The 144,179-nt window shown below is 38.1% G+C and overlaps 1 protein-coding gene across 1 annotated transcript; it reads left to right on the top strand.

Annotated features, from left to right (window-relative positions):
- Positions 1 to 25,098: 25,098 nt before the first annotated feature.
- MDFIC2 (MyoD family inhibitor domain containing 2) lies at positions 25,099 to 142,993 on the top strand. The gene is made up of 7 exons (XM_042977135.1): positions 25,099 to 25,186; positions 26,357 to 26,463; positions 27,054 to 27,141; positions 105,384 to 105,499; positions 133,060 to 133,087; positions 134,113 to 134,334; positions 142,734 to 142,993. The coding sequence occupies exons 1-7, from the start codon at positions 25,099 to 25,101 to the stop codon at positions 142,991 to 142,993; spliced, it is 909 nt and encodes a 302-aa protein (XP_042833069.1).
- Positions 142,994 to 144,179: the final 1,186 nt, after the last annotated feature.

Raw genomic sequence — 144,179 nt, 5'->3', positions numbered from 1 at the left:
TGTCTCACAACCGCTAGTATAGAGTACGGGGGAAACTTTGAGTTTCCAAAGAAACAATAATGAAAGTGTCGAAAGTCATCAAATTGGTCCTTGCTTTCAAAAAATTCAGGCTCTATTTACTTTTTTCCTTTCATATAACTTACCAGGCAGTTCTTAGATATGCAAAGAAGTTGATCACAATTTTTAAGTTAAAGCCACAATATATATTCTTGAATTGAACTGCAAGATTGGGAAATGTCCAAGCTCACATATTTTCTGGGTGCTGAGTGCTGTTTTGTACAGTGATTCTTTTAAATATAAAAGATCTTGATTGGAGTTCTGCTCATTTAAACTTGAGACTCCCTTCTGAGGAAGAACTTCCAGTCTTGCTGGTGATACCAATTCCTAACTTCAGCCTGAAACTGTTACTATTCTGGAAGAATGCCTAGACCATGATACTGCCTAACCATTGAATTCTTTTTTTTGCTCTCCAAGATGGAACTCCCTGTTTTGGTATAACTATGATAACACAGTGGGAAAGATCAACTTGAGATTTATAGCTTATTTTAAATCTATTACCTGAGGAGTTTGAAGACTGAGATTCCTATTTTTATGGAATCCAAATAAGCCTCTTCACCCTTTGCCGATGACATCATAAAACTGTTTTCTCGTCGACAAGGTGAATTTAGCTTCTATATTTCACAAGCATGGTACTGACTGAAAATTACCCAGATAGGAATGGGCACAAGTTCAAGATACCTATAGTATTTCAAAGTCACTCATGATTATAGCAGTGGACAGCCCCACAGCAGCTAAGTAAATAGGCTGTCTTTAATTCAAGGCAGCTGCTTCGCTTATTCAACCGCAGAATGGTCCATTCTAATGGAGCCCTTTCAAAGAAATACTGTATGTGGTATCAACATCAACAAAAATATCTAGATAACATTTGATGAAAACCTTAACAGGCACCTGTGTGGCTCAGGTGGTTAAGTGTCTGACTCGTGATTTCAACTTAGGTCATGATCTCGTGTTTTGTGAGTTCAAGCCCCACTTCAGGCTCTGTACTGACAGAGTGGAACCCGCTTGAGTTTCTCTGTTTCGCTCTCTCTCAGCCCCCTCTCCCACTGGCTCTCTCTCAAAAATAAATAAACGTTTAAATTAAAAAAAAAAACTTAACAAAAATGATCATGCGCTGGTCGAAGGGACAAATGCGGAGCCTATGTATCGTTCTGTTTCACAACCAACCCCAAACAAAATGAAACAATGTTTGGAAATTTGAGGAATCCAGGAGCAAGTGACAGTGTTGTGTCAACATGCACCTAGCATACTATGCTCATAATACTGTGAAAGACACAAAACAGCAAAGCACCCACATGTCAACCTGAAGGAATTTGCAGTCTAAATGGAGATGAGATATACCCACCAGGTGAGAAAGTAACATTCGCATGAGTACATACCCATTGACTGGGTTAGGTGTTTTTCATGTCAAGAATGTCTTTTTTGTCCATTCTACATGTGAAGGAACTGTAGTTTCTTACCCAAATGGACTCATTTGTGGGTGAGGCACTGAGATTAGATTTCAAGTCAGCCTGGAACCAAATCTACTTTCCCCCATGACATCACACTGGCTTTGATGGGTAAAACCAGGGACTACAACTGTCACAAGGAAAGGATACAATCAAATGCCAAAGGGAAAAAAATGGTAGGCATTGTTTCTGCATAAATTTCAAAAGGAGGTAAGATTATAGGGGGATGGAAGATATGGTGGCCTCTTCATTAGAAGAAAATGGGGGATAATGACAGCTAGCTAATAGGGTTACTGACAATGTTTATTGTAAAATGTTTTAAATACCTATCATGCTTTCTAATACATAGTATATGCTTAGTTTCATTTCCTTACTTTTTTTTCCATTTATTTGTTGCCACTCTAGGGTACCATAAGAGCTGAGATAAAATAGAATAATTTAAAGCAGTAAGTAGGGCTTACCTGTAGATTGGATCCCAGTTCTCTAACTTATTAGCAGGGTACCTCTGGGAAAATTCTTAACATCTCAATTTCTTCATCTGTAAAACCGAGGGACAATATTCAGTTTACATTGTTGTTTTTAAGGAATATTGAACAAAATAAAAGCCGTCATGCATAGGGCTTAGCACAGTGCCCTGCACACACTTAATACACTTAATGCATACACTTAAGCATTAATAAATGAGAGCACTTATTTATAATTATTTTATAATAATTAAGAAAAAGCAGAATTTAGCTCATTAGCAAAAGGAAGATACTGTCCTGTAGGTACAGGTGTCCAATTTATTCCCATTGAAATATGAACTAGAGAAACACAGTCTCAAGCCTGTGCCCCAATGTGTGTGTGTGTGTGTGTGTGTGTGTGTGTGTGTGTGTGTGTGTGTATACTGCATACGTATCATACATATGCTTCTATCATGGGCTAATTTCTCAAGACATTCTCTTCTCAAGAGGTGGTATCATCATTAATAATAGTGGATAGAAATCCATATATTAAATTGTCTTCTTGATAATTCTTGATGTTTTGGCTGATTCATGTTGAGTATGATTACATTAATGTTCATGTCTTATAGTGAATCTGACAAAGAGCTCACCTGCTGAATAGCAGAAATATGCCTACATAACTATACTACCTTCAAGTACTATAGCTTAACAGAAATCTCTCAAAGCCATTTTTTAAGTTTATTTATTTATTTTGAGAAAGAGAGAGAGAGAGAGAGAGAGAGAGAGAGGCAGAGAGAATCCCAAGCAGGCTCTGTACTATCAGCACAGAGCCCAACATGGGACTAGAACTCACAAACCATAAGATCATCACATGAGCCAGAATCAACAGTCGGACGCTTAACTGACTAAGCCACCCAGGAACCCCTCTCTAAGCCATTTTTTAGAGTTAGTTATAAAAAACTAAATTATATAGTCCACAAAACCGCTTAACGAAGCTCAGGTTATATTCAATACCTCTGAATATTGGTATTGAAACTTCAGAATTTCAATATTCTGAATATTGGTATTGAAACTTCAGAATTTCAATATTCTGAAAGCAAGTGAACAGGTGAGGGTGCCTTGTCAATAGATCCCCAGTGTAGAGTTCCCACCTTGTGAGTATATGTGACCATCAGATAAATGGACTATTGAGAAAGTCATTGATAACCAATATAGAAAATGTTAGCAAAGTTTAATTTCTCTCATTTACGTATTATATGTAATGGTTTCTTCACATGCTCCACTGGGTTAGCCTGCCTACCCCACTCCATTTGAAGATCACTATTACAGAAGCTAAAAACCGTTAATGGTGTTTAAATAGGATTAAGACATAAAACTTGGAAGGTTTGAAGATGACTATTTAACAGCAATGTGTAGGGCAGTTTGGAAGGATCAAAGAAGAAACTAGTAAACCAGTTAATAGACCAATTTAGATCTAGGCTCCGTAGAACTTTGAGAGGGATAAAATCAAATCAAATCCGGATGGCTTCCAGCTATCCCCCCTGGTCATCCTCTATAAAAGTGGTGTTTTCTAGCCTAGTATTAGGATGTCTATAGCAATTCCAGGATGACGTGTAAGTGTGACAACTTCTGGTGAAGAAAACAATGGAAGTTTCCAGGTAAGTCTTTTTTATAGTTTGTCACCATTTCACTATTTGAAAATATTTTGTTTCCAGTTATCAATTATTTAATTGTTAAAGAGGAGAATACCCTTCCTAAAAGTCACCCTCACGTCTTATAGTCAGGAGCGGGTCACATGACTCTGCTTCAGGGGCAGAGGAGGATGGGAATGTGAGCCTATGGCATTTCAGCTTCCAAAGTGGGAAAGAGGCCCTGTCAACAAGGAGTGGGGATTGACTGTTGCTTAGGCAATATCTGAAGCAGAGGCTAAAGGATGACAGTGACAAGAGAAAAAGAAATTCCTAAAAGACAGTGTGTCCAGGAATGTGTGACCAAGTTGGACAGCCTGAGTGAGGGTGGCAAAGGAAGTGAAATGACGTGAAGTTTTTGAGGCCAAGTGGTCAAGGAAAGATAACGTGGATAACACAGAGACCACACAGGACCCATTATATCCAAGAATATATATTATCACTTGTAATAGCATCAACTAATAGTTACTAGGATGTTCCAGAATGCCAGACACTAAGACTTCCTTCTCTCACTTGTAATTCACATATTAACCCTTCTGATAAGTAACTTCTTCACAGAGATGGTAATGAGCTAGTTGGGGAGCACCAGGGCTTAGATGACACCTGGACACCCACGAAGAAAGTGAACACAGGAACTGAGTCAGGATGAGGACTGGAAGAAGGGGCAGGGGAGTCATTCAGAAGGGGCTTACTTAGCCTACACATGGCCTAATAGCCTGGAGCGCCCAGGAGGGAAATAGAATCATTTCAGCATCAAAAAGGAATTCTACAAGAGTCAGCCAGCCTATTTATGGGAGAGTTTTTGTGAAGGAAAAAATCCAAATCTGAAGTGAATTTCTGGTAATAGCACTGGTATTCCCAAACACATCTTTCAGAACACGGTGGTTTGAATTCAAGAAAGCTATCCTAAAATATCTGCTTAGTTGACTTACATTGATGCGTCCTTCACTTCGAATATTTGTACAGAGAAAGAGAAAGCAACACTCCAAAAAGATTCACAGTTATCTAAACAAAGGAGGGTTTCATTTCTGGACCATTCATAAGATCTATCAATATGGAATTCACAAATGCCCCACTTCCCTTTGTCTGCACATACAGTAGTGACATGGTAATTTAATTGTGAAGTTACCGTACCAAATCTCATGAGATTTTCCCAAAATCTCACACTAATACCATTTTGTTCCATTAACTTTTATAATCTCCTGGCACTTGATAAATTCTGAATTGTGCCATTATCTGAATATGACAGTCTTCTGTGAATAGAAGCAAATGGAAATTTATTCCTCCAATACTTTAATGACAGTAGAGATAAAGGGCAGAGATGCAAATTATCTGACAATTTTTAGAAACAAAAACAAATGCACTCTACCATTTATATAAACAAACTGCTCTGAGAAGTTTAAGTAAGTGATTTCTACCTTTTAAAACGGTTACATGCACTTCCCTCTCAAGATCTGTGTGTGCAGACTTTGTTGTTTTATTTTCATCAACAGTGCCTTGAATTTTCCACCTTATCTATCATAAAGTACAGTGAGGTGTCGAGGGCTATGTGGAATGCTAAGTCTAAAATAGATTGAATAAATTGGATTTGTGGGGGAGGTAAAATCTAGGGTCTGATATCAGGTGGCCCCAAGTCTTGTTCTGATAAGGAGGAAACAGAAAACACACATTTTCTCCCCTGGACTCCCATGATGTGATAAGCTCCCCCATAAGCTCCAGCAGTCACGATATTAGATCGTCCACAAGTACCAATTACTTCATGGGACTGAGTTTTGATTGGGCCATGTAGGAGGGTTGAGAGTAGCAGGAAATCATGCACTGCAGAGAAAAAAATATATAGAAGGGCGCTGGAAATAAACAAAATGCTATAGGAGCTATTCCTGACGAGTGGGTTGAGAGTCGGTGGGCACATTTAAACAATGCTCAGAGGTTTCAAGTATTTGTGCTTTGCCTAAGAGGAAGAAATCTTCACCTTTTAAATCTCACTCCTCCCAAGTTCCCTGTCACCATAGACTAGTGAGGCATATTGTCGTCAACAGAAATAAAACAAAATTAATTAAGGTACATAAAATTTTAACTCATCCCAATTGAAAAGTAATTACCTTTTGGTTTCATTTACAAGTGTATAAAATCATGTCTAACGAATTGCCTGTAATTCATCTTCAATCACACCAATCATAGAGGTTCGGTAGACTGTCATTTTATAGTATTTTCTATACAAATTGAAATGATGTATTTAGATGCTATTTGGAATGTTTTATTGAGATGTGAGGAAATCACAGCATTAAATTAACCACTCACTCCCATTTACTCTTATTTTTATATTTAGTTAAAAACCCAGAACATCCTCCCACTCACAACTGACCAACTTTTCAACAAGTAGCATAACATTAAGAGGTACGGCATGTAAACAACTATTTTTAAGTGGCACGAAAACCTTGTAAGTGAAAGTATGAGAGAATAAATAAGCAAGCGCTGTAACATTGTTTTCCCCCCTACTTTGATTATTTCCTGGTATTCTCTTACTTATAAAAGACCTCAGGAAATCAAAATGGTGTATTCAATGGTATTATATAAAGATAAATATAGATATACCACAAAGATAAAGATAGCTTGTCTGAATATGCCATTTAATTTTAATTATTCCTTTCACTTTTCATGTACATCAGATTACTGATATGTTCTCAAAGTTCTACAACTAATTATAGAAAAAGGCATGTGGGTTTTGAAAGATTTAGATCAACTATCAGTTCATCATTAAGATTTTTAAATGATTTGACTTTTTAAAAATGGAAAAACACATTTACACATATTATTAGTTACTCCTTTTATTACTTTTGAAGTTTCTCTGAAAGTTCATAGATTCTTTTTGAATTAGGCTTACCAGCAGTTAACATTAAGTAGAGAATGTATGTACTTATTTACAGAATATTCATTCTCCTTTTCAAGACAGGGTTAGTAGTCTTTTTTTCACATTGGAAGCAAGTATTCCAGCTATCTTTTTATACAGACTTAGATGATGTATTTTCCTGACTTAAAAAAAAAAATAAGTATCTAGTAACTTTCCTCCTTCCTTCTTTCCTTCCTTCCTTCCTTCCTTCCTTCCTTCCTTCCTTCCTTCCTTCTTTCCTTCCTTCCTTAAAACAAAGGCAGACTGCTACATGCAGTACCTCCTTTGGATGTGTCTGGAGTCTTGGAAATTTGAATACCTGATGTTCTTTTACAAACGGACCATGAGAGCTTGCTTGGAGGCTCCAGCAGGGTGGCTCAGTTACTCATATACCCTTGACCTTGACCAAAGACCAGTCTTCCTCTGTCAGGGTCATAGTCCTCTTTCACCTAATGGATCCAGAGCTGCAGCTGCAGGAGGGGCGCACATGGAGCGATGGGGGAAGAAGGCAGCACTCACCCAACCAACCAGATCAGCCAAATGCACCCGGGCCATCAATGAAGTGACAGATGTCACGGCCAGATCCCTCTCACATCCTACCTAGTGACCTTCTATTTCTATGACATATAAAATTATTTCAGGATCTACCAATATTGATAGATGTATGAGAATTTGCAAGAATTTGAGAATTTGAGAATTTGCAAAATGTGAATTTCTGAGAATTTGCACAATGTGAAGTGGGAGGCTCTACTCGAAATATTTATTATTCACCTAAACCTTTTATTTCAATGAAGTTTTGAGAAACTTCAAGCAAGCAAACCATTAGACCAAATGATGGTATTTGTGCCTTCCAAACTTAAAGTAAAATCTTTAAAATCCATTCAACCATCTGATTTTCTTTTCATCCCAGGTAACATATCTATAGATGAATTTCATGACACATGCTCAAATTCATATTGTCATTTTTCTTTCATAAGCAATGTTTTCTAATTTCCCTAGCATATCAGAATCAGGTGAAAATTGTTAATTAAGACAGTAAACTTTGGTGTGAGAGTTATATTTTCAATGATAGAAGCCTGTGGACTTTTTTTCTATGATGCAATACTTTAACAATAATGCACAAATTCTTACTGAAATTCACTATGTAGGATGAAGTTACTAGTGATTGATTAATATGACCGGACATAAATTAAATTTCAAACCTCCCTTACCATACTTCCAATTTAATAGTGTTTAGAAAAATTGAGTAAAATAACAGTAAAAAATCTTAACCATTAACTTGCTCATGGATAGCATTTTTTGAATTTTTTTAATTAAAACAATAAAGGAAAATGTTAATAGGGCTTTTAAAATGTAGCAACTTATAAAAGATGTAAGGTTAATCTTTCACTGTTATTCTGAAAGTTTCTACTGAAAAACTTAAGGCATGCTATGAGTCTTTTTCTTTTTTAATTTTAAATATTTCAGAAAGTTACTGCTATTATTATTTTAACAAGATAAATGACCTTGATTGTATATATGCAATAATTGATTATTTAAAATCTTGGACTGTGTTGCCTAAAATCTGTACTGTATCTTTACTGTTTAAAATATAAAGAAGGGCTTTCTTTAAGTATCTTTTCTTATAACAAAGTTCATTAGTAAATAGGAGCACTCTTTAAAATGATAATAACATTGGGGTGCCTGGGTGGCTCAGTCGGTTGAGTGTCCAATTCCTGGTTTCAGCTCAGGTCATAATCTCATGGTTTGTGGGTTCAAGTCCACAACAGGCTCTGCGCTGAAAGTGAGGAAACTGGTTAGTATTCTCTCTCTTTTCCTTTCTCTCTCTCTCTGTCCCTCCCATGCACACATTCTCTCTCTCTCTCTCAAAATAAATAAACTTATAAAAAAGAAATGACATTAACAGCTGACTTGCCATCAAACATTTATTAGACACCTGTTTCAATTGAAGTGGTCCCACCTCCTGCCAAATGACAAACCACACTATTCCCTGGAAATAAATTAGGTAGGATTTAGACTAAGGAAACAAATATAAAGATGATACATCTTTTTTTTTTAATTAAGGCTTCCATTTTTTTATAGCAGTTTTAGATTCACAGCAAAATCGAAGGGAAGGTACAGAAATCTCTTATGTAACTTCTGCCCCCCTCCCCCCCCACCCACATGCAGAGCTTCTCTCATTATCAATGTCTTCCACCTGATTGGCACATTTGTTGGGAGTGATGAACCTACTTTGACACAAAGTACACAGTATACATTAAGGCTCACTCTTGGTGTTCTGTAGTTTATGGGTTTGGTCTAATGTATAAGAACAGGTATTTATCATTATAATATCATACAGAGTATATTCACTGCCCTAAAAATATTTCGTGCCCAACTTATTGATCTCCCCAAGCCCCCAACATCCGCTAACTGTTTCGGTGTCTCCACAGTTCTGCCTTTTCCAGATGTCATCCAATTGGAATCATACAGTGTGTGGCTTTAAATCTCTAAGTGCAAATTCTGTAGTCTGGCAATACCATGTCTGTGTTTCTTTAGGATCTCACAACCTTAATTTTTTATTCCATAAAGTAGGGATTCCAATAGCATATATCTATAAGGTTTGAAAAAAGACTACATGAAGAAGAGCACATTAAATGCTTAGCACATTGTTGTCCTTCTTTTCCCATTTTTTTCTCTTTGTCTTTTATTTTGAGTAATTTCTATTGCTATGTCTTCAGGATCACTAATCTTTTCTTTTTCAGTATTTAATATGCTTTTAATCCCATTCATTGCAATGATATTCACCTCTAGAAGTTCAAACTGTTGATGTTGTTGTTGCTGTTTTTGTTTTGTTTTGTTTTGTCTTGCTTTTGAGATCTTTCATGTCTCTCCTTATGTGCATGCTTTCTTCTGCCTTTTAGAATGTAAGGAGTATAGTCTTAGCCACTGTATTGAAGTTCTTCTCTACTAATTCTATTACCTAAGACATTTCTGGGTCTATTTATAATGTTGATTCTTTTCCTGTGTATTACAGATTGTGGGGTTTTTTGTTTGTTTCTTTGTTTTTTGTTGTTGTTTTGTTTGTTTGTTTGCTTCTTGGTGTACCCGGTAATTTCTTACTGGATCCCAGACATTGTCTTTTACATCTTTGAGTCCTGCAGGATTCTTTATTATTTTAAGTATTTTTCATCTTTGTTCTAGGACACAGTTAAGTTATTTAGAAGTAACTTGATCCTTTTGTGCCTTGCTTCTACAAGTGGGTTGGCTGAAGATTTACTTGATGCCCAGTATGTTAGGTCTTTTCACTCTGGGTGATGATAATACAAACTCTTCCTAGTCTTGTGTAAGCTCCAGGTATTGTTCTGCCTGTTTCTTTCTGACAGCCTTGCCTAGACTCCCGTAGTTTGCTCATGTAGGCACTGAGCCATATTTTGCTGAACAATTGAGAAGAATCATTGGCTCTGTGTGTAGCTCTCTCTAACCCAACTCTGCTTTGTGAATTCTTTCTGTCTTGGCTTCGCTGATCTCTGAATTCTGTCTCTTCAACTCTGTGCCGTGTCAGCCTCTATTTCAGTTCCTCTACTCTGCATTAAACCTGTAAAATCCTCCTGGGAAGCACACCGAGGCAATCACGGGGCTCATCTTGTTTGTTTTCCTTCTGTCAAAGATTACTGTCCTGAACGGCTTGTTGTCCAGAGTCTGATTACTGTGGTTGTCCAGATGGTTTTTTTTATTGTTTCAACTGGGGTGGTGGTGGTGGTAAATATGGTTCTTCTTGTTCTATTATGGCTGAAAGCAGAAATCCTTTATCATATACTTGATGAATGTTAACCCTACCACTAGTAGTAATCATCTTCCTCCTCCTCATCATCAAATATGTGCAGTGAGACCTTAAAAGATTATCAAATGCCTTTTGTCCATGACTGTCTTTCCATCAAGGAATAAACTACATGCCTATGAAATAGACATTTCTGGGATAATTGAATAATGGGAATAAGGGAGAGGTAATTTAATTATATTAAACAGGGGAAAATGTCCAAAGTTTGATAAGACAAGAAGGAAGAAGACATGGAAGGATAAAGACTCTGGGATAACTCTTCATCTCTCCCACGTGACTCCTCAGAACATAAGAGAAGACCACTGCACTGAACTTCATGCATAAGTGCCATGGACTTCTGCACTCTCAAGCCAAAAAGAAAATTTGCTGTCCCACAGAAGGGAAGAGAAGATTGCATGGCACCAAGAATATCCACAAACATTTATATTGCATTTACTATGACCTAGCAATTGTTCTAAGCACTTAACATAATTAGTAATCATTTAATCCTACCATGACATTATGACATGGATACTATCATTAATCTCCATTTAATAGATGAGGAAAGCACAGGATAATTGAATAACTTACCCAAAAAGTCAGACAACTAATAAGTGACACAGCTGAGACATCACAATCATCATGTGAGAGATATATTAAGAACAAACTGAGGATGGACAGAGGGGTGGGGGAGAAGGAAAATGGGTGATGGGCACTGAGGAGGACTTGTTGGGATGAGCACTGGGTGTTGTATATAAGCCAATGTGACAATAAATTATTTTTTAAAGAGAATCCCCAGTAATTTGTAAACATTACACTCTGTGGGTATATAAGGACAGAAAGAATGACAGAAAAAACAACAAAAAGAGAGGAAGGAAGGGAGGGAGGGAGGGAGGAAAAGAGACAGAAGGAGGAAGAAGACAGAGAGCACATTAGAAATGAGATTAGAAATTCACAGAATTCAGAAATGCTCTACAGTCCAAGAAGACCAGGGTGTGGCTGAAATCAAATCAATTTTTCTAGGCTTGGAGAATGTTATTAGCAAAGGCAATGTACTAAAAAAAGTTGCACAATCAACTAGATTGTAAATATATAAGGGAAAACAGTTTGACAGAAGGTGTCTAAATCAGTCTAGAAGAAGGTAATCCAAAAGGATTTATCCATATTTTATTTTATTAAATTTTTTTTATGTTTATTTATTTTTTGAGAGAGAGAGACAGAGCATGAGCAGGGGAGGGACAGAGAGAGAGGGAGATGCAGAATCCGAAGCAGGCTCCAGACTCTGAGCTGTCAGCACAGAGCCTGACATGGAGCTCGGACCCATGAACGGTGAGATCATGACCTGAGCCGAAGTTGTTCACTTAACTGACTGAGCCATCCAGGTGCCCTGGGATTTATCCAGTATTTTAGACTGACCCAGGCTATCTCATGATGGCAGTGGTTGCCTGGTCTGTTTGTGAAGATAGGAACTGAAGGCTAGTAAAGATGGCTACATGCCTTTCAATTTTGTGTGTGTGTGTGTGTGTGTGTGTGTGTGTGCTAAAGTTATGTGCTCACCATTTGTTTCCTCATTCACTCATCCACCCCTTCCTCCAGAGTATTTCTACTCAAAATATGGTCTATGGAGCAGCAGCCTGGCCATTACCTGCAAGCTTGTTTGAAATGCAGAATCCGGGTCCCCAACACCAGACCTCCTGAATGAGAGATTGCATTTTGACAAGATGCCCAGGTGATTCTATAGGCACGTGAAAGGCAGGGGCTTGGGTAGGAAGCAGTCACAGGACAGACAAGGTCTCTGTTCAACCTCTTTGCCATTGTATTCTCAGGGCCTAGTTCAGATCATAATAAATGTCTGCCACGCTTTTTAAAAATAAATTATGGCTACTATTAGTCACATATCAAGTCTGAAAACCAGCCCTGAATTTTTCCTTAATTATGTCAACTCTGACCTCTTCCCTACTAAAATCCTACAAAGTTATTGAACGCCGCATCTCCACCGGCACTGATTAATATCATACCACATTTTGTTGGCTACCTTTCCATGTGCATATGCCATTGTATGCGTGGCATCTCTCCAACTAGAGCAACGCCTCTCTGATGGTATGGATTACTTATACTTCCCTTAGAGTAGCCCATTCAATAACGGGCTATATTCAGACCTATCTAGAACATGCACACATCTAGAACCTGCAGGGCAGCTTATACAAACTAAAAAGACTTGTATACTGCAGAGCGTGGTAATAAAGTATGAGCTTAGATGTTAACCCGACCTGAGGTCAATTCTGACTTCTGCTGTTTCTGCATTGAGGGTATTAGATTTTTAAGCCTTCCAAGCCTCAGGCTCCTGTCTTTAGGATGGAACTGATGGCACATTGCAGAGTGTATATCTTCCATATACACATGTAAAGCAGCTAGTGCTATAACTCATCAACTACTCCATCTCCTCTACCTTTGGGGTTTCAGCCCAAGGTAGGAAAAAGTAATGCAGAAAAGGATTATTATGCCATATACCAGGAAAGGAAATCAAGCATTTTTTTTGGGTCCTGTATAGGCAAGAAGGAAAGATAGGAGGCTGCCATCTTGTTGGAACATTTATTTCTCACAGAGAGTTCAAGTTAATAGTTCAGATAAAACTTCTTTACGTTGACAGAGACATGATTTACACTATAATGTACCTACCGGTTCTCTCTAAGGGCCGGTCTTTTGCTTCCATAAATGTGTATGTGCAAAGGTTAAAGGTGGATGCTGTACAGATGCAACATTAGTCACACGTATTTAATTCCTTGGAAAGGATGTATTGTGAGTGGAAGGACAGAAAAGCACAGAGTTTGAAATGAGCAAATTACAAAGGAAAGGAAAAGGCTGCCAAGTTTCTCTGCATACAAGAGGACTACATTACTATTCTAATAAAATATTTTAATATATTTTTCCTCTCAGAGCATCAATTAGTTAGAGACTCTCTGGAGTTGATTATTTCCTCTTTTGAAATGTAAATGAACACTTGAAAGTTGAGTTTTTTCCATCTTTCTGCAATAGCTTTTATCAGCTAATCAGATCCACACCTAGTTGAGATACACAGCCCTCATGGGTAAGATGACTGAAACAGAAAAGGAAATATATGGAGCCAGATGAAGTGCTTTCAGTGTTTCTCAACGGTGAGGCAACTCATTTTGGGTAGGTCATTTCTTTATTGTGAGGATCCTTCTTGTGTAATGCGATGTTTAGTAACCTATGTACCTCTCCTTTATACGCCAGTGATGTTTCTCAGTCATCATGGCAACCCAAAGGAAGTCTCTTGAAAATCACTGTTTGCTTCATCAAGAGAAAATAAGTACATCAAAAGTTAGCCTTGTCTACTGTATTTTGCAATTATGTCTGGGCTGGACCTAAAGCATCTAGTGTGCCCCTGAAATAGCTCATCTACATGTAAACGCCTGAGTTAAGATACAAAAGAGATGTGTGGGGACGGCTCTGAGCCTGATCTTCCTCCATTTCACTAAAGCTAACCTGGTTCCAGCTTTCAATAGCTAAGGCCTTTTCTTCCTGATCTCATTGTCTTTTCCATCGTTCCCATATTCACCCTCTAACTCAACATTAAGAGGGAAAAGAATGGAGAGAGGGGACGAAACATTTTTTCTGTTACCTCTCTTCATTGCCATGGTGAAATACATGGTGTCTTTCCCGTTCAGGATATGTTCTCTACCACAAGTCTTTCTCCTGTGGTTCAATGTCTCCTAGAAAGTACTGGAATGAATTACACTGCACATAAGCACGTGTTGTTCTTCATTATATTCTTATTATCACATCCCCTGTTTGCATTTAATTTTGACTGCCTAAAAAGGATTTTAAGTCACATTAACTCTGTACTTAGATAGCACTTAGAAATGATGACCGTCAAATGTTAAATGACTGGGCTTATCCGAATGTATTCCATTGTTTCTCAAAGTGTGGTTTGTAGACCACTAGTTCCAGGGCTATACTAGCAGACGGTACCTAGAAAATGATTCTGTTATCAAATAAGTTTGAAGAAGGCTAGACTGAACAAATTAGTGCATGCCTAGCTTTACAGTGTCTTTGCTGTGTGAGTGTGGAAGGATCTCAAGGCAGAGATGCAGAGTTATTTCGGTGTTTCCCAAATGTATTTGGCCATGGAGTCAAATTTCCCACCTATTACTGTAGCATTAAACAGGAAACATCCCAAATGATTCTTCTCTTTGTAGCATTTCCGCTATGGGACTACAGACTTCCAGTGCTCCTGATGTGGCCCCCGGGCCGTGCACTACGTGACTATAAGAGGTGGTGTCATTTATATGATGCAACGTACATGGTACACGCTTTCAGTCAGAGGTCAGTCAGAGGGCAGAACTACTAGGAGGTTCTTATACGAAGGAACCTGATACCAGGATTTGACCTTCCACAAATTGGGGAGCTGGTTAATCTCTGTAAAGCTTCTGTTTTTGCTTCAGACGTAGTTTCTGGCTGGCAGAGAAAGTATACATGAAGAGAAGAATGCATGTGAAATAGAGGATGACAAAGATAAGCTGGAAACCACATGGATTGGAACCTATGTCCATTCTCCCTTCCTCCTGATGATGTGGCTGTCCTACAGAAGAAGCTAGGTCCCCTCATAATGGAGATAAACACAATCACCCAGCGATGGTGAAGCTGCAGGAAGATGTAGGGGAAGAAGGAAAGTTGCACAATGGGTGCTGTCTACACCAAGGAGGTGAGCCAGTAGGTAAGGAGCAATGTTCAGGAAATACACAAGGGGCCACCCTAATCTTCCCGTGTGGAAAACAAGATAGCCCCTGCTTTACTTGCGTCTTTCAAATCTCCCACAAAAATATCTTCGGTGGCCCATTCTAACTGGAACTACACAAGGCAAGGAATTCTGGAAAACACAGTTCAGCCTAGCTGAGTAGACATATTACAAAGTCCCCTCATGCACCCTGGAGCTCTGCAGGGTACATCATGCAGAACTGCATGTGCCAGCCTGAAGGCATTGACCATACAACGGTAATGTTCCTACCGCGAGAAGGACTACAACGAGGAAGAACATAGTCATGTAAGAGACTATCCTAGTGACACCATGCAGTCACATCTGAGTCATTGACAATCAGGAGAAATAAGCTGGTGGTGTTGAAAATTTTCCTGTCAGTGGTACTACCTTAAGGTCCATAATCTGGGGGCACCTGGGTGGCTCAGGCAGTTAAACATAGACTTCAGTTCATGTCATGATCTCGCAGTTCATGAGTTTCAGCCCTGTATTGGGCTTTGCACTGGGGGTGCAGAGCCTGCTTGAGATTCTGTCTCTCCCCCCCACCTGCCTCTGCACACTCTCTTCCCCACTTGCACACTCTCTCACAATAAATATATAAACTTTAAAACTCCATAGTCTAGGGTGCCTGGGTGGCTCAGTCGATTAACTGTCCAACTTTGGCTCAGGTCATAATCTCACAGGTCACGAGTTCTAGTCCCGTGTCAGGTTTTGTGTTGACAGCTCAGAGCCTGGAGCCTGCTCCTGATTCTGTCTCCCTCTCTCTCTGCCCCTCCCCAATTTGTGCCCTCTCTCTCTTTCTCTCTCTCTCAAATACAGGTTAAAAAATTTTAAAAAATCCATAATCTTACTGTAAATCTCCATCCCGTCACTTGTTAGAGTGAAATGAACACATTCATAGTGATTTTGCTTCCTTCAAACTTTCACAGTAACCCAAAATCTTGGAGCCAACTTAAACATTTTTCTTGACTTCAAACAAAATTTACAAGACAAAGACAGCCTTTCTTTTCCTCTTCTCAGGTCCTTTGTGACTTAGAGGAGACTTAAAATCCAAGAAAAAGAAACTGGTACTTTTTATTTCTCAAAAAAGGAAAGAAAATGACATTTTCAATCTACTTTGTGGAAGGAGAACTCTTCCCTTTTATCACCTTCACCCATTCCTTTCCCACATTCAACCACTGTTGTTGTTTTTTTAAATCTCTTCCCACTAAAATGTTCTTATCTCTTCTGCGGAAAATGCATTTTTTTCCCTTCAGAATTTGCACGTTAACAATTACGTATTCTTAGATCACTGTGGCATTACCTATGTAGGTCCTGGGTGGTTTTAGGTTTATTAATTTCCTAATTTATGGATATACTGATATCCTTTTCCAATTAGTCTCTATGGCTCTTCAAAGAATTATTTTATCTCAGATAACATCAAATAAAACAGCTTACAATTTTTTATTTGCTTTATAGTTCTTTAAAGGATACAAAGACATCATTTGTGAATAGCTGATCAAATGTTAGAATTTCTCTTTGGATCCAAAAGTCCTGTTAAACTGAAATTGTATTTGAAGTTCAATTTATTTAAATGTCCTGCTTTAAGACTGACCCATGAGAGGTGGTCTAGAGGAAAGACTGATCCAGATAAGATTTTTTTTTTCTTTCTTCCTCTTGGGTTAAAAAAAAGAAAAGAAAAAGTATTCCTCACTGATGTAGGTAGAAGACCAAGTATGTATGGAGGAAATTATAGTTGTCTGCCCCCCCCTTGGCAGAGAGGATCTTGGAACTACAGAAGGAGAGGCAAATCCAAAATGATGACAAAGAACTTGATAATTAAGGGACAAAAACAGGAGGAAAACAACTGCTTGCAAAAGAAAGACATTTCCAGATGTTAATATTTAGGGTAAATTTTACTGACATGTTGCATTGATTACAGGACTCGGTTTTAAGCATCATCATACCTCCATCAATAATATCTATTAGTTTACATAATCATTTTAAATAATTATTAAGAATTTAGCAAAGGGTACTGTCCTCTAAGAATCAATAAATCAATACCTTCTTATTAATAAGTAATGTTAAAGTAATTTCTAATACAAGCTCGGTAAACAACGTTCTATAGTGCTGCAATCACTATCATCCAAGTATTTCAGAATATCTAGGTTTTGACTGAAAAAGCAAGGCTGCCATTTCTGTAATTGATCTTTAAAACGAAATAAACTGAGTTTGCAAAGGTACTAAGAGTTCAGTATCTTTTTAAAAAGTAATAGTCCCCATTTACAGGAAGACAGTATACCTCTTTATCTCTACCATTTTGAGAGGTTAAGAGGGTAGCATCTGATTTACTGTCTTTTTCCCCTTTAGAAGTTTTCCAGCAGATTTTAGTTGATCAAATATTTCAGAGTAGTCAAATATAAAGATGAGACAGTTGTAAACTCCGTTTGGATGTCAACTAGTGCTTGAAAGGTAAAGTTGTATGTTGCAGGATAAAATTCACTTTGTAAGCAAGGGTGGTATTTTTGATTTTACTATTCTTATTTCCCTAATTTTTATTATGCCTTAGTTTGTCTTTTTTTTTTTTTAGTGGATATTTATTTTTGACAGAAAGGGATTGCACAAGCTGAGGAGGGGCAGAGAGGGTGGGAGACAGAGGATCTGCAGCAGACTCCATGCTCTCAGTGCAGAGCCTGATGTGAGACTAGAACTCACAAACCGCGAGATCACGATCTGAGCTGAAATCAGGAGTCAGATGTTCAACAGACTGAGCCATCCATCAACAGGTGAATGGATAAACACACTGTACTACGCCTATACAATAGAATGCAATAAAAATACGGGCTCTATTGATACAATAAAATGGATAAATCTCAAGATCATTGTGCTGAATAAAAGGATTTAGCAAACAGAATACACACTGTATGCTTCTGCTTCTGTTTATATTGAGTTCTAGAAAATGCAAACTCATCCATAGGAATGACAAAAAGATCAGTGTTTGTCTGGGGATAGGGGTGGAGGGAGGGTTGCATTACAAAGAATGAGGAAATTTTCGGGGTTATGTAGATGGTTATTTTGATTATCATGATAGTTTCGTGGGTAAATACATAGTCAAAACTGATCAACCCACATATTTTAAATATATGCCATGCGTTGTTCTTCAGTTGTATCTCAATAAAGTTGAGAACAAATCACTCATAATAAACATAATGGCTAAGTCTTTATTCCATGTTTACCCTAGGCTCAGGCCCCTTTCCAAGTGCTTTATATTCATTAACATTTAACCCCCCAACAACTCCATGGTAGATACCGTTATTATTATCTCTATGTTATGGGTGAGGGAAATGGAACGCTTTCCTCCACTTTCCTAAAACACAAAGAGGCCTCCTTAGAGGACTTAGACAACCCTCGTTGACATAAACTGCTAAATCCTAATTGTTGGCTTCAAATTCAAGTTCGGTAGTGAGGATATTGGATTAACCAGATTGAATCACCTATTTCTGATATAATCCAATATGGCCAAGGGACAAGGTCACCTGGTGGCGCTGGACTCACCTCTCTGAATGAGGGCAGCCATTATCTAAGAAGAAAATGATTCTAAATAGGGCTCCTAAAGTACGGACTACATCGATGAACTCATTTTATACCTGTCAGGAGAGTAGCTGGTATGGAAGCATGGCGCAAGGCAATGTGTTCATCTCAACAAAACATATGTTTTTACTTTCCCACAATAACTGATATGAACTTGGCATTTGAACCCCCATTTCTGATGATGATGAAAAACTAACTTACAAATTCAAGTTAGTTCAGTCTCTTCCAGCTTCAAAGAGAGGCCTTCAGGCTATGTACAATTCCCTCTTGCTTTCTCCCTGGGTAGCAAATCTAGTACATGATAATCCTCTGTCATTGCTGCTCTCCACTTAGCTAGCATTTTCTGTTTGCCTTTGGGGATCATCTCTTTCCTCACTGTTTCTTCTCCCAAACGTAGTAACCCGTCCATTGCCTGTAGCTTGTACTGTCTATGCAGCATCCACTAATGGCACTGCTGACTGTGACCAAAGGCCTTGTTCCTATTTGCTGACCCTCAGCACTTCTTTTGCACTTGGAGGGAATCTGGGATTCCCTCCAGGTTGTCCTCAGAATACATCGCATGATGGAAAATACTCAAGATTTTCCCACCTAGTTCTCCATCTGCTATCGATACTTAGATGTCATGTTGGATGCCAAGACTTTTTTCTAAGTCTTGAAAACCACTAAGGTGCTTCTAAGAAAGTGGGCAAAGACCTCTTCTTCTCCTGTCCACCAGATTACCTGGAGATCCTATTGTCCCAATCATTCTAGGATTATCTGAGAAAATAATGCACCAAATTCCTTTCTAATGAACATTCAGCATCTAAACCATAGTCAGACATCCCCTTTAAACTTCCTTCCTACTCACTTGTCAAAATTTAATTTGGTGGGGTGATTAGCTCAAGCACTCCTTTTAAGCAATTTTGTATTCTTACCTAATATGTGATTTATGGCTTAAATGTGATCTTAATTCTTTGGTACTTATCATAAAAAAGGACTTGCTGGCAAAACTACTAATTCTTCTATGAACTTAAAATAAAGTGAAATTTGAATCTCAAAGATAAGATAACCTTTGTTCTTGGTTCATCTGCCCTGCACGAGGAGACAGGAAAGAAAGCTATCTCTGTTATCTTCTTGATTGGAAGGACAGCGGTAAAGAAATTTTTCGAGTTCTTTCTACTTCATGGAATAAATGCTACAGGACTCGCATTTCTTCATATGTGGTTATAAAACCAGACACCACAAATAAGGAAGCCATTTTTCAACATTGGGCAACAAGCAGAACCGTACTGTAATTCTTGAGAGTAGGAATGCACAAAAGTCTACACTCTACATCTGCTCCGCCTCTTATCTTGGCAGCACTTGGCCTAACAATAGCTCAAGTAGGTGGAACCCATATCGACTGGCAGATGTGTGCAGCTGAAGAGGGAGAGACTGCCGTTCGGGCTATTGAAGTGGCTAGAATTTTCAGGGCAGGATTCTGGCGGGGAGAAACTGGCTCAAGGTAGGGAAGGGGCAGAGTTGACCACAAGTAGTCTGTGCTGTGCATGCATAGGATAAGACACTAAATATCATCCAAAAAGTAGCTTCTGGGGAGCTGAGCAATTAACGCAGCTACCATGGCTAATACAGCAGGAGACACTCTGCCTCAACTAGAGTGGACATATCTCAGGACCACTTGGGATATTCAGTTGAGACCTAGGAAAAGACATGCCTTGGCCAGAACAGCCAGATCTCTTAGCGTGAGCTACATCGTAAAACTAAGACAAAAAACTGAAATCGAGCCACCCTAACCAAGTCTGATAGGATACAAATTATGTGTCTGCAATTTACCTGTTTGATAGAACAACGTTCATTCAACACCTCTGTAAAAGAATGCAACATAGTCTAGGATTCTCTACAGCATATCATAATCTGAAATGTCAAGGATAGAATTAAAAAAATATTACACACGTAAAGAATAAAGAAACTGCAACCCATAACGAAGAAAGCAAACAGCCAATAGAAGATAAAGATGTTAGAGTTGGCAGATAATGACTTTAAACTGGTAATAATAGATACAATCAGGAAACTGAAAGAAAAGATGGTGATAATGAGAGTTAGGTATTATCCGCAAAGAAATAGGAACAATTAGAAATAATAACCAAATGTAACGTAAATTCTAGTATTATCCAAAATGAAGGAATATCTAAAATATAGGGGACTGGGGCACCTGGGTCGCTCAGTCAGTTAAGCATCCAACTCTTGATTTCAGCTCAGGTCATGATCTCATAGTTTATGAGAGTTCGAACACAGGTTCGAACCCTGTGTCTGGCTCCACACTGTCAGCTTGGGATTCCCTCCTCTCTTTCTATACTCCCCTGCTCTCTCTCTTTCAAAATAAATAAATAAAGTTAAAAAGAAAGAGGAAATCGTAGTATAAAGGAGTGTGTAAGCAGAATTACATAGTTATAAAGTTACTACATTCAACATGGAGTAGAACAATATTTACACTAAGTAGACTGAATTAAGGATGCATACTATAATTCCAAGGAACCAAAAATCTTCAAAATAAACCCACTAGTAAGTGTCATTGACATGTTTAAGTCTTTTCTCAATGCCAGCCAACATCTAAGTCAGTAAAAGGAACTCTATAAGGCATAAAAATAATTTGGTAAAGGTAAATAGCTCTTTTTAATGATCTGGCATGAAACAAGGATAAAACTTAATGCATGTTATATCCCTGAGTGTTATTTCTTGAATCTAAACTTTTGATGAGATCTAACATCTAATAAATCCTTGAATTGGTATGCCTGTGGTGTTAGCTGTAACCTTTCCTTGGAAAAGCCTATGTTACAAATATGGAATTTTCTTCTTGTTTTATTTACCTTTGTCTCTGATACTTTGGACCAATGTTTATTTACGCCATGTGTATTTTTGTATTGGGGCCCAAAAAACCCAAAAAGAATGTTAAAAATGCAAACTATTTAATGGCATATATCAGTCATTAGAATGGCTATTGAAAACATTTTAGGGGCGCCTGGGTGGCGCAGTCGGTTAAGCGTCCGACTTCAGCCAGGTCATGATCTCGCGGTCCGTGAGTTCGAGCCCCGCGTCAGGCTCTGGGCTGATGGCTCAGAGCCTGGAGCCTGTTTCCGATTCTGTGTCTCCCTCTCTCTCTGCCCCTCCCCCGTTCATGCTCTGTCTCTCTCTGTCCCAAAAATAAATTAATTAATTAAAAAAAACAAAAACAAAAAAACGTTGAAAACATTTTAAGTAGCAGCTAAATAATATAGAGATTTAATTCTTTAGCAAAAAAAAAAATATTTTCAAAGAGTAGCACAATTTCTTATTCCATTTCCATTTGGATCCAACCCACTAATCCTTTGGGAAAACCTCTGCTCTACAGATCATACACCTCAAAGCCAATAATCTGAGTTGGTGACTTGTCTCCACATTGATTAATATCATAGTGTCCCATTACACATATAATTTTATTGTTTAGGAAAAACCAGCAAATGACAATGTAATAGTTTTTGAAGAGTGTAGAAAAGACTAATATGATAGCACATAATTTTTCTTTGTTAAAGAAGGTTCTAGCTTCATGCCTTCAATTTTATTTTATTTTTAACAGAAACAAGAGCATGAAACATAAGATGATCTTACGGGTTTTTCTCTTGGCAAAGATTGCCTTCTGCTGGATCGTTTGTCCTTAAAGTTTCTACCTCTAATCAGATTTTGACTAGGAACTAGAAATACTGATGCATGAGTCAAAATAAAAGGAATAGAATTATAAAAAGAGTACATTCAAACTATCTCTATTTAGAAAAGAAAACTAAAACAGAATTTAACAAGAAAACTTGAGACTTGAGATCACATCCACGGGTTTGAATTGTTTAGCTCATTATTTTAAGTGGGCACAATGAACATAATTTGGGCGGAGGTTTCTTTTTTTAAATATGTTTATTCTCTTTGAATTCTAGTCAAACCAGCCTGATTTCTGAGGTTGGCTTGTCACTTTTTATCTTCATTTTGGATTATCTATTGTTTCCTTGTTATGGCTGAGATTCATCAGACTTGATTTCTCTTTACTTCCTACTATCAACTGTAATTTATCTCATTAATCCCAAGGCTCATTTCAACTCAAGAGACTATTTTGTGGCCCATGTACATCTCTAGGTGAATGTATGAATGGTTTAAAGATTGGTAAGAGTATGCACTACCCTTAATCCAATGTCTCACAAGGACACTAGTGATAGACATTTGATGCAGGAAAAAGTACTTGATACCTATTCTTATCATATTTACTGATGAAATAGATGAAGGACGTTGAAGGTGATACTAATTAACATCTACAGATCTCATAATGATTGCTAATACAAAGAGAAGAATAAAATTCAAAATGAGCTGCCTAATTTCCAAAAAAAAAAAAAAAAAAACAACGGTGCTCTTCAAAATAAATCAAAATTCCATACAGAAAATTCAAGTAATGTCACACACTTTCAAAAACAAAAAAAACTAATTCAAAGGGCAAAGGGAAAATCAGAGGGCAGTGAGAGAGTAAGTAGAGAAAATGGATAAAACCAAATAACAAATATTCCAAGTGTTAGAACAGGTTGAAATAATATCTGACAAAATTGGATACTTTCAAATTAGAAATGAATTTTGGGATACCTGCGTGGCTCAGTCACTTGAGTGTACGACTCTTGATTTTGGCTCAGGTCATGATGCACAGTTCGTATTTTTGAGCCCCGTGTGGGTCTCCATGCTGACAGCATAGAGTCTGCTTGAGATTCTCTCTCTCCCCCTCTCCCTCTCCCTCTCTCTCCGCTTCTCTCCTGCTTGTGCACTCTCTCTCTCTCAAAATAAATAAATAAACTTTAAAAAAAAAGATTAAAAAGAAACGAAATGGATTTTGTCTTAAAAATTCCCTCCTCACAAACAATGCTTGCAAAGGGATTTTAAAGTTTGCAATTTACTTAACACTGGTTCTCATATGATTGTATCACAGTGAGTGCAAGATTGAAACAAGTGGAGAATATGTAGATATCAAGAATAATGAAAGAATACACCAGATGCAAAAGTAATCTATAATCACAAAAGTAAGAAATGTTGACAGGAGTTTGAGTTATGGATTGCTCTTGGGCCAGATAACTAAAAAAGAGTTTAGATGAAATTAAATATATAAAAACGATCACGGGATCTCAACCTGGAAACATCACAGGCCACAGGCTCACAAGTAAAAATGACTTCCTTGTCTTAAAAACTACATAGAAAAAGAGGATACATGACTTGTAACCCTATAAACATCCCAAATCCAATGTGAATCTTCAAAAAAAAATGTTTTTGTTGGGGCGCCTGGGTGGCTCAGTTGGTTAAGTGTCTGACTTCTGCTCAGGTCATGATCTCACGGTTCATGGGTTCGAGCCCTGCTTCGGGCTCTGTGCTGACAGCTCGGAGCCTGGATACTGCTTTGGATTCTGTGTCTCATTCTCTCTCTTCCCCTCCCCCACTTGTGCTCTGTCTCTCTCTGTGTCTCAAAAAGAAATAAATGTAAAAATTTTTTAATTGTTTTTGTTGAGGAATAACATTAATAACCATGTGGTCTAATATTACAGTACAATTGAAAATCCACTAGGAGTAATAATACATTCAGCTGTGTTCCTGGCTCATTTCATTTGCTCCTCGTTACTTAACTGCCTCTTTTCTGCTACATGTTTGTGCCTTATCTTTTCTTATCTCCCATGTTGTGTCTGTTCACTGTTTTAAGATTGCCACGACTGTTGTTTACCAAAATTCTTCCTGGCCCCACTGATACATAATATTTTAAATAACATGCTTTTCCAAAGGACAATGCCTAAACAATTAAGGAAATCAGATTAGGTCACCGAATGTATAAGGGACATAAAATGCTATAACAGAACATATCCATTTAAGAGCAAAACTCTTCTTTCTTGATCCCTTCCCTAATGTAACACTTTCCCAAACACTTTAATAAGTCCTCTTTAGCTTTCCTTCACTGAGAAGTCCACTTTTCCAATGGTTTGGCTTCCCCTTCATTGCCACAGGTCAATAAATACAACTTTGTTGGACTAAAAAAAAATGTCATAACTATAGAAAAGAGACAACTTAAAGGAACTTTGTAATCAGGTGTATCCTAGGACTTTGGGACAAAGGAAAACACCATCAGTTTTATATGCTGGTTTTATCTGTCTAGTCATTACTTTTTTAAGTTTATTTATTTTGTGAGAGAGAGCTCAAGTAAGCGTGTGAGCTAGGGAGGGGCAGAGAGAGAGAGAGAGAGAGGGAGAATTCCAAGTAGGCTCTGCACTGTCAGCACAGAGCCCGATGTGGGGGCTTGAATCCAAACTGTGAGATCATGACCTAAGCTGAAGTCAAGAGTCGGACACTTAACCGACTCAGCCACCCAGGTGACCCTGTCCAGTCATTATTAATCTATAGATGATCATGCCACACGATGAGCAAGATGCAGAAAATGCTGAGATCCAGGCTGAGTCCTCAGCGGGTTTACAGTCTTATGAGGAAGATAAGACAGGTTAACATGAGAAGAATATGGAGATGATTACACCCGGAGTTCCAAGGGGGATAGAGAAGGGAGCAATCATTTCCATATGAGAGGGATCAAAAAGGCTTCAAGGTGGCGGTGGAGATGGTATTTTGAGGAAACATTCTGGAATGTTAATAACAGTAGCAGGCAAGTTCAAGGAACAGCAGCATGAGAATTAGGTAGGAGTAAAAGGTTAGGCACCTGGAGAAATCTTAAGACGTTAAGCCACAGTTTGAACAGGATGTTGGAGAATCTGACCATTCAAGGTCTTCCTTAGCTGACTAAAGAATTTGAAATGTATCTTATTGATAAGGAGAGGAAGTGAAAGTTATCTGAGTATGAAAATTTGATTATCAAGGTAGTTTTTAAAGATGATGAAACCGGAAGCAAAGTACAAGAAACGAAGCTGGTAAAGGAGATGAAATGGGTTACAAGGTGATCAGATAACATAAAGTCGTCCGGGGACACTGAGGGAAAGAAACCACTTGGGGCCAAAAATAAAGACTATTTTCCATGATGAAGAAAAAAAAAACATTTAGGAATATTGGACTATTTATCATCGTGTGTACTAAGGCTTATGCTTTTTGTTGTTAACATTCACTTGAAAGCTGTATTATCTTTGACTAAGAATCTAATGACAAATCCTCTTTTAAATGTTATTCCAAGTCCTTTTTGGAATATGTGCAGACTCTCAAAAAAAAAAAAAAACTGGAAATGTTTTCTGGTTGCCTAAAAAATGTTAGAAAAACTTGCTTTTCAAAATGTCAGCTGCAGGATGAACTTTTAGAGAATAAAACTTTATAGAGATTTCCCTTCCTTTTCTTTTTAACCCAAATAGCCTCTATCTATTTTTTCAGTCTCTTTTTTCTGCATCCTTGAAAATTAACCCTAGGTGATGAATGCCGGGTGTGGAAGGAAAGGGACTGGAACAAGAGTCAGTTTGCAAAGAGTTCATTATTTTTACCCTGTTTTGCAGAGGGTCATTCTAAATAAGCGCTAGCCTGGAGAAGGTTTTTATTGTTGTGAACCACAGGCTTTATATTACCTTAAAAAAAAAGAAAAACTCTCTCAGCTGCAAGTTAGATGCTTCTGGCAGCAATACAAATCTAGCACCACCCAGGGAGAGAGCGTATTTGCCTCTTCGCTCACTTCTGGCAGGGTGGAGGAAGGCTGGACATGGACAGACAACAAGGAAGGTTGCCCAGAGCATCACCAAACTGCTCTCCTATCCCGCGCCTTGGGCCTCCTCCTCTGGTAACACACAGGTAAGTTACACTAAGGGGCTGATTCAAGTGGAGCAACCAGGCTCATGGCAAGCAAGCCAGGAAAGTCAAGTGGAATGCACTCAAGGTGCCTAATAGGTCTCAGCACCTGCAGGGAGCTCTACTTGGCCTGGTTTAGGTGGTAAGTTTCAATTTACTTGGATCCAATAAATTGCTGAAAAGGTCCGTTTGTGTGTTATTATTGGTTATATCTTTGTATATCACTTTGCAGCATGCATTTTTAGAGACTGTAGAAAAGACATTAAAACAGCAACCGAATGTTTGGTTTGTTTTGTTTATAAATCTGTGACTAGTTGTTAATCTGTTATTCTTTCGTATGCAGAAATTATTAGGTCTTATAGCCATCGTTACTGCTGGAAAATGAAACATCGTATAAAGTTTCATTCTCATGGTCAGTGTTTTAAGATGCTACAAATGGGTAAAATGTAAGACTTAACATTAGACAGCAAACTGAAAAATTACAGAGATAAAATTTTCCTATAATATGGCAGTAGTCTCTAAATATAAAGCACAATGTTATAAATTCGGGTCCTTAATGAATTTTTTATATCACAAATTCTGTTTCCACTTAGATGTCAGAAACTGAGCTGGAAAAGATAAAAGTAAGAACAGCTGAGCATTTTGAAAATGATAAAAATAACATTTCTTGGTTAAAGGAAGGTAAGTCCTCCTGATGTCGATTTTCTATCAATGTGAAAAATTGTGCTTTTGTTTATTAGCAAAATATAGTGTGGAAGAAGAAGGAAAAATGTCCCAGCAGCTCAAATAATGTTTGTACTTTTGGTTTTCTTTTTCTTTCTTTCTTTCTTTTTTTTTATTTATTTATTTATTTATTTATTTATTTATTTATTTATTTATTTTTTGTGGCCTAAGTGGTGTTTGAGCATCTTTAGTATTGAAATATTTTTTTGTATTCCCTATGTTGCAGTAAACACTGATTATTTTGTTGCTAAGAGAGTATACATTTTCAACCCAGATACATATTGTGTGTGAGGTTCTTATACTGTAGAATGTTCTCCTTTATAGCCAATAAGACTAAATAATTTGAAGTATTTTTAAAATAATAGTCACAGAAAGAAATGCATGCTGTAGGAAGTAATGTCTACAAATAGAATCACCATTCACTGCAATTAGAGAAGCCACCTTCCCAGGGGAGAATGCTGTCAGCCAGGGGCCTAGCGCGGGTAAGATGATTGCTTGAAATACACACACAAATCAATATGTTCTCCTAAGGTGAGTACAAATTTGTGCACTTCTGAAAAAATGTATAAACTCGTGATTATTTACTAGAAGGTTTGGTTTTATAATCTTTTTGTTTGATGAATACCTTTAATGCCTCTTGAAGGAAACTGACTTAACATTTAAAGGAAACTGACTTAACATAAATAGGTATGTGCCTTTCACACCAGTCTATTCAATTGCAAAGAGACTCTTAAGTAGTTGCCGTTCCACAAAATTATTTTATAAGGTCATGGGAGAATTCAATGTTTATGTCAAGAAGGCTCTGCAACACCAGAACAACAATAAGGACACCAACCACACTGACAACGTGTACAGATGAAATGCTGAATCATCCTAACAACCCCGTGACGCAGTAACTATTCCTAATTTTGAGATGAAAAAAATAGCCTTTCAATGAGTTCAAGGAAAGTGGCATCACATCACAAAATTAGGAAGTGAAAGAGCTGGGCTTTGATCCCAGAGAGTGTGACGATTTCACCACCACCTCGCACCGTGTTTCAAAGGGATGGTATTTAAGTTACTTGTCAAGGCATGTTAGTGCTCTGACGTTTTCCTACAGTGTTTAAATCAATACCTTTACCTTCACATCCCCCGCCCCCCAGCGTCCACTCTTAGGCTTAAACCCATCCTCATTGAAAAAGGGCTGGCTTTTTAAAAGAAGATCATTTCTTCTGCCCAATGACCCAATAACCATAATTAATAGGTGGAGCTCATCTCTACCAGAGACCCCATTTCAGGATAAAAGCTGGTAACAGAAATGAAATATTCTTGAAATTATTTCCTTTGAAAAGCCACAGGACAAGAAAATTCTCTAACTTCGCTTTATTAAAATGTTTTCATTATGTAAGGTATTACATTTTTGTTTTTTTAATCTAATTTATTGTCAAATTGGCTCACATACAGTGCGAACAGGGTGCTCTTGGTCTTGGGGGTAGATTCCCGTGGCTCATCGCTTCCATACAACACCCAGGGCTCATCCCAACAAGTGCCCTCCTCACTGCCCATCACCCATTTTCCCCTCCCTCCCACCCCCTCATCCACCCCCCGTTTGTTCTCTGCATTTAAGCGTCTCTTATGGTTTGCCTCCTTCCCTCTGTGTTTGTAACTCTTTTTCCCCTTTACCTTCCCCCATGGTTAAATATTTTTAAATAGAATGTTTTAAGCAATATGGAAGTAAAAAACCGAACCTGGGTCAAAGATCCCCCTTTGCTTTTCTTGTACACCCCAAATCCATGAAGACCCAGGTGTTTGTCACTACTACTTACAGTGAAGTTTACATTATTTATTTTTGCTTTAGTTCCTCCAGGCTATAGACGTCTCACAGAGAAGTAACGGTAAAATTGATAGAACAGTCTATTGTCTCCTGAAGAATTTTTTTTTAAAAAACGGTGTCCATTAAGTACGATTTAGGCATTGAATTCTTGTAATCTATAAAATCTAATTTCCCAGGTGACCTGTTCTATCTCATTTGGACACTTCATTTAAGCTATACTCAAATTATGTTTACTATATTTCATAAAACGAAATTGAGCCAGATGCTAGATGACAACATCTTAATTGGGAATTATCAGGATGAGTTAGTTTTCAAACATAAATGTCTCTATTTTTTTTTAATGTGAAGAAAAAGTATATGTGTTAGCTTTTTTTTTTTTCTTTTTTAAGACACATTGGTGCAGAAGGAAGATCAGAGTATTTGAAGTCAGGCAGGGGTGCTCTTTAAATCTCAGCTCAACTACTTACTAGCTGTGTGACTGTGGCATGTTACTTAACATCCCTGAGCCTCAGGTTCCTTACCTAGCAAGGGACCATGACACCTGCTTTGTGAGATTATGTGGATAAGATTTCATTATTACTGTGGGTTTTCCCCCTTCTTAAAGCATGATTCACAATAATGTAACTATATTTTTTGAGATCTTGATTCACACTTTGAACAATCTGTAATAGTAACAGCACTGTCTGCTTTTATAATATTTTATAAATTCCTTCATTTAGTGCCCATAACAGTTTGCTATGTGACAGCATTGTCCCCATTTTACAGATGGAAGGACTGAAGTTCAGAGCGACTCTGGATCTTGCTCAAACTTGCAGAGCAGTTAAGCGGCAAACTGAATCTTGAACCCAGTTCCAAATTCCGTTTTTTGCCTTAAACATCTTTGTCACAGTGACTTCTCTAATGGTTATTGATTCATTAAGTTAAGTTGATCAATCCCTCACTTTCAAAAATCATGAAATCAATGCTTTAAAGTTATTCAAACCTTTTTTTTTTTCCACGAATGACAAAAATGATTGCTTCTCACATCACAGTGTCTCTTGCCTTTCCCCGCAACTCCGGCTGAATGCTCCCTGTTGTTGCAACATAGGGAATCATAACAATGCCTTAGTAGGGTTAGAGCTAGCCTGCACTGGGATTATCCCAGGCTAACTCCTGCGCTGGGATAATCCACAGAAAGCACTGAATGAGTGTCTGACCTCAGAGTGAGCATGTGACCAACAGGCGTTATCGCCATCAATGCCAACCTGAGAACTGATACTCTTTCTGACTTCTCAACTTCAAAAATTAATTCAATTAATTCAATGCGATTCGATATTTATTTTTATATTTTAAAAATGTTTTATTTATTTTTGAGAAAGAGACAGACAGAGTGTGAGCAGGGGAGGAGCAGAGAGAGAGAGGGACACAGAGAATCTCAGGCGGGCTCCAGGCTCCGAGCTGTCAGCACAGAGCCCGAAGGCAGGGCTCAAACCCGTGAACAGGAGATCATGACCTGAGCTGATGTCGGACTCTTAACTAACTGAGCCACCCAGGTGCCCCTGATTCAACATTTAGCAATTGTAGAATTACTGGAAACAATTTAGGAAATGGAAACAATTTTTAAAAAAGCAAACAGCAAAACAAACACGGTCCTACACTTGCAGGAGTTTATCTAATTGTCTTGCTTTTCCCCTTTCCCTGGGATAGGGGTGGATCCCGTGACTGCAGGCCTCAGAAACGGTGTCAAAGACCCACTTAAAGCCACACCCAGAGCTGTTGTCACCAATTAGGGTAAAAGGTATTTGGGAAATATACTGACAGACCTGACAAGGCACTCATTGTAAAATTAATTGAATCTTACTTTATTTTCTATCAAACGATCAAGCACTCTTGTACCCCTCTTAGTCAACAGGCCTTTAAATTCCAGACTTTTCAGATTTTCGATTTATCAGATTCCTGGGCCCCAACGTAAAGAATTCAGGAGTATATAGGTTAAGCCTAGGAACACATGCTTAAAAGCAAAACTGGTGATTCTGAAATAAGATGTGCACACATCGTACATGGACAAACTATTTTAAGACCATCAGAGAGACAAAATATAATTCTGAAATATGCATGAAACAAAAGGAGCCGTAATGTACAAGTATGGACCAAGATAGGTGAGAAAGGAGGTCTTACAGAAGCTGGTGGTCTATTTGCACAAGTGGAGAGGAGGGGACAGCGCTGGGTGCAGAGGCATCAGGGCTGGAAGAAGCCTGCTTTGGTGCCAGGGAAAAGTTGTGGTGGCTAGTCATGTGTGTATGGATTAACACAAACTGGGGGAACAAAGAGCCTTGGGTTCTGCCTCTAGGTTAAGTAGTTGGACACAGATTCTGGGTTGTCACCGCAGGTCTGAGGGCAGGGACTAATATACCGAAACGTGATTTGGGGATGTAAATCTGTAACTGAAGCGCAGATCGGGAAGGGACAGGCAGAGGAAAGGTTAAAGCAGGAGGGTGGCTGATGGCTAAGACAGTGATGCATTCACTCAGGAGCCCAGAAGTGAGGAAAACAACCTGGATAAAAGTCATAACAAGGAGAGGAAGAAAATAGACCCAAATGTGAAAAACTTTATGAAGGAAAAATTGATATAAGACAGAAATTGGGGGGAAAATTACAGGTGGAATAAGATGGCGTGTAATACCCCATTAAGCCAGGGAGCATTCTGGGTAAGCATTTTACTGCTTGTACCTTACACCATTTGATACGGAAGAGAAACATCAAAATGAAGGGATGGAAGCCTTTAAATTGTTGCCATTTGCAGTTTAAAATCACAGCATCGCCAGTGTTTGAACTGCACACAATTTTTTCCAGTGTCTCCTGATTTTTCAGAAGATGGAAGTCTGGATTTCTGTGTAAAATCTGCAGATTTCTAAAAGTGAAGTAAAAACAACAATATTAAAGCACGAAGCAGGACAAAAGAAGGCAGGTCCTGTAGGACTATTTCAGCCCATAGGCTACCTGTTTGTAACTTCTGTCCTAAGCGCTTGCATCTCTAAATAAAATCTATTACAAGTTGCTAAAAAGCACTTTTCCGTAAATATTGCTGCCTTGGCATAGATATATATAAATAAACACACATATTGATATGTGTGAGCAAAGTCAAACCTAAAAATATATAAAATTAAGAACACTGAAATAAAACTTTGACCTTCAAAAGACTCACTATTTATAATTACTTTAGTGAAGTCTTCTCTTTATGGGTGTAAGAAGCGAAAGGAAGAACAAAATCATCCCAAGTCATAGAAGTGTGCCCTCAAGTGCGCCCCAAGACATTGTTTCATAATCTGACTGGGTCTTCACTCCATCCAATAGTTGTTAAAGTGGGTGAACCTCCAATGAGAAAATACATACTTCGAAGACAGGTCTAATTGAATAAAAGGAGGGAGGAAGACAATATACAAGCTTTGCTCTCACCTTCCATAAATGCCAGGAAGAAAAGGGCATGAAAAATGAGAACTCCATGGTTATTTTGAATTAAGTATAGGTCCTTTTCTAGAGGCAGTTACATGGTGACTACACTCTTGGGTGATTTCAAAATAATTATTTAGATACATTTCAGAATAAACTTCCCTGAACTTATTTAGCATTGAAGTAGAGGGGTTTGGTCCCCAGTGACTTGGAAACTGGAAAACACTGGTTATCATTCAATCAGAAATCATGAATATTAGAGGCTAATGATCCAAGATACTGAAAACAGCCTCAAGGTCCCAAAAGCCATGTTCCCACAACTCCCTTTTCAACATAATGCAAAACATCAACTCCGTACTACAAGAATTACATCTCACTCTTAATCAATGTATGCTTGCAAATGAGGCAGAAAAAGTAAGGGTCTTATGTTTACTGACATTCATAAGTTCACTGGCCTTCTCTCAATTCTAAGTGAAGACAGTTTACTTCATTTGCTCAAAAAAATAATTTCACAGGCGCCTGGGTGGCTAAGTCGGCTAAACGTCCAGCTCTTGATATCAGCTCAGGTCAAGATCTCATGGTTTGTGGGTTCAAGCCCCATGTCGGGTTCTGCACTGACCATGCAGAGCCTGCTTGGGAGTCTCGCTTTCCCTCTCTCTCAGCCCTCCCCGCCCCACTCTCTCTCTCAAAAGAAATACAAAATAAACTTAAAAAATAATAGTAGTTTCAGATCATGAGCATTAAAACAATTCCAAAATGCATATTTTATTTCTTGAATTCGCAGATAATGTGTTAAGCAAAGAAATAAAGATGCCAAAAAATGAACCTGCCACAGTTTGTGCCCTCAAGGATCTCATGTATTTAAGTGCTTTCTTATAATGACTAATATTAATTCATGCTAATTCTCTCCCTCAGATAATTCTCATTTTTAGAAGGGCTTTTTGTGTGTGTCTACCCTAAAAAGTAAAGCACACTAATATCCATTTTGAATTGTCAACTTCCACAAAGAGCATGTCTGGAAATTCCTTTTACTATGTATACACACAAAATGGAATTGTTAGCTCTTTTTTCTATTGTCTTCATTAACTTGTTAAAATGTGTTACCTAATAACTAAAATATAGGTGAGTAAAAAGTAACAGCCAAATAGAATGTTGTCTTGTTTTTAAACATAGTTGAAAGGAGAAATTAGATGTGAAAATATGCCCTTGCAAGTCATATAAATAAATTAAAGAAATACAAGAACATGATTAATTTTACAAGACTAATTTTTTGAAGCTCTGAAGGAAGATGATGTGATATAAATTGGGATGGGGATTATTCTTTAGAATCAGTGGTCAAAGAAGTTCTGAGGGAGAGATATTTGAGTTGAGACCTAAATGAACAGAAGGAGCCAGCTGTGCCAAATCTGGGAAGAATATTCCAACAGGGAGAAGAGACTGTGCAAATAGTATGGCTCAGAATGGCAGGAGTGGAGGAAAGGAGGGAGGGAGGGAAGCAAAGGAAGGTGCTTGAGTTGGACATAATGTAGGACCTTGCTGGCCACAGTCAGGAATTTGGATATTTGTTGCCTAATGGGAATTAGGTGCCACTGATGATTCCAAGCAGGGGAATATACACAGTCACTTATATGGTAGGAAGTAAAGAATGTATGCAGAAATAAATTAGAAGACATTGCAGTAGACCAAGCGAAAGGTGATAACTAAGATGGGATAAAACTGCGAAGGTGAAAGTGGGAGAATGGGGATTGGGATCTATTTTGGAGGTAGGGCCAACTGAACTAGCCGGTGCACTGGTGTGGGGCAATACAAAGAAATGAGTCTCTGGCTTGAGACACTGCATGACAGTAATGCTGAATGGAGAAGAATGAGAGAAAAAAGTGTCTGGAGATGAGAGCATTAGAATATCTGGGTGGGTCAGGTGAAGTGTGAAATGCCTATGAGGCACCCCCATGAAGACTATCATTTGGGCATTAGGATATAGGAGATTGATTGTCCACTTTTGCTAATGTTGATGGGGAAAGTCTGCTGGAGATTTTGCTTAGATCTAAGAATGAGAAGGCATCTGTTGGTGGGGAGCATGAAGGAAATGAAATAAAATTTGGGGTAAAGGACCTTAGGCAGGAAAGAACATGTCATGCTCCAAGAAGTGAGTGAGAACAAGACTGTATGGAGCATCTTGACCCAAAGGAAAATTGGCATTCAATGAGTGTGGAGAATTTTCTCAAGAGCAGAGCTTAGGACCTTTCATAGACCTTAGTCAGCATTTTGGATTTCAATGCAATCATTATTCTGGAAATGCCTGTACAAAATATATTTTATATTGTATTAAAAATATCCCACTACATTTCATTCTCAAAAGAATGTAAAGTAGGAGACTAACAAAGGATAACACATTATCTTCAAAACTGAATAGTTACAAAATAAAGCTTTCATAGTTTTTATCAGTCAGGGTACTCCAGAGAAACAAAACCAACAAGATGGATGGATGGATGGATGGATGGATGGATGGATGGATGGATAGATGGATGGATGGTTTGATGGATGGATGGATGCATGGAATGATAGATAGATAGATAGATAGATAGATAGATAGATAGATAGGCAGGCAGACAGATAGACAGGACAGATTTATTATGAGGAGGGACTGGCTCATACAATTATGGAGCCTGAGAGGACAGACGACCTGTTGTCTGCAAACTGGAGGCTTAGGAAAGCCAGGGGTATAGTGCCCAACCAAGTCCCAATTTCTGAGTCAATGATGTAAATCCTGGTCCAAGTAACAAGTTCTGAGAACGGGGAGTGCTAATGTTCAAAGGCAGAAGAAGATAGATGTCCTAGTTCAAATGAAGAGAGAAAATTTGCCTTTCTTTGCCTTTTTGCCTCCATTAGATGGATGGATTATCCCTACCCACATAGGTGAAAGCTGATTTTTTTCTAACTTCTTTAATGTTTATTTATTTTTGAGAGAGAGAGAGAGACAGAGTGTGCGTGGGAGAGGGGCACATAGCGAGAGGGAGACACAGAATCCAAAGCAGACTGTAGGCTCTGAACAGTCTGCACAGAGCCCAATGCAGGGTTCAACCTCACACAATATGAGACCATGACCTGAGCCAAAGTCAGGCATTTAACTGACTAAGCCCCCCAGGCACCCTGAAAGCTAATTTTTTTTACAATCTACTACAAATTCAAATACTAATCTATTCCTGAAACACCCTCATGGACACACTCAAATAATATTTTACCAGTTTCTTGAGTATCCTTTAAATATCCCAGCCAATTGACAAATAATTTTTTTTTTTTCTGAGAGAGAGCTAGAGCACTTGAGCGGGGAAGGGGCAGAGGGAGAGGGAGAGGGAATCTTAAGCAGGTTCTATGCCCAGTGCAGGGCTTACTCTCATGACTGTGAGATCATAACCTGAGCCTATATCAAGAGTTGGACACTTAACCAACTGAGCCACCCAGGAACCCTAACACATAAAATTAATTATCACGTAGTTCTTGAGAAAAAAGTAACAGACAGTGATTCTAGCTAAATTAATTTAAAAAAAAAAAAAAAGCTTACTGGAAGGCTTGGGGGTAGCTCACAGTCTAGAATGAAGATCCAGGTCCAGAATGGTCAGGTACTAACCTGGCTATGGTGATCCAGATAGAAAGACTTAACAACATAATCAGGTTACCACTCCTAGAACAAATCAGCTCTACATACTTTTCTGTCCCCTTATGTCCTTATACTCAAGACTAAAATCCCAAGGAAGAAAGTTCAATAGCTTTGGCCACGAGTCCCCTTTGTGGTTAGGCAGGGCAGGGAACGTTGACCTACAGTACACAAGGCTACTCCTAAAGGGAAAGAGATACCTTTTCTGAGGGAATTCAGGGAATTTATCACCAGAAAAGAGGGAGAACAGATGCTGTGTGGCCCCCCAATGAGGTCAACTCCAGGAGCTAGTACCATGGTCTGATTTCCCATGCTTTTTTCACAAGGGACAATATTTTCTTAAGAACCTGACACGTACTGTTGATGGAAGGCTGAACACTTCAGGAAGGAGAGTACTTATTTTAAATGTATTGGCCTTCTACTGAAGTTCAAATGTCGGAATCATTTTGATTCTCTGATAAACTTATTTTATGTTTAGAAAGTTCAGAAAAAGATGAGATATTCTGTGTTCTCATAGGTCAACAAATTAAATTCCAGTAGCACATCCTACAGCTGACGGTTGAAATTTCTTTCCAACTGAGCCTATAAAGTAGTAAGCTCATTTCTTATGATATGATGATGTTGATCCCAATGGAATGGAAGGCCTACAAGATGCCATGTCAGCCTTGGGACTATGACCAGATGAATTAATCAGTGCAAAGTCCCTATAAGTTGTTAAATAGCAGATTTAAAGACTCTCTTTCAATGATGATAGGGCAGTACATCAAATCCAGAATGATCTTAGCTCACCATTATTAATTGCAATTTTATGAACTAGGAGTGAAGCAATCCATAGAGACTGGAAACCATCTCTCCTGTCGTAACAGGAAGAAGAAAGCGGTAGATAACTAGAAACTTTGAGAGATTTATTCCTTTCAGTTGAGATTTCAATTGATGTGTTCATATTCTATATGTCACAACAGCTGTTGTTGTGGCACACCTAATCAACATTAGTATAAAGAGCAATCTTACAGTGAGAGAAAAAAGTCCCTTATGTTCTATGCCTCAGGAATAAGGACATTCCATTTCATGTGAATTCTACAAAGAGATACTTTATTTTTATATGATTATGGCCCATTTCTTTCAGCTTAGGAACAGCATTTAGAGGGAATATACTCTCTAATAAAATGCACCTACACTAGGTGTTCACCAGACCATTAGTAAAAAAAGAAATGTGAATAAAGCAAATGAAGACATCACTCTACAGGCATAAATCATTTCAACCATTTTAGCCATTATTTAAGCCTGTCTAAAAGTAAATGTGCAGCTAAGACGAAAAGCAAGGGCAATGACAGTAGTTTTGCCAGTGTATAACTTTAAGAAAAAAATAGGACAACTCATAGAGGCGTAGTATTAAATAAGACATCAGGAAATGCTTCCTCTTGAGCTGAATTTCCACACCAAGGTGGATTTGAAAAGAAATAATTACATTGCAGAAGGTAGGAAAGGTGCTTCGTAATGTTTAATCTCAACAGACAACAGGAAAGGAAAATCTGCATTTTAGCCCTTCTTTCATTCACCAATTTTATTTTCTTTCTAATATTGAGAATAGTCAGCATCACAGACAGGAAAACAAATTTCTTCTGAAGTTACCAAAAAATAGGTGCTGATACTAAAACATCTTGAATATAAATTACACAAAAATATAAAAAGAGTATATAAATAAACTCTTCTGAAGAACAAAAAAAACATACCAAAAGTTATATTCAGGCCACAATTAATAAAAAAGAAAAAACTCCACTCTATACATGTCTTAAAACTAATTTCTTAGAATAATATAAGAAAAATCAGATTGATAAGATAAACCAATCATACCATAAAACAAAGCATAAAATAATGTAAAATTAGGTAAGCTAAAACAACAAAAGTTTTGACTTCCTGCAAGGAACAGACTTAAACAAATGATATATCATGACTCCCATGGCCAAGGACCTTATAATTCAGTTGGGGTAAACAAAATATCAACAGAACATCCTGTTTGCCATATGATTCAGACAAGAGTGAGCTGGTAAGCTGAATTTGAATCATAGTAGAATGTGCACAATCCATTTGGATGGAATCTTTCAGTATCAAATCTCTCTCACACCAAACCATATGGGTACACCCAATTCCTTAGACGGGTGCAGATTCCTCTTAGGATTTTAGTGCTTTTTGGTTTGTTTGTCTTTAATGAATTTAGCAGATTTGAGTTAAAACAACTACACTAAGGAGTCGCTTGGAAACAGCAGAATTCATTTTAAAATATTAACTTAGATTCCTTATATAGGTAACTTAAAAGAAAAGGCCATTTTGGAAATATTCTTTACTACCAGGCTTCTACTTAAAAAAAAAAAAAAAAAAAAAAAGAGTGAGAAAACAACTGATATCCTCATCTTAAAATGAGGAAAAACTGTAACATAGAGAGATAGAGATATTTAATAGATAGTAAATGAGTTCATTTTCCCCAGGGAAATTCTTAAGAGCATAGTTTTCTTTTTTTCATGAAGAGGGATAATTGCACTAAGCACTTTTTAAAATTAAAGTAACAACACAACCTGGAGGCATAGTGTGTTTACAGGTCATAAATATATTGAGTATCCCAATTCAGTACTCTGTGAAGCCTCCTAAATTCTTGTAGGTCAACAGCTACTAATTAAGAAGGCATGCACTTTCCACCTCAGATTTCCGGGCCAAACTATTGAGTATGAGATCTGTAACATAACTTGTTCTCCAATAGAAGAACATACTGTGCCTCAGTTTTACTTACAGAAACTAGTCTCATCTTGGACTCCCCATGGAACAAGGAGAAATAATTTGTTCTCATCATTTAGAGATCAATAATGCTACTTAGGAACCATATTTAAATTTTAAAAACAATGAACAACAAAAAAGTAAATGGTTAAAAACTTATATATGTATATATATATGTATATATATATGTATATATATATATGTATGTATATATATATGTATATATATATACATATATATATACATACATATATATATATATATATATATAAAATACCTAAGTATATATTATATATAATTGTATGTAATGTATATAACTATACATATTACATCGACAAAACTCATATATTACATATATAACCATGTTGACCAAAATATTTTATTCCACCCTTCTTTCTGGCTTTCCAACAGCACATTTGTTGGCTATATTCTATTTGTCAGATAACACAGTGTTTCTCTGAGAGGCTCAAACATAAATAACACTCAAGGTGCCTGCTATCAGTGTATGTGTGACTGCAGGGTAAGGGGGTAGTTAAGCTCACCAGAAGCCAATAGACTTAAATAAAACAGAAATGTTAAGTATTAAATTGTTAATTGCCCCAGGGTGAGAATGTCTCTGGGTTGTGGACCGCTATTTTTGAGCATCCAGGTAGCCCCTGGAACATAGCAGATGCTCCAAAATGATATGAATAAATGAATGAATATACAAATAAGTTCCAAAAATTCTGTGAGATTCAGAGATAGGAAAATGTACACCTAGAATTCAGAAAAATAAAAGGGAGTTTAGCTGGGCTATATAAATCATTTGTAGGGTTTTAACAGGCAATAGCATTACAAGCAGTTGGAAATGATGACTTAAAGTGGAGACAGAAAAGTCTGGGGCATTTGGAGAAGAGTGTTATGTTTTGCTGGGTAAAGGGTATGCATGGGAGAACAGGAAATAAACCCTGGCTGTATTATAAAAGGCTTTTAATACCAGGCTGAAGAGCATACACCCAATGTGTAGGACCCAATGTCCTAGGACAAAGAGAGGGGATCAAATACATCTGGGGTTGAAATTGGGAAGGCAGGCAGTATCAAGGTAACAGAATCAACTCTAGAAAACCTTTGTGATTTGACGATCTTTATGAAGATGGATTGGAAGGGGAGAAATAGAGGCAAAGAGTGAAAACTGAGTGACTAGTTAGAAGTTTGTTGCATCCACAGATGAGGAAGTATGACTTCTGAAGTGGGACACTGGTTGCCATGGCAATGGAAACAAAGGTACTGGCAGCCAAGAGAGTGCTGGCCCAAATGCCATGGACTGGATATTAAGGGGTAGGAGAAAGGAGTTACCAGCTATTACAGGAAGCCTCTGGATCGAAACTGGAGTTTCTAACGTCTGTAGTGGCTTTTGTAAATATTCTATGTTTATTTCAGAAAAATGAGAAGATGCAAACGACCAAAACCACTCCAAATCCCAACACCAAGAGATAGCCACTTTACATCTTTTCTTATATATTTTATATTCATGAGTCAATTCATGTGTTTGTAAGCTTGTTTGTATGCCTGCATACAAAATTAGCAATTTGTGATCAAAAATTAGTAATTTTAATAGACTCTGATTACACAATACGTTTAATAATGTGCTTTTCTTTTTTAAATGTTTCTTTATTTTGAGAGAGGTAGAGAGAGAGCGTGCATGCACACGTGTGCATGCACATGGGGGAGGGATAGAGATAGAGAGGGAGAAAGAGAATGACAAGCAGGGTCTATTCTGTCAGTGCAGAGCCTAACAAGGGGCTCAATCCCACAGACTGTGAGATCATGATCCTAGCTGAAATCCAGAGTTGGACACTTAACAGACTGAGCCACCTGGGTGCCCCTAATAATGTGTTATTCAAGTAATTAATATTACTTGTAAATGAATATTAATTCCTATCCAGGTTAATATAGATTTGTAGCATCATTTCAATGGCTGTACACATGGTATTCCACTGGTGAAGTAATAAAATATAGACAACCAATCTCCCATTTTTGGATATTCAGTTTGTTTCAAATGTTTTCTTTTAAATTTTCATACTACAACGCCTATTAGACGTTCCATACAAGTGAACGAAGGAAAAGCATCTTGAAGAGTCCTCACCCATTACCTTTGGCTTACAAGGGACAGGTTACAATGTTTTATACACCAGCGCTTCAGTTTAGTTTCCTAAACACAGAAAGCCTCATGCTTTTTTTTCGACAGATGAAGAAGCTGAAGAGAAGTTTAGATAAACTTGGCCAAAACATGGACAATGGTCCTAAGTCTCATGGCTGAGAGGCAACAGGGCCAGGTCTCATTCCAGGTATTCTGATTCCAAATCCAGTGCTTTCCCATTATGGACTCTGCTTGGAAATACAGTTGAAGGTAGATAACTAGTAACCCCTCACCGACGCTTATTTTTGACAACTCAAATTAAAAGAGATGGGGAAAGTTTGTAGAAACAATGCAGATGATGCATTTCTATTTATTTATTTACTTATTGACTTACTTACTTACTTGAGAGAGAAAGCACGCACATGTGAGTGGGAAAGGGTCAGAGGGAGAGGGAGAGAATCTTTTCTTTTTTTCCCTCATGACACTTTATTTAATTTATTTTATTTATTTATTTATTTATTTATTTATTTATTTTTTAATATATGAAATTTATTGTCAAATTGGTTTCCATACAACACCCAGTGCTCATCCCAAAAGGTGCCCTCCTCAATACCCATCACCCACCCTGCCCTCCCTCCCACCCCCATCAACCCTCAGTTTGTTCTCAGTTTTTAACAGTCTCTTATGCTTTGGCTCTCTCCCTCTCTAACCTCTTTTTTTTTTTTTTTTTCCTTCCCCTCCCCCATGGGTTTCTGTTACATTTCTCAGGATCCACATAAGAGTGAAACCATATGGTATCTGTCTTTCTCTGTATGGCTTATTTCACTTAGCATCACACTCTCCAGTTCCATCCACGTTGCTACAAAAGGCCATATTTCATTCTTTCTCATTGCCACATAGTATTCTATTGTGTATATAAACCACAATTTCTTTATCCATTCATCAGTTGATGGACATTTAGGCTCTTTCCATAATTTGGCTATTGTTGAGAGTGCCGCTATAAACATTGGGGTACAGGTGCCCCTATGCATCAGTACTCCTGTATCCCTTGGATAAATTCCTAGCAGTGCTATTGCTGGGTCATAGGGTAGGTCTATTTTTAATTTTCTGAGGAACCTCCACACTGCTTTCCAGAGCGGCTGCACCAATTTGCATTCCCACCAACAGTGCAAGAGGGTTCCCGTTTCTCCACATCCTGAGGGACAGAATCTTAAGGTGGCTCCATGCTCAGCACAGAGCCCCAGGTGGGGCTTGACCTCATGAGTGTGAGATCATGACCTGGGCTTAAATCAAGAGTGGGACATTTAACCAATTTAGCCACTCAGGTGCCCCAGATGATGCATTTTTAAACCTATTATTCATTCAGCTGAATTCTCTAAACGCCTATCTTCAGCCTGGTCATGGTGTTTTGAATGGGAAGGAGGGCTGAGTTATGACATCAGGTGAAGATTCAGAAGCCAACTTACCTACGGATTGCAGTGATTAAACAGTTCAAAATGAATTACAACTCTGTAATATTATACTGCATTCATGTTTAAGAGATAACAATTGGAGTTCAGCCTCATGATTTCCAGTCACTTAAGACACAAGCGAGTTACAAGGATTAATCATTTTAATATCTTCCTGTTGAAGTTGGCTAACTAAACATAAAACATGGCCAATGGAGGAGGGAAGTGGATATCTTATTTTGTTTGGTGATGTTTGTGAAACAAGCACTTAGAAATAAAACGTATCACTTCAAAGTGTAGGGGAGAAATAACTCTCCTGGCAGAATTAACTATTATCAGATTATGAAACAGCAATATATTTTTGCATGGCCAATAAACAGATCAAAACCTGAAAACTTACGGGTATTTAGATGACAAATCTGACTTTAATTTTCAGATATCCCTATCTGGTCATACCATCTCTCCAGCAAGAAAATTATATTACACATATTACACACAGCCTTGCTTTCTCATATACACCAAGTAGCACCCCACTGTCAACCTTAGACATGACCTTAATTTTCCTTGTTATATTTAGAATTTTAAAAAATTTGTCCCCTTAAATCTTTAAAGAGTAGGATTTGGCAAAGAATAAAAGATACTGTTCTGTAAAAGCCTTAAGCCAGAAACAAATATAATTCAGATAGCCATTACGGGTACTGCATCCATGGTATTTTTCAATCATGAATTAATCTCAGTTATACTTTGGTGATCAGAAGCCTGTGAGGTTACAATAACATGATTTAGTTAAAACTGTAAAGCTTAGAGTTCAAAAAAGCTAGGTAACCAAATGATACTTTCTAATTACCTGCATTTGTAACATCTACCTCACAGAAGGAAAACAACAGTAGCAAAAAGCCTAATGGAGGATTTTAATGCCTCATTTTACATAAGGAGAAAGCCAAGTCGAATATATTTCCACCCTGCAAGAAGAAATGTAATGCAGCTCAAGGAAACGTGATGACACAACAATGCTTACTGTTCCACAAGGCAATGACACGACAGACATTACATGAACGTGGCATTAGCAGGAGGAGAAACTAAATGAATAACTTGGGGGTTAAGCAAAGGTATAGTCTACAGCCCGTTATTGGCTCAAATATCTAAACAGTTCATTTTCACCAAGACACTCCGTCTTTTTGCGGTTGGGAGCAATTACATTACAACCTCTGTCTCAACTTTCCCTCGCATATTTCAGGAAACAGGTAGACCCTTTGGTTCTTTCACTTTGTTTTTGTAAGAACTCATTTTACAATGACTATCCAGAACCAGGCAAAACAGTTTGTGTAATTGTTAAAATTGTCCATGCTAAATTCAACAAGAGAAGTGTGCCTAAGTATAAATCCAGTTTGTTCTCTCTCTCTTTCTCTTTTTTTAAAGTAAGCAAGGACTCAGAGAGAAATAGGTTTGCATAATTTCCAAAGAGACGTTTGATAAAACATGGTACATATCCTCATTGGTCAATCAACAAACATTGGTAAAGCCATGATACACTGGTGGACATTGGATTAGAGCCTGGAAACAGGCTAAACCAGAGAAGCAAATCACACAGTACTGACGAGTAGTGGGAAGAAGTTATGCTGAGGGCATTGATAAAATACTAAATAGCAGAAAGCACAGAGGGGTCATTATTAAACCTGCCTTTCAGAAAGACTGTTCTGGCAGTGGTATGGATTGGAAAGGAGGAAAAGCTGATTGGTGAAAAGCAGGTAGAAGGGCTTATGGCAACCAGAGTAAGAATTTAAAGAATGGCAATGTGAGTAAGAAGATGAACTGGAGAATTCATTGAAAATTAGAATTGTGAGGACTTCCTGGTAAATTAGTTCTCGAGATAAAGGAGACAGACACATCAAAGATACCACCCAGGTTGTTTGGTGAATGATCAAGCTCTTTGCTCAGCTGGAAACATAGGAATTACAGTGTTTACTCCACCTAGCATGAATTAAATGACAACTTATTTTAATCTTTTAAATTTATCTTAAACTTTTTAAAATTACCTTATCTGGAAAAGGATGTAAAGCAGCATCATGGTGTAAAAAGTGATAGGTCTAGAAACTGGGGCTAAGTGTTGGACTTTGATGAAATAAAATGAGGTCCAATAATGTTCTCTGGTAGGTTCTGGAAGCAGTAGTTACCACGGAAAAGGATCACATGTACTTTGTTTCCACCACTTAGGGAGACAATCAGCTGACGGTTTAGAGAGGGAAAAGAAACATGGGGTTCAAGTTACATCTCATGACATCTCATGTGTTAAGCTATAATTAGCTATAATTTATTTGGGTTTTATAGGAGAAGGAAATCTAAGGTTTGGCAAGGGATGCAAAGAACCCCTTCATTTTATTATTGTTATTATTATTATTATTATTATTATCATTATTACTATAAGAAAGTGAGGAAAATGTCTTGATAAACGAGGCTTTCACCCTTTCCCCATCAGTAAAAATACTGCTGCTCTGAATAAGCTGTCAGATGTAAAAGAGATTTAGAACTCTATGGGGCGCCTGGGTGGCTCAGTGGGTTAAGCGGCTGACTTTGGCTTAGGTCATGATCTCATGGCCCGTGAGTTTGAGTCCTGCGTCAGGCTCTGTGCTGACAACTCAGAGCCTGGAGCTTGCTTCTGTTTCTGTGTCTCCCTCTCTCTCTGCCCCTCCCCCATTCGCTCTCTGTCTCTCTCTGCCTTTCAAAAATGAATAAGTGTTAAAAAAGAAATTAAAAAAAGAACTCTGTTGGTGTCCTCAACAAGTTGACATCCAGGTTAGACACTCACTTAAATGTTGTACAAAGAGGCTGTGAGGAAAGTGAGACTTGGGGCCAGGGGATAGTCTGCTGGGTGTATCTGGTGAAGATTTTTGAATACCTGGTTGCTTTATTTTGTTTTTTTTTGTTTGTTTGTTTTTGTTTTTTGGCTACTAAGTTCCCTTCTCGATGCTGTCAAGTTTTCATGTGACACCTGAAAGTGGGGAAGCCAACTTGCCATCATAAAATTTATTATCAGACTGATAATAAAGCCACGCACCTAACCCAGAATGACACAGGACAAAAAATGGGGGAAAAAAGGCTGTTGTAACAGTTGTTGATAGGGGGAGGAGCCAAGATGGCAGAACAGCATGGAAGTTTTTTTGCGTCTCGTGGCCATGAAATACAGCCGGATTGATACTAAACCATCCTGCACACCTAGAAATCTGATTTGAGCATTAACACAACAATCCGCAAAACCTGAACCACAGAAATCAGCAGGTTTATGGCACAGAGAGGTGAACTGGAGGAGAAAGAAGACACATAGGGCAGGGAGCTGTTTTTGCTTGTGAAGAGAGAACTGAGATAGGGGGAGAGTATGGGAAAAGCACCCCCTCAAAAGCAGCTGGAGAGAAAGTGGAAAAGTGGAAACAGCCATAGAAATTGAACCTAAAAAGGGAGAAAGGAGAAAGGAGGGGGCTTAAATTCCATTAAGACTCTATAAACAGGGAGAACACAGAGTCTGAAACTCCACAGCTCCATACCTGGCAGGGCTCTGGTGGCAAGGGCGAATCTCCAGAAGCAGAGTGAGGTCTGGGGATTCTAGGGCCACACAGGGAAAGGTGGTTCCCCTGCTGGAAAGACATTTGGTAGAGGCTGTGTGGCCACCCAGTCCCAGCAGACCCCAGAGAACAACCAAATTTGCTGGTGCTGGAACAAGGTCGTTAAGGGTGAAGCCTGGTGCCAGATGTGTGTTGTAATTTTCCATAATCCCTGAAACACTGCTGCTACACAATCACGCAAACTTTTTCTGGGGTGGACTTACACCCAGCCATAGGCTCTGGGCATCCGCAACAGCACAGTCCCATGAACATTCCTGGGTGCAGCTGGCACCCAACCTTTGCTCAGTGAGACCCTCCCACAGAGGGTCAAACAGGTCAAAGCCACAGTTACTCAGAAGTGAGGGGTCAGGAAACACAGCCACATCTGAGGTAAAACTCAGGAAGGAGATGCCACCTGGCAACCTGATGGCTTGGTCATGGACGATGTAAAAGCAGGGAGTGGATGGAAGGCAGAGACAAAGGACAGGTGCATGATAGCTGATCGGGGAGAACAGAGTTCTGATACTAGAGACTGGGTAGTTGGGTGATACCATTGTCACCCCTCCTGGCCATGCACATACACACCTGCAAGCGCCATAACAATCCACCCCAGTAAGCTAAGTAGCAACATCTAGTGGAGAACAGAGCAATTACACTAAACCCTGCCCAACTGGGCCAACCTCGCTCTTCAGGAACACCACAAGTCTCTTCTTCTGCTTAGTTTACGGATTATAAATTGCTTCATAGTTTGGCTTCTAGGGGAAAATGATGTAATTTCAACCATATTTCAGTCTGTTCACTGGTCCATGTATTCAATTTTCTTTTTTTTTCTTTTTCTTTTTTGTTTCTTTTATTTTTCTTGAATACAGAAAGAGAAAAAAATTATTTCTATTTTCAATTTTTATTAAAAATACTTCTCTTTAATTTTTTCTACTGTATTTTTTACTTTTTTGTAAATTTTGCAAATTCTATTTTACTCCCATCGTTTACTTTTATTCTATTTCATTGTATTCATTTTTTCAAATTTGCAAACATTTTCCTTTTTTTCTTTTTCCCTTTTTTCTCTCATCTATCAAGCTCATTTCAACACCCAGACCAAAACACACCTAGGATCTAGCATCATTTATTTGACTTTTATGTGCGTGTATGTTGTTTTTAATTTTTTAATTTAATTTAATTTTTTACCTTATTAATTCCTTTTCTTCCTTCAAAATGATGAAACAAAAGAATTCACCCCAAAGAAAGAGCAGGAAGAAATGACAGCCAGGGACTTAATCAACACATATCCAAGCAAGATGTCAGAACCAGAATTTAGAATCACAATAATAAGAATACTCGCTGGGGTTGCAAATAGATTAGAATCCCTTTCTGAGGAGATAAAAGAAGTAAAAGCTAGTCAGGATGAAATAAAAAATACTATAACTGTGCTGCAATCTCAAATGCATGCCATGGCGACAAGAATGGATGAGGGAGAGCAGCAAATCAGTGGTATAGAAGACAAATTTATGGAGAATACTGAAGCAGAATAAGAGAGGAAGACTAAGGCAAAAGAGCACGATTTTAGAATTAGAGAAATCAGTGATTCGTTAAAAAGGAACAACATTAGGGGTGCCTGGGTGGCTTGGTTGGTTAAGCGTCCGACTTCGGCTCGGGTCATGATCTCACGGTCCGTGGGTCCGAGCCCCGCGTCAGACTCTGTGCCGATGGCTCGGAGCCTGGAGCCTGTTTCAGATTCTGTGTCTCCCTCTCTCTGTGACCCTCCCCCGTTCATGCTCTGTCTCTCTCTGTCTCAAAACTAAACGTTAAAAAAAAAATTTAAAAAGGAACAACATTAGAATCATAGGGGTCCCAGAAGATGAAGAGAGAGAAAAGGGGTAGAAGGGTTATGTGAGCAAATCATAGAGGAAGACTTTCCTAACCTGGGGAAAGACAAAGACATCAGAATCCTGGAAGCACAGAGGCCTCCATAAGATTCAACAAAAACCGACGACCAACAAGGCATATCATAATCAAATTAACAAAATACTCAACCAAGGAAAGAATCACGAAAGCAGCAAGGGAAAAAAAAGTCCTTAACTACAAGGGAAGACAGGTGAGGTTTGCAGCAGACCTATGAACAAAAACTTGGCAGGCCAAGAAGGAGTGGAAGAATATAGTCAATGTGCAGAAACAGAAAAATATAAAGCCAAGAATTCTTTATCCAGCAAGACTGTCATTCAAAATAGAAGGAGAGCTTAAAAGTTTCCCAAACAAACAAAAATTAAAGGAGTTTGTGACCACTAAACCACCCCTGCAAGAAATTTTAAGGGGGATTCTCTGAGGGGAGAAAAGATGAAAAAAAGGAAAAAAAGACAAAAAGCAACAAAGACTAGAAAGGATCAGAGAACACCACCAGAAACTCCAACTTTACAAGAAACATAATGGCAATAAATTCATATCTTTCAGTACTCACTCTAAACGTCAACAGACTAAATGCTCCAATCAAAAGACATAGGGTAACTGAATGGATAAGAAAACATGATCCATCTATATGCTGTTTACAAGAGACCCACTTTAGACCTGAAGACACCTTAAGATTGAAAGTAACGGGATAGAGAACCATCTATCATGCTAATGGTCAACAAAGACACCCAGAGTAGCCATACTTATATCAGACAATCTAGACTTTAAAATAAAGACTGTAACAAGAGATGCAGAAGGGCATTATATCATAATCAAGGGGTCTATCCACCAAGAAGACCTAACAACTGTAAACATTTATGCACCAAATGTGATAGCACCCAAATATATAAATCAATTAATCACAAACATAAAGAAACTCATTGATAATAATACCATGATAGTAGGGGACTTCAACTCCCCACTTACAGAAATGGACAGATCATCTAAACAGAAAATCAACAAGGAAACAATGGCTTTGAATGACACACTGGACCAGATGGACTTAACAGATATATTCAGAACATTTCATCCTAAAGCAGAAGAATATACATTCTTCTCCAGTGCACATGGAACGTTCTCCAGAATAGATCACATACTGGGACACAAATCAGCCCTCAACAAGTACAAAAAGATCGAGATCATACCGTGCATATTATCAGACCACAACACTATGAAACTTGAAATCAACCACAAGAAAAAAATTGGAAAGGTAACAAGTACTTGGAGACTAAAGAACATCCTACTAAAGAATGAATGGGCTAACCAAGAAGTTAAAGAGGAAATTAAAATGTACATGAAAGCCAATGAAAATGATAGCACCATGGCCCAAAACCTCTGGGACACAGCAAAGGCAGTCATAAGAGGGAAGTGTATAGCAATCCAGGCCTTCCTAAAGAAGGAAGAAAGGTCTCAGATACACAACCTAACCTTCCATCTTAAAGAGCTGGAAAAAGAACAGCAAAGAAAACCCAAAAGCAGCAGAAGACAGGAAATAATAAAGATGAGAACAGAAATCAATGCTATTGAAACCCAAAAAACAGTAAAAGAGATCAATGAAACCAGAAGCTCGTTCTTTGAAAGTTAACAAAATTGATAAGCCATTAGCCACTTGGATCAAAAAGAAAAAGGAAAGGACCCAAATAAATAAAATCACGAATGAAAGAGGAGAGATCACAACCAACACAGCAGAAATACAAACAATTGTAAGAGAATATTATGAGCAATTATACGCCAATAAAATGGGCCATCTGGAAGAAATGAACAAATTCCTAGAAACATATAAACTACCAAAACTGAAACAGGAAGAAATAGAAAATTTGAACAGACCCATAACCAGTTAAGAAATCAAATTCGTAATCAAAAATCTCCCAAAAAACAGAAGTCCATGGCCAGATGGCTTTCCAGGGGAATTACACCAAACATTTAAGGAAGAATTAACACCTATTCTCTTGAAGCTGCTCCAAAAAATAGAAATGGAAGGAAAACTTCCAAACTCTTTCTATGAATCCAGCATTTCCTGGATTCCAAAACAAAAGACCCCACTAAAAGGAGAACTATAGACCAATTTCCCTGATGAACATGTATGCAAAAATCCTCAATAAGGCATTAGCCAACCGGCTCCAACAATACATTAAAAAAATTACTCAACATGACCAAGTGGGATTTATACCTGGGAGGCAGGGCTGGTTCAATATCCACAAAACAATCAATGTGATTCATCACATCAATAAATGAAAGGACAAGAACCACATGATCCTCTCAATAGATGGCGAGAAAGCATTCGACAAAATACAGCATCCTTTCTTGATAAAAACCCTCAAGAAAATAGGGACAGAAGGATCATACCTCGAGACCATAAAAGCCAAATATGAAAGACCCAATGCTAATATCATCTTCAATGTGGAAAAACTGAGAGCTTTCCCCCTAAGGTCAGGAAAAAGACAGGAATGTCCACTGTCACCACTATTATTCAACATAGTATTGGAAGTCTTAGCCTCGGCAATCACACAGCACAAAGAAATAAAAGGCATCCAAATCAGCCAGAAAGAGGTCAAACTTTCGCTCTTCGCAGATGACATGATACTCTATATGGAAAACCCAAAAGATTCCACCAAAAACCTGCTAGAACTGATCCATGAATTCAGCAAAGTTGCAGGATATAAAATCAGTGCACAGAAATCAGGTGCATTCCTATACATCAACAATGAAGCAAGAGAAAGAGAAATCAGGGAATTGATCCCATTTACAAATGTACCAAAACCCATAAAATACCTAGGAATAAATCTAACCAAAGAGGTGAAAACTCTATACACTGAAAAGTATAGAAAGCTTATGAAAGAAATTGAAGAAGACACCAAAAATGGAAAAAGATTCCATGCTCCTGTATAGGAAGAACAAATACTGTTAAGATGTCAACAGTACCCAAAGCAATATACATATTCAATGCAGTACCTATCAAAATAAAACCAGCATTCTTCACAGAGCTAGAACAAACAATCCTACAATTTGTATGGAACTAGCAAACACCTCGAATAGCCAAAGCAATCTTGAAAAAGAAAACTAAAGCAGGAGGCATCACAATCCCAGACTTCAAGCTGTATTACAAAGCTGTAATCATCAAGACAGTATGGTATTGACACAAAAACAGACACTCAGATCAATGGAACAGAATAGAGAACCCAGAAATGAACCCACAAACATATGGCCAACTAATCTTTAACAAAGCAGGCAAGAATATCCAATGGAATAAAGACAGTCTCTTCAGGAGGTGTTGCTGAGAAAACTGGACAGCAACATGCAGAAAAAATAACTTGGGCCACTTTATTACACCATACACAAAAATAAACTCAAAATGGATTAAAGGCCTCAATGTAAGACAGGAAGCCATCAAAATCCTTGAGGAGAAAGCAGGCAAAAACCTCTTTGACCTTGGCCGCAGCAACTTCTTAGTCAACACATGTCCAGAGGCAAGGGAAACAAAAGCAAAAATGAACTATGGGGACCTCATCAAAATAAAAAGCTTCTGCACAGCAAAGGAAACAATCAGCAAAACTAAAAGGCAACCAATGGAATGGGAGAAGATATTTGCAAACGACATATCAGATAAAGGGTTAGTATCCAAAATCTATAAAGAACTTATCCAACTCAACACCCAAAAAAACAAATGATCCAGTGAAGAAACAGGCAAAAGGCATGAATAGACACTTCTCCAAAGCAGACATCCAGATGGCCAACCAACCCATGAAAAATTATTCAACATTACTCATCATCAGGGAAATACAATCAAAACCACAATGAGATACCACCTCACACCTGTCAGAATGGCTAACTTTAACAACTCAGGCAACAACAGATGTTGGCGAGGATGCAGAGAAAGAGGATCTCTTTTGCACTGCTGGTGGGAATGCAAATTGGTGCAGCCACTCTGATAAACAGTATGTAGGTTCCTCAAAAAATGAAAAATAGAACTACCCTACAACCCAGAAATTGCACTACTAGGTACTTAGCCAAGGGATATGCTGTTTCGAAGGGGCACATGCACCCCAATGTTTATAGCAGCACTATCAACAATAGCCAAAGTATGGAAGGAGCCCAAATGTCCATCGATGGATAAATGGATAAAGATGTGGTATACACACACACACACACACACACACACACACACACACAATGGAGTATTACTTGGCAATCAAAAATAATGAAATCTTGCCATTTGCAACTATGTGGAATGAACTAGAGGGTATTATGCTAAGTGAAATTAGTCAGAGAAAGACAAATTTCATATGACTTCACTCCTAGGAGGATTTTAAGATACAAAAGAGATGAACATAAGGGAAGGGAAGCAAAGATAATGTAAAAACAGGGAGGAGGACAAAACACAAGAGACTCTTAAATATGGAGAACAAACAGAGGGTTGCTGTAGGGGTTGTGGGAGGGGAGATGGGCTAAATGGGTAAGGGGCATTAAGAAATCTACTCCCGAAATCAGTGTCGCACTATGTGCTAACTAACTTGGATATAAATTTAAAAAATAATTAAATTTAAAAAAAGAGTTGTTGATGGATGTGATCATCCTTGAACCATTCTACTTATGAACTGACACATGAAAAATAAATGATCTTCTTTTTTCAGCCAGTGTGAGTTGGAATTTTCTGTCATTTGCAGATGAAAGCTACTTCCCTGAATGAGCAATAAAGAAAAGGACTGAGAACCCAATAGTAACTGCTATTATTATTAGTTTACTTTTTTTTTCTCAAGGCCACGTTTTAGGTCTTTTTCTCCCTTTACCTGACCTTTTTGAAACCATCAGGGTATGTGTGGTTTCTTATTCTTTCCCAGATTTCCCTACACATCTACACAGTGTCTGGCAACAATAAGTACTCATAAATACTGTCAAATCGAAATAAAATGGAATCTAAGTATCCTCATACTGAATTATAAGGTTTCATTAGCAAAAAGAGAAAATATTTTATAAAGAAGAGTATGCGAAAAATCAATGTATTTTTCGTTCTTAAGAATGATGTGTTTCTCATTCTACAGAAAAATATAAATTCCCATACATGGAGGTTTAAAGGCTGGGGCAATATTATTTTGAACAATTGACGTCTCTAAAGCACTGAGAAAAGGAAACAAACACGAGAATACTTAAAACACAACAACAGCTTTGTAAAACCAAGCTGCATCATTAACAAAAATTAATAAGTTTTAAAAATTCATTCAACTCTTGGCCAAAGTACCATCATGTTCCTGAGTGATAGCTTGCGTTTTCTGTTTGTGTGCTCACTCTTTCATCAGATAACTTTGCTCCTTCTCCGGCTCCAAAAATCTCTTTAGGCTTCATAGGAGAGTCTTTTTTCTTGCTTTTCAGTAAGGTTCAGATACTCATTCATCTTTATTTTTTTTCCTTAAGACTGTCTGGATAAATATTAACGTCATAAAAAAAAATCCCATTTCTTCTGGTGAAGTGTTTGGCCAAATGACAAAATGGCAAGTAAAGGAACAGACCTATTAACAAGTCTTACCTGAGGACAAAAACCAAGCTAACAAAAATTTTATATCCCCGAAGTAAAGCTGAAGTGTTTTGTTTTCACAAATCTCTAACTAAAATTTAGAATTCCCCTCACTCATAAATATAGGCACTATCACAAGAGTGATATTGGCAACAACTGTGATTTTGTGAAGAACAGAAACCATGGATATTTTTGGATCACATTATAATTGTCACTGGTGTCTCAAAATATTGGTTATTCTTTTTTATTTTGATTTTATCTCAATTCCAGTAAGCATACAGTGTTAGATTAGTTTCAAGACTGTTTATTCTTAACGTTTATTTATTTTTGAGAGAGAGAGAGAGAGCATGAACAGGGGAGAGGCAGAGAGAGGGAGACACAGAATCTGAAGCAGGTTCCAGGCTCTGAGCTGTCAGCACAGAGCCCAATGTGGGGCTTGAACTTACAAACCATGAGATCATGACGTGAACTGAAGTTGGATGCTTAACCGACTGAGACACTCAGGGCACCCATTAATACTGTTTATTCGTATCTCATCATTAGTTTTTTAATTTCTAGGTCTTACCAAATTTATTGACAAATGTACACATATATTGCTTTATCAAAAAATGTCAAGTATTTTGCTAACTGTATGTAATTGGTTTTTATCTAATCCTATTTATTTTATTTTATGCATTGAAAACATTATATAGGCTTTACCAGCCTTCCATGGAGTAAAAATATGTTAAGGACTTCTAAGTTAAAGGAAAGGAAATAAGCAGAACACTTCCTAAAATCTAAAAAGCAGGGGCAGGACTGAGCGTCTGCCCCTCCTACCATGCAATATGCCACTGCTTTTCTGTCAAACAACAAAAATCAAAGCCCTGAGATTGCATGACCAGCAAAATCTTCCCGTCTCTCAAAGAGGTAATCACTTCAATTTTTAGTAGCCGACTGTACATGTTTCTCTCATTAAATAGTTTTAAATCATAAATAAATGAAGCCTATTTGGAAAGAGTTCATTATGTAGAAAATAGATCCACAAAAGTAATTCAACCATTTGAGAAAAAAATCTGAACAGAACTGCTAATTTTTTTTTTACAATTTTTGTGCAATTCCATTGTATAACCATGTAAAGGAAGGAATTCTTCCTTTTATCCACAAGTTACAGATGGGTGGGTAGGTAGGTAGGTAGGCAGATAGCATCAAATATATAGTTTTAAGCATCTGTATATCATTAAAGAGAACATTTCATAGGTGTCATGCTGGAAATTAATTTTACTTTTGTCAAGTTATTAGTCGGTTTACAAAGGCTATTGTTCAAAAAAAGAAGGATGCATCCCAATACAAGATAAAAAGATGTTAAAATGCATAACAGATACAAAGTACTCCTACATAAAAAATTTTCAAAATAAGTTTATCAACTTTCTTTTCTCAGTGTCTCCCAAACTAAAGGAGCCAGACACACACAGCTTGAATTCCATCTTTGCAGGTATTTGTAGGTTCACTCAGTAGGGATTAACAGTAAATGAGTTAACTATGTGTCAGGCACAGTACCTGAAACTCTCAAGGGGATCAAGTCAGGCATAGTAACAACACTCAGAGGTCCCAGTCGAGGTCGGCAGATATTACATATTACAAATAATTGGTTAAACACAATTGTTACAGATATTATGAGAGAAAATCACAGGGTATATATTCTCACTTAATGCTTACAACAACTCCGTGAGATAGGTACTATTATCTTCATTTTGTGAAAAGAAGTGTGAACTCAGAGAGATGGAATAATTTGCCCCACGTCTTGAGGGGGCCGCAGAGCTGCCAGTAGAACAGGGGAGGTTAATACACATAAAATTAGTCATAAAGTAATAGCTTTATATTATGTTAATGTTTACCTTCTTGAGGAAAGAGATCATCTATTCATCTCTGGAGCCATGATGTCTCATACGTGATGGGCAGAACTTAACAAATGAATGACTCTTATAATAAAACTAAAACTTGGGACAAATTTCAGTAAGAAATGGAGAATGGTAAAACAGAAAGTATCACACTCCTATGTTCTGCCAGGAAGTCAACAACAAGATCGGCAGATGCAGGCTGCACATCTTGGAGTTAGGTTCATCCTTAGTTAAAAACAAAACAAAACAAAACAAAACAAAACAAAACCCACCATCTGGTTTATAATCAAAGAGGCTATGTATGTGTGGGGGCAGGGAGCTTAGGAAATCTCTGAACCTCCCTCTCCGTTGTTTTACGAACCTAAAACTACTCTAAAAATTGTTTTTAAAGTTTTTAAACAATAAACAAATACATCAACCGACAAAGGAAATTTATATTACTCCCTTGATGAACATCTATTATATGGGGAACCAATATGTTCCATCTTGAACTGTTTGGTTCTAATCTATCGTCACTGAGTCCTAGGATGCTATTCTGAAGAAGCTTCTGAGTGGGATAAGAGGAACAACACTATCACGAGTACCAGACGGAAGAGTGAAAGCACATTTGCCAAAGATGTGCCCTTTTTGTCCACTAACGCTCCTGGCACTGTGCTAAGGGTATTGTCCCTTCTCAGGAGAATCTCAGGGTGTAGTGGGAGATAAGGGCAAAGAAACAGGAAAAGTCTGATAGACTGTGACAAATACAGGAATAGAGCCAGTTTGGGATTGTGGGCCAGTCCAGAGAAAGGAGATAAGTGTTCTGCAAGGAAAAATTAGTAACTCAACTTATTAGTTATAATAATAATAACAGTGTACATATATAGCATGCTTATAATTTGCCCACTATTGTCCTAAGCACTTACATGTTTTAATTCATTGAATTCTCTCAAAAACAAGTGAGATGACTGTTATTATCCCCATTTCACAAACGAGACAACTGAGCTCTGGGTAATATAAGTAATTTGCCCAAAATCAATATGTGGTAAGTGGGAAAGTTGGGTGCAAACCCCATATGGTCCAGAACCATAGTTGTTAATCATTAAAATAGGTAAAAAAATGCTCTTTCTGCCCAAGATATGTTTCCTACAGAGATAAGTAAAATTGCTTCAAGAATATTATTTTCCTGGGTAAGAAACAAGTAATTTGGAACTAGAGTGATTAAAGTTTAACCCACGTAACACTGTCAGTGAAACTTCAAAAACATGGATCAATTCCATTTACCAATTTCATTTACTCGTGATTTCTTCAAAGAATTCCCTTTTGCTTTTGTTTTTGTTTTCATTTTCAGAAAGGTTGATACAAACATATAAAGAGTCAAATACAAATTTTGATAGCTGACAAGTTGGAATTGAGTTAACCTCACTAGAAAATTTAGGGCAGGATTACAGGAAAAAATATTATAGGGATTAACAAGTACCAATATCTTGCTTGCCCTTCTCACTTTTTCTGCTAGTTAGCATTCCTTATGTCTGTCTAATGAGATAAAAAACTGTAAATGAAACACAACATGACCCTTGCTTTCATGGAACTTTAACTGGAACAAGGTGACGGTTTAAAGAGTTGTACTCATGAAAAACAGTCTAACTGGGCCTTAAAATCAAGTTCTATTCAGGATTTTAAGAAGCCATTAGCCAGTATTTCTGTCACCCAAAGACATGTAAACGCCTTCTGTATAAAGGTGGGATGGTGGAATGGTGGAAAGACTAACATGCAGGGATCAGAAACAGAGCTAATATTAATAAACTTGCAAGATTACTAATAGCACATATATTAACTACTTGGCTTTGGACATTTTATACATTCTTTTAAAAATATATTATTTATTCACCACCCAGATTTAACAGGAGTTATTAACATTTGGCCATATTTGCCTTGGATCCTTTTTCTTCTTTTTTTTTCCTCCTTCTTTTCTTAATCTATCTCTCTCTCTCTCTCTCTCTCTCTGTCTCTCTCTCTCAAGAAATAAGCATCACATAATCATTATTCTCTCTTACTCTGTATGAAATCAGGACTCTTAACTGGAAACGCCCTTAAAATTCAGACATCCAAACCCCGACCCTTATCGTGATAACAGCTACAAAGAACCTTATCCAAACATCAATTCCTTTCATCTGTGCAAGTCCCACAGAGGGAAGTGGGTGACCCAGGTATGCCCATTGTATAGATTAGGTAACAGAGACGAAGAGAGGCTGGGACTAGCTGAAGCTAGTAAGTGACACACGTGTGATTTGAATTCAGCTCTGCATGCCTTCAAAGTCCTTGTTCCTTGCATATGTCTATAGTACACATGAAGAATAACGATATCCATCAGACTTAGCTTCTGCCAAATCTAGGTCCTGTTCATTCCACAGTTATTCAGCATTTATTATCTGCCAGGCACCGTGCAGCCAGTGTCAGTGCCAAGATAAGTAGATTCTACTATTTGATTATTCATCACACCAAAACCCATTGCTGGAGAGAATCCTACTGAGGTTTCCAGGTAGTAGCCCCCAAACACTTGGCGACTGGGATACTCAACGGCTTCTTCAGTCTCCTGCCCCATTTGCCTTGTTACCAGAGTAAGTCTTGGTGATAGGCATATCTTGGACATTCAATGTTTATAAGACTTATCTCTGATTTCTCATTTCCCATTTCGTTATGGTGACAGAATGTTGGCAGAGTCATTCATTCTACAAATACTTACTTAACACCTCATTTTTCTAGCCACTGTTTTAAGCTTTGTGGAAGGAATATTTTAAAAAGTCATTTTGTTTGTATTTTAGCGGAGTATGGTAGGCAATAGACAAACAATCAAGTATATGAAATGTCTGGTGTGGAGAAGTGTTAAGGAGTAGAAGCAGGTAGCGTACAAATTGGGTAGTTAAGAAAGGCTTCTCTGATTAGGTTAACATCCCAGCAAGGAACCAGAATGAAATGAGGGCAATAGACATGTTTATATCCACAGGGAGAGAATTTCTAGCACGAGATATAGCAAGTGCAATGTCCCTGAGTCCGGAGAAGGCTTGCCATGTTCAAGGCCAATGAGGCAGGCTGAGTGGTAAGAGTGAAGGCCATAGAGGATTAGGGGCTGGGTGAGAGAAGATTTTAGATTTTAGTTAGGGAGAAATAAGAAATCGATTGCATTTGTAACATGACATGATTTACAAAATGTAGGTGGTAGGAACAATTCAGGTGGCCACTTGGGAATTCAGTGGGAGAAAACATCAGATTCTAAGTGACAGACCCATCTTTTTGAGTAGTGTGTCTGTCCAGTAGAGCTTCTGTTTCAAGCCAGAAATTGCCAAGTATGGTACACAGAGTGTTAAAGCAGGTCAAGGGGCCACCTACACTGGAATTGCTCAAAGGGCTTCTTAAGCCTGAAGATTTCATGAGACCCACCCAAGATATGATGAACCAAAATTTCTGTGGAACTAAAGAATATGCATTCCAAACAAGGTGCCCTGGTGATTTATAAGAATTTTGCACAACTACTGGAGTCAGGGAAAGCTGAGTAATGAAGAGAATTACCGAACTGAGTTTCAAAGACAGGAAAGAGTCAACCTGCGGAAGAGAACAGGAAGGTAATTATGATGAGGATCCCTTGAGAGAGGAACCATCATGGGCAAATCCCTAGGGGTGTAAAATATCGTCTGATAATTGGATTCCTGCATTCTATTTGACACAACTGGAGCAATCTTATTTTTTTTGAACTTTTACCCTACATCAGGCATATATGTGGTCTCATTTTAACACCCCAATCACCATGAAGGGAGCTCTAAGAGAAGTGAGGGCCAGAGAACCTAAGTGGTCCATCCAAGACTACTTGGCTACTAAATGGTAAAGGCATAATTGAATAAAATGTGGTTTAACTCTAAAGCATGTAATCTTAATCATTACACTGAGGAAAGTCAAATATTCAATTCGGAGAGATAGAACAGATCAGGAGGGGCTGAATGTTTCCTATAGGAAGGCAATATTCGAGGCAATATTCTAGCTTGCTACTTTACAAACATCATTTCACTTGTCTTCATGACAACACTTTAATTTGTGGTGTTTTGCTATGCTTTACAGGAGAGGAAACTGAGGCATCAGGTAACATGAGTTACTTTACCAAGGCCACTCATTTTTCAACTGGTGAGATAGAGATGTCAACTAAATCCCTCTGACTCTAAAACTTGTGTTCTCACCACCTCTCTATGGCCCATTGTTTTCTCCACACATGCTCAAGTGTACATAGAAAACATATGCCAAAGACAAGTGTATTTTCCTTGCATGTACAGAAAACACTTGTCTTGCATTTCCTGTACATGCAGCATATAAAAGCATTTAAAGCTATTAAAACAATAGTGCAACTGACAATACCAAGCACTGGCAACAACACACAGCACTCGAATTCTCATATGCTACTGATGGATGCACGTCTTGGAAAACTGCTAAGCAGTATCTACAAAAAGCTAAACAACAAAAAAGAAAATTCCCATTCTACAATCCGGAAATTCTGATTCCTAGGTTTACACCCAACAGGAACGAGTGTCCCTTGCACAAAAACATATGCGAGAGTGTTCAGAGCAGCTTTATTCAAAATGGTCAATCACTGGGAACACCCTCAATGTCCCCCAACAATAAAATGGGTAAAGAAATGGTGGTATAGTCCTGCAATGAAAATACTACATAGCAATAAAAAGAATGAACTACTGGTACTTGTAACAACATGGATGAATCTTACAGATATGATATTCAACAAATGAAGTTAAATAGAAAAGAATTTACATTATATGGTCCCATTCATATGAAGAAAAGGCAAAAGTAATCTATAGTGATAGAAGTCAAAATAGTACTGTGGTTACTCTTAGGGCAAAGGTGTTGACTGGGAGTGGGGTGACAGGAGCTGTCTAAGGTGCTGAACATATTCTATACTTTGATGGGTAGTGGTTACATGGGCATACACAAAAAATTAAATCAATCTGTATGCTTAAGATTTGTGAAACTTATTACACATAAGTAATATCTCAATAAATTTTAATTTAAAACATGGGGAAGCCAACAAAATTTGGCCAGCAGGCTATCAATCATCAACTTCTTATTAAAAATGGGTTCCATCTTGGGGCGCCTGGGTGGCTCAGTCGGTTGAGTGTCCGACTTCAGCTCAGGTCACGATCTCGCGGTCCGTGAGTTCGAGCCCCGCGTCGGGCTCTGGGCTGATGGCTCAGAGCCTGGAGCCTGTTTCCGATTCTGTGTCTCCCTCTCTCTCTGCCCCTCCCCCATTCATGCTCTGTCTCTCTCTGTCCCAAAAATAAATAAACGTTAAAAAAATTTTTAAAAATGGGTTCCATCTTAATCAGATCTGTCTTATCCTTTCATCCCCTATACGTGGCACATAGTGGAACTCAACAGGAATTTACATAACAAATGAACACAGGTCTGTGACCATACCCAAGCTCCTACACATCTTCAAGTGCATCCATCCTGGTTCCTCAGATGAAGCATAGACCACGGTGGCAGCAGACCCTGCAGCACAGGAGGTGATAAAACCATCCCCATACCTGGCCATACTTTCATCAGAAGAAATAAACTATAAAGCCAAGCAGCAGTTTTTCAGTATGACACAGCAGTATTGCTTGCATTAGGCCAATTTTCCACTTATGACAGCAGTAATAGCACTAAAAGCCAATAAAAGCGGTCTGTTCGTTCAGAGATCGGCTTTTATGGCTTATTCTAAATATTATCAAGTGAATCAAGAGCCGTCATTATAGTGTCTAAAAAGCCTTCATACCTTGTAAGCAAACAGTGTGACTTTGACAAATAATCATTAGTGTGTCTGTGTGAGGCCAGTGCAGGGGGAAAAATCAAATAACTGATATTTCCGTTTACATAAGTCATTAAGGTAATGTTGGTTAGTTTCAGAATAAACAAAATGGACTTCATATGTAAAATGATGTACCATTGCTTTCAACAGTCCCAGCATTTTTTAAAGTCTTATTTCTAGGCAGCGAAGTCTATGAGTGACTTCACTTATTCAAGGCTTCTTGGTCCTTATGCGCATATAAGGAAAGCTCAGTAAAACTGCTGAGGGCTCAGTCAATCACACAGGCTCAACCAATATTTCTCATTTAAAGTAAATCTCAATAATTCTGATCCCACTAATTTCAGATTTTGTGATTATCCATGCATGTCATGCTAAAAATGGCCTGTGTTGTATGGAGTTCCTTAAGAAAAAATAAATAAATCCGGTGAAGACCAAGACATGTTTGCCTTGTTAATGTGAGGATTTTTCCTGGGTTACAGTTGAGAACGTAAACCTTCTGGAGGGTAACTTGCCAAAATTAAAACTGACTAGATCAGTGGTTGGCAAACTGTTTTCTGTAATGGGCCAGCTAGTAAATATTTTCAGCTGTAGGGGCGCCTAGGTGGCTCAGTCGGTTAAGCGTCCCACTACGGCTCAGGTCATGATCTCACTGTCGGTGGGTTCGAGCCCCGATTCGGGCCCTGTGCTGACAGCTCAGAGCCTGGAGCCTGTTTCAGATCCTGTGTCTCTGTCTCTCTCTGCCCCCCCTCCCCCACTCACGCTCTGTCTCCCTCTGTCTCAAAAATAAATAAACATTAAAAAAAAACTTAAGTATTTTCAGCTGGGTAGGGCCTACAGTCTCTGTAGCAACTATCCAACTCCACCGTTGTAATGTGACAGGACAGACAGTACATAAATTTTTAAGTGGGGCTGTGTTCCAATAAAACTTCATTAATTAAAAAAAAAAGTTTAGGTTACGTTTGACCCATGGTCTATAGTTTACCAAACTCAGCATTAGACTCTAAGATCCATGCAATGGTACTATATCTGCTTGACTCACCATGGTATTCCCATGTAGGTGTCCAGTAAAGGGAATGGGTTAGATATTTGGTAAATATTTACTATATAAATGTTGAATGAATCATGAGCCTTAAAATTCTATATAATTCATTGGTCAGCCACGTCTAGGTGCTACGCTAAGAAAATAATCAGGTGAATACAAATTTTGCTATGAATACTTGTCACGGTATTTGTTTGAAATAGCAAGACAGGAGAAGTAATGATAATGTCCAACAACGGGGGAGAAGATGAAGAAATATTTATATTAATCAGATAAGATATTAACCACTTATTAAAAATGACATGTAATATTGGAAGAAGAATATTTAGCACCACTAAAATATCTTCAAATACATGAAGTAAAAATTTTATTACAATAAAAAACTTTATTCCATTAAATAAATATTTATTGAACACCTACTCTAAACCAAACACTATTCTAGACACTGAAATTCAGCAGTAGTAAAACTGGCAAAAATCCTGTCCACATACAGCCTGTATCATACTACCTTAAATAAGTATGATTATCCTGTTTTTCTTAAAAAGAGCAAGTGCAAGTACGTATATCCATTTTCATAAAGTTTGAAATGTTCTTCATCAGAATATTTTTCACAATTAATTGTGGGAGAATAAAATCATGGGTAATTTTATCTCCATACTTTGCCTGAAAATATTAATCAAAACTGATTAGGTAACAAAGTGCATCAATTATAAATAATCTGCTTTTATGTAATTATTGTCTAATTAAACACTCATAGGATACGATATGGATTTTAGCATCTCTTAGCAAAAAAGTCCTTATTTCATATGTAATTTATTTTTATTTACCAGGTCCTTATATAGCACTTATTACACACACACACACACACACACACACACACACACACACGACACTACTCTAAGTACTTCACAAACATAAACTTCTTTAACCCTTGCATTAACCCTATGAGGTAAGTATTATTATTATCCCTGATTTATGGGTGGGGAGACTGAGGCATAAGAGGCTGGGTAAGTAACTTGCCTAAGATCACAAAACTAATGAATGGCAAGGCCGGGGTTTAAACCCAAGCTATACGGTTCCAGGGCAATCATCACAAACTATTTGGACACACAATATACACAGCAGATAATAATTTGTTAATATCAGCTTCTCTGTAAGTTAAAATTTCTAACATTTTTATAATTATAAGATCAGCAAGAACCATGAGGTGATGTCTCTGACAACCAGGGGAATTTTTGTTTGGAAGTGAGAAATGACAGCTGCAGACTTCTTTCACCCAGAAAAGGCAGCTTATTTCTGCAGTGTGCTTTAGAAGACAAAACATTGAGAATCTTTGTTCTCACAGAAAAGTAGTTTCACGTGGCAATAGATTTTCTTCTCCCTTTTTATATAACTCATTTTATAAACCTGGTGAAAATCTTTACTGGAACTAACCTAGAGTTTAGAGAAGGGTAATGAGATATTTGGATTTTAAAGTTAAATCACTAGCAATATCTAGTAATTTTTATAACATTCCCTAGTGCATCCTCAATTTACAGGCTCCTGAGTTTGTCAGTCAGTTTAACATTAATTATCTGCCGAAAATACTTTTCAAGCATATCTTCTAACTCCAAGTTGATGAACAATGTCATGAAAAAATTATATATCAGTGCTCATTTCTGTCAGATATTTACTCTATATTTCAAAAGAGTTAAGTTTATTTTATTGAATATGGTGAGTCTAAACCTTGTTTCATTTTATCAATCATAATTTATCTGCAATCGGAAACACCAAATGTTATAATCTGAACTGCCTAATCAAACTCCCTGAGACTAAAAAAAAATCTGTTCTCTCCAAACACATTGCATGTGCGTGCAAGCACACACAACACACACACACACACACACACACACACACACACACAGCCATTTTTCCACTGTATTTAGAGTATTTATTATAATCTCTTTTTTTCTGAAAGGCCAATTAATTTTGGTATCAAAAGCAAATTCTAGACCTCACTGTACACTTCACTACTGAATAACTCTGAAAAAAACACTGTCCTTTAAAAACTATGACCAATTAGCAATGCTTGCCATTGGCACACTCCATCGAGAACGGCAGAGTATATGTGCCACATAGGTCTATGCCTTGCTTATTCCCCCCTCTGACACTATCAAAAAGCTCCCATAAACCAAAAATAAGACCCTGCACTTCTTTTTTTAAAGTATCTTTGTAACTCAGACTTTACACAAGTATTGACTTTTTCCCAATTAGATGACACTATTGTATTATCTGGAGTTTACTGTTTCACGGAGGATTTTTCTGGAGCATCTCCTGGGTGATGGCAATCATCCTAAAATACTCCTGGAGAGAAACAATTCTGTGATCTCATCCTGAAGCTTTTAAGACTTCCCTTTGGATTAAAGGTCTTAGCATCTCATTTTTAAGAAGAAAAAAGAGGTGATAAGTACTATATAAACACATATTTTCTTTAGAGTAATCTTCAGAGAAATTGTTGAGTCAAGAAAGTTTTAATGAACTAGCTGAGCTTAGCACACTTGTTATTCTACCTCTGGGACCAGCATTCACATCTGCATGAAACCTCATGCATACCTTTCATGTCTCGCTGATCACTGGGGTAAATCTTAGATTTGGCAGTCCTCGGGATCTTATTCATCTTAAGACAGCCTTTCTCAGGCAAAACTCAGGCGTCTGGCTGGACTTGCTTTGGCAATAGGTAGGCAGGGGTGTGAGAAGATTATTTGGAGGTAAAACAAGGAGGGGGGATACAATTTGACCTGGATCGTAGGGGCAGGAGTCAGAAAGGCACACGCCTATGAAGGGCTGTTCAGAGAGGTTGCACAGATGTTGCTTGCTAGCTGTCTCTGTACTGGAGTGATCTCTGATCTCTTTTCCTGTTCTGTTCCTCTCCAAAGTCTTGGGGAAAGAAAATTCTAACTCAGTGACTCAGGAAATATTCATTTATGCTTGTCGATGAGAATTTAGAGGAAAACATGGAAGAATTTACTTACAGTAAGGATAAGAGGGTTTCTGCATTCCGGCAACGCTACAGATTCTGTCTAAACTCACAATTCTAAATTTGCTGAGCACTTTTTTTATGAAGTGAAACATGCTCTTACCATACGACGCAGCAAGTTCACCCCTAGGTATCTACCCAAGAGAAATGAAGACCTATGTCCTCAGAAAGACCTGCACGTGAACGTTCATAGTAGCTTCCTTCATACAGAAAATATCTAAATTTTCATCACAGGAGATGAGATAAACCAACGGTGGTGAATTCGTATAATGGACTATGCCTCAGCATTACAAACACATGAGTTCAGTAATATGGATGAATCTCAGAAACATTCTGCTGAATGAAATAAAACAGATACAAAAGGGTACACACTGTATGACTCTACTTCTATGAAATTTGAGAAAAGGCAAATTTAATCTATAGTGACAGAAAGCAGATTACTGGTTTCCTGGGGCTTATTGGTGGGGGTCATGGTAACTGTAAAGGGGCAGGAGGAAGCTTTCTGGGGAGATGGGAATCTTCTGCACCTTGATCATACTGGTGTTTTCATTTGCCAAAACTCCGCCCTGTATTTAGAATAGGTACAGTACTTTGTCTGTAAATTATACTTCAGTCAAATTGACCAAACTAAATCACAACCCTTGGCTTGTGATGGGGATTATTATACCTTCTTTTTTTTTTTTTTGTTTTGTAAAGTGTTCGACTCATCACAGTTTCAACCACTATGATTCAGGACTAGCACATTACTCTGCTGTGCCTTCTCATAGGTTTTCAGTGTAAACAGTCTTGGCACCTGTGATTCAAGACACATCCCTGCCCCTGTCTCTGAGACCTCCTCAGATGGGTCAGTTAACGTACTGGGGTCCCCGTTTTCTCAGATGTAAGATGAAGGGAATGGACCAGGCCAAAATTTGCAAACTGGTGGCTTACGGGTCACATGGGGTTAACATCTGTAGGTCTAGTGCAATGTAATCCTTGCAGTGCAATTCTTGTTAAATATTTGATTTAATTACAAACACTTAAAAGTCAGAAAAATTTCATAGTAATTCCAGACTTCTGGCTTCTCTAGAAAAGCAAATATGTGACGGTACTTAATCTGAGTCCCAAATGGCACCAATTAGCTGGAACTGATTAGCCACAACCCTGTTTACCCATGTGTAATATACTCCAGTTTGCCTTGTTTCCTACCTGGCTCTTTTCATTATTTACATACCTGCCTCGCCCCTGGTCATGTTGACTTTGGAAACCCTAGACTAGAACAATGATAAATAACTGGATCCTTAAGATGTAAACAGCTTCCAAGCTTTGATAAATGACCTGTGATCTAATTTTAGGGAAGAAATTTTAATGTATTAAAAATTAGTCCTGCAAAGTCACTCATGTATATACACAGAGAAAGCACTCCAAGCTGTGAAATTCCAGTCAGCCTTTTGCAAACACTTGGGTAGGACTAAAGAGCAGCCACACATGTATTAGAGAACGTTTCAATAATTAAAATAGCTCAGGACTTAGACTCTGATAGGCAGCCTCTGGTCAACAAGTGAATGAAACAAAACTCAGGCCTGAAACAGATCCTGTATTGATATGTGACTTCTCTGTATTTTTCCTGTTTTGTTTATCATTTTGCGTTCAGGACTAAATATTCTTTATAAAATTATCTTGGAAGGTGCTCTTATTTATGTGGCCTTATTTACTTGCTCTGCTTTGAAATATTTTATAAAGTGCTGGAATTAGCTGTACCTTGGAAATGTGAAAGGACTCATCTGTGAAATCAGCTGGTAATTGAAACTTTAACTGCTTTTCTGAAAGTTGTTAGTCTATCCTGCTTGTCTAAGTATTCCAAATTTAAAAATAGTCTAGAATTTCTAATTTATTTATAAAACTCTGGGGTTTATATTATTATATTTCTCAGAACTTTATCTGTATTCTCAGTGTCTTTCCTTCCCCGGAGGAAAAATAAACTCTTGGATTCATTTATCTTTTTATTCTTGTTCAATTCTTAGTTATGCTTCAATCTGTCTTCCTCCCTTCTCTCTTCCTTAGGATCATTTTCTTTTTCAATTTTCTTGACTTGAATAGTTACCACTTGAGAATAGTAATTTTCCTAAATTTATATTTAACTCATGCTTTCAGGTTGGATATTTACTGTGACTGTCTTTTGTCTTCTAAATAGAGTATAATTTTGTTTTGATTTCTTCTTTGTCCTAGTAATAATTTGGAGCATTGTATTTGAACTTTCAATTGGCTGGGCATTTCTTTTTTAAACTGTTGCCACTGATTTCTAATTTTATGTTAGTGTGGTAAAATGCAGCCTGTATGTTTTCTGCTTTTTGGAATTTATTGCTATTTTCTTATGACCTAGCATGTGATAGGTAATTAACTTTTAAATTTTATAAATAGTGGATGTAGTATTCCAAATAAATAATTCCACCTTCTAAGTTTTATTCTCCCAATCTTTATTTTATTTCTGTATAAACATTTGTTTTTTTAACTTTTGACAGATTGATAAAGGGATATTGAGATTTCCTAGGACAATAGTATTTTTCTAAATTCCCTTTATATTTGACCTTGGTAATATATAGGGAGCTGAAACTTTTTTCTGGTTCAGTGGAGAGGCCTATGTTTTAATTGTTTCTATTGTTAATTATTAATAGTGGGCCTTTTGAGTGTGTGCTTCAGAAAAACTAATTCTCATATATTGAGAATTTATAAATCTATTGATACTAAATGTTTTATAATAATAGCTTAAGTATTTTGGAAATGAAAAGAAAATATTTCTGAAGCAAATAATTACAAATAAAGTGGACACTTTATGAAGGTACTTCTCTAAAGGAATTGCCAAAATCAACAGCTTTTTTGGTATCAGCTTTAAAACAAACAAACAAACAAACAAACAAACAAATGCAGGGGAGAGGGATACTAATAACTTAATGGTTTGAAAAAGAATGCTCAGAAATTAGAACCAATGCTGAACTTCCCAAGTCCACTTTTCAGAAGGTGAATTAATCCCTTGAATGGATTAGTACTCATATCAGATTCCCATTTTTACTTAACATAATTTTTCCCTTAAAAAACAACTTAGCTTTCACCTGGTGAGGGTCTTTATCTTAAATCGGGTGCCATGCAGCTGCCATGAAAATACTATTTTAAAAAAAAGTCTGTATTAGAGATCAGAGTCCACCATCCTAAAAAGTGAGACCACATTATTTTAGAACATGATAGAAATAGAAACACCTCCACGATACTAAGATGCACCCATCAGTCCTGTTTTCATTTGTCCTTCATAAAAATGAAGCTTCCTTCAGCATCTGAGAAATATGGGGTAATTAAGTATGAGATCATTATATAATTGATCGGAGAAAATTTATAAATTGGTTTATAATTGACACTCTTTTCTCTATGTCCCCCCCCACCCCCCACAAGCCAGCAATTTTGGTGGTGACCCAAATTAATTTACTGACACAACATTTCTCAGAAGGAAGCTACAATGGGTCATTCATGAGAGCTTGGATAAGAAAAACTGAGAGGCGAATGTTGACAGTGTTCACCCAAGCATGGCCATATGTGAAGGCTTGTCCGCCAAAAGCCTCCAATATCTTATCCCACTGCCAGATCATGCCTCTTACGAGGTTGGATGCATAAGATCAGTGTTCCCAAACTTCCATCTTAAAGATTTTTTTGACATACTCATGTAACATCTGGACGGATATTTACTAATTTGCTTTAAAATGGATTCATGTTTCAAAAATTAAATAAATATATATTAAATTATAATTTTTTAATGTTTATTTATTTTTTAGAGTGACGGAGACAGAACGCGAGTGGGTTGGGGCAGAGAGGGAGGCACAGAATCTGAAGCAGGCTCCAGGCTCCGAGCTGTCAGCACAGAGCCTGACGTGGGGCTTGATCTCACGAGCTATGAGATCATGACCTGAGCGGAAGTCGGATGCTCAACCAACTGAGCCACCCAGACGCCCCAAAATAAATATATTTTAAAAGAAACTATATAATTCCATGATAAGTAAAACAGCAAAGTAGTTATAGTTGCCATAAAATGTTTACATAAAAAACAACTACCATTTAAACAGAATATCATTTAACTTTATAAATTAAAATTTTGACATTATATGTAAACAGTTGAATATAATAAAAGATGTAATCGATTTATAAAAATGCACAGCTAAAAATAAGTTCCTCGATGAAAAGAACAGAAAAGTTTACACATACTTGGTAAAGGGACATTCTGTTTAAGGCTACTTAACTGAAATCAAATATACCAAAAACAAATAAATGTAAGAGCCCTTTTTGTTCAATAAACTTTTGGTTCAAAAGACAAATCTCACATTCTCTTTTTCTTCTAAAAATGCCTACTCATTTTGAAAGGTCCAAAGGATACTATGGAAAGTGTCCCTTATCCACTTAATGCTGTTATTCCACTTGAGAAAAATACTAATGAAACACCTTGATCATGTCTTTCCAGTGTCTCCACATTATGTGCCAATATCTTTAGGGAGCTCTTTAGATGAGTTTAAAGTCAGGCTGTGCAGAGGAAGGAAAAAGCTTTTGTTATTTGTGTACTGGTTAATGAACGAATAAGTTTAATGCATTTTTATCAGGTCTCAGGGGGTAATGCCTCTGATGCAGAATAAAATAATAATGCTATCATTTACTCATTAGACACTCATTAGAAATAAGGCATTGTGTTTAAACACACCTCATTTAAATTTCACAATAACTACAAGATATAGGTACTATAATTATCCCCACTATAAACCCAAGGATACTTTCCAAAACTGACCTAAGGCCATGAACACATGGCGATTATTTCAACTCCAGAGCTATGCTCCTAACTACTGCCTTCAGCTGAATCATATTTGAAGGCTACAATTCTTCCCGATTCTTTCCAAGCCCTCTGAACAAATAGATGCAGTTAGGGACCCTTCTATATACAGGGATCCAGGGACTACTCTTTCTAACTACATTCCCTCTTGATGGTTCAATCTCACCCTAAAAGTGACAAGATGGGTGGGAAGTTTCATTTATGAACTATGTATTAATGTGTGTGTGCAGAGTGTTGAGGCGAGATGGCATGAAGCAGGTCTGAGGGGAGGTGGGGTGGTGTTCATTTAAGTTCCAAAGTCAAAAGAGATGCCTGATTTCTCTATTCACTCTTTCTTCCTTCACTTCTACTATAAAACCTATACCCTATCCTGATATTGCCTAGTATCAGTGAGAAAAATGTCACGCTTCGGGAATACTTAACTAGGTCAGTTTTCCTACCTTCTTCATCCAGATAATTCTTATTAACCCTTTATATCTCAACTTAAATATGATGTTCCCAGAGACTTTTATCTGAATCTGACTAGTTTATTTTCTTCCTTGATACACAGATCCCAAGAGTTCCCACAACTCTTTCTACATTCCCTATCATAAGATTTATATACTGCTGTTGCTCCTTGTCTAATGTTTGCCCAAGAATTCTGACAGCATGAGACGACATTTCCCTTGTTTACTGCATTGAGCAAAGTAAATGGCATATTATAGGTGGTCAGTAAATATTTGTAATGAGGGACACAATGTATGGCTAGCTACTATTTGATTCACCTAATTCACTTTGCTTAAATTCCATGCTCATAAATGAGTCTTCAGATTGTGTCTCCTACAGGGAGAGAATGCACAGGTCACGTATACTCAGGCACTTTGATCCTTATGATTGGTCTATAAATTAACAAACTGAAATTCAGCTCTTAGACATTCGCCTGATGAGCATATTGCTGTGAGTAGGTCCCAGAAGAATAAATCCACTCTTAGAACATTAAACAAATGCACATTCCTAAGAATGTAAAGATGATGAAGTCCTGCACTATGAAAAATTACAAAATAAACTTAACCAAAGAGACAATTCATATGCCCCTGGCAATACCAAGGCCTTTAAGAGGTCAAGGGATGGCAAGAGAGTCTCGAACCACTGCCATTTTTTTCCTAAGGCAATGTACATTTTTTTAATGATGAAATACCAAGACCTTGTTGAAAATCTATGCTATATTTTAAATATTTATATTTTTAATCACTTTCAAAGTAATGTTTTATGTACAGAGGTAAAATGCAAAATGATTGTGCTAGCCACAAGATAATTACAGAATTTTAAAAGTAATAATAATTCATAGCAAATTCACTGCTCCCAGACATTAGGATATATGAGGATCTGAATCATCCTTCCACCTAACATTCACAACTAAAAAAACTGCACAAAATATAGGAAATCACTATTTTAGATATTTGATGAGAGGAATTTCATGACTTTGATCCCCTGGAGAAAGGAAACAAAGTCAACCCTGCCATTATCCAGACCTTCTGTTTGTGGATAGTTTCTGGACTGCAGTATAGAAAGGGAAACCCATATGGAGCCAGGTAATGTCAGTGAGTTGAGGAACTGCAGATTGAAGATGGGAAAGCCAAAAAGGATAGAATTTGTAGGGCAGAGGGCCCAAAATGAGGGAGTTATGCAGAGAAATATTTGAGAAATGTGTATAGGAGTCCATTGAGGCATACCATTTATATGGGTAGGGGGGAAACTCCATGAGGTTAGGCATCACAAACTTTCTGGAAGAGAACAATTAATAGAGCCAAACATTTTCTAGAAATTACATATAGGCTGAGAATTATTTGAATTTCCACCAGGCAAAGTGGTAAAACCTCTGTGAACACATGGACATTCAGGAAAGACTCCAGGAGGGTCACATCTTAGAAGAAGGGCAAATCTAACCCTAGAGTAAATATTACTATAGGTTTAGCAAAAAGGAACTTAAAACCAAAACTTAGAAGAATTACGCTGATCACAATTAATTTAACTGCCACTAGAACAAGTCTAACACACCTAGAGGGATATAAAAATACTCAGACCTCGATAACACTAAATTTACAATGTCCAGCATAAAATAAAAATTACTAGGCATGTGAAGAAGCAGGTGATCCATAACCAGAAGGAAAAATCAGTTGATTAAAACAATCATAAATGACACATATAATGGATTTTACAGTCAAGGGAGTTGAAACAATTAAAATAAAGCTGTTTCATATACTCAAAGATTAAAGGAAAACATAAATGCAATTAGGAAAGAAATAAATTGCAGAGAAATAAAACCAAATGAGATATCTAGAGGTGAAAAATACAAAACCTACAATGAAGAGTTCATTGATGTAATTAGCAGTAGATTAGGCACTGAAGAGAAAAAGCGTAATGAACTTGAAAATGTAGCAATAGAAGCTATAGAAAGCCAAGCACAGAGAAAAAACACTGAACACTAAAACCAAGCCTTATTGACCAACAGGACAAATCAAGCAGTCTTACAGAAGTGTAACTGAAATTACAAAGGAGAGGAGAGAGTTGAGAGACAGAAAAAGTCTTTGAAGAAATAATAGCTAAATATTTTCCAATTTGAAAAAAACTATCCAGTCACAAATCTGAGAATCTCAAATAACCCTGAGCAGGATTAACGCAATGCATGCACAAATCATAAAATCCAGTTATGGGACACAGCGTAAAACTGCAGAGTGAGTGAATGCCTACTTGTTTTGAACCCAGTGGTACGTCTTTATGTGTCACGTATCATCTTATTTAGAAATAACTTTTAAGTAATTTTATTTAACAGTAAATAAGGCCCACATAAAATGATCTTCCAGATTCCTCTAAGCCATCCTCCATGACAAACTCCTCTGCATTTCCTAAAAATGCTCTTATTTCATTTTACAGAGGGACTTACTAAGAATGTTTCTACATCTTTTAAAAAGCTTTTATTGAAGTCGCTGTCCATTATGCTGTTGAACAACTTAAATATAAGTAGCTACTTAAATTCCGCTTAAGATTTTTTTCCCTCATCACAGCTTATTTATCAGATGATGAGTCTTAACAATGCATCATTTTCCACTTTGCTTTGGCCCCTAGGAATCTCAGAGGCACATTTTATTCTGAGCCCTAGTACCTATTTTCAGTCTAAAGTTCCTGGTATAAGTACTTACCCATTCCCACTCTTTCCTCATATGGTTCTTTCATCTTTATTTGACGGTTCTATTAAAAGTAGAAATTGCTGAAAGTGAAGAAAGCTCATTCAATATGATTTTATATAAACAGCTTCCATTCATTGAACTCCTCCATGCACTAAGCACCGTGCTGAGGACTTTACATGCACTATTTCATTAATCCTCATAGAGACACTGTCAGTGGTATTATTTCTCTGTAATCCAGATGAAGTAAAATAGGCCTTTGAGAAGTTAGGTACTTCCCAAGGTCGCAGGACTCAAACTTATTTTGACTGATGGACTAATTCAATGGTCATGCTTTCAAAAACTATCTTAGCCAGTCTATGTACATTCTGGGTGCTTGAGTGTAACAATCGCAAAACATTAGGGATGATGGAGCATCAATACCAAGAGAAGAAGATTCAAAACTACATTAACATTCAGAAGGTAGAGAATGAAGCAAGAAAAATACAGTCACAGCCATCAAGGGAAGCTGCATCTGAAATACAGAAAGGTCACAGCTAATGGAGTGAAGTGACTGAGGTTTCAGATCTAGAATATGTGTATTCACATGCACTTTTTGAAAGGAGAGGTGTTAGAATATGATGAAGGGACAAAGCAACAGAACAGCCAGGAAAAAGGTACACTGTACTGACTCCCTTCACTTAAAAGCAATAGTCATGCTTTTGATTTTAAGAATCTAGGATTGACTCATGTGCATGATTTAAAGCTTTGAGCATCCAAGATTTTTGAGTAAATTTCAAACTGTGCAAAGAGGACTAAACTGAAATACAATATTTTTCTGCTCATGGACATCTGATTTTTGTGATTTTGTCCAAAACGAATGGAATTAAACTTTAAATCCAATTCTGAAGTTCTTAAATTCTTACTGTTTGAGTAAGATAATTCCGTAAATTCTGTTTGCCAAAGGGAATTTTTCAAGAGATCTGGAGTCCACAAGTTCTGTAAATGTTATGACCTTTAGAATTGTGTCCACCCAAAGAGATGTTGAGATATTAGTCCCCAATACTTCAGAATGTAATATTATTTGGAGACAGAAATAGGCAGACGTAATTAGTTAAGATGAGGTCATGCTGGAATACAGTTGGCACCTAATTCCAATATGGTGTCTTGGTAAGAACATGTGAAGATACAGAGACACAGAAGGAGAATGCCATGTGATAACAAGGACAGAGACTGGAGCTATGCATCTGCAATCCAAGGAGCACCAAAGATGACAAACCACTAGAATCTAGAAGAAGCAAGTTTCAGAGGAAGCAGGGCTCTTCCAACACCATTATTTTGGGTTTCCAGCCACCAGAACTGTGATATAGTCAATCTTTTCTGTTTTATGTCACCTAGTTTGTGATACATTTTTAAGGGCAACCACAGGAAACTAGTACGGGAACCCACTGATACAGACCATACACATAGGGCTTTCGGGGTTCAAAGATGATTGGAAAAGAGTAGAAAGGGAATCTAGAGGGAAACATAAAATATATCCAGCAGACAGGGTAATATAGAAAGCCCTTCTTAGCTTTAATTTCTGAGACAGATGTGAATAAAGCAGACAGGTCCTGCCATTCAAGAATTTCTGTACTACTTCTCCTTTTTTCATGTTTATTTATTTTGAGAGAAAGAGATAGAGAAAGTGAGAGAGAGGTGGGGAGGAAGGGGCAGAGAGAGGGGGAGAGAGAGAATCCCAAGCAGGCTCTGCACTGACAGTGCAGGGCTTGATCCTGACGCAGGGCTTGATCCATTGAACCGTGAGATCATGAACTGAGCCCAAATCAAGAGTCAGATGCTTAACTGACTGAGCCACAGAAGCACCCCTTTACTACTCCTACCACAACCTGGACCTGAGTGCAAGACTTGACTCATTACTTTCAACTGGTAAATGTCAGTTTTCTTCAAAGATAATGCAAAATTCCAGCCCTTACTCTTCCTTTAACGTTGCCAGCCTTGACTACGAATAGAATACATTCTGGCAAATGGCTAGACTTGGGGCTGGAGACCCGGATAAAGAGCCACATGATAAAAGGCCTTGTCTTCCATAAAAGTTTGCATCTTCCATCTTAGGATGGATATAAAATGAGAGCTCCTGGGAGTCATAGGATAATTTTCAGCAGGAAATGACCTAATACCTACATGCTCTTGATCTAGTTTGTTGGCAGTAACTTCAGGATCTTTTGCTACTTTATCTTTTGCAACTTTCTTTAAATCTTGAGTTGTTTCTCAGCTTTACATTTCAATTTTCATTACAAAAGTGACAAGTTCACTGTTAGAATATGCCCAAAAATTTTTTTAAGAAAAAAAAAATCAACTACAGCTACCCACTGGCAGCATTTTTATGTGCTTCCTTGTAATTTTCCATTTTATTGGATAAATAACATTGTATTTCTAGTTTCCTGTTTTTCTATTGATGACTGTTTAATAACTTTAAAGTGTTCGGTATTTAAAACAGGCTTAAATGCACACTCATATATAAATATTTAACTGAACAGTTTCTTTTTATTTTCTATAAATTTCCAGTAGCTCAGAGTTGGGTTAGAGCATATGAGTATTTTAAAAGATTGTGCCAATCAGTACTCTGCGTCTGCACACAACAGAAATACAAAATTGCTAATTTTAAAATGAGACTCTACTGGCGCTTATGACTGGATACTCTAGAGCATGGTCTAGATTTATGGTTGCATCTAGAGTGTGTGTGCGTATGTGTGTCTATGTTTATATGTGTTGTGTGTGTTCTCAAAGAACTTTCTTTGAAAGTACTTAAGAACTTTTCTTTGAGAACATGTAAGTTCTGTGAACATTTAATATTTAAAATTTTTTTTCCATATATGAGTTGCCTTTTTATTTTCTTAATGGTGTCTTCCAAAGAGAAGACAGTTTTAATTGTGATAAGTGTGATTTATTCATTGTACTTATAATTCATGCTTTTGGAGTCTTAAGAAATCTTTGCAGGGGTGCCTGGGTGGCTCAGTCGGTTAAGCGTCCAACTTCGGCTCAGGTCATGATCTCACGGTCCGTGACTTCAAGCCCTGTGTCGGGCTCTGTGCTGATAGCTCAGAGCCTGGAGCCTGTTTCAGATTCTGTGTCTCCCTCTTTCTCTCTCCTCCCCTGCTCATGCTCTGTCTCTCTCTTCTCACAAAATAAATAAATGTTAAAAAAAAAAAAAGAAATCTTTGCATACCCTGATGTTTGAGCTGCAAAAGTGTGCCATCTATGATTTATTCTAGACAATGACAGTTTCTGCATTTATAACTATATCTATAACAAATTTGAGGTTAGTTTTTTCGTGTATCATTTGAGATGAAAAGTTGGGATTTATTTAATCTGTCCATATGAATATCCAGATATTGTAGTACCAATTGTTGAAAAGACTCACCATTTCACTCATTGCATTACCCTGGCATCTTTGTCAAAAATCAACCATTTTAGTCAAAAATCAACCATTTAGTAGGCTTCAGTATAAAGGTCCTACACATACATCCTTAAATTTATTTCTCAGTATTTCATGGTTTTTGATGCTATTGTAAGTGACATTTTCTTCAAATTTATTTTTCAATTTATCTCCTTCCCTCTCCTTTTCTTCCTCCTTTCTTCTTTCCATTTTACAACTCTGCTTGTCTGTGATTATTTTTTTTTCATTGACTTCTGCCACAAATCGATGGTCTTCAAGAGCGAATATGGCCACTGAAAGCCCTAAGCCTATTCCCCTAAAGTTCATCATCCAAAGAGAAGAGGTTATTCCCTGTTAGCTCTATCAATAAATTCCCAAAGAAGTGTCCTCAAAGCGCCCTGATAAAAAGTGGTAAGAATTTGGGAAGAGTTTGCCAAAGAAGCCTCTTCTCAATATTGATGGAGGGTGCTGGGAAGACAAAAATCATAGGTAATGAGGTTCTCCACAATAATCATGACATATATTATCAAATTACTTTCTAGAAAAGTTATGCTGGTTTACCCTTTCGTAAACACCATACAAATATTCTCTTTCCTCTTTCATAATCTATGCCCTATGATGTTTATTTTCACCATGAAATCTCTAAATTTTAGAATACATACCAGCTATTTTCCCCTCCACCGATGTTGCCTTCTTATTTACTTAACCCACAATTTCCTTGGGTTTCACAGAAGGGACAAGCTTTAATCCATTTCCCAAGGAAATGAAAGCATCTGCTAAAATCCCAGTATCCATCTAAAGAAGTTTATTTAAGCTTCTAGTTGTTAACAAAGGGGAAATAGTCTATCGACTTTGAATTGCAATAGCATATTAGGATATTAAACATGTTAGCAGGTCTTAACTTGAAAGCAAATGATTAATGGGGTAATGTCTCACAGTCAGAATAAACTAAAAGACCAATAATGTCATTGGACCCTTTTCATTGCTTCTTCATACTTCTAAAAAAGAAGGGACATATCCCACAAATTTAGGCTTTCCTGTATAACGCATTATTTAATTTATGGGTGGAAGAGGCAGTGACGTAGGTTTTCCAACATCGTATTAATTTCTTTAAAGTCACCTGAGTTCGAATATACAACCCTTAGAAGAACTAACTGAACAATTGGGTCCCAAGATCCAAGAGTTAATATACTTCCCTAAATTATAATTGGAATCATAAGCTTTGAATAGTTACAACTTACAGTCCACATTCCATCTTAAAGAAACCTTAGAAATTAGTTTATACAAGAGAACATCATAGGAAGGGTTGATAAGGAGGCCAAACCATGTCTTTCAAAGAACCAGTACACTTCTGTATGTCCCAGAAAACTTGTAACATAGATACACATTATCTCGATTTGTATAAAGTGGTTTTATTTTTACTAGCAACAATTTATAATATAATTAAGGTTTTAAGGTTTCCATCTTAATTACTAGGACCCATTTTATTTTGTTTTATGTTATTTATTATTTTTTTAATATGAAATTTATTGTCAAATTGGTTTCCATACAGCACTCAGTGCTCCTCCCAACAGATGCCCTCCTCAATACCCATCACACACCCTCCCCACCCCCCCATGCCCCATCAACCCTCAGACTGTTCTCAGTTTTTAAGGCTCTTAAAAACTAGGACCCATTTTAAAGAGTTTCCTTATCATGAAGAAATTAATAGATAAAACCCTTTGACCTGGCTGCTTCCTGACCCATTACTTAGATTACTTAGATCCTGCCCCATTACTGAATTCTCAATACATTATTACTATTTGTACTGAAAATAAATTGGGGGTGGTATTATGACATCTGTAAATTAGCTCCATTTTCATGGAGTCAGAAGAGGGGGTACTTCCTGATTCTAAAGAATGCATTTTTAAATTTCACTAATTCTCCAGGCAGTAAAGTTTCTTTTTCTTCATAAAATGTCCAGGATCTACAAATTCCATATAACCAAGGTGCTAGCACACTTTCCAAAGTGACAGAGGCTTCCATCAATGGATGCGCATTGTTCCCTAATTCCCAGTGTGAATTCAGAGGGTACAAAAAGAGTTGAGGAATAGGACACTTGGATGGTCACAAATCACAGAAACAGTACATTCCTGCCCTATCTGCTTGTTATGAACCAAATGTCAAGAACAGCCCACACTCATTTTTGGTCCTTTTATTTGTGTAGTTGTGATGCCTTATAAAATTACAAAATATTTCTCATAGTTTTGTTTTACAAAGAAAAATGACCAGTCATTAATATAATCTATTGTTTTTAACATTTATTTACTTTTGAGATACAAGAGAGACAGAGTGTGAACCGCGAAGGGGCAGAGAGAGAGGAGACAGAATCTGAAGCAGGATCCGGGCTTCAAACAGTCAGCACAGAGCCTGATGCAGGGCTCAAACCCACGAACCGTGACATCATGACCTGAGCTGAAGTCGGATACTTAACTGACTGAGCCATCCAGGCACCCCAATATAATCTATTTTTAATCTTATAGTTTACTAATACTTTAAATTCCTTTTAGTCTTCTTTGTAATGACCTCTCTCAAAATGACTTCCATGCCACCAAAGGACCAGAATAATTGAAGATCTCAATGCTCACTATTTTGATTAATTGAACTGTGTACCTTTAACTGGTCCCTCACCTTTCCATGCATGTCTCTCTTCTTCAAGCTAGTTCCCCATTCATTCCAAAAACTATTACTATAGAGGTGCCTGAATGGTCCAGCTGGTTAAGCTTCCGACTTCCGCTCGGGTCATGACCTCATAGTTTGTGCGTTCAAGCCCCACGTCTGGCTCTGTGCTGACAGCTCAGAGCCTGGAGCCTGCTTCGGATTCTGTGTCTCCCTCTCTCTCTGTCCCTTCCCCGCTTGCCTTCTGTCCCTCTCTATCTCTTAAAAGTGAATAGACGTTAAAAAACTTTTTTAAGTATATAACTATAACACTACAGGAAATAATCTATGTTTTAAGTCTATTACTGGTCGATTGCACAAGAATATTATGAAAACATTAAAGAAAAATGTTAAAGTGGGAAAAAGTAGAGACCAGTGCCTATAATAACCTCTAATTTTTTAAATAAAAATGGAGAATGTTACATATGCATAAATCATGCATAGAAGAATATGGAAAATCAATCACAGTTTAACTACTACTAATGACTGGACATCCCCATTGAGGCAGAGTGGATGAGAGATGACAGGACTCCTAATTTCATTTTAGAATCTCAAGATTTTTGATCACTGATTTCAAAGAAGAAAATTGGTTTTCACTTTTTGATTTTTAAGTGCACTACCTCTGCCCCTTCACCATTGGGGAAAATGGACTTTTATTTATTGTTCCGAAGCCTTCTAAGTGAAAACTAATTTTCCCCAATGTTTGGCGGAAGGAAAGCCCAAAAAAGTCTATTTGTCCTTTTATATCCTGTGTATCTAAGATGGATTATGTTATTTCCATTCATACTCACATCTGTTTATAATAATGTAAAACTTGCATAAACCAAAATAATAATTTAGAATAATTGCACAGATTGCATAAAAATAAGCAATTTTAGAATGTCTGGGATTGAGTGCTTTTTTTTCTTCAGATTCTTTTAAAGTCATAAAATATGACTTTAATATATCCATTAAATTCAACAGAATTCAAATAAAGAATTTACAGCTGTTAAAATCATGCAATTTGACACTAATGTTTTATCATTACTATTTAGCATATAATTTTTTTTAACCAAAACTAGGTTTTGTTATGTACAATTGTCACGAAAATGTAATATTCTGAAAAGGATATTAAAAATATAAGTATGTCTACTAAACACCTGTTATGTGAATCAGACTCTACAGATTAATCTTATTGCTGCATTGTTAACCTCTTTTTTATTCTCCGGAACTACTTCTATTATGACAATGATCAGAATAGAAATTCTCCTGGATTTTGTTTTGTTTTGTCTTTGGACATGATTTTGGATTTTTAATATATTTAAATATTGTTATCTCCTGGAGCAGAATTTCTTTTTTCTTTTAGGTATATGTTTTGCACGAGTTGCAACCCCTTCTCTAAATGGGTTACAGCATATGCTGGTTGAAGGTTTTATGTTATCTTGCTCTTTTTCATTTATTTTTTTTTTCTCCTTAGCACTTACAACAATCTGAAATACTCTTCAGTTTACATATTTACCTTCTTTTATGGTATATTTCATGAACTAGGATATTAATTCCATGAAGATTTTTGTTTGTCTTATTTATTATTGTATCCACAGAATCTGTAATAGTTCCTGGTACACAGTAGGTATCCAAAAAAAATTTTTTTTTGAATAAACAAAAGGCAATACAGGGCCTATATGACAAAACCAGTTGGAGCCCAATGGCTACCTCTTACAAACGGGGCACATGTTCTCCAGTTTGCCATGGATGTCACACTCCTATTACCTGGCCCACTTTATTGATTTATGTTCTTTTCCTGGCTTTGCTTAACTTTTGAGACTGTAACTCTTGAATCATACTTCTAACCTATTACTCTCCAACCTATCATAAGTGAACTACTTAACTTAATAATCCGTTTGAAAGATATTATTATAATAGCTTATATGATCAGCCGAGACTTGCCCCTCACTCCCATCACCCATTAAGAAAAGGTCATGTATCGATTCATGAGAGGTTTATGGAACACTGGTATGCCCCACCATACCCCAGCGGTAAGTCATAGCATGGGATATATATATGTTAAGCCTAAGTGATATATTGGGTAAGAGTTCTACCCAGACTATGTATCTCCACTTCATAAATTATTTTAGGTTTGCAAAAACATTGTATTTTGTTCTATTTCACCAAGTAACAGGTTTGGGCACTGATCAATTACACATGACGCATAGTTTATTGAAGCTTTTCAAACCTATATATGCTAAAGTCAAACGGTATCCTCAAAGCTAGCATAGAGCCAAAAGACTTCATCAAGAAAAATGGAGATGTCTTCCTTTAGATCAGCTCCTTCTCACCTATGCAGAATGTGATGTTTTGAAAACACTGATTAAGGAACCAGAACTGGGCACACTGTATCAATCAGATATTGTCATAATAATATTGCATAACAAACCACCCAAAAATTTCAAGGGCAGATGACAAAGAGAATTTATTTCTGGTGCAAGCAAGATATGCAGTATCTTTTTATTTTTTTTATTTTTTAGTGTTTATTTATTTTTCGCAGAAAGAATTCGAGTGGGGGTGGGGCAGAGAGAGAGGGAGACAGAGAATCCTAAGCAGGCTCTTCACTATCAGTGCAAAGCCCAACGAGGGACTCAAACGCACTAACCAAGGGATCATGACCTGAGCCAAAGTCAGACGCTCAACCAATTGAGTCACCCAGGTGCCCCAAGATATGCAAGTCAGCTGCAGCTGGGTTCATCTAGGCTGGGTGCAGAAGGGCTCAGGTCAAAGTTACAGAATGGGTTCAGGTCTGCTCCACAGGTCTCTCATCATCCTTGGACCAACAACTATTTAGGCATGATATTCTCAATGCAAAAGGTAGGGGCTCCTATTTGCAAGTACACTGCTCTTATTATAGTCTTCATCTTGGCCAAGTGGTGAGACAACACTAAATTCTCCAAACAGAAGCAGGGATGTATACTCCACCTAACAAAAGCCAGAGCAAGGGCCTGCAGCGAAAATGCTATTTGAGGGAGTGAAAAGTTTTGAGAAATCAATCAATCTAATATATGAACTATTATATAAAAGTAGACAGAGACCTGATGTGTCTATATTCTTAGGCCTCAGTATGCAGTCAGATCAAATTAAATGCTGGCGGCGCCCTTAGTAAGGCAAGTAAGATGGTTTGTCTTATTTACTATTGTACCCACAGAACTGATAACAGTTCCTGGCACACAGTAGGTGTATCAACATTGTATCAACATTGGCTGGGAAGACTGAAGACTGTGGTGAATCACTTCACCCCTGGACATTAAGTTCTAAGAACTCAGGTGGTAGAACTGGCACTCTCCAAAGCCCAGGCCTCTCAAAATCCTGAGACAGCAATAACCACAGAACCTGAGGAATCATTTGGTCTCCAGAGACGTGGGCAGAAACCACCTTTTTGCAATTGCTCTAATGGAATCACAATCAACCATGAGGTTGTTGTGCAGTAAGTCTCCCCTGGGTATTACAAGTTTGGCTTAATGAATACAATTCAATAGCACCACAGCATAGTCTCTATGTCTCTCCGGCAAGGTGCTTAAATGGTGATTTCACCAAATATTACTTCTAATCAAACCACATTGGGACAGGTCATTATTTTTTAGTTTATCTTTCTCTAGATTAAACTTTACAGAAGATCACTTTTTCAGCCAAACATGCTATATAGTTTTGATATAGCCTTCTTATTATTTGACAGTCGGCCCATTAAACCTAGCTTCCTCTGCAAAGAACTGCGTGCTGAGGAAGAAATGCATATGTTTATGTCAATAAATCCAAAGGGAACACAGTATTTTCTTGGTCCCAAACTGCACGATGCTTCCAGGACAAATGAAGAATTGCCAGTGGAAACTCTGGATATTGGTATTTGGAGTGTAGTGGGGAAGCTGGAAATTTTTGTGAAATCAAAACATACAGTAATTTAAAATTGCACACATTCACAGAACAAACCTTTGCCAAACTGGCTGCTCAGAGACTATTTTTCCACCCAAATAGTTTAATGGCTTTTAAGTATTAGTTGAAAATATTTACCACCAAGTTGAAGGAATGTCCCAGAATTGATTGAATTTGGTTGGAAAACATCCTGAGCTTTTTTTTCCAAAGATTCATTATGAAGAAAAAACGATGTTTTCTTGTCAACAGCAATAAAACCTGAAACAGGCTGTGACTTCTTTTCAATGACCTGAAAACTGTCACTGACCTCAATAAAATTACAAGGAATGTATACATCATGGACTAAGCAGAATTAATAAATGAGAAAGATTTGGGGCATTAGCTACACAAGATGAGAAGAATTAAGAGACCCAACTGAAGAAGTTGCAAGAAAGTGCTAAAACTTCAAATCGCTCAAAATATGTATTGAACAGAGGAAATTAACCAGCAACAAATTGGAAGGAAAAATCCCTTGGCTTAAAAAACGAAATAGAAGAGGGGACATAAAATTTGCAGAACCTAATCATTCCCTTTGTTTAAAAACAATAATTTAAGAATAAAAGAAAAAAAAAACCCAAAGCCAGAAGTTCTGTCTTGACTTTCAAATGAAATAGTTCAACATTAGCTGTACTAGTATATCTAATTATGTGCTATAACATAAGCCACTTGGTGTACTGTTCATTTTTTTTTTTTTTTGCCAGAAAAACACTCCAGCCCCCTCAGGAATGTTTTTCATTAGAGTTAGCAAATAAAGGAATTTTAGTTCTTTATTTTATGACCACTGGCATCGGTGGTTACAATTTAAATAACTACCGTATCTTAGCAACTCTAATCTTAACAAAATAAATACAGCAAGGAGCAAACAGGCTCCATGCCACACTAGTGTCTCATCAACATCCAAAAAAGGGAAAGGGGGAAATAAACGGAAGATGACTCTCATCGTGCTGGTACTCTGGGCTTGGCAGCTTTCCTGTGGCCAAAAACATTACATTTCTTTCCATTTTCACAGCAGGGGCACCTGCAGTGATACATTTTTTTTTTTAATTCACTTAGACCTACAGGGGCAGGCATGAAAGAGAGAGAGGATAGGGTGATTAATCAAAAAAGAAAGATGTAAAGGGAAAAAGTGAAACCTAATTATTTTCTTCCCCCTTTTCTTTTGGGACATGGTTGTCACAACAATGGTAGCATCTGGTAGTTGTCTCCTACAATGCATCTAAACCAATGCTCATACTTGGGCAACATGATAAGTTCCTTCCCTTAAACACTAAAGGCTGAAGTAGCAACAAATTATGACTAAAATAAGAAAGAAGTCTTTCAATAAATCTTGAGTGAGTGAATGAATGAAACTTGTTCTGTTCTTTCAAACCGGGTAGGAAATATCAAAGACACAAAGCTTTTGAAACCACTTCCTACCTAAAGTGTGGCTGATGTAAATTAAACCCTTGTTCTATTTGGTCTAACCACACACACCAGTCTGAAGTCAACCTGAGGCTATGCATTTTACAGAGAAGATCAGGAACTCTGTGGTTTGATGGGCTTGAAGAGGGACCTCCATACCATGATTTTCTAGCTATGTGAACTTCTAACAGTACATTTAACATTTCTGGTATTCAGTTTCTTCTTTAGCCAAATGGGATAAAACTCCACAGGGGGAAAAAAACATGACTGTGATGTTGTCCACTGGCATAATATATGTAAAACTACCTAGTCCATTTCCTTATAAGTTGATTTATCATCCAAAAAGTTAATTCACTTTCTTTCTCTTGATTTTCTTTCATCTGAGTCATAGAGGTTACCATCAGCAAACATATCACAAATGGCACCCAACTCATACAATCCTGTTTTATTTTAGCCAGGTTTATCACCACTCTCCAGAATGTTCAGCTATTGAATGCTTTGATTCATTAACTTTTGAATTTGTTACATCCTACCCATCTCTAATTACAAACTGACACATAGCTTAAGCTTTCATTACCTCTTGCCTGGACTATTGATTGGAAGAGCCTAAACATTGCTCTTCTAACCTAATCTTGTCCCTTCCAATCTGGTGCCAGGATTCCCTTTCTAAATTTGACCATTTTCCTGCTTTAAATTCTCCTTTTTATGACGCTCAAGACCTCCAAGTTCTGAGTTATGCCTCTTTCTCGAGTCCTGTTTTCTGGAATTCTTACTACACTGAACCTTACTCTCCAGTCAAACAAGTTGTCTCCTTTTGATGCTGTTTCCTAAGTCAAAACTCTGGTACACAAAATGGTTTTTGTAACTTTTTTGGCCAGTTGATAAATTCTTTCTGAACCAAATTCAAGCATTATCTCCCTAGTGAAGACACTCCTGCAATTGCATTATAAGGTTGATAACATTCTGTGTCAGATGACGTCTGTATAAGATTCTATGTCTTTAGCACACTTCATTACAATGCACTGCAATCATTTGCTTCCTTGTATATCTTCCCCATTAGGCCATGAGTCAAAGAGTCCTGAGATCATGAGGTATCTGGCTGGCTTAGTCGCTAGAGCATGTGACTCTTGATCTTGGAGTCGTGAGTTTGAGCCCCACATTGGATGTAGAGATTACTTACAAAATAAGTAAAAAGTAAAAATTGAAAAAACAACAACAAAGAGTCCTGAGGTCAGAGATATGGTTTAGAATTCCCATTATCTAGGGGTAAAAGTACCTGACTATAGAAGATGCTTAATAAATGTTAGTCCATCTCCTCCATCAGTCTTCTCCCCAGACTTTAAGTAATAAAAAGATGGGTTTAACTGGCTTCTTTGGACTTTTAGTTTGATTATCTTAACTTTATTAATGTAATGTCTAAGCTAATCTTAAAAAAAGAGTAAGCTTCCCTGCAACACACACACACACACACACACACACACACACACCAGAAACTTACACTGAAAAAAAAAAAAAAACCTAGAGATTTGATGTTATTTTTGTGCTTGATGAATACCTGTGGTTTCCGCTTTCCCGATAACCATAATCCTATTACGTGTGTTTGTAATCTTGAATTGTCTTTAAGGATCTATCTCACTCTGCTTCTTGTTACCCTTACTGTACACCTCTCTCACTTTATACTGTATTACTTTAGGAAATATCTATAGCATGTTTACAATAAAAACAAAATCAATAATAATGATGATGGGGATGAAAAGACTTACTGTTTGCTATTAAAGCATCACGAAATTTCAAATTTTAAAAGAGATGTAATGTTATAATTTTAATACAACAGAGTTGCACCTTGGGTCTATGCTTCCAAAGTTAGTTCAGTACCTAAGATAAAAATTCTATATACTTAAAGTCCTCTGAGAAAATTCTTAACTCCTTCCTATAATAGATAATATACATTCCACAATAAAGAATAGATATGAAGTGCACAAGAGTATACTTAAATATCTTAAGTTTAATGTTTCTATAATATACCTTTCCTGGTGGGGTTAAAAACATACCTCACTAATTCTCCCCATCTCCAGGAGAATGGCCATTAACCATCCAGACCTAATCTAGTCCCATCACTGTAAGAAATACTGCCAGAGAAATACTGCCTATACCTCACTGCTGTATCAGTATGACATTTCAGGCTGTGTATGTTGAAGAATATCTCAAAATAGAAATTAAGATGTAGAGAGAAAATTATCATTATGTCTGAAAAGGAGGAAAAGGAGAGAAGGTTAGAAGAAAGGAGAGAAAATAAATTCAATGGTCAGAGAATAAATTTATTGAAGCAATATGGATTGAGCTCCTACCGTCTGCTTGGGATCATAATTTGTTCTCAGGAAAATAAATTTTAAAGTATTGTTTATCCTTTATGGGCAGTCAAGGAGACAGGCATGCAGCAATTATTATGATATATCCTGAGCCTTATATTGTTCAAACGTATTCTTTCCAGGAACTATACTCACAGCTTTTAGCAAAGCCATGTCTGAATCTAATATTATGAATTACTATTCTGTAAGGAGAAGAGTTTTACAAAATTTTAAGTTGGTGAGTTTAAGAATAACAAAAAGATAAAAGACTATTTTTTTCTCTAAAAACTTTTTTACCCCAATTATAAAACACTTTCTGAAGAGTACACAAAGCCCTGTTTTTATAGTTAGGCTTGCCAGATTAAATAGAGAATGCCTCGCTCAATTTACATTTCATATAAATAAGGCAAATTTTTAAAATATTAAGTATGTACTACATACTGCATGGGACATACTTCTACAAAAACTCATGTATGGTTTACCTGAAATTCAAATTTAACTGAGCATCCTGTAATTTTATTTGTTAAATCTGATAACCCTATATTTAGGGGTGCCCATCCAGTCATCAGGCTCTTTCCTCTCAGTTTACTGTGTGTGGTTTTAATGGAAACAATGGATTCCACGGTGATACAAAGCAGCCTACTTGCCCTTGTGTTTACAACAGCACTGTTTTTCAAGTATGCAGATTCAGACTACTATGTTCCCTGCTTACTTTCCTAAACTGCTTCTGGTTTGTCACACAGGTAACAAAGCGTGACCTTTATCCTTTTCTTCTTCCTGAAGAAAACAAATTTTCTAGAGGGGTAAAAATTTCAAAAATTAAAAATGACTATGAACTACCCCAGAATCCTAAACCTGTCAATGCTTTGTGCTTTTAAACAGTTGCCATGGTTTACCCCAGAAGCATCTGCATATTTCTGTGGGTTTTTTCACGGTGTGTAGTGAACTTTGATATCTTTGGAGAATAAAAGAAGTCTTTATCTACACATATATATTTAACAATGCAAGTTATTGTTATATAAATGTAGGCTGTTGTCAATTTCAGCTCCCTGCCATATCAGAAGAACAAAGCAGGCAGGAGGAGCAAGGAGATGATCTAATATGCCTACGCTAATAACAAAGCCAGTGTCCTAAATTGGCAATGGCAGCCCTCTTCTGCGGAGATTGTTTTTAACACCAGCAGTAGACATTTAAAAAAAATTGGATGGTGACAGGAAGAGTACATTTTAAATTGTCAACCTTCATGATGTCCTTTTGAAGAATAGCAATTACATAACTCAGGGAGCTTTATTTTGCATTTGAAAAAAAAATATATATAAAGCAGTTTGCAGTGTTATGCAAGACTCCATATTCAGAATTCTTTGTGGAAATCAAAGTTACTTTTTCTTTACTATCATCTTTTGTCCTTTCATTACTCAATTGTTAGTTAAGCTTGAAATCAATATTAAGTATTAGTACAAAATTAAAACTGTTTTCCAGTTAATTTATTAACAAATTCACTTGAAGAAGCTGTCAGCCATATGGCATTTCTTAATCATATTTGAGGTCCAGTTTGTAATTTTCTCAGGGTCACCCACCTTTCTTCATCTCTATGGTATTAAATGAGTTTGCTAATAATATTGTAAAATGTTGTGAAAGTTTTAAGTTGCATCCTCTTAAGCCGTGAGAGAAAAATGTGATGCAAAAGTAATTTTATATCACTAAAATGTCATTTGGTCTTTTTTTCTAATTCTCTTCTTCTTTTGAAATAATTTTAGCAAAAAATAAACTCTTAGAAAAATACAGACTTAATACCAAGAGAAACGTATTGCAAGTACCCTAAATAGTTAATGTATTTTCTAAATGAATGATTTAAAATAGCTATTAAAGGAGAGGAAATGAGCTTAGGTTTCTAGTAATGACTTCTCCTCTTCAAAATGAAATCTGTAAATCCCTGATTGCAATTCCAAATCCCCAAAGGACCAACAGTTCTGGGACCAGGGCTCACTGGCTTTATGTCTAATAGCACCAGATAAGTAGCATGATTTTTATATATGTAATTTGGGAGAATATTCAGAATTTATAGACCTGGAGACAATTTATGAATGAATTTCCTTTTTAAAGTACATTATTCTAAAAATCAACTTTTCCACCCAAATGGTAAGCAGAGCACATAGGAATGTGAGAGGCATGGATATATACGTACAGAGACATATGTATATGTATTTATATATGCATGCACACACATGCACAAAATATAAGTAGCATCTTATTCATAAGAGCATAATGATTCAGGCTGTGATTGTTAATAAAAATGCATTTCTAACCATCAACTTTGAGTCTATTATTCTAAGTTAATTGCATTTGCCCTAAAGAGACTTACAGCTGGCTGCCAGCCTGTTTGTGTCAGTTCCATTTTATCCATCAGTCAATCTTGTCTTGTTATATCCCATATATTGATCAAATAGATTTGTTAGCATACCTCCACCGCTTTCACAGCATTTAAAAAAATAAAGAATAATCTCAGTACGATTATCAGATGAGTGTGACTACTTCATTCGTTTGCGTGTTATCTTCATCGCAATTTCAGTGGCAAATAGATGCCCTTTGGAGAGGCCCATAAGACTGCCATTAAAGTACAACAGAGGCAACACTCTAGGAGGCACTGAGAAAAACTGAAATGAGAGTTAAATGCGTAAGTCTCCACTGCAGTGGTGAGTGTCATCCAGCTTTTCAGGGGAACAGAGGTTACTCATCATGGTAAACATGAATTCTCTACCCGAGTGCATCACAGAGTAGAAAGCATCTTGTTAAAATTCGTCCTCCGAAGAGGTGTATTATTAGGTGGTGAAGTGGATTAAAGAAATAAATGGGCACCATGTTCCCATTTGCACCAAAGAAAACCAGGGAGGGGGACAGAAGAGCAGAGAGGTTAGGGTAGAAAAGTAGTTAAGGTGGAAAATCTGAGAAGAATTAGAATCTTCCCTATGTGAGTCAAGTTGCTTAGAGGGGAGATAAAAGGCATCACAGGGTGAGGAGATAATTAGCAGATCAGAAGCAAAGCAGTTAAAAGGTGACCCTTACCTCCTCTGTTACTCAGTCTAAGAAACTATAGACAATTATTACAGTATTTTCTCCAGGGATGTGTGATACAGTTCCTCCAAATATCCTCCAAGATACAAAGCTCTCTCGGCATTGTCATTGCGTTGCTTGAGTTCAGTGCTTTTTATGGAAAATCCTTTACATCACGCCAGCCTTGTCTTTCAACCTTGCCTTAGATCAGTGATTCTCAAACAGGGTGATTTCACACCCCCCCAGGGGACATTAGGAACACATGGAGGCATTGGGGGAAGGTGCTACAGGCATCTGGGGGGTGGAGGCCAGGGACGCTGCTACAGAGCCCACCATGCACAGGGCGGTCCCCCACAACCCAGAATGATCCTGCCCCAAATGACAATAGTGCTGAAGTTAAGAAACCCTGCTTTCTCGATGGATGACTGAAATGTACTTAAAGCTAAAAAACAAAACTACATCACAGTTCAGCAGCAGTGCGGTGAGTAGGATTTAAGCAACTCTGAGAAGGCACAGAGCAGGAGAGCCGCCGCACAAAGAATTTCACACTTGCCTATTAAATAATACAATTCATTACCTAGACCCCAGGAACAGTTGAGCAAAATGCAACCCCAATTTTGAACAGAACAAAGAAAAATGAAAATCATTGCCTGATAGAAGACATTTCAAAGACCTCCAAGACAAACCAACTGAAAAATCCCCCATAAAAAGACTCAGCAAGAAAATTGTGTCACAGTCCCTAATCCTCAACAGACCTTAACAAGATGCTCATGAGCCAAAGACTCATGTCTGCAGAAGACAAAAGACAGAGGAAGCAATGCGGTCTAGGGAAGGATTATCATTAAGAGGCAGGAGAAAGATAAAACAGATTCCTCAACCTTACAATTAGGATTCCTAAAAATAATAACCAGAAACGTGCTAGAAACCATGTCACGATAACTGTTATAGCTTTCTGCTCCTGGGGAAATTAATATTTAGGTGAGGTCTGGAGCAATATTTTTAAAACCTTTATTTCTGATGGATGCTTTTTTACCCCACCTGACCAGACACTCCTGTCACCAAACCACTCCCTGGCACAGATGGCCAAGACATTTGCTTTTTCAAATACTCCATATTTCCACAGCCACCCACCAGACAAAAATTAGATTACCAATGCTTGTGTAAACTTTCCAAGCTCTGACACAATAAGATTCCAGGAAATGTACATGCACAGCTAAAAGCAGCATTATACATAATGCACTGTAATTCCAACAGACAAGTTGCTATCTTCGATAGATATACACATTTTCCATGCCAAACACATGAACGTCAATACATTTTTCTCAAGTTAAAATGGAAACCATTTAACAGATATAATGGGCACAATGAATTTCATTTTGCATTACTAATGAAGCAGCAGCGAAGGAGGGAAGCTTTGGCAAGGATTGCAATGGGACCAAGAAAAACAGGAAACAACTTAGAAGCTGTCATTGCTGTCCAAGTTATTGCCCCAAAGCATGTTCATGGAACCCAGGGGATACTGAAATTTCATATTCTCAAAAATATAATTCCACCTAAACAAATTTTCTGCTTATGGAGGAAAAAGGTTTAAAAAATGGACAGAATAGTTAGCTGCATTTATGCAAAAAGACCCAGAGAGCGTCCCCTGGTATTTTTCCCTCCATTCCTGAAGAGATGTTACACTCTATTCAGGAGTCTAAAGGAGATGCATATCCCACAAGACGCTTTTTCCTCACTGTTATAAAAACGTCAAAAACAGCAATACACATCATTGGCTCTTACCTGTATCTCAAGTCTTACTGGCATCTTACTTTATGAAGTCATTGCACACGGAAGGTTTGTGTGTGTGTGCTATCTACTAGATTTAGGTAATAAACTCTAAAGCCCTAAAAAAATGTTATTATGCAGTTTAGAATGAAGGTTTTGAGCACAGAGTTATTGGAATCAGGCAAACCTCAATTCTAGGCCCATCGCCACAGCTTATGAACTGAGTGAGCTTGGGTAACTGACTCGGGCAAAGTTTCGGTTTTTCCATCTGTAAAATGGGTACACATTCCCCATGTTGATCATTTTTAAGAAGGAAGAAATGGGCCATGTGGGTAAAGCATTAGGTATCTTAATGTCTAGCGGCAGCAGGGACACGACTAAATACTCCGGCCTCTCCTGGGTTCAAATCCCTCCTACCACAGCTGTCTGGCTCTGTGAGTTTTGGTTAGTCAGCCACACTACATCTCAGTTTCCTCATCTCTGAAACAAGGATAGGAATAATAACAATTACTTCTAGGATTGTTATGAGTACTGAAATCATAAAAATAAAGGGCTTTGCAGTTCCTTATATAAAGCTCATTACATTTTAATCATAATCATTCTTCCCCTCAAATTTACAAAGGGGATAGAACCATCTCTGGTATTAGGCTCCTACATAATTGGGGAAAGTATCTCAAAATGTAAACGCATATACAGAGAAAGACTTGGAAAGAAACCAACTGGAAGGCGAGGCTGAGACTGTCTCCATTATGTTTGTCATGAGTTCCAGCAGTGATTTGCTTTTCCTGGATTTTATTTTTGCTTTTAGAAAACAAAAACACATCTCTCCACTGGAAAAGTGGAACACGACAATATTCAGGAATATCAGACTGAGCACTGTTTCCAAACTATCCCCACTCCCAGCAACTGATGACTTGTTTCCATTAATGTATCATGTGGCACCTCAACTAAATACAGAAGGCAAAACCTTCACAGTCCCATGGCTAAAAACGTTGTGACAGCAAATTGGTTTGGAAGCATAAAGAACAGTGGACACACAAAAAATGAAGAACATCTTTGGCTGTGAAAGGTCAAGACGAGTTAGTAAGCTATTAACTTGGCTCATTTTTCAAACTTTAACGAGAAATATTCAGTGTTTCCACACTGCTTATCAAGATCCTAATTCTGTCATCTTTCAGGCCTATATTACTGAAATTTTTAGAACACCACTTAATATCTTAATTGTTAAATTACAGGGGGGTGCCCTGGAGGATGAAAATAACTCCACCTTTTAGCTTGTTTCCATCTTCCCAGGCAGAATCAACTTTTCAAAATGAAGGGCTTCTAAGGTGCACCATGTTTAGCCAGATGAAAGATAAACCAGATTGGCATGACAGTCAGCAATGGAAAGACAAACAAATTAAGTACTTATAATTAAAGCTGGAGGAATAAAAGAATTCACACTTTCTTAGAGCTATTATTTCAGACAGTCTGGTGTCAGAATTAAAAGCCAACCAGTGCATCTGTTTATATTGCCAAGGATTTTCACAGAAAGAAGGGCTAGGAAACACATATTTTTTAATTAGGGTCCAAATTCCAAAGAACACCAAAAAAATAGTATGTCAAAAATATATGTTCTTGTGATTTGTATTGTTCAATGTCTAAACAAAGACAAAAAATTATGTTTCTTCCTTCTCCTTCACGAACACAAGTGAAAGAATAAAAAAAAAAAGTAATTCTGTTGCTTTGGCCACAGACTCCTTTTTCTGGTATCCTTCTTGCTTCTGGCTTAACTACTGCTTTTCTTTCCCAGGATGAAATAATATAGGAAAAGCCGATTAAGGAAGGCTTCATTCACACAGAAGGTTCACCAGGATGGCTCGGTTACCAAGACTTAAAAGCTGAGTTACAATGGCCACCTAAAATGACCGTTTTACACTTTAAAGTACATCTTTTATTTTAAAATTTTGAGTTAGCTCTTTGCTTATGTTGAGCTTTGAATGAAAAGAAAGCCCTCTTTAAAAATCTGTTCATGTAGAGAACATCATAACACTAGAATCTATCACTCACCTATTTGGACCTCTCACCTGCTAAATTGGAAGCGTTTCAAATCCTCTTGGTCAATTGGAAAAAAAGAAATCAAAATATAGCGTAGTATTCTGTATACTAAAGTTAAAAGACTTCATTCCCTCATATATTTATTCAACAATAATTATTGATCATCTACTATTTGCTATATACTGGCTCACTGTTGGGAAATACCGAGTCGAACAAGACAGCACTACATCTAGCATATCATCATAACACTATGATGGTCCAATCTCTAACAGATGGACCACTAGGGTGGTCCAGTCTCTAACACAAGATATACAGCCTTCTGGAGAAACATTTACCTGTAAAAGGGGGCCGACACAGACTTGAGAGATAATTGGCCCTTATCTTTTCCTTGATGGAAGAGGAAACTAAGATATGGAAAGCTTGAGTCACATAATCATGGCGCTTTTTAGTGGAAAAATCACAGAACTGGAATTCATGTGTCCAAACTCAAATCTCATGTTCTTTCAATATACTTCACCTCCAAAATGACCGCTTTCCCCAAAACAATAATACGAAGCCATAAATGTCAAGACAGTGGACTAAAAGTTGGAAATGTGCTTTGAGAAGAGAGAACAGTCAGTAACCATCCTAATTTTATGGCATTACAGATGGTGGAGAAGGATGGTTTAGAAGTCATACCCAGAAGGATTCTAATCTTACATCTATTAAACTAACCAGCCAGGGCACACTGGGCAAGACTGGAACTCTGAGAGTCATTTGGATTTTTAAAAAGTTTTCAAATCAGGATAACAATGTTTACATGAAAGGAATAAATTCCATGAGACAGTGGAATTGAGTAGGTAGTCAATATATATAAGTTCCTGTCTCCCTCTTCTCACCGATGTAAATTGAATAAAACTGATAAAAGACCAGGTCAGCAGAAACCACATTTCAGTTTTTTGATTTCTAACCAGTCATTTTAGCATAAGATCCAGCCTCCAATTTTAAGCCATTTTTGTAGATCATTTTTGGCATACCTTCACAAAATTAAACATTTCCATTCTGTGAACATTTTGGGAGTTAGAAAGCAGAGACTAAACAATTAAATTTAGAGAATTTCATCACCATACATCCTCTAAAAAGAGATGGGAAGAAAATAGAGTCAGAAGAAATATTTAAAATTAATTAAACCTTCTATGTAATTTTCTGAGTCTCTCTCCATTATAGGGCATACAAATTCAACTAGCTTAGGTAAAAGGAATTTGGACACTCACTTATCTAGGATATCCAGGAGTAGACAAGCTTTAGGAATAAGGAAATCAAGGGACCCAAATGATGAATTAAGTGTCCTGTCTTTACCTTCTTTTCTCAGCCATTTGACCCTTGTTTTGGCTTTACTCTCAGACTTCCTACCCATGGCGGGGAAGTGAGCTTCCGTCAATCACAAGGCAATATTATCTTTCCACCTCACAAGAGAGGAGTCAAGCCTCACTCCTGGCATGCTTACCTCAAGTTGGAGGGATCATCCTCATTGGTACAAGCTGAGTCTCATAACCATCCCACAACAAACTGCTACGGGTAGCCAATGGAGAACTAGGGTTACCATGTCTCTGTGCATGGAGCCGGGGTGGGCAAGGCCATTCTACTCAAGCTACATGCAGGTCCTCCAATGAAAGATAGGGTTCTCTTTCCTGAAAAAGAAAAAGGGGGTGGGGAAGGATCTTGGAAAGGCAAACAAAGCAAAATAATAACAGCAAACAATGGATATCCATGTGAATCATTCTTTTTAACTTCTTTGCTTTTAGGATTATCCAGCTCACTTCAAAATCCTCTTGGAGACCCTGGTAGGTTCATCCCTATTTCTTTGTAACAGATTCCTATACTAACTGATGGGTACTTTGGATACAACATGATAGGGGAAGAAGTCCATCTTTGTTCCTGTCCATGATACAGTTGACACAACATTGGCATGCACATCATCAAATATCTATATTAGTCAAGGCACAGAGACATGTTTTTCCCTTGAGGGTGCTTACAGCCTATCTATGCATACATGTTAGACAACAAAAGTTAAAAATCATGTATTTGTTTATGCAAGACATAGATTCAGAATATACCATACACGGAGAGAACCCTATGTTTAGCTTTGTGGAAGTATAAAAACCTCAGTCTCTGTCCTCAAAATTGGGGAATCTGTTAAAAATATCACTTTAATCTGAAGTTAGCACAGAGGACTCCAAGTACAAGTTAACATTTGAACTGGGTTTAGAGGATAAGTAGAAGTTTCACTGTAAGAAATAGGAAAAGAGGCACGCACAAAGAGGCCAAAAGAGGAAAAGTTTGGAATGTGTTTTCTCATTTAGGTAAAATATCATGCATCTGAAAGGGATGAACAATAAACATCAAGGTAGCTTTTAAGAATTCACCAACAGGTGCACCTGGGTGGCTTAGTTGGTTAGCATCCGACTTCAGCTCAGGTCGTGATCTCACGGTCTGTGAGTTCGAGCCCCATGTCGGGCTCTGTGCTGAAAGCTCAGAGCCTGGAGCCTGCTTCCAGTTCTGTGTCTCCCTCTCTCTCTGCCCCTCCCCTGCTCATGCTCTGTATCTCTCTGTCTCAAAAATAAATAAAAATATTTTTAAAAATTTAAAAAAATTTTAAAAAAAGAATTCACCAACAAAATCTGCGTAAACATGTTACGGAGCTTCAGTACGCGGCAAGACTGTGCAGTTGACTTCTAGGAAGAGGCAGATCTGAAGGAGCACTCCCTCCAAAATGTATTAACAAGGGGAACATTCCAGGGGCTCCTGGGTGGCTCAGTCGGGTAAGCGTCTGACTTCAGCTCATGTCATGATCTCACAGTTTGTGGGTTTGAGCCCTGTGTTGGGCTCTGTGCTGACAGCTCGGAGCCTGGAGCTGGCTTCGGATTCTGGGTGTCCCTCTGTCTCTGTTCCTCCCCCCACTTGTGCTCTCTATCTCTCAAAAAGAAATGAACATTAAATTAAAAAAAAAAATAAGGGCAACATTCCAGTTTCACATTAATAAATACAGTAACGTGCATTTATGTAAAGTAAAAGTCAAACGTACATTTGTTCATGAATGTAAACAAAAGGTCTATAAAAGAGTTTTCCTAAACTGATGATAGGAATCACCTCTGTTAAGAATAGTAAGAATGGGCAAGCATCAGTGGTGAAGTAGGGATTCTGCTTTTAACTTTACACTTCTGTGTTGCTTAAGTTTTTTTTTTTTTTTACAATAAAAATTTATCTACATGTTGCTTGCATAATAAATATATACTGTTTCATAAAAGAAAGTTTTCTATTAAAATAAGGGTCAAATTACTAGCAGGCTAAGGTATCTGTTCTTTAAAAAATTAACGTTATTATTTTTTGTTTCAATGGGGCAGGTAGCTAATAACTTGAGGAACTGATTAGGAAGAATAATATTTTGCAGGTGGCATTATCTTAGAGCCCATAAGCAAATAAGGATGTAGAGCTCTTTGGAAGTTGTTAAAATATATAATACATATTCTCTGTATGTGTGTATGTGTGTGTATATATATATATATATACATATATATAAATTAAATGTACAGGTCAGACATACACACACACACACACACACACACACACACATATATATATACATATATATATATAAATTAAATGTACAGGTAAGACATATATATTTTATACAGGTGGCTATTTTAAATGTGCATGTATAATAAATAAGTATATAAGAGTAAATATATAATGTATATATGAATGAACACTAAGAGAAGGAAAGAAGACTTTTTTTTTAAACATAGGGATTTAAAGCATCAAAGACATGTCTTAAGCATATTCTTTTGGGAGTTATCTTCAAGACAGCAAATCTGGATCTGGGGTCACTGTGAGCTGAGTCTGATTTCAGTTTAGATTTGGTGGTGATCTACATGAAGAAGATGGTTGAATAAATGAATGAAGTTAAAATATCCTCAGGGATTAAATGAGGTCAGCAAAGGAAAGGGGAAGAGAACTGAACCCAAGGCTTTGGAAAAGATCATCCATTAAGAGAAGGGGAACAATTCATTTGCTCACTCATTCACAACTAATATTTTTGAGGTTTTGAGGACAGAAAGGAGAAGAAAGCAGCATGGAGACTGCCCATAGGCAGTTTATAGCCACTGGAATGAATGCAAATACTAACATTAATGGAGGCTTTACTGCCTCTGCAAGGGCACGAAGCATCACATCAACCTTTAGAACAACATTACTGTTACCTCCTTTCAAAGTACGAAGAAAGGGGCACTTTGTCCTAAGTCGTACAGCTCTGAAGTGTCAGGGACTTGATCTGAACCCTCCACCACAAACCATAAACACAGGAACCACTGCTTCCAAAAATGTGGTCAGTCAAGTGTCATAGAAGAAGCATCACATTAAGAGGAAAACCAGAACTCTGTTAAAGACAAAGATGAGTTTCATTTACATGGGGATGAAAATCAATTGTGAGGGACAAGAGAATGAATGGATAATAAAGTGCTATGTGTCAAGGACTTCTCTGAGGAAACAGATGGAAAAATTAATGCGAGAAGGATCTGGGACTATGGTACATCTAGGCACGCATGCAGAGGGAGGAAGGAGGCAATAGAGTGAAATTCAAAATACAGGGAAGGGGAATAATGTGGATAAAGACATGTCTTGTGTATGGTGAAGAAATAAGGACGCATCTCCTGGATGTATACATTCACCTTTAAAAGGAAGAGGGCCTCTTCTCTGACAGGGTATGGAAAATGTAAAGGAACAGACAGATATTTCAGTTAAATAGAATCACAGCAAACTGTAGCAATAAGATCTTATATATATATTTTGTGGAGGGGGGGGTGTTTTCTCATTTTTAAATGTTTTTTTAAAATTTTTTTTTAATTTTTAGTATTTATTTAAGAATAAGTGACAGGGGCGCTGGGGTGGGGGGGGGGGGCGCTCAGTCGGTTGAGCATCTGACCGGCTCAGGTCACCATCTCACGGTTCGTGGGTCCGAGCCCCGTGTCGGACTCTGGGCAGACAGCTCAGAGCCTGAAGTCTGCTTCGGATTCTGGGTCACCCCTCTCGCTGTGCCCCTCCCCTGCTCATGCTCTGTCTCTCTCTGTCTCTCAAAAGTGAATAAAGATTAAAAAAAATTTAAAAAAAAGAATAAGTGACATACAACACTGCATTAGTTTCAGGTACGCAACATAGTGATTCTATATTTACATACACTACAAATTTGTTACAATATTTTTTACTATATTTCCTAGGCTGTACATTTCATTGACATGTCTTTCTAATTTTTTTTTTTTCAACGTTTTTTATTTTTATTTTTGGGACAGAGAGAGACAGAGCATGAACGGGGGAGGGGCAGAGAGAGAGGGAGACACAGAATCGGAAACAGGCTCCAGGCTCCGAGCCATCAGCCCAGAGCCTGACGCGGGGCTCGAACTCACGGACCGCAAGATCGTGACCTGGCTGAAGTCGGACGCTTAACCGACTGTGCCACCCAGGCGCCCCGACATGTCTTTCTAAATGGAAGATGGTACTTAATTCATTTCACTTATTTTATCCATCCTGAATACTCTCATGCCCTGTGGCATCAGTCTGTTGTCTGTATCTATGAGCCTGTTTCTGTTTTGTTTTATTTGTTACTTTCTTCAGTTTAAATTCCACATCTAAGTAAAATCATATGGTGTTTGTCTTCCCTGACTTATTTCATACAGCATAATACCCTCTAGGTCCATCCATGTTGCTGCAAGTGGCAAGATTTTATTCTTTTGTATGGCCAAGTAATATTCCACCCATGTGTGTATATACACCATATCTTCTTTATCCAGTCATCTACTGAAGGATAGTTAGGCTGTTTCCACATCTTAGCTATTGCAAATAACATTGTGATTATCATAGAGGTACGTTATCTTTTCAAATTAGTGTTTTCAGGGTTTTTTTGTTGTTGTTGCATAAATACGTACAAGAAGTTGGATTGTATAGTTGTTCTATTTTTAATTTTTTTAGGAACTTCCATACTGTTTTCCTTCGGACTGCACTAATTTACATTTATGCTAATTTACTGTACTTAGTCGAAGTACAAAAGGGTTATCTTTCCTCCCCGTCCTTGCCAATATTTGTTATTTCTTGTCTTTTTGATGAGAGCCATTTTAACATTTGTGATAAAAACTCTCAGCAAAGTGGGTATGGGAAGAATGTACCTCAACGTAATAAAGGCCATGTAAGTAAGACAAACACACAGCTAATATCACATTAAACGGTGAACAGCTGGAAGCTTTTCCTAAGTGGTATCTCATTGCAGTTCGATTTGCATTTCCCTGAGGGTAATGCCGAGCCTATTTTCATGTGCCTGTTGGCGATCTGTAAGTCTTCGGAAAAATGTCTAGTCAGGTCCTCTGTCTGCTTTTAAATTGGATCGTTTGTTCTTTTGATGTTGAATTATATGGGTTCTTTACATATTTTGGATGTTAACCCTTCATTGGATATATCATTTGCAAATGTCCTCTTCCGTTCAGTAGATTGCCTTTCGTTTTGTTAATGGTTTTCTCTGCTGTGCAAAAGGTTTTTTTTGTTTTGTTTTTTGTTTTTGTTTTGTTTTGTTTTGATGTAGACCCATTGCTTTTGTTGTCCATGCTTGAGGAAACAGATCCACAAAAATGTCACTCAGATTGATGTCAAAGAGCTTACTGCCTATGTCTTCTTCTAGGAACTTCATCATTTTAGGTCTTACATCTAAATATTGGATCAATTTTGAATTTATTTTTGTATATGGTGTAAAAAACTGGTTCAGTTTCATTCTTTTGCATGTAGTTGTCCAGTTTACCCAGCGCCATGTACTGAGGAAATTGTCTACTCTGTTGAATATTTTCACCTCCTTTGTTGTAAATTAATTAATCATGTAAGTGTCGGTTTATTTCTGGGCTCTCTTCTGTTCCATTGATCTAGGTGTCTGTTTTCATGCCTGCACTATACTATTTTGATTATGATTGCCTTGCAGTATAGTTTGAAATAAGGGAGCATGATACCTCCAAATTTGTTCTTCTTTCTCAAGATTGCTTTGACCATTTAGAGTCTCTCATTATTCCATACAAATGTCAGGATTATTGGTTCTAGTTCTTTGAAAAAGAGATTGATGTTTTGATAAGGATTGCATTGAATGTGTAGACTGCTTCAGATAGTATGGACATTTTACATATTAATTCTTCTAATCCATGAGCATAGGATATACTTCCATTTATTTATGTCATCTTCAATTTCTTTTATCAATGCCTTATAACTTTCCAACTACAGGTCTTTTTCCTCCTTGGTTAAATTTATTCCTGGGCATTTAATTCTTTTTGATGCAATTGTAATATAGGATTTTCTTAACTTCTGATAATTTATTACTTATAGAAACACTCTAGATTTCTATATACTGATTTTGTATTCTTCAAATTTACTGAATTTACTAGTTCTGATAGTTTTTGGTGGCATCTTTAGGGTTTTTATTATACAGTATCATGCCACCTGCAAATTGTGACCATTTTGTTTCTTCTTTTCCAATTTGGATGCCTTTCATTTGTTTCTCTTGCCTAATTGCTGTGGTTAGGACTTCTAATACTATACGGAATAGAAGTAGTGAGAGTGGGTATCTTTATTGTGTTCCTGAACTTAGGGAAAGCTTTTAGCCTTTCACCACTGAGGGTGAGGTTAGCCTTGGGTTTTACTTACATGGCCTTTATTATGTTGAGGTACATTCTTCCCGTACCCACTTTGCTGAGAGTTTTTATTATAAATGTATGTGGAATGCTGTCACATGCTTTTTCTGCATCCATTGAGATGATCACATGATTTTTACCCTTTACTTTGTTGATGTGGTGTATCAGGTTGATTGACTTGCAGCTATTCAGCCATCCTTACATCCCTGAAATAAATCTACCCAATCACGGCATATGATCTTTATAATGAATTGTTCAATTTGGTATGCTAATCTTTTACTGAGGATTTTTGCATGTAGGCTTACAGGAATATTGATTTTCTTTTCTTTTCTTTTTTATGAAATTTATTGTCAAATTGGTTTCCATACAACACCCAGTGCTCATCCCAACAGGTGCCCTCCTCAATGCCCATCACCCACTTTCCCCTCCCTCCCACCCCCCATCAACCTTCAGTTTATTCTCAGTTTATTTTTTAAGAGTCTCTTATGCTTTGGCTCCCTCCCTCTCTAACTTTATTTTGTTTTCCTTCCTCTCCCCCATGGTCTTTTGTTAACTTTCTCAGGATCCACAGAAGAGTGAAAACATAGGATACAAAATTACTGTACGGAAATCAGTTGCATTCTTATACACTAATAATGAAGCAACAGAAAGACAAATAAAGAAACTGATCCCATTCACAATTGCACCAAGAAGCATAAAATACCTAGGAATAAACCTAACCAAAGATGTAAAAGATTTTTTTTTTATAGTGCCTTGTCTGGTTTTGGCACCAGGGTAATGTTGGCCTCGTAGACTAAGTTTGAAAGCACGCCTTACTCTTCAGTTATTTGGAATAGCTTGAGAAGGATAGGTATTAATTCTTCTTGAAATATTTGATAGAATTCACCTGTAAAGACTTCTGGTTCTAAACCTTTGTTTGCTGGGAGTTGTTTGTTTGTTTGTGTGTTTGTTTTTAATTACTATTGCTGATGCAATTCTGGATTGTCCAATTTGGTGGCATATAATTTTAGTAGTCTCTTATAATTCTTTGTATTTCTGTGGTATCAGTTGTAATTGCTTCTTTTTCATTTCTGATTTTATTTATTTGGGTTCTCTCTATTTCTTCATGAGTCTGGCTAAAGGTTTATCATTTTTTAAAAATCTTTTCAAAGAATCAGCTTTTAGTTTCATTGACCTTTTCTATTGTTTTTTAGTTTCTATTTCATTTATTTCTGCTCTGATGTTTATTATTTCATTTTCTACGAACTTTGGGTTTTCTTCTTTTTCTAGATGTAAGGTTACATTGCTTATATGAGATTTTTCTTGTTTCTTGAGGTAGCCCTGTATTGCTATAAGCATCCCTCTTAGAACTGCTTTTGCTGCGTCCCATGGATTTTGGAACATTGCGTTGTTACTTTCATTTGTCCCAAGATGTTTATTTATTTCATCTTTGATTTCTTTTTTGATCCATTTGTTGTTTAGTAGCATGCTGCTACAGTTTTTTTTTTTTTTAGTTTTTTTTTTTTCGTTATCTTATAATTGATTTCTAGTTTTATACTGTTGTGGTTGGAAAAGATACTTGATATAATTTCAATCCTCTTAAATATATTGAGACTTGTTTTGTGGTCTCACATGTGATCTATGGAGAATATTCCATGTGAACTTGAAAACAATGTGCATTTTACTGGTTTTGAATGTGAAATGTTCTCTATATAGTTTTTAAGTCCATCTGACTTAATATGTCTTTTAAGGCCAGTATTTCCTTATTATTTTTCTGTTTGATCTACCCATTCATGTAAGTGGGGTATTAAAGTTCCTTACCATTATATTATTATTGTCAGTTTCTCTCTTTGTATCTGCTGATATTTGCTTTACATATTTAGGTGCTGCTATGTTGGATACATAAATATTTACTAGTGTTATATCCTCTTGTTGGATTCATCCCTTTAAGGGTATTCATTTTGGTCTTGTTTGTCTCTTGTTGCAGCCTTTGTTTAAAAGTCTATTTTGTCTGCTAAAAGTATTGCTATCCTAGCTTTCTTTTCATTTCCATTTGCATGGGGTATATTTTCCTATTCCTTCACTTTCAGTTTGTGTGTGTCTTTAGATCTAAAGTGAGCCTCTTCTAGGCTGCATACAGATGGGTCTTATTGATTTTTTTTTTTTAATCCTTCCAGCTACTCTAGATCTTTGATTGGAGCATTAATCTATTTATATTTAAATTAAGTATTGATAGGTGTTCATTGCCATTTTCTCAATTGTTTTCTGAACGTTACTGTAATTCATCTCTGTTTCTTTGTTCTTCTCTTGTACTTTTTCCTTGAGATTTAATAACTCTCTTTAGTGTTATGTTTGGATTCCCTTCTCTTTATTTTTTTATGTATCTATTATAGGTGTGTTTGTGTGTGTGTGTGTGTGTGTGTGTGTGTGTGTGTGTGGTTACCCTGAGATTTATATATAACAACCTATGTATATAACAATCTATTTTAAGTTGGTGTTCACTTAAGTTTGAATACATTCTAAAAGCACTACATTTTTACTGCCTCCTCCCACATTTTATGTTTTTGATGTCATGTTAAATCTTTTTATTTTGTATATTCCATAACTATTGTAGATAGAGCTGATATAAGAACTTTTGTGCCTTTACTGCTATACTAGCTTTAAAATGGTTGATCCATTACCTTTACTTTACATTTGCCTCTACCAGTGTGATTTCTTTTCTTTCATAGATTTTCTTCTTAATCAGGGCTCTTTGTTTTCACTTAACGAAGTGCCCTAATATTTCTTAAAAAGCCAGTTTAGTGCTTAAGAACTCCTTTAGTTTGTGCTTGTCTGGGAAACTATTGGTCTTCCCTTCAATTCTGGATTTTAACCTTACCAGATAGGGCATTCTTGTTTGTGAGTTCTTTCCTTTCAGGATGTTGAATATACATGCTACTTAACTTGTGGCCCGCAAAGTTCCACGGAAAATCAGCTGATAGTCTTATGAGGGTTTCCCTTACATGTAACTAATGGCTTTAAGATTCTCTCTTTATCTTTCCCTTTTGACATTTTAATTATTACATGTTTTTCTGTGGATCTCTTTGGGTTCATCTAATTTGGGACTTTCTGTTCCTTGTGGACCCGGATGTCTGTTTCCTTCCCCAAGTTAGGGAAATTTTCAGCTATTATTTCTTCAAATAACTGTTCTGCCCCTGTCTCTCTTCTCCTTCTGGGACCACTATAATGTAAATGTTAGGATGGTTAATTTGGTTCCACATTAACTTTCAGCTATCCTCATTTAAAAAAAAAATTTTTTTCTACTTTCTGTTCAATTTGGAAGATTTCCACTACCCTGCCTCCCAGGTCACCGATCTGTTCTTCTGAACCATCTAGTTTGCTGTTTATAACCTCTAGTGTATTTTTCATTTCTGTTATTGTTTTCTGCAGCTCTGATTGATACTTGAGTTTTCTATCTTTCTGTTGAAGGTCTCACTGTGTTCATCCACTCGTCTCCCAAGTTCAGGAAGCATTTTCATGACCAATATTTTGAACTCTTCACTGGCTAGGCTGCTTATCTTCATTTTGTTTAGCTCTTCTTCTGAGGTTTTGTGTTTTTTTTTTTTTAATTTGGAACATATTCTTCTATTCTCTCCTTTTGCCTAACTCTGTGTTTGTTTTTATGTAGTAGATAGTTTAGCTATGTCTCCTAGTCTTGAAGGCATGACCTTATAGAGGAGACGTGGGGCCCAGAAGTGCAATCCCTGTACCATCGCAGCCAGGTGCTCCAGGGGTGTCCCCTGTGTGGGCAGCATATATGCCCTCCTGTTGTGACAGGGCTGTGACTCTTGCAGGCATTCTGGTGGACAGTGTTAGCCTCTGGCCCTACTGTCTGCAAGGCCTGGCCACAACTGCTGCGGGCACACTGCAGGGAAGCGTTATCATCCGATCAGCTGTGTGGCCAACTGAGGTGCAGGCTTGTACAGGGCTCTCAGGGGGATATGCCCCCTGACATTCACATTTTAAAAGGAAGTTTCCAGAATGGCACCCACTCTGCCAGGATCAGCATAGGAGAACAAGATAGCACAAATGGCTTCCTCTGGCATCTCAGTCCCTGAGGAGAGGCCCAGCTACCTCCTGCCTCTTCGGCAGGTGCTACAAGTTTAGTGAGTGGGTCTCCTTAATCTAGGGTTTGTGGGTCTTTCAATCTGATATTTTTGCACTGTTTTCCAGGGTGAGTGAGTCTATGCACACACCCATTATGAGCAGTCTCCCTTTTCCTACAGTTCTGTAGCTTTTCTGGAGGTATTCCCTGTTGGTTTTCAAAGCCAGACGTTTCAGGGCTCGTCTCACTTTAGAGGATATAATAGTTAGGGTTCCTGATGTGGAGCTCAAATCTCTTGCTCCTCAGGGAATCTTTGAGACCCCTCCCATCTGTAGAACACTGTTCTTGGGTGCTTTTTTTCCCCTTGAGACCACGTGTCTGCCCTCAACCCACTTCAGTGCTATCCCTTATTGTGCAGGCTCTGTTTGTTCAGTTCCTACATCCTCTTCAGAGGGAATTATTCCATATGAGGTTGTAGAATTTGTTGTACCCACAAGAAGAGGGGAGCTTGGGATCTTCCTACACCGCCATCTTAAACTCTCCCTATATGTCCACTTTTGGACGGTGGTTCTCAACCCCAGCTATACATTACAATGATCTTGGCAGCTATTACAAATTGTTACGCCCACCGTGCACTCCAGGCCAATTAAATCAGAAAACAATTGAGGTAGCTTTGGGCTGAGGGCGTCCAAAGCAGGTTTTAAAGAGAAGCTGGTATGATTTAACTAGGTGAGGAGAAGGGAGGCATTATATGTGACAGCAACTTGAGCAAAATTTTAAAAACTAAACTAGGAATTGATAAAGAAATTAATTTGCCTAAAACAAAGGAAGCAAGGAAGAAGTAGTGAGGAAAATAGAAATGCTAGAATATGGGCAGATCACAACAATTCTTTATAAATTTCTAAATTGCTGCAAAGTAGATATACTTACATCCCATTACTTATGATGATAAGTTATACTAAGCACAGAGATCTTACCAATACTAGTCACTTTTTCATTCCCAAACCATCATCAGAGTCCCTAACATATAGTAGATATTCAATAACCAGTAGTTGAATAAATACATCTGATAAGTAAACAGATAGATAACTCAGATAGCAGCCCAGGAATTTCTTCAGGTATCTAGAATTCTTGAGAAAAGCAAAATTGCCTCGTACCCAATCCCAAGTTGCTCATTGCAAACACTTTTCCACGCCTTACTCAAATCTCCCTGGGTCCTCAGCTGGCTTCATTGGATGTGGTTTCAATCTCTTTGTTCTTAATGCCATCAACAACAGATTGTGTCTAATAGTTTTTTACTAAAGTTTGACAAAAGTGAAATAGCAATGGGGATGAAGGCTTTATGATCAAAGTACAAGCTAGCAAGCAATTTAAAATGATGTCAGATAGCCCTATTGTTAACTGGGTCACTTGACCGTTCTCACTGGCCATTATTCCATTCTGAGATCTTGCCTTCTGCCATATTACTTCATTCCTATTTTTCTAAGACTTCACTAGTACCACCCAAACTACAAATTTCAGCTTTTTCTTATAGAGAAATTTAACTAGGACTATCTCCTACACCATAGCTTAGGGGAAACTCGCTTGTAACATCCAACTTTCTCAGAAAGTATTCTGCCAAACCAAAGTTCAGTTATTAATCCCATTTCTCTTAGGGCCCCAAACTTTTATAGCCAACTATGATTTTAAGTGGTAATTTCTGGGGGGCACCCGGGTGGCTCAGTTGGTTGAGCATCCGACTTCAGATCAGGTCATGATCTCACAGTTTGTGAGTCCAAGTGCTACATCAGGCTCACGGCGAACGGCATAGATCCTCTGTCCTCCTCTCTCTGTTCCTTCCCTACTTGTGCCCTCTCAAAAATAAATAAAACATTTAAAAAATAGATGGCAATTTTTTTCTTTCTCTCTATACAAAAGAGAGAAACACATAGGGAAGACAAGTAGAAAATCTCGAACCCAATAACAAGTAAGGACCCACGAGGGAATAAACAGTCATTATCGGTGGTTCACAAAACAATATATATTCACATTATTGTTGAAAATAATCCTTCTCTTCTTTGCTAAGGAGTCACAAAATGAATGTCTTTGTCTTGCAATGTCATCGCTATATCCAGTCACATAAGTGGTAGTGTGAATACAGTGGGTACTCAACGCATGGACACTAATCGTGAGGATAAAGGGTAAAGATGAGATACTCTCTGAGATTTTATACCTTATAATAATAACTGTAATAATAGCTACTTTGTATGTCCAAAGTCGTTTAAAAGCATTAACATTTCACATGGCACACATCCTCAGAAAGCAGATCAATATTTATTCTTCCAAGTGTGTCGAGTATACAGTTGGGGCACCTCGAGGTGAAAACGTCACCCTGCCAGTGTCAGCCTCAGAACTTGGAAATCACATCCCCCAGTTCATTATGTCAGAATAATAAAGCGACCCTGGCCAGTTGAACATATTCATTAGCGGTCAGGGGGAAGCAGGGCGGAAGGAGCAGACAATATGGCTTTGGGAGCATCCAGAGCTAACTAGCCTTCAAAAAAAACAGGACTATTATTTGACATAGCATCAGTACGGGAAGGGAAAAAGCCATGAAAACACACACACACACACACACACACACACACACACACACATCACAGCAGGCCTGTTTAGTCCTTCCAGATGAGAATTCATCTTTGCGACTCGTCGTCCAAGTAATTTCATTGCCACTAATTGGGAAAGGTAAGAGAGAGGAGTAGGGACTACGTTTTGCCCCATCTCCTTTTCTCTCTGCCTCTCTCTCTCATTAGAGTCTGTTTAGCTGATTAAGCAAATCAACCTTAATTAGTAACCAACTAGGGAAGAACTCTGCAAGGTTTGGTTAAGCGGCATCAAAACCCACAGCCGGCTCTCAGAGCCCATTAAGAAGTAATCATCCAGCGCAACTAACAAGTCACTAGACCATACTTTTGCAATTTGGCTCTTTTGTTCTGTCAGTTTGAAGAGCCCTGTGCATGTGATGCCATTTAGAAGGGAGCTCTTTTAGAGCTTTCACTCAGGAAGGCGTCGGGAGCTCTGGGGGTAGAGCTTAGCTCAGAAAAAAGGGAAAGAATTCAAGTTTGCGTTGACAGCTTGATCCCAGAGAGAGACGACTGGCTGCTTGTCTAGCAGGTCCTTTGGGTGTGGATGAGGCAGGGGCAGGAGTCTCCGTCTTAAGTGAACGTGTGTGCCGCCAATGTTAAAGGCACAATTACCTTCCCGCGCACCTCTGTTTGCTAGTGCTGTTTCCTTCCATAAAACCTCTTTTCTGCTGCCAAGTGGAGCCCGGCAGGCAATAATATTTTTCATGCACGATACACATACTAAAATGCCCTTGTGTGTTTTTAACAGATTTACAGTTGATAACAATAGGGCTGTTTTGTCAGGCAAGGTAAAAATGCATTTGTTACAAATGCAGAGCCCTGGCCAGGGTCCATGCGCCTCACAGCTGCTAGTCCCTCAAAAGGGTCCGTCCAGCTCCTGTGAGCAGGGAAAAGTAGCAAAAGTAATCAAGCTGAAGGTCTTTTTATTCAAACTGAAGTTCATCTTTCCGATAAGGATTTTTATTTGTTGAGACCCTCTTCTCCCACCTACGAGGACCATGATAACATAAACACGGGGGGGCGGACGTGAGCATCCTTGTATTTGAACGCGGACGTGGCCCTTGCATTCTTCGGGGAGTACGGTCTTCAAAACTCAAGGAGGAGAAAGAGATGGGATAAATTGTTGCGTAAATCAAACCACGACTTAGAGGAGGTATCCCTCAAAACGTGAGAATCCTTGACTAATAATTAGCAGCTTGCTATTATCCCAACTCAATTTTGTTTTTGTTAAATGAAACCACATATTAAACGATAACTAATAAATAAATGACTTCTATCAGTCAATTCCAAGAGAGATTTCTGCTGTTATAAACATCCATTTACAAATACATATTTTTATGAAAGGACATACTGGTGAAAAGAATTTTCTGTTGTTACATTGAGGGTGAAATGAATTTTCTACATTATTTTACAGAAGAACAGGTTGATATCTATGCTGGTTGATATTAAACTATGTTTACCTTCTTGTAAGAAATAATACGAGACATTAGCTGTTCGACATATGTTATCATATCTACCGATGCGAGACAATATACTGTTAAGTCCGCAGCTCTGATGTCTAATAGCATGGATTCAAATCCTGGCCACAGTGTTGTTAATTCTATGAACTTACTTAAATGTTTCCAATTCTTGAGCCCTGATTTCTCAACCATTCGAGTGGGGATGGCAGGAATCGCATCTACCTCAAAGCATTTCTTGCAAGATAAAATTACATAGTAAATATCCTCTCTACAAATCCTGGAATTCAATATATATTACTTACTTTAAATTATTATTCTATAATAAGTGGTGAAAATAGTCACTAATCAATTCGCATATGAATTGTGTTACATATTATTAGCCAAATTTATTGACAGTAGCTGCTGTAAAACAAACAAGCCCTGCATTTCAGGGGCCTCATTTAATAGCAGCTCCTTCGAGGTTACTCAAAGCTCACTGCAAGGAGACATTTCTGAGTCACTCTGCAGCGTGTGGTAACTCAAGGACCCAGGCTTTTTTACCTTTTGGCTGTGCTATCCCCAGGGGGGTCCTCACTTTTCTACTATATTCTTTGCTTAACACTGTCTATTAAATAGAGACTAAAATGTGGAGAATCATGTGACCTGTTTTAGCAGCCAAAACTCCGTGTGTGGCACATCAGTTTTGCCCACAAGCCTTCTGCCAGAACTATTTGCATGGCCCCGCCTACATTCAAGAAAGCCACTGGAAAACAGTTTCACTGTGCGTCCAGAAGAAGCACATTCAACTCAATATGCATCCAGTCAGGATGTGTCATTAACGTAAATCGTTAGGAGCTAAAACTGGTATAATTGAGGGGCCGGTAGGTGGCTCAGTCTGCTAAGCATCTGACTCTTGATTTCAGCTCAGGTCTTGATCTCACCTCAAGGGATTGAGCCCCACCTTGGGCTCTACACCGACAAGGAGGAGCCTCTTAGTATTCTCTCTCTCCTGCGCTCTCCACCCCTCCCCTGCGCTCTCCACCCCTCCCCTGCTTGCACACACATGCCCATGCAGGAGGCATTCATGCTCTTTCTGCCTCTCTCTCAAAATAAATAAATAAAGATGGTATAGTATCTACAACGTGTACCAGAATGCTCATAATAGAAAAAAAATGTGTTTTTTTACAAAAAGTTCTATGCTTTCTACAAAAGAAAACGTGCATCCCTCTCATTCTTCCTCTAGATTTCTATTTTGATTCATCTTTTCTGGGAAGACCTTTTATTATGGAGGCTGTGGGCACCCTCACTGGTATCCCCATGGCCTCTGTCATAGCATTTGGTCCACGGGATTCTCAGTGTCTCTTTACTGGACTTGGCTATTGGACCAGAAGTTATCTGAAGAGTGACTTAGGTTTTCATATGAATTTTTCCTCACCTAGTACAATCTCTACCCTGTAGTAAACACTCTACACCATTTACCAAACAAATGAAGGAATTTCTAGGTATAACCCAGCTGTACGTTTTAGTCAGTAAAGAAAACCATAATACAACTAAAACCTGCCTATCAAAGAATAAACGATTCATGAAAAAAACATCAATGGGAGGAATATACATTTTCCTTTATAAGAATATAAAACTCAATTTCTTGGGTTCAATTTTCAACATTTAGCACCATACTCTTAAAAAGTAAAAGATCTTGACTGTTTCATCAGGGTCCAGTAAATTGACTTGGGAAACATTTTCCTTCCCTATGTGTATTCATGTATTATAGCTGGAAGACAAGGACTAACAACTTAGAGCAAGGACCCCAGGGATCCTTCCAGAACTTTTGTGCTATAATTAAAAAAGAGATGTTGTATGGAAACAAATTTGACAATAAATTTTATATATATATATATATATATATATATATAGTAAAAAAATAAAAAATAAAACAAACCTATATAATGTTTTTTCCTGAAGCAAAAAAAAAAAAAAGAAAAGAAAAAGAAAAAGAAAAAAAAAAGGAGAAACCATCTCTGAATCTCTATTAGTGAAACATTATTTTTTTGGCAGCCTAAGATCGGTTACGAGACAAACGGTTCCTTTTGAGGGGTAGGAAAGAATACTTAAGCTGTAGATAATTTACTTTCCAAATTAAACTTTCACTAGAGACAAAAAAAATGTGTCGAGATTTTTTTCTATTTACAGTGAAATATAAAATGATACAGTGTTAGGTTTCTTCAGTATTTTTTACATTATTGTAAGATTTTAGATCTTATTGTAGATATTCACCTTTGAAAAATGTCTTAATTCCTACCAAAACTTCTAAAACTTAGGACTACTAAGGACTACTGTTAGCACCTTACCCAGTTTCAAATATTGAAATATTTAGCCGACATTATTCTAACAATAATGGTGACCTATTCAAATTGAAATCACTGAAGTTTCTCGTTGGCATATAATTTATATTACTTACTAATTCCTATCATGCTACTACTATATTATCAATATTTTACCTATAAAGGTCACTATTTCCTTTACCTGTTAAATCTACTTTCTCAGAGGCAGTTCACTGCAGTAGTTAAAAGTTCATCTTCTTTTCTGAAGCCACATTTCCTACTTTAAACACCAACTCTGCCTCTCGCTCTCGGTAATTTTAATTCACAACTGATATTATCTTTCTGTGCCTCAGCCTCCTCATGTGTAAAATGTGGCTAGGAATAACGTTTAGCCGACAGGGTTAAGGTAAGGACTTAGGCAAGCTTACACATCAAAAGCCTTGGAGAACAGTGACACTTTGAAAGCCTCTAGAAATATTTAGCTATTATTACCCATGTTCAACTTTCCACATTCTTGTTTCTCTTTTCCCCCATCATCCTAATCTGTCTTCTATCCTTACCCACCTATTGGAATTGTTCTAACAAACATCACCGCATTGCCAAACTCGGTGGTTTATTTTCCATCTGGAAGTATTACTGCTTTCTTTGTAGCATGTGGTCCTTTTAATCACACTCGTTTTCTTAAAATGGTCTCATCTCTTGGACAGGGAGAAGAGGTATGGAAAAATGCAGAGAGACTGTTATCATAGTCGCTCCGAGAAAACCAGTATAAGGAGAAGGCAGAAATTGGTTTACAGGTTAATTTGAAGGAGAGTAGTCAAATAAGACTAACTAGAATTCCTGGACTCCAGTCTACTTTCCCTATAATCCATTCTTTATATTGGCATTTCTGAGACAAGAATAGGGTCTTGTTTTATTCCTCCTTAAAACCTTTATTTCAGACTCTTAAATAGGAGGGAAGAGAACTTGGATATAATTTGTATGTTTGGGGGTAAGGGTGGATAATCCGTATCATATGTCTGAATATAGTGCATTATTCCGAGAGGAGATCCATATATACATGGATCCTTGGGGTCCATCTGTCCTAGATCAAGAGCCACCATTCCAATGGTTAAAGTTTAAAATCCATAAGTAAAGATGAAATCTTCATCTTAACCCTCACCTTAACTCTCAAGTACCTCTCTCCCCTTCTCCTATCCCCACCACGATCTTACCATGCTCTGCTAAATACTGGTTTTCACAATTCCAAGCTTTACAAACTTTTTTCTACTTCATGGAATATCCTTGCTTTCAACTGCCAACTGGCAACTGAATACTAATTTATTAAGATCCAGGGAAAATTTCATCTCCTCTTCCACATTTTTCTGCATGACATCAAACATAATTGCAAATTCCTGAATTTTTCACCCACAGAACTGTGTATAAACCTCTACTCTCTACCTATCACATGCTAGCCATTGAAGTTGTCTGAATGCCTGTTGCCCCAATGAACAGTGAACTCCGAAGGCAGGGGCCAGGTCTGATTTATCTCAGAGTATCTACCAGCACTTAGCCTATTGCCAGATACTCTGTAAAGAGCCTTATAAATGTTTCCTAAATGAGTGAGTGAATTACTGATTGCTGTCTTGCTTCGAATTCATCTGTTAAGTGAAGGATTGTATGGTGTTTTCTGAGGGATCTTTATTTAAATGAATGTTGGTTAATCCACATGATTCCCATACCCTTCCATATAGAGATGAACTCGGGAATAAAGTGGTATGTTTTACACCACTTCTAAATTGTTCTCAATCCTGTCAACAGCACATCAATAATCAACTTGGTAGTTGCTGAAGGAACAGTGATTTGAGGCCATCCTTTCTAAGTCTTAGGTGGCCAGCATGCACTCTTTCCAGTGGTATCATTTGTCGAAATGGGGCTCATGGTGATATTACTTCAATAACACCTCCACTGTATATCCTGGAGTGTCCCATGTGAGTCCTGTACATAGTTCGAGAGAGAGAAACTGAGGGAGAAGCAAAAGACACACATCTAATAACATTTTGTTCTTAACACTCAACTATATTTTCATTCTATTGTCTCATCTTTGTGCATTTAAAAAACATCCAACCTCTATGCATCAGTACTCCTGTATCCCTTGGGTCAATTCCTAGCAGTGCTATTGCTGGGTCATAGGGTAGGTCTATTTTTAATTTTCTGAGGAACCTCCACACTGTTTTCCAGAGAGGCTGCACCAGTTTGCATTCCCACCAACAGTGCAAGAGGGTTCCCGTTTCTCCACATCCTCTCCAGCATCTATAGTCTCCTGATTTGTTCATTTTAGCCACTCTCACTGGCATGAGGTGATATCTGAGTGTGGTTTTGATTTGTATTTCCCTGGTGAGGAGTGACGTTGAGCATCTTTTCATGTGCCTGTTGGCCATCCGGATGTCTTCTTTAGAGAAGTGTCTATTCATGTTTTCTGCCCATTTCTTCACTGGGTTATTTGTTTTTCGGGTGTGGAGTTTGGTGAGCTCTTTATAGATTTTGGATACTAGCCCTTTGTCCGATATGTCATTTGCAAATATCTTTTCCCATTCCGTTGGTTGCCTTTTAGTTTTGTTGGTTGTTTCCTTTGCTGTGCAGAAGCTTTTTATCTTCATGAGGTCCCAGTAATTCATTTTTGCTTTTAATTCCCTTGCCTTTGGGGATGTGTCAAGTAAGAGATTGCTACGGCTGAGGTCAGAGAGGTCTTTTCCTGCTTTCTCCTCTAGGGTTTTGATGGTTTCCTGTCTCACATTCAGGTCCTTTATCCATTTTGAGTTTATTTTTGCGAATGGTGTGAGAAAGTGGTCTAGTTTCAATCTTCTGCATGTTGCTGTCCAGTTCTCCCAGCACCATTTGTCAAAGAGACTGTCTTTTTTCCATTGGATGTTCTTTCCTGCTTTGTCAAAGATGAGTTGGCCATACGTTTGTGGGTCTAGTTCTGGGGTTTCTATTCTATTCCATTGGTCTATGTGTCTGTTTTTGTGCCAATACCATGCTGTCTTGATGATTACAGCTTTGTAGTAGAGGCTAAAGTCTGGGATTATAGCATCACTCTCAACAATAGCCAAATTATGGAAAGAGCCTAAATGTCCATCAACTGATGAATGGATAAAGAAATTGTGGTTTATATACACAATGGAGTACTATGTGGCAATGAGAAAGAATGAAATATGGCCCTTTGTAGCCACGTGGATGGAACTGGAGAGTGTGATGCTAAGTGAAATAAGCCATACAGAGAAAGACAGATACCATATGGTTTCACTCTTATGTGGATCCTGAGGAACTTAACAGAAACCCATGGGGGAGGGGAAGGAAAAAAAAAAAAGGAGGTTAGAGTGGGAGAGAGCCAAAGCATAAGAGACTCTTAAAAACTGAGAACAAACTGAGGGTTGATGGGGGGTGGGATGGAGGGGAGGGTGGGTGATGGGTATTGAGGAGGGCACCTTTTGGGACGAGCACTGGGTGTTGTATGGAAACCAATTTGACAATAAATTTCATATATTGAAAAAAAAAGAAAAATAAAAAAAAGAAAAGAAAAAACATCCAACCTCTTTTGATCTACAGGAGATAACAAATTTTCTTAGGAGGGTGCATAAAGAAGTTAGAATTAGGGATGCTTCTGGCATCTTCACTTTGTACAGAGGAAAAGATTTTGAAGCAGGGAGAACATAAACAGTATACACTAACTCCTGACACACCACTGCTTTCTTAAACGAGAATAATAAAAATTTGCAAATGAACAAAAGAGTGGGAGGTAGATATCTGATTTACAATGTTTTTGAGATAAAGAACACTAGAAAAAAAGATCAATGTGAATAATAAAGCATTGTTAACTGAGTCATGACATTTCTATTCTAGTGACGATTGAGCGGCAGAACTGCAAATGAGCACCTTGTACCACTTTCTAAGTGGGAAGAAGACATATAATTATAATCCTCACACTGACGAGAATTCAGGAAAATCTGGGGAAAAGTTTACGGAAAAACATATTGACATATCAGTATTATAAATTACTTTCTCTTATTAACCCGCCCCCCCCTCAAATTCTTTTGTGGGCTAGCTCATCATGGCACAGAAGGTGTTTCACGAAAAGACATACCTGCCTTAAAAAGTCTTTTTTTTTTTTTGAAAAATATCTACCATATATTTATTCCGTAACTTGCTCCACATGCAAGATATATCGGAGAAGTATATTTTCAAACACGTTTAACCTCCATTGTCTTGAGCTCCTGTATCAACAATGTCACGTCACTTAACCAAAAATCCTCATGGAAACCTTGTATTTAGTCAAAACTAATGAATCTGTTTTAACACCCTTTGCGAAAGTAAAAGGAGATATAATACTATGTTTTCACTTGACATACATTTTCATCCATCTCCTTGCTTTGTTGGATGGTTCAGGGGGAAGAAAACTGCAAAAATTACAGGGATGTTATCAACTGTAGTGTCTTCGTAGAGAACAGAATGGAAAATGGCATTTTGCTGAGTGAAATTTAAAATGAACTAAAAAAACAAACAAACAAACAAACAACAAAAAAACCCATGAGGATGAATTTTCTCCTGATGTTTCACTCCACTGAAGTCTCCAGAGGGGAGACTCCTAAGCGTTGAAGGAAGCTCTCTAAGTGACCCCATTACTGCCTCCGGCACTCGGGAAGGCAAAGGGACAGTTGTAAAGTCAGACACGGAGTGAGCGTTGCAGAAATTACAGCAGTGCCTTAAGCGTATCCTCCGCAGGGCGCTTTCCTATCTTCAGAGGACACACTCATTAAGTGCTGCCAACAAGAAAACTACGCAGTTTTCTTTATAAAAAGTGCCACCTTTTATGGAACATCTGGAGCTCGTCCAAAGGGCTTCCAGAATAGGTGGTAGAACATAATGAAGTAAAATGGCTCAGCCACCGAGGTTTTAACACCAGCTGCAGCATGGAATCATCGCTACCCGGGGAACTGGGGTTATTCATCAGCCATTATAATGTGCTGGGAAGATCCAGGAAGAATGCAACGTGTCTGGTCCATGTCAAGTCCTTCGCTGGGATTTGGAATCAGTATGCGAAGGGTCTACTTGCAAACTTAGAGGAAAATATATTTTGGCTGTTTATTATAGTTGACTAATCCAGATCTAGCCACACTCAATTATTTTCCCTCCGCCTATTAGGGATAAAGATACACCCGGGGATTTGATTTTTACATTACCTTGGTGTTTTCTGCAATGTCTGTTGTGATAAAGAATGAAGATTAAGATGTGTGGGGAAATATAGAAAAGACTATAGAGATTGCATTCTTGTATATATCCAATGCAGATGGCCTATCAGGTTATACTCAAGAAAGAAAGCAAGCCACAAGGGTAGCAGGGGAATTGGAGGGCACAAAAGTCAGATTGACTAAGTGGTATCAGACAAAGAGCACAAGAAAAGAGGAACAAACATTAGGTCTAAAAGAGTGATAAGAACAAATTCACCCATGGCGGCGGGGTGGCGGGAGGGGGGCAACCACTGAAAGAACCCCAAAGCAACCTAACATTCATTGGTATGTGAATTAAAGTGATTGCATGCAACCTTGCAGTTTACCTGATTCTGTTCTGTGATACCCTTAATGTGGGTAGTACATTGGGAAAACAAATTTCTTAGATTTAGGTGTTGGAGATGAACCTGGGACAAGAGCACCAGCCTTTATGACTCATTAGGACAGTCCAGAGTGTGCATGAACTTGTTAATAGATCCCTCATTCCTCTAGGGAAAGAGAACTTCCATCTTTCTGAATTGAGGCACTACAACTAGTTTCCTTGCAATCTAGATGAATAACTTTTGCTTAGAAAGGGAAAGGGAATCATTTCTAACTCAGCCTCTAATATCTTCTGAAGCATATGTGGGTTCAAAGTTCCAGACACGAGTGTTTACATCCCTGCTTTGCAATTATCTCCGTAAATTTTAATGAACCTGTGCAGACAGAGATGGTAGCAAGAGTTAAAACTTTGGAGTTTGAGCAAACTGGGTTTGAGGCTGTGTGACCTAGGGCAAGTTGGTTCATCTCTCTGAGTTTCCGTTGCTTCGTGGCTCATGATAGGTGCACAATAAATGAAAATTTTAGCCAAAATTCTTGCTTTTGCATATTAACGCTGTGCTGCAAATAGACTAAGAGAATAATACAGAAGAATGAGAATCACCTGAAACAGGTAACAGACATTTGGCCATAAGCCCTGCCGAGTTTTCCATCACTCTCTATTTAATAGAATTTACTTGAAACTCAAGTCTGTCCCTAACACAGACCTACAGAATCAGAAATTCTGAGAGTATAACACAGCGATCAGTGTTTTAACAAGCACTCCAGGTGATTCTGATGAACGCTCAAGTTTAAGAATCACCACCCTGGCTATTATAAAACAAGACCGGGGTGGGGAGGGGGGGCTCACCTCAACATACCGTATAAACTATGCACATATGCCAGCTGGACTCAACAAGCCGATCACCTGTAAAGGGATTCCTCTCAAAGCAACCTTGACAAAAGCAAATGTACTTCCTTTAAAACATCAGCCGTATCTTCTAACTTATGGAGCTCTCCTAAGGAGGAAACACTCTCTCAGCCTACCACAATTTCTGAATTGGAATCACCTGGTGTACTTATCCTTGTTTGTATCACCAAGGGGCAACTTCAAACAAAGTATGGCTGGCTCATTTCAGGTTTAAATATTCCATTAGCTAAGCAGTGAGTAAGTTCTTGTAACCCAGAAGGCCCTATGGTTCCATTTTAAGCATTATTCCTTTAGCGTCTCCGTTACTGTTTTCAACCTTTTGAGCTTCTGCAAATGTATTTGGCATTCAATTAAAGTGAGATTAATCCGAAGCAGATGTAGCAGGAGCAGAGAACTGCTTGGTTGAAAGCCTAGCCATCCAAAGTACTAAATTATAAGCACGCAGACACAAACAAATCCATAAATATCAATTATTTAAAATTATTTAAAATACATAGTTTTGTATAACTCATTTGACAAAAATACAAATGCCAATGAGCTCTTAACGACGAGCTCTAATGACCAGTTTTACCTTTATGGCAACATAAAAGTATTTCAGAAGCTAGAGACCTAGAATTTCAAAGAGTCCTTATTTCCAGTTGCCAAGAATTCCAATTTGACCCAAAGCTTCAAGACTCCATTGCTATGACTGTAGTCCTACCGTAGGATTTAGATTTCCAGAGAAAGAAAACAGCATAACTCCTTTGTCCTGACAGCTTGAGGCTGAGCATGTGGAAGATAAAAGGACTTAGAGAACCCTAAAGCATAAAGGGTGTGGTTAATATTGTTATTTACTAAGGTGGATAGAGCCAGAGTACTTACCTACAAGACACACAGGATGTCAGCCAGGCTCAAGAGTGTTTTCTTTCTTTCTTTTTTCCTTTTTTTTTCCTAATTGATAGAGCCTCTTAAAGGGGAATCAGGTGATTAATCTACCCAAACTGATAGAATGAGGACCAACACTCCTCATCTAATTTAGCGATACCGCGTAAATATGGAAGATGGCCTTGACAGTGATTGCCTGGCATAATCACATGCATCAGAGTCCCAGAAAGTGGGACAACAGCCAAACGTGTGTCCCTTCATACCCAATCTCACTGCCTTTTCTCCCCCTTCATTTGAATCTTGCCTCAATGGGGAATTCTGACCAGCCATTAATCATTAAGTGGAATTACCCTGGTACAAAAATCAGGTTACGGATGGTGTATAAGGAATGCCTGTGGGCAATCCCTCTGTTGACATGTTTGGCTCCTTTAAGTACATTACAAAGTCCCCAAAGATACAATCATGTCTCACTCATCTTTGTATCCCCCACGCATACCACAGTGGTTAAGAGGAAAACCTAGCTGCCAAGTACCTAAATTCAAATTCTCACTCCATTCTTTACTAGCTTGGGAACATGACAACGAATAAGGCAGAGCCCCCTTCCTCACTAGGAAAACTGAACTTGTAATAACTCCCTCACTGGGTTATTGTGAGAATTCGTTCAAAGCATCTCATGGTATGAAGCAAATGTTAACTATCATTATTTTTATTATTATAGCAGGTGCTGAATGAATGGATGGGTGAATTGTGTGAGGGAAATGAAACTGACATGTACAGTTCATTCCACATCTAAAATTCTATAATTCTACTGAGTTTCTAATAACTCCATCTCTGAAAGCTTCTTTTTTTAATGTTTGTTTATTTATTTTTGAGAGAGACAGAGAGAGAGAGAGAGGTAGAGAATCCCAAGCAGGCTCTGCACTGACAGCAGAGAGCCCAACTCGGGGCTTGAACTCAGGAACCATGAGACCATGATCTGAGCCAAAGCTGAATGCTTAACAGACTGAGACATCCAAGCGCACCCCCTCTCCCCCACCCAACCTCTGAAAACTTATTTGAAAAATATTTTACCAGTGTTGGCTCTTATAGTGCATGATTTGAATTTAACATATGAAAGTGCACAGGACTAGAAGCCAGAGAACCATATTTAAACATTATATTACCTGCCACCTAGTAAGCTGATCTATACCTACAATTCATTCAACTTCCATGTCAAGCACTGTGCTAAGTTCAGGGACACCAAAGCATCAGTTCCTTCCCTCAAAAGTGGGAAAGATACACTTATCACACAGTGGTATGGAAGCACAGAAATGACCTTCTTTTTCACAGGTTAAGGAAGGCTGAAATGTTCCCGAGGGCAGAAAATGGGTTTCATTCATCCTTGTATTCCTGACTCCCCGTCGGGCTGCCAAGTACGGTAGCAGATGAGAAGTAGTTGTCGAATAAAGTATCACTTTCTCTGAGTCTAGAGTGGTAACCAGGAGCTCAGTAAGGGGAGACAAGAAGAAGGGGACTCTAAGTACAAGAGTGACCTTGTAAAGGGCATTCACAAAATTGGGAGATGCAAATGTATGCGTGTGGTGAGCACGCTGTTGGGAGGGAAGGAATTGCAGATAAATGAGATAGTGTCTATGAAAGCAATGATTTGAAACTGTTGTACAGCTATTTTGTTGTTGTGTTGATCTCTGCCCTCGTTCTGACCTCTTTGACATCCATATAGTTTTCTGAGATGGATGTGTCCCTCATTCAAACATTCACAGGACAATGTCCTGTCCAAACTGCCTTAATTCTCTCTCTCCCCTTTCTTTATGAAAATAAGTTAGAAAATCACTTAGGAATAAAAATACACAATGGGGCACGTGGGTGGCTCAGTCAGTTAAGCGTTAGACTCTTGGTTTTGGTTCAGGTCATGATCTCAGGGTTCATGAGTTTCAGCCCCACATGGGGCTCTGCGTTGATGGTGCAGAGCCTGCTTGGGATTCTCTCTCTCTCTCTCTCTCTCTGGCCCTCCCCCACTTGAGCACACGTGCTCTCTCGCTCTCCCTCAAGATACATTAAAAAAAAACTTAAAAAAAAGAATAAAAATACAATACTTGCCTTCATCATCCCTTTCATTAAAAAAAGAAATACTGTACTTCAGTGGCTCAGTTGGCTCAGAAGCATCTGCCTCTCGAATTTGGCTCAGGTCGTGAACTCGTGGTGCAGGTTGTGGTATACAGCCCTGCACTGGGCTCTGCACTAACACTACAGAGCCTGCTTGGGATTCTCTCGTTCCCTCTCTCTCTCTGTCTCTCCCCTGCTCACACACACACACACACACACACTCTCTCTCTCTCTCTCTTTTAATTTGTCAATTTGAAAAGGAATATTTCTTCAATGAAGAAATACATTTTCCCGAGCTTTTACGACAGCCTCTTGCACTGAACTTGAGTGCCTGAGTTGCGTTTTACTCCCTCATGCGAGGTTAAATTATTTTTTCGAGAAAGTTTTCATTGCTTTTCTTTGGAGTAGGGTATTTTCTTCTGACAATGCATGATGAGAATGCCTTACTGTACTTCCGCGCAGAAAAGTCGAGTTGATCAAGGATACAGTTATCCAGGCATCATTGTATTCCCTCAAAATTTAATAAATGTGATACTGCTGTTTTCTGGCACTTAGTTTTGTGCAAGGAGGATTAGGGGACAACCTCAGGACAGCTTGTTCTACGGTTTTGCTTGTCGGAGTGTTTGAAAAAAAGCTTCATTTTTGTAACTCAAAATACTTTCTAGGATTGTAGGTCTGTTTCCTGAATTTTAGGCAGGGAGGTGTATACTCAAAAACTGCTTCTACTCAGAACATATACTTAAGGAGTATTCTGGAGCAAAGCTTATGTTTAAATTGTTTTGGTTTCTTCTTTAGAAAACTCATTTATTAGTGTGCTCTGACCTATGTACCCAGCATCTCTTTTATTTATTATCATAGCTTGAATCCTGTGTTTTTTACTTTTGAACCACGGGAAAGTTTTTCATATTTTCTCTCCACATTACTATTGATATTTTCTGCAGTGTCAGTTCTGTGTTTTGCTGCCCCTGAGGCACATTTTAATTCTGTGAGTACAGTTTTGACTTTTTTAGAGTCATTTATTTCACCACATCCCTTTGGATCTCTCTTGGAGGCTTTTCATCTCAATTTGCTTCTTAAGATTATCTCCTCTTTTCTTCACAGAGTTCTTCATGCTACCTAATGAGAACCTCGAACAATTTTTGAAAGTCTTCCTCTTGTGTAGTGTAACAAACCCTACCTGGATTGGTTAGAGTGACAAAGAATTACCACTCCCTGGCAGATCACAAAGCACACCTCTTCAAAAGTCATGGCAACCCAGCTTTCTGGTTGACAAAATATTGATTTCCGAGCCAGGAACCAGGGGGGAAAAGGCTATTTGGGAAAAGGCCCCTCCCCACAGAACTAGCATAACTCACTGAATTCTTCAGCTCAATACTGATGGGTTGATATGTAGTGTAAATATTTCCCAGGTCAACGTAATATATATTTTGTGGATGTGAGCATTTGTCTTTTTCGAATAGTGTCACAAGCATTTTAGAAGAAAGCTAGGGGAAGGTGTATCAAAGATGGCTAAAAAGGTATTTTAAACAGGAAGCCTTGATGATTACAATGACCATTTGGCGTCCGGAAATGACTTTTAAACCTACCCCGTTATTAATAAATGGAATAATTGGACATTTTTTTAAAGGAGACTTTTTTTCCTTGAAATGGCCCAAACCCCTCACAGGATTGTCCTGTTATTTTTTTAAGACCTGAAATTTTAACCTCACTTCATGCTAGCTCGTTTTAACACTCTAAAATATATTCAGAATAGTCTACCTTAACACGCTTGAATGTTGAATATTTTATGCTTGGACAAAGAGCAAACTGTAGGTCTTTCGCCAAGCACAGTCAATGCACTTGAGTATGGGTTACCAAAAACGCTGGAGATTTTTTTTTTCTATTTATTGTTATAGCTCAAATCCTTGTGTCTCTGGTAGGCTTTAAGTGACATAAATATGCATTTCCATCTGCACATCCTTGTCAGGAATAGTTCTGCTGGGAGGTGTTATGCCACCCAAGTACTTCCAGAATAGAGTCTGTTAATCCTGTTACCACTATAGAAACTCAGAGGAAAAGTCTACTCAGGCCACTACTGCAGCTGCTGTGGCTGTAAATGTTCCAGCAACCACACCCTGGCTACCAAGAGGAAGCATAAGAGAATTGACTTTCCTTCAGGTGGAGAGGGCTGAAGAGAAAGCTGACCTTAGACCAGTAGTCTCTGAAGTTTTTATTATAAACTTTTAATGGGTAAAAAAAGGGCCGGGGCACGGTGGGGGGGGGGGTACACCAGGCCCACCTTATAGAAAGATACACATGCACACGCACACAATGGTCACATATGCTGCCATGTTAACTGCTCTCTACATTATAAAATACGCAAAATAGCTATTATATTAGGGTTTTTTAAAAGTCCATGTAAATAGATGCTCCAATCCCACTGGATAGTTTTGCGACTCCCCTAGGTGTATATATGCCATTTTGGAGACCACAGGGTTAACTTCTACCAGGTGGTTCCACCAGGAAAATAAAATTTAACCCCCCAGTTAGATTCATAGGTTCCATAATACACTGGGCACACAACATGGGTGAAAGGAGTTGTGAATAAGTGGGTCGTTTGCTTGTCCCGCTTCTTTCTTGCCCTGCCTTCTAGTGTGGCTCCACTTCCGGCCTCTCCAGGGTCTCTGTATAGATCATACCTTATTCTATTCGGCATATCATAGATGGATACTAACTAGCCAAGGCGTAGAAGCAAACAGGGAGCCTCCAAAGTCTGTCAACTGATACTTTACCTCAGAGCACAAAGGTGAGAACCAGCTAAAAATACCAAATCCAATCGTCAGTCGTCCAATAAACATTTTCAACAAGAGTTTATCGATCCACGAACACAGAATGAGTGTCTTTACCCATCTAATCCCATTCAGTGCAGGAGGGCTCCAAATTATCCATGAATCTAGCTGTGGAACCAAAATTCCTCAGAAAAGCAATGAATATGAAAAAAACCTTCGATCTCTCATGATAGTGAAAGACTGTCTTTTTGGATGCAGAAAATTTGGAAACCTGACTCAAAGTTCTTTTCGAACTGATAAAAATAATGATTTTATTGGTAAAACCTGAGTTGGCCTGAGAACAGCAAACTTCTTCCGATCCCTGTTGGTGTAAGTATAAATCGATACAAGCTTTCTGGAAGTCAATAATTAGTACATTATGTTCAGAGCTTTAGAAATCAGGCCATCAATGCAATAGTTCCTTCCCTCTGAATTCAACCTATATAAACAAATACATATATGAAAAGTTTCACGAAAATAATGTTTAAGAATATGTAAAGTAGCAAAAAAAAAAGGTGACAATCTACATTTTCGTTGAATGGGGAAATTGTTAAATAATTTACCATGCAAGAAAAGCTATGCAGTCTTTGACTCCTTACTTATTACATACCTACTATGTCTCAGGCACTCTTCTAGAATATGGCAATTAATTAATATAGACAAAACTCTTATGAATGTGATATTTTAGCCAAGGAGAGAAGAGACCTGAACTCCATAAACAAATCAACAAACACATAAACATTTTCAGAATACTGGAAAATGCTATAAAGACGATGAGACAGAGATGTCATAGAAGTGGCTGTTGGCGAGAGGCTGGGACTACTTTGTACGTGGATTTCTCAATTTCGGCACTGACAGCTGAAACCATAGTCTTTATATATCATTGGGGGCGGGGGGAGGGTGTGTGGAGAAGGAGTTCTTGTGCACCAAAGGATTAGTTTAGCGGCATCCCTTTAGCCACGCACCCTACTAAATGCACTCACCCCAATCATGACAATAACACAAGTCTCCACCCACTGCCAAAATCTGCCCCAACTGAGAAACAATGCTTTAGGTTTAGGGTAAGGGAAGTCCTCTCCGAAGGGGTGATGGTTAAGCTGAGACTTGAGGGTGTTTTTAAGTAATCTTTAGGATAGAGAGAAATGCTCATGATATACTGGTAACCTATATAATATATTCAATAAAATCCTGATACTGTTCTTTTTAAATCTCTGTCTAGAAGACAATATAGCATCATGGTTAGAAGCACGAACTCAGAGCCAGATGGCTAAGTTAAAGACGCAGCTTCCTCCCTTGCTTGTTGTGTGACTTTGCTTGTTGTGAGTCACTTGTTGTGTGACTGTACTTAAGTGTCCGCATCCAAAAAAATGGGGGTGGCTCCAACAGGTCCTGCCATAGAATTGCCGGGAGTATTAAATGAGTTAATATATGCAAAGGTCCTAAAAGAGTGAGTGACACATCTTGGAAGCACTGTATACAATATATATATTAAAGTGAGTGACACATCTTAGAAGTAGTATACATAGGATTTATGTATTATATTAGAATATATTAAAATTAGAATCGATATAAAAATACACTTTTGATATTCTAATTTCAGTATATATGATATATACATCGTCCAGACCTGACACATATAGAGATATAGATACACCAAATATTTCCACTGTCTTTTGGTGAAGCAGACACGGTAACATGTTGATAATGGTAGAATTATAGGGGGTTTCATTTTCTTTGGGTCTTTTTATATTCTTCACAGTTTTACAGATATAAATGCAAATGTTGCCTTCAGATCAAAATAAGGACTGATATATATTTTAACACAAAAGAGAATGTTTAGGCTTTCATCAGGGTTAACTGGCATATCGAGAGTGGGGGAGGAAGACCAACGGAAGACGCGCTCAGAAAACCCGTCCCAGAGAAAATGAGTCAATCGTCAACTGAAAACTGAGACACCCCACGTTCACTCCGTCAGTCAGCTGTCAGTCATCTGAAATTTATTGAACACTTGCTTTCTGCTAGACACTGTGCTATAGGTGCTGGGAAATTGACGATGAATGGAGCATGCATTTCCTCTAGGAGCTCACAACGGAAAGGGGAAGAGAAACACCGCCGCAATTAGCCACAGTACAAAACACTCAGGTATCAACCCAGGCCTCTGGGGACTCCCGTCTGGAACAATGCATTTCAGTGGGAGTGGGGGGTGGGCACTGTGGCAAACTTCACTCCTAAGATGGCACCCGCACTGGGCTTTGAGGGATATGGAAGCTGCGGTCTTTTGTAGAAGCTCTGGTTTTGAGCACACACATCAAGTGTCTCCCTCATCATCTACGAGCAAGGCCAATTAACCTGGAGGGAGAAACTTCAGAAGGGTCACAGGAGTTATAACCTCAGAAAAGTATCTTGATCTCATATCAGAGTGCCTGGTTTCATACAGCAATTGATGAAAGTAAAGCTTGACTGTGGCAGGAATGAGAAGACCCAGTGCAATCTGCCCCTAACCAGCAGGGTAATCTGGAGCAAACCACTCAAACCTCTGACCTTGCATCCATTTCCTGATCCACATAATAGTGATAATAACACTCGGGAGCACTGTGGTGAGCCTCAAATGAGAAAATGCCAAAGAGAGACTTTAAGTGACATTCACTTAGTTGGGATGAATGAATTGTGATGGTTTTCACATAATAGAGAATATTTGGAATAACTATATTATAGCTTAATTTTTAACATTTATATTTAAATACTGACAATAAAAAAGCCACTGTATATATAATACCGATTATGCAGGAGTTTATAGCCTGATTGGCTTCACTGATATTTTTAAAGCTCTAAACCTATTACCAACCCAAGTGCCTCAAGCTCTAACAACTGCTAACCAATTTTTTCCCCGAGATAACATAATCTTTATTTCTTGAGACACGTTATACAAACATTAAACTGAAGGTAACTGCATACAAATGAATAGGAAACTCATAATTGCAAACTGTTTTCATGTCTAAAGAAGATCCAGTCACCTCCTAGGACTGAATTGTTCCTTTTTACAAGCTTAGGATCTAGCTATGAAAGTATATCACTTAGCCTATGTCTGTCTACAGGTGTGAAGTGTAGCAGGGAGCGGAGAACAGATCATGATCTAAGAACGTTACACCAAAACACCCACTCCCACCCCAAAAACATTGAAGATGCTTTGCAGGTGTGGAAGAAGCTTTGCCACGGGGCTGCGTTCAACCTTCTTCTCTCAGTTCTTTTTTTCCTCTTTAATCCTTTTCACCTTGAACACTCACTGCTATTGTATCTGGAGAAATAATATTCTTTTGCTTCTTCTCTCTTTAAAAAAAAAAAAAGTTTTACTAATGCTGATTGAAAAGGCTTAAAATGTCCCCTTGTCATGGCCTTTGATAAACATTTCATCTAACGTTTTCTGGGGCAGTTTTAGTTGAAGCACCATAGAAGACAAAACAAGAATATATAAAACTATTGCTTTCACCTGAAAGTCTTTAAAGGACATCTTCTCACCAGAGCCGGCGTTTGAAAATTACAGAAAAAAAAAATGTCCAATAAGTTTACCTCATTTATTCCTCTCCTCTCCAAAAAAGAAATTTAATGAATCCAAGACTTCATTTTGCCCTAATAGGATATAGCCATGGATCAAGCCATCCATAACTTATTTCCATTCATTAAAAAAAAGGTGAGAATATTTTCAACCGTCAGTTTGAGAAAATTATCCCCCACTCAGCTTCCAAAAGGAAAATGAGTGTATGTTTTTTTCAATATAGCTTCTTTAAGTACCAGTTACCTTTTATTATGCTTTTGGCAGCACTTAGAAATCCTCACCTTCCTAATTTTGTTCTGTCTTCTCCAGCCATAGTATCAGTTCCAAAATTGTACACAATATAAGAATAATAGTTCTCTATACCTTTAGAAAATGTGATTCTAGCTCTTTCTAATAATTTTCAGCATGCTCTATCATGTCAAATGCTTTTGTATATTGTGTTCTTATCTACCAAGCTGTGGAGAATCATTTCCGACATTTGTGTGAACTTTATAAACTTTACATACAAAGGAAAAAAAACCTTTTTTTTTCCCTCTTTGGGGTTGCCTGAATTAACCGTAATTACTAACCATGATTATTTGTTGATGGTTTGGTAACTTATACCTTGAAATGTCACCTGTCTGCTTTGATCTGATTTCAACCACAGATAATTACGGTATTAAATTCTAAGCTAGAGTACAGTTTAAATCCAAGGGAAAATATAATTTATTATGATAGCTTTAGAAATGGCCCATATATTTGAAATACACACTCACTGTAAACATTTTGGTTCAGAATTAAAATTAAAATCACCCTGCTTTAAACACTTACCTGACAACATTCACATAGGCTTCTGGAGTTTACCACTCACAAGGAAAATTTAACAATAAGATACCTTTTTCAAAAGACAATTTGGCAATAGAGTGCATAGATTAATTCAGAACAGGATAATGGGAAAATATTGTGGTAATGATGAGCTATTAACATTTGTGTGTGCATGATGTGTGTGTATTTTGTTTTAATTTTTTTAATGAATAATAGGGTCAGAAGAATATTACTCAAAACATCATTTCGATTATAGTGTGTAAGATGTCTTGGGAAGTGTTGTCACTATAGTTGAGACTGATGGTGACAGAAATAGTCAGATTTAAGAACAGAGAGGGTAAATCTTGAGAGGTAGTGATGGGAATGAAAAATCAGAGACGCATTTGTAAGATACTTAAAAGGAAAAAATAAGGGGTACCTGGGTGGCTCCGTAGGTTAACCATTTGACCCTTGATTTCGGCTCAGGTCATGACTCGTGGTTCATGGGTTTGAGCCCCATGTCGGGCTCTGCACTGACAGTGCAGAACCTGCTTGGGATTCTCTCTCTCTCTCTCTCTCTCTCTCTCCCACCCCCCCCCTACTCTCACTCACATGCTCTCTCAAAATCAATACATAAACGTAAAAAAAATAAAAGGAAAAATTAATAAGAACTGGTAAATAATTTGGATGGAAGGATGGGATAATTCACTGGGAGTTTTTTTTAAATGACAATACAGGGACGCATGGGTGGCTTAATGAGTTAAGTGTCCAACTCTTGATTTTGGCTCAGGTCATGATCTTGCAATTCCTGGGACTGAGTCCTGTGTTGGGCTCTCGGCTGAGTGTGGGAGCCTGCTTGGGATTCTTTCTTTCTCTCTCTCTCTCTCTTTGCCCCTCCCCCGCTTGCACACGTGTTCTCTTCTCTCTCTCTGAGTAAATAAATAAACACCTAAAAATGATAAATCAATGAAAAGAAATTGAATTGTGGGTTCTCCAGGGATAGTCAGAGGAACCCAGTTGGGGGGAAAGAATAGGGGCTTAGCAGAAAGATATACATTAATTGTAAAGATGAGCTGGTAACTCAAATAAAATGTCCAATAGTCACAATTTGTGATGACTGTAGGTCTCTTGAGGACCAAGACTGTTTGCTATTCTTCTTTGAATCTCCCAGCACCCAGTGCGGGAAGGACACATAGCTTACGCTCAGTAAATGTGGCATAGCTGGCTGACGAAATGCATAGAGTTTGGGGGGCCAGCTTCACAAAGAAAATCATAAATTGTGAGTGTGCACAAATACAATCTTCAAGGGTAGGGTACAAAGAAAGGAACTAAGAGGACAAAGATAGGAATAAAGGAATAAATACACTGAAGGAACCAGAGAGGGAAAAAAAGAAACCAGTAACAGAGAAAGGGCAGGTCTGGGAGTTAAACTGAGAGAGAGGAAGGGAAGGGAAGGGAGGGGTGGGGGAGGGAAGGAAGGGGGGAGGGGGAGAGGAAAACAAGAATAGAATCAGAGCCATTAAGCAAGAGAGATGCTACTTATTTATAATTGGAATGCGTATTTATCTCTATATACCCCCAGATAGAGAATGCATAGATGCAAAAATTATAAAGTCACATTTAGTGAGCAAAAATGAAAATCATTAAAATGTTTCCTTAATAACTTAAAGTAAATAAATTAATAGCTCCCGACATATTGATTCATCTATCGCATGTGGGCACTCAATAAATGTTAATTGAATTACATTAATAACATTTGCTCAATGGTAATAAAAAATTAATTAACTGTCTGTCTTTTCTGTTACTTAAGTTTATGCCCATTGGTTCTGCAATTACTTCTAGCCCAAACATGAATTTTCTATCTCACTGGCTTTTGAGACACACTTTAATTTTTTTTTCCCTAAGAAATACGGTTGAGCTTCTAATTTTTGTCCTAATTTTGGTATTTTTTTTCTGTTAAAAAAATTATTTTCTCTAAGTTAATGTCAAGAACTATGTATAACATCCCAAATATAGTGTCACGAGTTCCTTATTTAATTCCAAAATCGTTTTCTCTGCAGGAGTTGTGATACCACTTTTTACTTGTTTCTCCTTTTAGCCTATGCTACTTTATAATACTTTGGATACAATGTCAAATAACACCACAAAAGACAAATCTGGGGAAATTTATTGTTAGCTTTCCATCTATAAAAGATGGAAGATGTCAGTCACATTCACCCAAAAATTGTGACTCACTTCAGATGTCAGAATTCTGGGTTGAACAGACTGGGTTCTGAAATGTGTGTATGTCAGATGATTTTCTAATGAGCAACAGATAGTTCCCACTGGGGAATGGAAAAAAATAAAAATATAAACAGAGACATAGAATTAAAATAACTTTATGAATGGCAGTTTAACTTCTCCATAAAATTCTCTCCGTACAAACCCAGTGGCTCCAAATGGTTGCTTAATGTAACACACTACTTAGATTCAAAATGCTATACTTAAAATTGTCGCAAAATTAAAAAGAGAATCATATACCACTTGGCTGTATACAGTATTCTCCGCATGTTCTTACATTCCAGTAACCTCTATCCAACATTTTTTTTGTTCCTGAATTACTTTGTGCAAAAGCAATTTAAATTACATGCAGCCTGACTACGTGTGATAATTTGAACTGATTGTTAATTAATTCCGTAAGTAAATAGCCGCCGCAATCTCTATACTCATCAAGGCTTCGTTATCTATCAGCTCTTTCTGAGCTGCTCTTTAATGTACAGTATAAAGCAGCTGTAACTGAAGACACAGGATTCCCTGAGTGTGCAAGAAGGTAGTCTTGCTTTGCAGAGACTGCTCAGGGGGAGAGGCATCTGTGGAGCTAAGTAATTTCCGAGGCTAGATCTTGAGCAGGTGACGCATCATGGCATTTCAGGTTAAGAGGGGTTTGCTGATAGGCAGTCTCAGCAGCTAGGAAGCAGAGAACAAAGCTAAGAACAAGTCAGAGATACTGTTGTAGACTATAGAGACGAGGATAAGAACAGAGCTTTTGGAACACGCCGGGCCTGGGTTCAAATCCTAGTTCTATCATTTGCTAATGAGGCAGACTTGGGCAACTTAGCTCAATAAACTATCTAAGCTTTGGTTACACTCATTCATCTGTTAACTGGGGATACCAATGCACATAGTTGCCATCTGTTCACGGAGGCTGACAATAACTACCTCCTGGAGTCTTTGTGAGACTTAAGTTAAATGAGGTATATAAGTGGTAACATGGAACTTGACATAAAATGCATGCAACTATGTATGTGGGTGTGTGCAGAAAGCAGTGGTCTGATTTTCAATCCAGGTGACTTTGCCCCATAGGCAAAATTCGGCAATAGGTGCAGACATTTTTGCCCATCCCAGCGTAGGACAATGGGTGCTACTGGCAGAGGACAGGGAGGCTGTTAAAAATCCTACCAGCTCCCCAAAGAATTATCTATCTCCAAATATTAATACTGCTCTAAGTATGCCAAGGCATAACTTGAATGGCTATCTGTTGGTAATATTAGCTAACTACTGGACACTTTGGGACCCAAGAAAAATAAACTGTTATTTTTATAGCATCATCGTTACAACATTAATTTGGTAAATCTCTCTCGGGATAGAGGAAGCCTAGAGTTTCCCCATTGGTTGAGCTAATTCTATCTATTCACAATTGCATTAATTGCTATTCATGAGAGATGTTCCCATGAACCCCAATTTCTACCAGTCCAATTTAGAGTGAATCAAAGCATAACCAAGAGATTGAAAGCCAGCGACATAAGGGGGCGGTGGGGGAATAAAAAGCAAACCTTGCTGAAAGCCAAGGCTGTTTGGACGCCGAGAAAGAAACAAACATGGCCTAAGACAATTGTGTGAGATGTACTGATAGTTCCCATGCCAGTCACGAGCCTTTGGAACTCCATATAGAGAGCTTCAAAAATCCCCACCCCACCCCCACCCCCACCCCCGGGGCTGTGATCTGATCTGTTGAAGGATGGGAAGGGTCACCTGAGCTTTAAAAAAATTCCAAAGTTTTAAGAGACTTCCCAGGTTATTCTACTGTTTACACAGTCTGGGAACCACTGCCCTAGGAGGCAGGACCCTGTAGAGTTTTCCATCTGCCCGAAACAAAGCAACTTTTGAAAAGATGATGAAAATGGGTGGTGGCAAGAATACACTTCTTGCATGAGCTGTGTGAGCATGGGAAAAACCAGGTTGGTTGTTGTATTGTTTCTTCTAGTCACTCAATGAGCATTATTGGATCAACCCGGCATTGTGTTAGCAACAAGAATGCAAGTCTCCAGAATGAATCTTCACCATCTCCCAGTAGGGCTGCTAAATCACCAGGACTGCCACTTGTTTAGGTCTCAAATCATCCCTAGGAACCAGCTGGTCCACAAGTTTAAGAATGCCTTCTCTTAACTCTTTCCTAGGTTTTAGGATTCTGTGTAACAGGTGTAGGTAAGTTACCACCCAGTCTGGTTCTCTCTCTAATGTAATTTCATGGTGTGTTTCTCTCTGTCCTACACTCCTCGATATTGTCACTTAGTTATTTCTCTGCTAACATGTTTGATGCTTGTGAAAGTTGAGGACCATGCCTGTCTTAGGTACCACTGTACCCCCAGTGCCCAGTTCAGTGCTTCTTATATAACAGGCCCTCAATTGTTAGGTGGGAATGAATGAATGAATGAATGAACGAACCAACAAATGAATATGGGAGTTCTCAAAGACATGAGGCAACTAGGGCTTCTTGGTCTTCTCTATGACGCTCCAAACCAGAATCTCAGTCCAGGACTTTGCTGGGGGTTCCTTTCTAGGTGATTATATGAAAATAAAACATGTTCCAAAAAGCCTACCCCCAAAGCTCACGTTGATGATCACCTGGCTAGGAGCTTAACAAATGCCAAGGCAGAGAAAAGAATGGCAACTGAGAGTCTCTGAGATCAGAAACAGGAATGAGCTTCTAGACTGTTCATTTATAATCACTTCTCGTATACAGAGGAGGAAACTGAGGTTTGTAGAAACAAACAGGACAATGTGATGGAGATCACATACATTATGGAGCAGTACTCAGCATTTAAGACCCTTCTACTGCTCCTGGGATCCAGAAAACATTTGACAATGAGCTGACAACAAACTATGAGATTTCATTGATCCAAGTGAATGAATTCTTTGATTCTCTCCACCCATCACTAAAATAAATAAATATATAATTGATTTTAAAATCACACACAGGAGACATAAGTGATACAAATTACTGTGATAGGGAAACTTGTAACGTGTGTAAAATGTTATCATGATTGCCTCTTTTATTCTTACTTATATTTTTATTCAAAATGATCCTGTTCAATGATGCTTCATTCTCTTACATAAGATCTTGTTCTCATAAAAGCCTAGAGTGTGAAGTTTTCTGCAAATGTCCGTTCTGAAATCACTGGGTCACATCAACTATAATGGGTTTGTGTATTTTTTCTTCTTTCGTCTAGATATGCAACTCACAAATGAAAAGCATGCAGACGAGAAACCCATTAATGCTATCATTATAAATTCAGTATCCGAATTCAATATCACAGATGGACCAGCCAAGGAAACCCCCAGTGAGAAAAAACTGTCAGAATTCAGCACATCACTGTCCTCCCTTGAAGAATGCCAAACGAAATTTTCCTACCTCCAAACTGATACTTCAGTTCATCAGAGAGACACTGATGGTATGTTTCTCAGAATCAACCCATCTCTAAATAAAGCTCCCCAACCCCCGCCCCTGTAAAATCATCACATATGCTGTTAGAAAAAAAGAGCCTTTATGAATATTAAACAGGAAGACTTCGATTTGAAAACCCTGGTGAATGACACATGTCAAGGTCACTCTGCAATTATGAGGTGCTTGGCAGATTGTTTGCTCTCAAAGCTGGAAATCGGAGGCAAAGTGTTTTAAATAGCTGGAGTGAGGTATAATCATGCTTGCTATGGAGTTATGATGTGGATAAAGAAAAACGGCAAACTTTTCTCAAATCTGGGACTGTTCAGCCCCTGTCTCTAGGCTGAGAGGAGAAGAAGGCAGAGGGGAATGGTATGAAAATGCTGGAAATGTATAAATGTAGACTGTAAAAAATATCAATCTGCTTACATCAGCAAGCAGTAAAGAAGGATTGGTTACTCTAGCTGATATCACCTCCTGGGCATTCTGATCAGTGCAAACCTACACCAAACTACCCCTGTATATGACATTAAAGGCACATTCCCTTTCACAAAGCCAACTTCAAATTGATTTGGTGCTAAGTGATCATCACAGTCAAGTTCAAAGTCATGGACTCCACACCAAGACATATGTAATTTTACTCAGGTTGACTTTGCAGTGACCTTTACAGAAGACATAAACCGTTCAGGAATTTTGTAGTGTTCCATACCTACGTTTGTATTTAAAGAAAGCTTGCAATCTCTCAAAGGAGAATATAATAGGTCCTAGTTACTAGTCTAGATTTAAATTAACATTTACTTTTTGAAAAAGAGAAAAAAGAAATACATAGACTTTGTATTAACAGGAGTTTGGAATCACATCAGTTTAATTCCTGGCTCTGAAATTTATTAACTGCATAAACCTGGGTAAGTTTTTTAGCATCTCTGACTCTCAGACTCTCAGTTATATATAATGGAGCTAGTAACACATCATAGGGTGTTTTGAAGATCAAATGAAATAACATATATAAAGGATCCAATAGAGAACCTGGCACATAATAGATATGTGATTTTTGCTTTCATTCTGGTTCTGGTTTTAGAAAGTAAGGGGAGAGATTTCTAACACATGTTATTTACGATCTTATGCGCACATTGTCAAGGATGCTTCAGACCAGAAGCTACAGACACAATTGCTTGCAGCTGCCAGGAGATAGTGTGAATAATGCAGAAGATGGGCAGTGAACAATAGGGGTGGGCGAGGACTATGGCAAGGTGAAGAGCCCTGCCACTACTCAGCTCCAGCTAATTGTTTCTGGAAGAAAATAGAGGCTCAGAGTTGCCAGGTCCAGAGCGTTACGGGACATCTCTGCATTTCTTAGGTGTTGGCAAAACTTCTATCTCATTTATGAAGCCCCAGACACTCCCAACAATACATGGCTTTGGGCCAACTTTGGCCAGTGGACTTCCGGGTTCCCACCCCAAATTCAAGATGATGCCCAAGTTTCTGGCTTTGCTAGCGTTTCATGGCAATCAAGAAAACAGGTGATACAGGATCGGCTTGCATCAGGGATGCACGGATCTTACGTGTAACGGGTCTTGGTTGTAATGACCCCAGAATTAGGAATTACCGTTGTACATATCCACACAGTACAACACAATGCCGTCCAGAACCACTCTGATTTGTCCTGTCGGGGATCCAGGGAGAATGAGAAGGGCAGGCGTAGCTGCGATGGTACCTGAACCCTTGTATTCTCAGGAAAGGGCCAAAATGACCACTCCATGAAAATGGCAATGGATAATCAGGGGCCTCACGCAGGAAAAGAACGACTTCCTCTTGTTTTTGAAGAGCAGAGGAGATTCATGAAGACAGTTGAATCAGACTGTTCTTCTTAAGCTCTGGCTGAGAGGCTGGTACAACCCGGAAAATTACAATTTTAGGCCAACAACACAGGTAACAGCCCGCTAATCCATTCTCACAGTGTGAACTCCCCCCATCAGCAACGTAAGAGTTTTTGGTATCTGGATAAAAGAGAGAAACATTCCAACTAGGGCCTACAAATGTGGATAGGAAGCTCTCATTATCTTAAACAGCCAACATCAAGGATATCAAGAGTTAAGTCGGAGAATTTTTATAGTAATTAATTTAAGGATGCAGAAATTGAGAGCTGGGGTCATTGTTCGTACTGAGATAAATACAGAAATATCTTGCAGGAACAGCAGGGGAAACAGAAGGGAAAAGAGAAGATTGCATCCACTTTCATGTAGTTTGTGGTTAATTTATTTTCAAATGTATAAATGAGTGCATAGGAATGGATGCTTAATTGCTAATATCTATTATTTATATACATTGCCCCACTTAAAACAGAATGGAAAAGCCTCACACATGCAGATTTTGTAAAATGTGTTACATCCATTAGCACAGTTCATGGTGTGTGCTCTGATGGGAATTTAAAAGGATCTTTACTGCACATCACACACTATGTGCTGCAACATTACTTTATTATTAAATTGTGGCTCATCCTGTGTGGTCCCTTTCCCGAATAAAATGGAAAAAGTCCAGAGCACTGTCTGTGTCTCTGCTTCTGTTTCTACACTCTGATTGCAAAGGCATCCCTGTGGGTAATAAAATCAAGGATATACACAATAGTCGAAAAGAGGCTCCTTAAAAAGAATCCTGAGAATACACCTAATTGATGTATAATTTTGAATCTGAGATGTCTCATCCAGGTGGAAGAGGAAAATCATAAATACAAGATACCTCAAAAGAATAGTCTTAATTACACCATGGACTACTGAATAAAATGATTACATTTTCTACACTGTAAATTTCATACAATTAAATGCAGTAGTGTCACCTTATAAAATGTTTCAATTTTATAATTATTTCAGTTCATTTGCTCAGAAAAAAACATAAGCACAAATTTACTAAGTATCACCCAAATCCAGTCATCCTCGTTCTAAAGAACTGACTTGAACGTTAGTTGTGCTTGTCTGAACTTAAATAGATCTTGACATATTTAAGTAGCTATTAAAATTGATAACATCAGGGATGATACCCCAGCTAGAGAAAGGCATTCAGTCACACTTTATTTATTCCTATTCTACATTACAGACTTTAAAAAAAAAAAAAACTTAATGTTGGAAGAGTGGGAACCAATTTCTATACTTTTTCACCAAAAACTTTGAGTAATTAGTCGAAGCCACTGTGTCATGAATCTCATGATTATGCTGAATCTGCTGTGACCACACATTAACCATTAACATATTAGAATACTGGGTTTGGGCCAGGTTTATTTTCCTTTTTTTATTACTTGGCTTTGAGGGGATGGGAGGGGGAGAATGTTGTTTATGTGGGACCCCTTATGGAAGAACCACATTCTTAATACTTTGCATAGTGATTCCCAAACTAGCGGGTGAATGTATCTGGAGCTGAGGAAAACCATCAGAACTACAGGGGACAGCTACATCCTCCACTGTCTCTCCCTCCTCTGAATTCCAGGCATTTTGGTGACAAGATTGAAAGCTGGGAGGGCAAACCCAGTGAGTACTGGACCACGACTGCGAGGCTGATCTCTGATACCCTGGTGGAAACTCCTTGCATTGTTACCTTTTCCACTATAATTAAACATGATCCTTTCTAATGAGACAGATTCTCCCTCTTAATTAGCCAATCCCCAGCTGTACATTTAGCACCTCTGGAGGCTGCGTTAATCCTTCAGGATCATTAGGGTATCACTTAGCACATTACAGCCTCAGTGTCCTAAAGGTACCCTAGGGGTGTAAAAAGGAAATGAAACAACCTAAGCAGGTTTTTGTCATGGCTTTTTGCTCACAAATACCGCTTTTGGCTGCAAGGCTTGCAGGTCATGGCTCCTTCTTGAACCTTCCCTGATCCGGATTTAAGGAGGTAAGAGGTGGGAAAGTGAGCTGGGTGCTCTGAGAGCAGTGATTACAGCCCAGGCCAGGATGCCAGGGCAGTCAATAAAGGGACGTCAACATACAGAGACCTAGTTACGAAGATATTAGGAGAGGTGAAAAGCCAGGTAAGGGAGTAGTGAGGCCTCCCAGGACTTAGCAACAAGGCTCTGACACCTCTTCCCTTGGTCCCTCCCAGGCCACTAGTAAATGACAAGCACTGGCCTGAGCTCATAGGCCACCAGCAACTAACCCTTACTTGACACACCACTAGTAAGTGGCATTAACAGTAGCCACAGAAAGAAGGATTTTCAGAAAGAGATAAAACCAAGGGGTAGATACACCTGAGACACCACTCAAAGCAGAGAGAGGGGAGAAGAAATACCCCCCGCATTCCCTTCTCCCCCGCCCCCCACCCTCTTTTCCTGTCACTGCTTCCCATTGGCTGAGGTTGGTGAGAAGCTGCTTAACAGAACCTTGAAAACAGACTTTAGCAGTCTTGGGAATACAGAGCAGAACAGGGAGGAGAAGGGAGAGCAGGCCTTCCACAAGCCGGCCACGTCCTGCGCCATGTTGGATCATGACAGAGGAGGTGTGAGCCTTCTGAAGGGCAGGCCAGTTGCAGGGTTAAGAGCTCTGGAGGGGACAGTTTGAGTCAAATCACAGATTCACCATTTCCTATGCTTCTTAAATTCCCTGAGCCACTATTTCCCCATCTATAAAAGAATTGTGATAGGACTCAACTCAGGCCCACTTCAGGACCTATGTGAGGAGCACATAGAGTACAGAGGGCCAAGCATTTGCTTCCAATGTAACAATGGATAAGACAGCACAGGCTTTGGATCCAGAAAGACTGACATTTGAACCTCTCGCCCACCACCTTAAAGTTGAAAGACTCAGGACATTCAGGGACAATCCCTGAGCCTTAGTCTTTTCATCTAAAAAACGGGGACCACTTTATTTATCTCCCATCGTTCACTTACTCATTCTTTCACTCAACAAGAGATACAGCTTTCTTATAATTCAGGTTCTAGTAGGGAGAGAAACCCATTCATAAACGATTTAGCATCCTATGGTCAATACTATGAGGAAAAAATAGAGTGCTATGAGAGTTTCAACAGGTTGTGATTTAGAGAGAAGGTGTTTTAAGCTAAAGACTCAGAGGCTGAGTAGGAATCAGGTCAAGCTGTTAGGCAGGGGTTTATGGAACACAGGCCAAAGAGAGAGCATGCGCAAAGGCTCGGAGTTTGGTGTATCCCAGGATCTGAATGAAAGAGAACCAGTGTGACTGGAGTGCAGTCGGTGAGGAGAAGATTAGGATGGGAAGCCAGAGAAATAGGCAGAAACCTATACACAGGCATATGCACTACGACCAGGATGGGGGACTTTACAGGGGAAGCGAGCTCATCTCATTTCCAGTGAAAGAATATCACAGGAGGCGATGAATCTGAGCTGCACTCACGTAAAAACCAGTGTGTTCAATAGGAAGCTATTGCTTTGGACCTGACGATGGCCAATAGTGGCTAGAACTATGGAGGTGGCCCTAGAGGCAGGTAGAAGCTTATGAGTTTCACATACCAATATGAGATAGAACGTGCAGAATTCAGCAGGGAATTGCATGGGGGGGGGGCGGTATGATGGGGAAAAGGAAAATGACAGGAATGAGTCCCAGCTTTCTGTTCATATCATGTGAGTGTGCAAGAGCCATTCACAAGAGAAAGCCAAAGGTTTGTGGAATAAGGAATGAGGGAGAGCCGTGGTGCAGCCTGGCCTTGGTGAGTGGGAGATGTCTTGAAGACATTGTAGAAGCCATGTGAAGGAGGCAGATGGACTCACAGCATACTCTGTGGGATGGGCTGAGAGTAGGGGTGCTAATCATGGGCTATGACTTTGCATATCATGTTTACTAAACATTAAAGCCCCAAGAAATAGTGCAGGCAAAGGAAAATACACCCATTCAGGCAGGAGAAGGAGAGGTCCAACTCTCTTTTCAAACACTTGCAAATTTCCCCCTGAACTGCTTGTGTTACTTTTGTGCAAACAAAAATTGCCCATATGCAAAACAGTTTTGCCTGCCCGTGTAGAATTATTTAATGTGCCTTTTAGGAAAAGTTTTCAACACTCTTGAAAGTTTGGAAAAATCTGTTTTCAATTCATCAATGTTGCCATGTTTTTTTGGGCAAGAGGCTCTGCCTTTTATAACCAAATAAAAAGGACTGACTTATACACAGGGAAAAAAAAAAAGAGCTCTATTCTCAAATGCAAAATAGAAGAAAACAAATACCAGTTTGGCCAAAGGATTAGGCCAAACATTTTTGTGTGTGTGCAAATAAAACCTACGGTGTACATCAGAAGCAGAGACCTCCGGAGTCTGCCAACTTGAGAAAACATTGGCAAGAGGAGTTAAACCAAAAGATTATATGCCCTCAGGAAATTATAAGGCCATTTCCCAAATAGGGTCTTTACACTTTGATACAAAACCCCAACTCCCATCCCCATGTCACCAGCTCCCACCCTAACTTACCTGCAAATCAAACTTTTACCATGACATCTACAAAGGACACAGATCTAGTGGGATCATTTTTATACGATCCTAGCGTGAGTAAGTCTCGTAAGCCTCCAGCCTGAAGGATATGGAGCATTTGCTTGGGATATTTTGTACTGAGAACTTCTTCTTTTCCAGGGGCTGCTCTAGTAACCTTGCTGGCATCAGTGTAAGTTGATGAGGTTTTATGCTCCGTATCTTTGACCACCAACATGCCCTCCTCAGAAATGCATACGTAAAATAGAGTCTATGTACTGTACTAACTGACTCCTGAATTTTTGTGGGTGGTTTGTGGTGACTTATATAGGTGACTTGGCCACATGCTGGAAGCTGGCTCTAAGTGAATAAAAAAATACACCCCATCTGGCAAAGAGATGAGTGCATACACCCTGGAGGTATTATGGGATATGCTTCCTAAACCAGAAATACTTAGGTACAGCCACAGCACCTGCAACAATATATGGCAATTAAAGTAGTCATAAAAGTCACCTTGAGGTTCTTTATCACTGTCTGATTGGGAAGAAAGGAAAGGAGGGTTTGAGGCAGGGATGGCACATGGGACAGAGGCAAGAACGAAGACTTTTGTTTACCTATATGCACAGTCATTTTCGACCTTTATATAATGACTCTAAGTTTCTTTAAGATATTTGTTCCCTTTTAGAGCAAGTTTCCATGCTTGCCCTCCTTTCAAGGATGAACAAATATCTGAACAAAAAAAGTAAAAAACTTTTCTGGAAAATATTGTTGGAAGTAAATGAACAGGCCTCTAAGAACAGTCAGAACCCAAGAGCAAAATCTCTCCTGCAGGCTTGGATAGTCTCAGCCAACTGAAGCCTGAAAACCAGAATTTATTAACATTAACATTCTTATTGGAAACAAAATAAATCCTTACGAAAATATAACTTTAATTGATTGATAAACCCATCAGGAGGAGGAGATGTTTCTCCAATTCAGGCCAGAATGTTACTTTCAGCCATGAACAATCTTCAGGATAGTGATTTTCATTAATTGGATGATATATCATGTAAACATACTTACCTACCCATTTATAAAGTGCTTACATGTTTTTGAGACTTAACTAAAAAAAAAAAGTTATGATTTTAACAAGAGAGTTGTTGCATCTCCTAACTAATTCCCTTTATGGAAACAAAAAATATCATAATCTATAACCCATCACAGCTGTTTGGCTAGAAGTACCAATTACCTTCAATACCTTAGAGATACTTTTCCGATTTTTACAAGTCTGCAGTAGTAAATTTTTAAACCAATTTTCTTAAGGAGGATTGAGAAGATTTCTATGCTTTCAGGCATATGATGACGTATTTCATTTAACATGAATATAAAATCAATGCTTCCCCAAACTGGAGGACAAAGGACGCAGGTATTGAAAATAAAATACAACCAAAACAAAAACTCTGACTATTTAAAAAATTCTTTCTCTGGGTTTTGAAATGTGCTTTTCGCTGGCATGTGAATATGGGTGTGGCAGATTTATGGGAATCCACACCATACAAATGAGAAAGCCTGGTGACGAGAAGCCGGAAATTTGTACAGTCTCTCCTTGTCCCCAGCCCTAATTGCTCCTGAAAGCTCCCTGCACCTGCAGAGGACCAGCTATTTTTCAGACAGCTGCAAGGTTTCCAGATAGGTAGCTAATTGTGTGGCTTCTCAGCACCTCTGCAGGCAAAGTAAATAAAGGAGTTTAGAAAAGTGACAGCACTTTAAATAACCAGATTATGTGGAATCAATAGAAATGCTCAGGAAGTTAATAAAGCAATTACTTAAGTAGAGCGGGTAGTGCAGGGAGGTGGGGAAGAGTAATGGTGTACTTTACCCCTAGTATGGACAATTAAGAGTTGGCCATAAAGTTATCAAGCATGCCACCACACCTGCCTGTCCTTCGGAGACGCCCCTCTATGTGCCACCATTAATTTCTTCCTCTTCTTTTCCTTCTCCTTCTTCTTTAAACAGAGGAGTGTGCCTCTCTCATCCTCACCTGTTTGTTTTGCCAGTTTTGGGACTGTCTCCTGATGCTCCCAGATACGTGCGAAACAGTGTGTACCAAACTGTGCTGCCCCTCTCACAGGTACCACCACACCTCAGATGAAAGCCACCCGCGGAACGACTGCAAGTGCAACTGTGACGTCGACTGCAGTCTTTTTGAATCTTGCCACGAGACCAGTGAGTGTCTGGAGTTGGCCATGGAGATTTCAGAAATCTGTTACCGCTAGCACAATGAAGTCAACCACGTTCCGGCAGACCCTTTGGCCCCACAGGGAAACTCCATGACAATAAGACTGATTTCTATGCGCTGAAATGTAAGGATTGTACGCATTTCTTGGATGCCATAGACCATTTTATTCTGCACCTGGCTGGCAAAGGTAGTGTTGTCAACTCAATGGTCTTATTCCAAATTTCATTACTGCATGGCTCGTTGGAAAAAAATATCTTGATCATGTGTGATGAACGATCTTAAATACCTCGTAAATGCCATAGGTACAAGGTGTTTCTTGACTGCAAAAAAGCATGCTAAACCACTCTGTGTTACTGCGTTCATTGGCTTGCATCATGGATTCAACTTCATTCACAAATTCAGGACAAATTAGTACATTCTTTTGGAACTGACATACATTAGCTTGTCTTTGTAATGGCCTCATGCATAAACATTATGCATTGTTGGTTATTATTAATAATGTATTGTATAACATCATTTTGTAATTAAAAATTTATTTATACAGTCTCTTAAAATTCACTTATATGTACAGTTTAGGTAGGAAAGGGAATTAAATGAATTAGAAACCATGTTCCTGTAATTACAACAGATGTCTCTAAGACATCTCCAGTGAATTTTGAATATGATGTACTTCAAGAGAGTACTGTAATTCTAGACCATATTATTATACATCTATGACTATGTCATAACAGGTTATGCGTGTTCTTAATTTGTTACAGAAATACTCTTCTTTATTCCAATGAGCATAAATGGGAATTATATGCAAGTTTCACGAAAATGACCCCAGATAATCAATTCTTCATTTTCCTCATTTCTGTTTGTCAGGTACAACAAGCAACAGGATATTAAAACATAATCAGTTCATTTCACTAAACTATCACTTATGCAGGAATCCAGAAGAAATACATGTTTAGGTACTAATTCACCATGAGTCTCCTAATACAGCATGTGCGTCAGAAATCATATTTTTCCTTTTCTGATAATTAAAGTAATTCACAATTATGCTGAGTACCTCCTCATAGTTACAGAAAAAAAAATTTTAAGATGTGATATAAACTTGGAAAATGATTTTCAACTCAAACAAATTAAAACAAACATTTTGGGGGAAAACACACCTAGGTTGAAGTTATATTGGATTCTCCTTTACTTTTAGTAAGGCACGGAATTGTTCATTAATGTGTGCT

Source organism: Panthera tigris, chromosome A2 (genome assembly GCF_018350195.1).
Source record: "Panthera tigris isolate Pti1 chromosome A2, P.tigris_Pti1_mat1.1, whole genome shotgun sequence".
NCBI lineage: Eukaryota > Metazoa > Chordata > Mammalia > Carnivora > Felidae > Panthera > Panthera tigris.
Note: the sequence above shows the minus strand (reverse complement) of the source record. Positions and strands in the feature narration are given on the sequence as shown.

Coding starts and splice junctions, on each gene's coding strand:
- MDFIC2 (XM_042977135.1), top strand. CDS start 25,099: ATGCCACACGATGAGCAAGATGCAGAAAATGCTGAGATCCAGGCTGAG. Junction 25,187..26,356: donor TTATGAGGAAGATAAGACAG/GTTAACATGAGA, acceptor CACTTCTGGCAG/GGTGGAGGAAGGCTGGACAT. Junction 105,500..133,059: donor CAGCTGTGTGGCCAACTGAG/GTGCAGGCTTGT, acceptor ACTCTTTCCTAG/GTTTTAGGATTCTGTGTAAC.